General features: G+C 44.7%; 1 protein-coding gene across 2 annotated transcripts; it reads right to left on the bottom strand.

The window, feature by feature from the left end:
* Window positions 1-44,342: 44,342 nt before the first annotated feature.
* Window positions 44,343-142,129, bottom strand: LOC136632390 (tetraspanin-4-like). 2 transcript variants are annotated; one of them, XM_066607221.1, is made up of 8 exons: window positions 141,922-142,129; window positions 78,026-78,105; window positions 67,345-67,536; window positions 65,578-65,652; window positions 61,490-61,591; window positions 58,598-58,726; window positions 46,566-46,649; window positions 44,343-46,478 (listed from the first exon to the last, which is right to left on the bottom strand). In XM_066607221.1, exons 2-8 carry the CDS (start codon window positions 78,092-78,094, stop codon window positions 46,410-46,412), a joined length of 720 nt encoding a protein of 239 aa, XP_066463318.1. In that variant the 5' UTR covers window positions 78,095-78,105; window positions 141,922-142,129; the 3' UTR covers window positions 44,343-46,409. The 2 variants fall into 2 exon arrangements, with proteins under 2 accessions (XP_066463318.1, XP_066463317.1); XM_066607220.1 differs by lacking the exon at window positions 141,922-142,129 and having other exon boundaries at window positions 78,026-78,343.
* Between the last annotated feature and the right edge of the window lie 2,050 nt (window positions 142,130-144,179).

The following is a 144,179-nucleotide window of genomic DNA, read 5'->3' as shown; positions in this document are numbered from 1 at the left end:
TTAAAGGGGTTGTCTCGCGGCGAAAGCGATTTTTTTTTTTTAAATGGACCCCTGCATTATGCCCTGTGAAAAAGAAAGCATTTGTTAGTTTTTAACAAGCACATTGAGCTTACCTGCATCAGCGTTCTGCAGCTTCTTCATTTCTTCTTTTAAAGATGGCGCCGCTGGTCTTCTCCCACGGTGCACCGCGGGTCTTCCCATGGTGCACCGTGGAGTTTCTTCTTCTGTCTTCCGCGTTCCACTGCCGATACAGCCACCTCATTGGCTGATCAGCACCAGGTGACGGAGGCGGAGCTACGATGACGACGCGGTGACCAGCTCTCCGGCACGAGCGGCCCCATTCCCCAGGCAGAAGACCGGACTGCGCAAGCACGTCTAAAAAAGCAAGAAGCCAGCAAAATTAGATGGAGCCATGGCGACGGGGACGCTAGCAACGGAGCAGGTAAGTGAATAACTTCTGTATGGCTCATATTTAATGCACGATGTATATTACAAAGTGCATTAATATGGCCATACAGAAGTGTATAACCCCACTTGCTTTCGCGAGACAACCCCTTTAAGAATACCAAAAATATATCTACATGCACTTCATCGACAACATCAAGGCCTTTGACTGTGTCAACCATGACAAGCTATGGCAAGCCCTACAAGAGCTGGGCGTATCGGCACATCTAGTCAAGCTGATGAAATCACTTTATACCAATCAAGAAGCCACTGTGAGAACACAGTATGGGGACACAGACTGGTTTGGGATCGGCAAAGGCATCCGACAGGGCTGCATTCTCACACCCTTCTTGTTTAACCTATATGTGGAAGTGATCGTGCGGAAAGTGGACGAATTGGAAATTGAGGTGAAAAAAGGTGGAAGAAACATCAACAATCTACAATATACGGATGACACAACTCTGTTTGCAGAAACAGAAGTAGGTCTGAACTAAAACTGAAAGTGAAAAAATGGGCAGCTACCTGAATTTAAAGAATTAGGCTAAATTCAAATCAAAATCGACAATGAGGTCATAGAATGCGTGCGAGACTTCATCTTCCTTGGCTCAAAAATTGGCCAGGCTGGAGAATCTATGCCAGAGATAAAACGTAGGCTAGCATTGGGGCGAAGTGCAATGCTAAACATGGACAAAATCTGAAAAAGTAGGGATATCGGTATAGCAACTAAACGCAGGATAGTGCAAACCACCATTTTAGCTATAGCCATGGATGGATGTGAAAGCTGGACTGCGAAAAAAGATGATAGAAGGAGGATTATTGCATTTGACCTGTGGTGCTAGTGAAGGCTGCTGCTTATGTCCTGGACAGCGAGAGTAACAAACAGAGGAGTCCTGAATTATATAACACCAGATATATCACTGGAGGGCAAGATGACCGGACTCAAACTCACAGATTGTGGCCATGTAATGCGAGCAGAGTTGCTAGAAAAATCTATAAAGCTTGGAGAGATCAGTGGCAGAAGAAGACCCGGCCGCCAAAGGACACGATGGCCGATACTGTCAGAGCTGATACTGGCATGGGTATCACACAACTGAAAGAAGAGGCGCAAAACCGAAAAACATGGAGGGAGCCTTTAGGGTCACTGAAGGTCATGAGTGACTAAATGGCTAGCAACAAAAAACATTTTTTGATGTTCAATGAATATCACAACTGAATCTTAGGCACCAGTCACTTATTTAATAGGGATGCAGCCTTTTACTGTTGGTTCTGAAGCTTTAAGTAAACTGAATCTAGAAAAAAAAATCCATTATCTTTCCACATCCGGTAGTTTAACAGCGACACATCTCCCCATAGCGCAAGCTGAACCCGTGTCAGCGTATGTCAGGGAGCTGCAACTAATGCAAATTTAATGATGCATCAATTTCCTTCCTGTCACCAAACTGCAGGTAGCAGATCTCATCGCCCTATTAGAGATAACTATAAAGCAGTAGAAGTGCCTCCGGTTCTGTTCAGATGAGCCGCTGTTTGCATGAATTTGTGCACTGCTTGCATTAATGAATTATTTGTGGTTGGAGAGAGAGAGGTTTGCAAAACCAAAGGGAGTTAATGACCATAAACTGCAACAGTTTAGCAGTATGTATTCCTCTAATTAAGGTTTCACTGAGAAGATATTAAGACTCATTTTTGTTTGGGTTAAGAGGAATCTGAAGGGGCAGAAATGTGCATATTTAATTGCTGACAAAATGACTGCAAAGATTTAAAGGGCAGATACAGCAAAACAGTTTATATTTATTGGATTACTTGTCCTGCAGAAGGATGGGAAAAGCTAAGAATGGCACCTAGGACAGGACCTGGGTGGAGGGGCATGTGCCCCGGGTGCAATAAGGGTGGGATGTCAGACCAGCATACAATCAAAGGAGGCATCAGCTACTTGCTGCAGCAAAGAAGAGGAAGAGCTACTTTTAGGCCTAAAGGATCTTTGATGTGATTATCATGAGATCAGTCATATGTGTAGGAGGGCTACTGGAGGGATCTTTGTTGTCATGAGCATGTGATTTGTCACATATGTGGGAGGAGTCAAAATACAGGCTCTGTTATTGGGGGAGGATCTTGCAGTCTTTTTTAAAGTATAGGAAATAAAGGCGAGTTTATGAGCAGGTGACAGAGATCTAACACTTTGGGGGGCACAAATGGGGATTATTAATGTATGGCAGAAGGAGAGGGAATATTAGTGTTAGGGATTGTGCACCTGTTCTCTTAAGATCCTAGCAACACCTCTGGCTGCTAGTTCTGCAAGGGTGGTTCACTTAAGACAATGTTCACATGATGTTTTTAGCTGTGGATTCCACATCAAATCATCAGCAAATTCACATCTGAAGTCCCTCAGTTTGAATGAGAATCCACACTATTGTATATATGTTGCAGATTTCTTCTGCATGCAAACTTGCAATCGACATGCAGAAGGAAAAGAAATCACTTGACATTTCAAAGCGCAGATTCTGTATTGGAAAATCGCATGTACATTTTCTCCATTAACTATGCTAAATCTGCATGTAGATCTGCGGCTCTAACAAATAAAAATTTGTGTCAATAATCTGAGACAGTCATGCAGAATTTAGATGGGATTTTCATTTAAATTTACCCCATATGAACAGCCTAAAAGAGCCAGTGATGCACCTCGTAGTTACAGATGGAATGTCACCTGAGTTTTTGCACTAGGGTCTGTGAGCCATTAGCTACAGCCGTTAGCTTAGAGTAGGGTCCCAGAATGGCATGGCGACAGTAATGCTGAAAACTGTGCTGAGATACTGTTTGGCACAGTTTCAAGTTGATTGTTAGATTATGCTTTAAATCCAATCTGTACCCTATTGGTTGGTCAAGTCGCAAGGAGATAGCTGTTCTGGGATTGGAAGATGAGCTCTATGCAACGGTTGGTTTAGAGAAGTCAGTTAAAAGAAAGAGGGGTGTGGCAGAAGATGCAGTTAAGTTAAGTCTATAGGAGACAAGAAACAAGTTCAGGAGAGAGAAGCCAGTGTGGTGGGAAGGAAGAGGTGTGAGTACAAAAAGGAGTATTGCATTTAAAAGAGAAAGATATCAGGAATTATACTTTATGTTTGTAAGACAAAGCAGAGGAAAGAAGAATCAGTTTTAGTACCAACAGTAAAGAAAGAAGAAAAGAGATATGTATTTATAGTAACAGAGGAAGAGCAAAGCAGAAGGGCAAAGTATAGCGTACAGAAGCAATTCCTGTATTTTCTTTTTTAACTTTGCTTTATTTATCGCCAAAAATTGCACAGTACAGAAAAGAAAAGTTTTGGTTAAATGCATGTCACACACCATGTATAGTTACGATCTGTACACTTAGCAGAAATACAAATAAAAAGACGTTTTTCCAAAAGCTGAGTTAGCGATTGTATTAATAATAATAATAAACTTTATTTGTATAGCGCCAACATATTCCGCAGCGCTTACATAGACAGGGGGGATACAGAAAGACAAAAGTACAAACATTACAGAACCACGGTTACATAGTAATCAATTGATGGAAACAATAGGGGTGAGAGTCCTGCTCCAAGGAGCTTACATACTACAAGTAATGGGGTGATACAGAAGGTACAGGGGCTGGAGATGTGCATGGTATGGCGAGGTGGAGAGTGAGCGATGTTATACACATAGACAATGGTCAGACATTTAGCCGTGTGACGGCAGAAACAGTATGACTGCAGGAGCGGTTTATGATGGCTAGCAGGGATTGCAGTCAGGTCAGGGAGCATGTTATCAGGCGGAGTAAAGAGGGCTTTATTTAGGGAATGCGGTATGCCTCCCTAAAGAGGTGCGTTTTTAGAGCATGCCTGAAGTTCTGCGAGTCCTGGATTGCCCGGGTAGCCTTTGGTAGTGCGTTCCAGAGGACAGGTGCTGCTCTGGAGAAGTCTTGGAGGCGGGAATGAGAAGTTCGAATTAAAGGGGCGCTCAGTCTGGTTTCGTTAGCAGAGCGGAGAGCCCGGGCTAGTTGATGGATTGAGATGAGGGAGGCGATATAAGGGGGCGCTGCACTGTGGAAGGCTTTGTGGATGAAGGTAGCGAGTTTAAATTGAATTCTGTATTTAACGGGCAGCCAGTGCAGTGACTGGCACAGGGCAGAGGCGTCCGAGTAGCGCCTGGACAGGAAGATGAGCCTGGCTGCCGCATTCAGGATGGATTGGAGAGGGTAGAGTCTGGTGCAGGGGAGGCCGATCAGCAACGAGTTGCAATAATCGAGCCGGGAGTGGATGAGGGCAACAGTAAGCATTTTTAACGTGTCTACAGTGAGAAAAGAGTGGATTCTTGCGATGTTGTTGAGGTGCAGCCGACAGGTTCGGGCAAGAGATTGGATGTAGGGGGTAAAAGAGAGATCAGAATCAAATATGACCCCAAGGCAGCGGGCATGTTGTCTAGGAGTTATGGTGGTGCCACACACTGAGATGGAGATGTCAGGATGAGGGCGGTTAGTGGAGGGTGGAAATACCAGTAAGTCAGTTTGAGAGGTTTAGTTTTAGGTAGAGAGAGGACATGGTGTTAGAGACAGCAGACAGACAGTTAGTGATATTTTGGAGTAAAGGTGCAGAGATGTCACGGGAAGAGGTGTATAGCTGGGTGTCATCAGCATACAGGTGATATTGGAGGCCAAATCTCCTGATGGTTTGTCCAATAGGGGCTGTGTAGATAGAGAAAAGAAGGGGGCCGAGGACAGAGCCCCGGGGGACCCCAACAGCAAGGGGAAGAGGAGGGGAGGTAGAGCCAGCAAAGGAGACACTGAAAGAGTGGTCAGATAGGTAGGAGGAGAACCAGGAGAGGGCAGTGTCCTTTAGGCCAATGGAGCGTAGCATATTGAGGAGGAGTTTGTGGTCAACAGTGTAAAATGCTGCGGAGAGGTCGAGGAGGATCAGTAGGGAGTAATCACCCCTTGATTTGGCTGTCAGTAGGTCATTGGGTACCCTTGTAAGGGCAGTTTCTGTTGAGTGTTGAGGTCGAAAGCCAGACTGTAGGGGATCTAGGAGAGAGTGCTCTGATAGGTAGCTTACAACACGGGAGTAAACCAGCCGTTCTAGTAGTTTGGAGATGAAGGGGAGGTTTGAGATGGGTCGGTAGTTGGCAGCATCAGTCGCGTCCAGAGTCGGCTTCTTTAGCAGTGGGGATATGATGGCGTGCTTGAAAGAAGAGGGAAAGATGCCAGAGGTTAGAGAGAGGTTGAATATAGTGGTGAGATGGGAGATGACCACTGGGGAGAAGGAACGGAGGAGGTGTGAGGGGAGGGGGTCGCTAGCGCAGGTGGTGGGGCGAGCAGAAAAGAGCAATTTGGAGACTTCTTCCTTTGTCGCTGGTCTGAGTACAGACAATGAGCAGGAGCTAGATGCAGTGCTGACAAGACTAGGGTCAGGGCTAGTCTGGGATTGGGAAGTTATTTCCTGACGGATGTCAGGAAATAACATTTTTAATACACTTTTAACTTCCATAAATCGTCTCTGCTGGTCATACTGAAACAATGTTCAGCGAGAATTAAAGCGTAGGAAAAGGGAGAAGGGAATATGGACTAAGTCCTAATGTCAAATCTATGGATAAAGTAGAGTAAGTATCAAGCCAGAAGCCCCATATCTCCTGAAATCTGCCTGGGCAGCCTCTATTCTGGTAAATACAATGTTTAGCATCCGAATCCAGTGTGACATTAAAGGTGGTTGGTTAGCCATCCTTTTATGCATTAAAAATAGTGCTTTTTTAAGAAAACTGCGTATGTATTTTGGACAAAACTCCTCTGCTAGTAGGCCAAACAAACTTATCTTGGGATCTCAATTTATATTGAAAGAGGGCAGTAAAAGTGAGTTTATAAAAGTAACTATATTAGACCAGAAGTCATTGACAAGAGAGCAATCCCATATCAAGTGTCAAAGATTAGCTCCTGGTTGGCGACATCTATGACAAGAATTTGAAGGGGTATTACCCATTTTATATAATTGACTAGGAGTGAGATACGCTTGGTGTATTATATGAAGCTGAATCAGTTTGTTGTTTACAGCGCGGGAAAATGAGAGATGGGATTCACTGATGTCCAACCATTCTTCGAGTGTTAGGGATGGGATAGAAAGTTTCCACTTATCATAGGCAGGGAGTGGGTTAAGGCCTATCTTTCCTGAGAGTAGGTTCGTGTAAAGTGTTGAAATTAAGCCCCTGGCCCTTGGGATTCAAGAATACCGATTGTGGGGAATTTTGAAATTTGGGTAGAGGAGGGGGAAAATTGGGTATTTAATGCGTGTCTTAATTGAAAGAATCGAAATAATTGAAGTTGCAGGGACTGCAGCGTCTCACATAAATGGGTGAACATAGGGAATACACCATCTGTGTACACATCTCCCAGGGAGACAACCCCTAAGTTTACCCAATATTGGGGGTCCGGAACCGACTGTAGGGCTATCAGGCCAGGGTTGTTCCAAAGGGAGAGGTCGGACACCACGTCCCCATATCTCTGAAGAGACTTGACCTCCTTCCAACACTCAAGGCCAGCTTGTGAAGTGGTAATACATCAGAAGAGTTGGTACATTCTGGAAATTCTAAATAATTTAACAAATTGCTGCCTTTTACTTGTTTTGCAAGATATTGGTCGGCGGTGGGCATTTCCTGGTTCAAAAACCACGATTGAATGTTCCGTAGCTGTCCAGCCAAATAATATAACCGGAGGTCCGGGAGGGCCATTCCGGCTTGATCTTTGGGTCTTTGTAATGATGAAAGACTTAATTTAGAAGGAGATGAGCCCCATATAAACGATATAATGAGGAAGTTAAAGGATTGGAAGATACGCTTTGGAACGCTCATTGGCATATGTTGTAGTACATATAGGACATTTGGTCTGAACAGCCATTTTGACAAGATTTATGCATCCAGCCACCGAACGTGGTAGCTTAGACCACCGTTTAAGTTCATGTTTTATCATTTCTAGTAGTGTAGTGATGTTATCTACCAGAGCGTTATATTAGTCTCGGGACATATTCACCCCTAAGTATTTGAATGTGGAGACCACGGCCAGACCCTATCTAGAAACCCAGGGATCGTCTTTCGGGTTGTGGCCCGTGTATAAAATTGTGGATTTAGACCAATTAATGTGTAGTCCACAAAATTGAGAGCACTTATCTATATGGATCATAGCTTGAGAAAAGGAAATTTCTGGGTCCGATAAAAAAAGGATTGTGTCATCCACGTAAAGACCCACCTTGCTCTCGAATAACTAATTCCGGTTACAGTAGGGGTGCATCTCAAATGAATCACCAGAGCCTCTATGGCTATGGCGAACAAGGCCGGGGATAATGGGCATCCCTGACGGGTACCTCTCGTGTGCAAGAAATCAGCGGATGGGATACCGCTTATTAGCACGTTGACGCTCGGGGATTTATATATGATTCTGATCCATTGCATAAATCGGGGACCAAACCCAAAGCGGATGAGGCAGGCTTCCAAAAAGTCCCATTCCAGGGAATCGAAGTCTTTCATCATATCTAATGATACAAGAGCTCAAGGCATATTGGATGGCCATTTGAACTTTACGTATGTTGATCGTTGTAGACTTCCCTGGCATAAAGCCAGTCTGGTCAGGGTGTATGATAGATAGGATGACCTGGTTTAATCTGGTAGCCAGAATTTTTGTTAAGATTTTGTAATCTGCGTTGACTAATGAAAAAGACGATAAGAGCTACAGTTCATAGGGTCCTTATTAGGTTTCAGTAAAACTTTAATGGTCGCTTTATAGAAAGAGGGAGGGAGGGACTTGTCTAGTAGGGCCTGATATAACGTCTCATGTAGGTGTGGAGTCAATTGTTCGTTATATTTCTGGTATACTCCTACTGGGAGGCCATCTGGACCAGGGGATTTATTGAGCGCCAGGTCTTTGATTTGTTGGATTTCATCTAAGGTATTTGGAGCTTCCAGAGACGCTCCTTGTTCAGTAGAGAGTGTTGGAAAAGTCAGGTGTTGTAGATAATTGAGAACATCTAGAGTGGTATTGTTAGTGGAGGAACTATAGAGGTTAGCGTAGAACTCCTTAAAACAAACCATGATGGATTGCGCATCGGTAAGTTCCAAGCCTTGCGTGTTTTTTTATCTTAAAGATAGTATTAGTTTGGTTTTCTTGTTTAATAAGGTTAACTAACAAATGGCTAGATTGATTTCCCAGTTCGAAGCAGTATTGTTTAGTGAAAAATAATTTACATTTGGTCTTTACATGAATTTGATGTTTATAGAGACGAGAGAGGCCGAGACAATTTCCTTTGTTGGGTCAGAGACGTATAATTTTTCTGCCTCGGATGCTTGAGCCTCAAGGTGTTATCATCATGAGCATCTAAAAACATAGATTTGTGAGTGGGCGTTTGGTCACAAGATCCGATGAGTTTAAGCCAGAATGAGTGTAATTTACAAGTAGAAGTGATCTTATGATAGGGGAATTTTAAAGATAGTAGTATCGGGCTATGGTCCGATATACCTCACGGGCAGTGGGTTATGCTGGATAAATAGGCCGCCAATACCGGGGAACTAAATATGTAGTCAATTCTTGACAGAGTATTATGGCATAGGGAATGACAGGTGTATTCAAGGGTTTCGGGGTGGCGTTGACGCCAGAGGTCAACCCAGCCCACACTTTCGATCAACTGTTGCAAAGGAGAACTAGTTGTGATGGGAGTTCCAGGGGATATTTGAAACCAATCCTTGGCCAGGTTCATCACCTGATTGAAGTCCCCCATGCAGACAACATATGCCAGGGGTATTGGGGAGGAAATACTATAGCAGCTTGTAGGAGATAAAGATTATTATGAGGCGGATTATATATACATAAGATGACGTAAGGTTTGGAGTCTATCTCTGCGTACACGAATATGAATCTACCGTTAGGGTTTCTTCAGGTATTAACGGGATTCCATCTTAATAATTGGCGGCAGTGCCGAGACCCCGCACGATCCAGCTAACGCATGTTAATGACATTGGTACGTATAGTGGCATAAAACACAATCGGTACTCCTGGGTAAAGAAACATATAACATGGATTAGGGAGAAGATTGCACCAGCATAGACTTATTGATAAACTAATAAGAACCGAACTGAAACAACTTGAACAGTTAACATTCAACATCCCGCTTGACAATATTTCAGCGTGGGTGTCAGAAAAGAAAAAATAAGCTACAATCTACCTTGAAAGTAGCAGATGTTATAAGTATGGGATATTCCAGCTGCCTATAGGGGATTAATTTCTCTTAATGAACTTATTAAACACGGCATCAGGCTATTGCAAGGTTATGCCTGTGTGAGAATTAGTATTGTCACAAGTGCGCTTTTAGGGCGATGTAGTTTGTCTCAATCACACACAACACCACCCATAGGCTAGGGGAATTGTAGGCTCTAACAGCCCCGACAGAGCTCATATCGACACTAAGCACGGGATAGAATTAAGCGTCAATTGGCGATACAGGATACATACGTAGCCACTCCATGGCCTCAGTGGAGGAGTGCAAGAAGATCGCTTTTTCCCCCGCTACAATGCATAGACGGGCCGGGTATGCCATAGAGTATGGAATGTCTCTGTCTTTGAATTTCTTCTTGACTTCCATGAAAGTGGCTCTTTGCTTCTGCAAATCTGCAGAGAAATCAGGGAATATGGATATCACTGAGTTATTATATTTAAGCAGGCCCTTCAGTCTGGCCTGACGCAGAGCGGCATCGCGATCTCTGCAGTTTAGAATCCTTTCCAGGAATGGACACGGGGGGGGCACCTGGCGGCGAAGGTTTCGCTGGTACACGGTGAGCCCTCTCCACAGTAATGGAGGCAGAGAAGGTGTCATCGCCTAATATAGATTTCAGCCAGTTTTCAGTAAACGTTTCTGGTTGAGAGCCTTCTGTTTTTTCTGGGAAGCCAATTATGCGTAGGTTGTTACGACGCAGACGGTTCTCCAAGTCATCCGTCTTAGATTGACAAATTTCTGATTGTCTTACAGCTTTCTCTACCGTTGCAGGGAGCAGCCGTAGGGAGTCCTCTACACTGGAGACGCGGTCCTCCATCTCCTGCATCCTGCCCTGCATATTTTGCAGATCTTGTCTTAGCAGAGTAACATCTGTTTTAACTAGAGATGAGCGAACGTGTTCTTCCGAGCTTGATATTCGTGCGAATATTAGGGTGTTCGGGATGTTCGTTATTCGTAACGAACACCATGCGGTGTTCTGGTTACTTTCACTTCCTTCCCTGAGACGTTAGCGCGCTTTTTTTGGCCAATTGAAAGACAGGGAAGGCATTACAACTTCCCCCTGTGACGTTCAAGCCCTATACCACCCCCCTGCTGTGAGTGGCTGGGAAGATCAGGTGTCACCCGAACATAAAAGTCGGCCCCTCCCGCGGTTCGGCTCAGATGCGGTGTGAGTTAGATGAGGGACAGTGCTGTTTATACCGGAGCTGCTGTAGGGAAAGAATTGGTAGTTAGTGTAGGCTTCAAGACCCCCCAAAGGTCCTTATTAGGGCCACTGATAGCTGTGTGTTGGCTGCTGTTAGCAGTGGCAATTTTTTTTTTCTCAAAATCGGCTCTGCAGAGCGTTGCACCCGGCATTAGGGACAGAAGTGCTGCATAGGCAGGGAGAGTGTTAGGAGTGAGTGTAGCCTTCAAGAACCTCAACGGTCCTTTCTAGGGCCATATTTATCCATGTGCAGTACTGTCCAGGCTGCTGTTAGCTGTGCTGCATTTTTTTTTGCTTCTCAAAATCGCCTCTGCAGAGCATTGCACCCTCCATTGATACTGCAGGGAAAGAATTGTATAGGCAGGGCGACAACACAGTTATTATTCATTGAATATACGCAGTGCTGCCTTTTGCTTGTAAAACAAGTGAAAATAATTCTATTTGTCCTGCCTCTGTCCGTACTAACGCCGGTGGACACGTGTCGGCTGCGTGTGCAACCTGTAAAAATCATACGCACCCAGCTACGTTTTACTCCTGGCTTCGCCATTTGCTTTCCTTAATTGGGAAAAAAAATACCTGCTCTGCCACAGTTAATAACTCTGCTAAACGCAAAACAATCCAATTGCAGGAATACAGCTTATTGTGGAAAAAACTTGCTTTTTATTTTCTTTTTGGTGCTTGAATGATACAGAGAACGCGTTTCGGTTATGAAACCTTGTTCACCTCTGACTAGCAAAGCCATTATGCAAACCTTAAAAAGGTTTAGTGAAAATAAGTGAATTAAAAACACATGTGCAATTAACCCATGGCAGTCTATTATTTCAATTACCAAAGCCTGTCCCTCCTGCAGGAACTTGCCTTGGTTGTTATATATATGCATAATATATTAAATGATATATAGAAAAGAACATTTATGTATTATATGCTCCACTTGGTAACATAAAATATGAGATCAGTACATCATCATTGCAGAAAAAATAAAAATAAAAATAAATATAAGCCTTCTGACAGCAACATAGAAATAAAACACAAATTATTGGTATGAGGTAATACATGCAGCAACATATTATAATCAATAGCAGTACATCATGTATTACTGGCAAAGTGGGATTATGTTGGAATTAATATCTATTTTTTGATGAACAATATTCATTGCAACTAATAAATGTATAAAAGGTCTGTTTTATAATTCATTCCTTTCGGGAATCTTGTGTTTAAAGGGGTTGTCCCGAGGCAGCAAGTGGGTCTATACACTTCTGCATGGCCATAATAATGCACTTTGTAATGTACATTGTGCATTAATTATGAGCCATACAGAAGTTATAAAAAGTTTTATACTTACCTGCTCCGTTGCTGGCGTCCTCGTCTCCATGGTGCCGACTAATTTTCGCCCTCCGATGGCCAAATTAGCCGCGCTTGCGCAGTCCGGGTCTTCTCCTCTTCTCTATGGGGCTCCGTGTAGCTCCGTGTAGCTCCGCCCCGTCACGTGCCGATTCCAGCCAATCAGGAGGCTGGAATCGGCAATGGACCGCACAGAAGCCCTGCGGTCCATGAAGACAGAGGATCCCGGCGGCCATCTTCAGCAGGTGAGTATGAAGACGCCGGACCGCCGGGATTCAGGTAAGCGCTGTGCGGGTGGGTTTTTTAACCCCTGCATCGGGGTTGTCTCGCGCCGAACGGGGGGGGGGGGGGTTTAAAAAAAAAAAAAAACCCGTTTCGGCGCGGGACATCTCCTTTAAGTTTAATATCCAAAACGCTTCCCTCTTAAACACTTTATCCGGATTAATTGTTCCCTTCTTTTTATTTATGACTTTTTCAATACCAAAGAATGAAAAAGTATTTAAATTTCCTTTATGTTTCTCACAGAAGTGTTTTACCGCACCTGAACTGTTCACATTATCCTTTTTAATATCACGAATATGTTCGTTGATTCGCGTCTTCAGCTTTCGTGTAGTGCAACCTATGTAGTTCAAATTACACTCTCTGCAATGAATCATATAAACTACATTAATAGTATTGCAGTTAATAAAATTGCAAATTTTATACTCTCTATTGCTATCGCTGTCAGAAAAGGTTTTTCTCTTATCCACTAAGTGACAAACAGTACATCTAGGATTACCGCAGCGGAAAAAACCCTGAAATTTCATCCATTGCGGTTTTTCTTTTTTGGAGGAAAATGTACTAGGTGCTATTAGATCTCCCAAGTTTTTACTTCTTTTTGCAACACATTTAATTCCTTCCTTTAATATCTTATCAACAGTGTCATCCTGTCTTAAAACAGGCAAAAATTTGAAAAACATTTTTTTAATTTCATAAAAATTTCTGCTATATGTCGTAGAGAAAACCATTCCCTTATTAGTGTTCCCTTTTTTATTTATACATTTATCCTTAAGTAATTCTTCCCTACTAACTGTTTCTATTTTAGTGCATGCCTCATCTAATGATGACTGTTTGTAACCCCTCTGATGCAGCCTATTTTTGATGTCCATTTTAGCTGCATTAAAAGAAACATCATCTGAACAGGATCTTTTTGCCCGTATTAGTTCCCCTACGGGGATAGCTTTAATAGTGTGTCTGGGATGACCACTGTTAGCATGTAGTATGGTGTTACCTGCTGTTGTTTTTCTGTATAATTTGGTCTCTATTCCTTTGATACAATCACCTCTTAAGGTTAAATCTAGAAATGGTACTTCCACATCACTATGTGTCACAGTGAATTGTAAATTCACAGAATTATTGTTGATATAATTTTCAAACTGACCAATTTGTTCATGTACACTATTTTGTTCCGGACCTTTGTTCCAAATAATTATTATATCATCAATGTATCTTGCATACCACACCATGCGGCCAGCAAAAGGATTATTATGATTGAATATAAAAGAATCTTCCCACCAACTCATAAAGAGGTTGGCTATAACCGGAGAAAATTTAGACCCCATCGGGGCTCCGGAAATTTGTAGGAAAAATTGTTGATCAAAGGAGAAAAAATTATGTGTTAATAAAAATTCCGTAGATAACAAAATAAACTCCTTTAATTCATTATTATAATTACTAAGATTCTGTAAATGAAAACGTACTGCTTCTATGGCCGCATGGTGTGGTATGCAAGAATACAGATCCTTGACATCACATAGGATCCAACACAGATCATCATTCCACTTCATATGTTGTAATTTTTGTATTACATGCTTGCTGTCCCTCAAAAAACCAGGAGTTCTATATACTACTGGTTGCAGGGATCGGTCTACCCACGAGCTCAAATGCTCACAGGGTGAGCCGATCCCTGCAACTATCGGTCGCAATGGAGGTGGAAATATTCCCTTATGGATTTTGGGAAGGCCATGGAATAAAGCCATAACAGGATTTGAGGGAGACAGGTATGAAATAATTTTGTCATCCAATATGCCAAACTCTTTTCCCTTATGCAATAATCTGTTAAGTTCTTTTAAACAGCCTTGTAGCGGATTAGTATCAATTTTTCTATATATATCAGTATTATTTAATATGTTTTTAACAAGATTTGCATAGAGGTCAGAGTCTAGCAGAACTATGTTACCCCCTTTGTCAGATTTACGTATGACTAAGTTCTTATTATCCATAAATTCCTTCAAACCGATTTTTTCTTTAGTAGTGAGATTATCTTTCTTCTTTTTTCTATATACATTGGTTTCCTTGATTTTGAAAAGTTCTTTTTCTATGGCCAGTTGAAAATCATCCATATATTTTGTTCTGGCATTCAAGGGGTAGAAACTTGGGTTGGGGATATGGAAATTGATCTTATTTACGATCTTTGTATCAACCGATTCACTTCCACCTTCTTTTTCCAACTCTATTAGATCTTTGGTTGCCAGAATTTCCTTAAAGGTACAGTCCTCAAATTCATTGGTATATTGATAGTCAGAAGAAATATCATGTGAATTCGTGTTTGTGCTCCAGTTTTTATCAGAAAAATATCTTTTAACAGTCAAGGATCTAATGAACCTGTTTACATCCAATAGTGTGTCAAATAGAGAAAAGTCATTTTCCGGAGAGAAACTTAAACCTTTGTTTAAGAGACATATTTGTTGTTCTGAAACAATAAATGGTGTTAAAACAATAACATTTTTGTTCACATTCTCCGATTCCTGCTGGGATATCTTTTGTTTAAAGTTGCCTCGTTTTTTTGCATTTTCTTTCTCATGCTCATACCGGATACACCGGGTTCTGGACTTGACATACTACAGCTATATGAATCTCTTTCTGTAGTATGTCCTTCAGTATCAGTTGTGGAAAAAGTGACTTTATTATATTTTCTTTTTCTGTCTCTGTTATTGCGTTTTAGTATAGGTCTGAATTCTCCTCTATACATGCGTTTATTGGTCCAGTTATAAACATTATTTGTATTATAATCTTTTCTGTCCCTTTCCAGTTTGTTTCTCTTTGTATACATAATATTCTCTTCCATCTTTGTGATGTTATTTTTTAATTTTTTATCCATATGACACCATTCCTCCATTTCAACCATTTTCATCAAAGATTCTTCTATACTTTTTATATCCATTTCTAGTTGCTTCAATTTTTCTGCTTCATATTTTACTATTAATTGCATTAATTTAATGGAACATTCAGATAATATATCGTGCCATTTTTCTTTAAACTCGGTGGAATATTCAAATGTAGGTTCTTTTTTCAATCTTAAAGGAGATGTCCCGAGGCAGCAAGTGGGTCTATACACTTCTGTATGGCCATAATAATGCACTTTGTAATGTACATTGTGCATTAATTATGAGCCATACAGAAGTTATAAAAAGTTTTATACTTACCTGCTCCGTTGCTAGCGTCCTCGTCTCCATGGTGCCGACTAATTTTCGCCCTCCGATGGCCAAATTAGCCGCGCTTGCGCAGTCCGGGTCTTCTGCTTTCTTCTATGGAGCCGCTCGTGCCAGAGAGCGGCTCCGTGTAGCTCCGCCCCGTCACGTGCCGATTCCAGCCAATCAGGAGGCTGGAATCGGCAGTGGACCGCACAGAAGAGCTGCGGTCCACGAAGGTAGAAGATCCCGGCGGCCATCTTCAGCGGTAAGTATTGAAGTCACCGGACCGCCGGGATTCAGGTAAGCGCTGTGCGGGTGGTTTTTTTAACCCCTGCATCGGGGTTGTCTCGCGCCGAACGGGGGGGGGGTTTAAAAAAAAAAAAAACCGTTTCGGCGCGGGACATCTCCTTTAAACCTCTTGGTATCATATTAAGTTGTATATATTTATCCAAACTATTCATATCCCTCCAAATTTTAGTTTCTTTTTTTCTTGCCTTCTCCAACTCAAATAGAAGCTGTTCCACATTACTATTTCTAGGAACATTGCCTGTTGCAGAGCCAAATAGTTCAGCTAATTTGGCCAGTCTCTGGTCTGCTTCTGGATTCATATTGGTTGGAGAAAAAGGGGTTTTCAAAGCACCACACTGGGATTTACACAGCGGTATATTAAGCGGAGTAATGAAAATGATTTCAAACTTCGAGGGTAAATAGCACTTCAATATAAGGTAGAATTAGCCGGTTTGTCCATAGGAAGCAAAAAACAAAAGTCCCACCTTATCTTCATGTGCTGCAAGCCTCAGTTCCGCACCAAAAAGAAAATAAAAAGCAAGTTTTTTCCACAATAAGCTGTATTCCTGCAATTGGATTGTTTTGCGTTTAATCAGAGCCAGAAGTAGCCGGATGGCAACAGCTTGTGAGTATACTTGTTTGCGGAACTGAGGCTTGCAGCACATGAAGATAAGGTGGGACTTTTGTTTTTTGCTTCCTAATAACTCTGCTACCCTCACGTTCTGTGACACATTAGCAGGAAAACAGCACAGTTATTAAACTTCTCATGTTCATAGAATATACGCAGTGCTGCCTTTTGGTGCAAAAAAACGGAAAATAATTCTATTTGTCCTGCCTCTGTCCGTACTAACGCCGGTGGACACGTGTCGGCTGCGTGTGCAACCTGTAAAAATCATACGCACCCAGCTACGTTTTACTCCTGGCTTCGCCATTTGCTTTCCTTAATTGGGAAAAAAATACCTGCTCTGCCACAGTTAATAACTCTGCTACCCTCACGTTCTGTGACACATTAGCAGGAAAACAGCACAGTTATTAAACTTCTCATGTTCATAGAATATACGCAGTGCTGCCTTTTGGTGCAAAAAAACGGAAAATAATTCTATTTGTCCTGCCTCTGTCCGTACTAACGCCGGTGGACACGTGTCGGCTGCGTGTGCAACCTGTAAAAATCATACGCACCCAGCTACGTTTTACTCCTGGCTTCGCCATTTGCTTTCCTTAATTGGGAAAAAAAATACCTGCTCTGCCACAGTTAATAACTCTGCTACCCTCACGTTCTGTGACACATTAGCAGGAAAACAGCACAGTTATTAAACTTAGATTATTCATTCACTAGAGGCAGTGGGGCCTTTCGTTTTCAAAAAAGGGAAAAAATTATATTTGGCCTGCAGTCTTGCGCCAATTTATTAGCTGCCTGTGAAATCAAATCACTGGTAATACAGCATGCTGAGGGGTAGGGGTAGGCCTAGAGGACGTGGACGCGGCCGAGGACGCGGAGGGCCAAGTCAGGGTGTGGGCACAGGCCAAGCTCCTGATCCAGGTGTGTCGCAGCCGACTGCTGCGCGATTAGGAGAGAGGCACGTTTCTGGTGTCCCCACATTCATCGCCCAATTAATGGGTCCACGCGGGAGACGGTTATTAGAAAATGAGCAGTGTGAGCAGGTCCTGTCCTGGATGGCAGAAAGTGCTTCGAGCAACCTATCGTCTACCCGCAGTTCTGCGCCGTCCACTGCTGCCAATCCGAATCCTCTGTCTGCTGCTCCTCCTTCCTCCCAGCCTCCTCACTCCACTACAATAACACCTGCTCAGGAGCGGGAACACTCCCAGGAACTGTTCTCGGGCCCCTGCTTAGATTGGGCAGCAGCGGTTCCTCTCCCACCAGAGGAGTTTATCGTCACTGATGCCCAACCATTCGAAAGTTCCCGGGGTCCGGGGGAAGAGGCTGGGGACTTCCGCCAACTGTCTCAACAACTTTCTGTGGGTGAGGAGGACGATGACGATCAGACACAGTTGTCTTGCAGTGAGGTAGTAGTAAGGGCAGTAAGTCCGAGGGAGCAGCGCACAGAGGATTCGGAGGAAGAGCAGCAGGACGATGAGGTGACTGACCCCACCTGGTGTGCAACGCTTACTCAGGAGGACAGGTCTTCAGAGGGGGAGTCAAGGGCATCAGCAGGGCAGGTTGCAAGAGGCAGTGCGGTGGCCAGGGGTAGAGGCAGGGCCAGACCGAATAATCCACCAACTGTTTCCCAAAGCGCCCCCTCGCGCCATTCCACCCTGCAGAGGCCGAGGTGCTCTAAGGTCTGGCAGTTTTTCACAGAGACGCCTGACGACCGACGAACAGTGGTGTGCAACCTTTGTCGCGCAAAGCTCAGCCGGGGAGCCAACACCAACAGCCTCCCCACCACCACCATGCGCAGACATATGATGGCCAAGCACCCCGCAAGGTGGGACGAAGGCCGTTCAGCGCCTCCGGTTTGCACCCCTGCCTCTCCCCCTGTGCCCCAACCTGCCACTGAGATGCAACCCCCCTCTCAGGACACAGGCACTACCGTCTCCTGGCCTGCACCCACACCCTCACCTCCGCTGTCCTCGGCCCCATCCAGCAGTGTAGTTCAGCGCACCGTCCAGCCGTCGCTTGCGCAACTGTTGGAGCGCAAGCGCAAGTATGCCGCCACGCACCCGCACGCTCAAACGTTAACCGTCCGCATAGCAAAATTCATCAGCCTTGAGATGCTGCCGTATAGGGTTGTGGAAACGGAGTCCTTCAAAAGTATCATGGAGGCGGCGGCCCCGCGCTACTCAGTTCCCAGTCGCCACTACTTTTCCCGATGTGCCGTCCCAGCCCTGCACGACCACGTCTCCCGCAACATTGTATGCGCCCTCACCAACGCGGTTACTGCCACGGTCCACTTAACTACGGACACGTGGACAAGCACAGGCGGGCAGGGCCACTACATCTCCCTGACGGCACATTGGGTGAATTTAGTGGAGGCTGGGACAGAGTCAGAGCCTGGGACCGCTCATGTCCTACCCACCCCCAGAATTGCGGGCCCCAGCTCGGTGGTGGTATCTGCGGAGGTGTATGCTTCCTCCACTAAAGCACCCTCCTCCTCCTCCTCTGTCTCGCAATCAAGATGTGTTAGCAGCAGCATGTCGCCAGCAGTCGGTGTCGCGCGGTGTGGCAGCACAGCGGTGGGCAAGCGTCAGCAGGCCGTGCTGAAACTACTCAGCTTAGGCGACAAGAGGCACACGGCCCACGAACTGCTGCAGGGTCTGACACAGCAGACCGACCGCTGGCTTGCGCCGCTGAGCCTCCAACCGGGCATGGTCGTGTGTGACAACGGCCGTAACCTGGTGGCGGCTCTGCAGCTCGGCAGCCTCACGCACGTGCCATGCCTGGCCCACGTCTTTAATTTGGTGGTTCAGCGGTTTCTGAAAAGCTACCCACGCTTGTCAGACCTGCTCGTAAAGGCGCGCTGGCTCTGCGCACATTTTCGCAAGTCCCACACGGACGCTGCCACCCTGCGCACCCTGCAACATCACTTTAAGCTGCCAGTGCACCGACTGCTGTGCGACGTGCCCACACGGTGGAACTCTACGCTCCACATGTTGGCCAGGCTCTATGAACAACGTAGAGCTATAGTCGAATACCAACTCCAACATGGGCGGCGCAGTGGGAGTCAGCCTCCTCAATTCCTTTCAGAAGAGTGGGCCTGGTTGGCAGACATCTGCCATGTCCTTGGTAATTTTGAGGAGTCTACCCAGGTGGTGAGCGGCGATGCTACAATCATTAGCGTCACCATTCCTCTGCTATGCATCTTGAGAAATTCCCTGCAAACCATAAAGGCAGCTGCTTTGCGCTCGGAAACGGGGGCGGGGGAAGACAGTATGCCGCTGGATAGTCAGGGCACCCTCCTGTCTATTTCTCAGTGCGTACAGGAGGAGGAGGAGGAGCATGAGGAGGATGAGGAGGAGGGGGAAGAGACAGCTTGGGCCGCTGCTGACGGTACACCGGCTGATTGCCTGTCATCCTTTCAGCGTGTATGGCCTGAGGAGGAGGAGGAGGAGGAGGAGGATCCTGAAAGTGATCTTCCTAGTGAAGACAGCCATGTGTTGCGTACAGGTACCCTGGCACACATGGCTGACTTCATGTTAGGATGCCTTTCTCGTGACCCTCGCGTTGCACGCATTCTGGCCACAACGGATTACTGGGTGTACACACTGCTCGATCCACGGTATAAGGAGAACCTGCCCACTCTGATTCCCGAAGAGGAAAGGGGTTCGAGAGTGTTGCTATACCACAGGACCCTTGCGGACAAGCTGATGGTAAAATTCCCAGCCGACAGCGCTAGTGGCAGAAGGCGCAGTACCGAGGGCAAGGTAGCAGGGGATGTGCGTAGATCGAGCAGCATGTACATCCCAGGCAGTGCAACAGTCTTTAAGGGCCTGGCCAGCTTTATGGCTCCCCACCAAGACTGTGTCACCGCTCCCCAGTCACGGCTGAGTCGGCGGGAGCACTGTAAAAGGATGGTGAGGGAGTACGTAGCGGATCGCACGACCATCCTTGGTGACGCCTCTGCCCCCTACAACTACTGGGTGTCGAAGCTGGACACGTGGCCTGAACTAGCGCTGTATGCCCTGGAGGTGCTTGCTTGTCCTGCGGCTAGCGTCTTGTCGGAGAGGGTGTTTAGTGCGGCTGGGGGAATCATCACAGATAAGCGTAGCCGCTTGTCAACCGACAGTGCCGACAGGCTAACACTCATCAAGATGAACAAAGGCTGGATTTCGCCAGACTTCTGTTCTCCACCAGCGGACAGCAGCGATACGTAAGCAATACGTAGGCTGCACCCGCGGATGGAAGCTACGTTCTCTCTCACCATCCAAAACGGGGACATTTCTGCTTCATCAATCTGTGTCTAATATTCCTCCTCCTCCTCCTGCTCCTCCTCCTGAAACCTCACGTAATCACGCTGAACGGGCAATTTTTCTTAGGGCCACAAGGCTCACTCAAATAATTTTTCAGAACAATTTTTATAAGTTTCAATGCGCTTAAAAGCGTTGGAACTTTAACTTGAACCAATTTTTCGTTACACTGGGCTGCCTCCAGGCCTAGTTACCACTTAAGCCACATTAACCAAAGCGATTAATGGGTTTCACCTGCCCTCTTGGCTGGCCATGGCCAATTTTTGGGATGTACATTAGTACTGTTGATACAGCAATTTTTGTGGGCCCTCGCCTACAGTGTAATCAAATTAATTTTTAGCCCACCTGCATTACAGCTGACGTTACCTCAGCTGTGTTGGGCAATGCAATGGGATATTTTTATGTACCGCCGGTGGGTTCCAGGGAGCCACCCATGCTGTAGGTGCACACGGAGTTTTTAATACATCTGTCCACTTCTAAAGAACCCCAGTCTGACTGGGGCATGCAGTGTGGGCCGAAGCCCACCTGCATTATGCACGACATTACTACCTCAGCTGTGTTGGGCAATGCAATGGGATATTTTTGTGTACCGCCGGTGGGTTCCAGGGAGCCACCCATGCTGTAGGTGCACACGGAGTTTTTAACACATCTGTACACTTGTAAAGAACCCCAGTCTGACTGGGGCATGCAGTGTGGGCCGAAGCCCACCTGTATTACGCACGACATTACTACCTCAGCTGTGTTGGGCAATGCAATGGGATATTTCTATGTACCGCCGGTGGCTTCCTGGCACCCACCCAGGCAGTGGGTCCACAGGGAGTTTAACCTACATGTGTCCACTTCTAAAGAACACCAGTCTGACTGGGGCATGCAGTGTGGGCCGAAGCCCACCTGTATTACGCACGACATTACTACCTCAGCTGTGTTGGGCAATGCAATGGGATATTTCTATGTACCGCCGGTGGCTTCCTGGCACCCACCCATGCTGTGGGTCCACAGGGAATTATAAATGCATCTGTTTCCACTTATAAAGAAACCCAGTCTGACTGGGGCATGCAGTGTGGGCCGAAACCCACCTGCATTAACCCTTTCCAGTCCACTGTGTGACCTGTGAAGACATTAGGGTTTAAGGCTGTACAGCTCCGTTGTTGGTAGACGTCCGTCGGGGTTCTCTTACTGTATATTGCCAGCCTCTCTGCTGTCGGAGCCTATCCTACGTGTCAGCTCATGCAGTACTGGCTTTAGCCAGCATATAGCGCCGTTGTATAACGGCAGAAAAAGAGTAAGCCCCCTAGGAAAACCATATACAAATTGGATTGGAAAGGGTTAAGCACAACATTACTACCTCAGCTGTGTTGGGCAATGCAATGGGATATTTTTATGTACCGCCGGTGGGTTCCAGGGAGCCACCCATGCTGTAGGTGCACACGGAGTTTTTAACACATCTGTACACTTGTAAAGAACCCCAGTCTGACTGGGGCATGCAGTGTGGGCCGAAGCCCACCTGTATTACGCACGACATTACTACCTCAGCTGTGTTGGGCAATGCAATGGGATATTTCTATGTACCGCCGGTGGCTTCCTGGCACCCACCCATGCTGTCGGTCCACAGGGACTTCACAATAGGGAGTTGTACCTGCCTGTGTCTATGAATTAAAAAGCCCGGTCTAACTGGGGCATGCAGACACCTTGACAGAATGAATAGTGTGTGGCACATAGGTTCCCCATTGCTATGCCCACGTGTGCAGCTCCTGATGGCGGTGGCACAGGATTCTATTTCTCACTGCTTCTGTACAGCATTGTGGGCTATCGCCCCGCCACTTTTAAAGAGGGTCGCTGCCTAGCCGTGCCAACCCTCTGCAGTGTGTGCCTGCGGTTCCTCCTCATGGCAGACGCACTTCTAAATAGACATGAGGGTGGTGTGGCATGAGGGCAGCTGAAGGCTGCGCAGGGACACTTTGGTGTGCGCTGTGGGGGGGAGGGGGGGCGGTTGGTCAGCATGTAACCCAGGAGAAGTGGCAGCGGAGTGTCATCCAGGCAGTGATTGTGCTTTGTTGTAGCTAGTGTGGTGCTTAGCAAAGGTATGCCATGCTAATGAGGGCTTTTCAGAAGTAAAAGTTGTTGGGAGGGGGGGGGCCCACTCTTGCCGGTATTGTGGCTTAATAGTGGGACCTGTGAACTTGAGATGCAGCCCAACATGTAGCCCCTCGCCTGCCCTATCCGTTTCTGTGTCATTCCCATCACTTTCTTGAATTGCCCAGATTTTCACACATGAAAACCTTAGCGAGCATCGGCGAAATACAAAAATGCTCTGGTCGCCCATTGACTTCAATGGGGTTCGTTGTTCGAAACAAACCCTCGAGCATCGCGGGAAGTTCGTTCCGAATAACGAACACCTGAACATTTTGGTGTTCGCTCATCTCTAGTTTTAACCTCTTCTATCTTGCCCGTGAGGGAGGACTTGCAGGCATTGATTGCTTCTAGAAGTTGTCGCAGAGTTGGCTCCGGGCCTTGTCCAGAGTCACACTCATTTACCCTCGCCTGGGCAGATCGTGACGCACGTGGCGTGTGTTGTCAGGCGTGTCAACACAGAAGAATTCTTTTAATCTTTCTGCTGCAGTGCATCCCTTGGCCCGGGTACTCATGGTGAGCAAATACCGACCATGGGTAGTTATCGGGAGGTGCAGGTACTCTGCTCTGTAGTGGTGTAAAGCAGGTGGTGTTACCTGTACTGCCTGAGAGGAGGGCAGATTGATAGTTCAGACAATATAGAGAATCATTCGGGGAGCCCTGAGTAAGTAGAGTCGCAAAGAGCTGCAGTGTCTTGGGGTTATGTTAATTGACTAAAGTCAGAGAACAAGATAGCGGGTTGCGGGCAGAAGAACTTCAATAGAGAACCTGTCCAGCCGCAGAGCGGCGAGAGTGGAAAACAGCAGTCCGATAGTGCTCTATATCCACCGATTAGGGTCTGTAGAGATCTTGCTCTGCCATAGGAGGGTAAAATCATGTGGCTCAGCGGGGCCGAGTACCGCAGAGGGGTTCTGCTGTTTCCAACAGTTGATTAGTTAGAGTATTGTTGGGCGCGCTGCAGCTATTTAGACTATTATTATTATTCTCCCCAAGTCTAGGTTTAACTGTAAAATGACGCCGGGTGGCAGAAGGGGTGTCCCCCAGGGGTATGCAGAGGTCCTCTCTCAACGGGCTCTTCGCCCCCGCCACACACAGTCCAAGGCCTCTCACCTCGACTGGCCCAAAACACCACCCCGCAGTCCCCAGCAAGGAGTCACTCGTCGCACTGTCCTCCTAGGGTAGGGACCGGACCGGAGACTCTCCACACGATCAGCACCCAGCCGGATATAAAGCGCCGTGGTCCTTTGGTGGTTGCAGGGACCGCAAAGCAGGGAGATCTGGCGCAGCAGGACGGTCAGCTTGGGTACGCAGGCCGCAGTCCTCCAGCAAGGTCTCGCCCGGACAAGAGGGGGATCACCTCCCAGTCAGCGCCGTAGGTAGGAGGTAGCGCGCACCAAAGCTTCAGCGGGGCCCGCAGGGCAGGGAGCACCAGACAGCAGGCGCCGCTAACACGAGGCGGCAAACACCAGTGAACAGGACGTTGGCGCACGGCTCCACTTCCACACCGGCGCACAGCCTCCACAACAACGCCGGGGGTAGAAAAGTGGCTCCATCCCGAGCCCGCACCGTCCAGCAGGGTCTGTAGGTCCAATCAGCCTTGCAGGGAAGCTGTCAGAGTAAAAAAGGCCAGGATAATAGCAGGATTCTGAAGTTCCCCCGGGGAGCTTCACTCACATGCGACTCTCCATCTTGGTCGCTGGCCATGCCACCCCCCCAATTCCTGTATTTTCAATTGCCATAGAGCCCAAGAGCACACATGAGGTTCCTGTACTTATTGCCTGCATGCGTACAGATGTCTGTCCCTGTAAAGATTTGTAAAGACCTATCTCAAGGACTAAAGTAATGTCCATTTTGTAAAGATTATTTACTGAAGATTCGTCTGCCACTTCACACTTCAGGGGAAAGAACTACAATCCCCCATTTTATTTTAATTTATCCATTTTTTTTACATTTTGTCTGGAACGAGTTTTGACCTATAATACAGACTGGCGTCACGAACTTGAAAATTTACCACCATACCCTGCCTGACCTCACAGGTAGACCCAAAACATCAATAGACTTTATGATTTCGCATTTCTTGGTTGCCGCCGTCTGTCAGGGACGCAGCGGAGCCACCATCACAGCAGTACCGCACGAACCCCTCCGCAGTCATGCACACCACACAGCTATTGTATTATTGCTCCAGTACATGCAAAACAAAAAAAATAAGCAACTTTGCAAATAGTCTTGTTGAAAAATATTGGACGGTTTTGTTTAACCCACCATTGGAATACCTACCATAGAGACAAACCAAATGACCTTGATGGGGCCCATGATGAGTGAGGGACCTGGAGCTGAACTGCCTCTCTTACTTCCAGATATAGTTATAGCTTCTGCTGCAGCAGCCACTAGGAGTAGCTCACTGCATTAAAGGGGTTGGGCCATCACTGCATTTACATTTAAATAAATAGAAATTAGTATTTTAATAAATCACAGAGAGCGGCCATATACTTACTGATATACTGATACAGGAGACCAGGCTGTCTGCATGTTGTGGGATAAGAGGTGTATATGCCTGCCCTCCTGTATCAGTATATCAGTAAGTATATGGCCGCTCTCTGTGATTTTTTTTGTCTGTTTTTATATTTCTCTGATTTTTTTTTTTAGTATTTTAATAAGTTTGTCAATTTATATAAAAAAGCCTTCAACTACTGCAGTAACAATGGCATACCCTTTGTGTTACTAATCGTACTTGTTTTGTTTGACCATGTAGGATAGTCCATTCTGGTGGCCAAGCATGTGTGTTCTAGCCACAGTGTCTCTCTTTGTGACAGACCTCTTCCAGCGATTGAGCAAAATGAGATCCCTCTGCCAACCCTATATAAAGGCAAGTAGAAAGAAAGCTGGGCATATATACAGGGTGTGCCTGTTGACAGGGCAAATAGTGAGGTAGACTTCCCCGTATTGAGAATGTTAGGAAACTATACATATGCAAAACTAATGAAAGTGGAAAATACGTTTTTATTTGTTACTGCATTATTTAAGTGCTGGAAGAGCAAATAGTTTATGTCAAGAAGTACTTGATTATGTCCTGCTTCTACTGCAGTGCAAAGCTGTGCAAGAGTGATAAATTGGTGCTCAGCAGCAATTAATTCACCCGATATCGATTGTCTAACTGCACCCATTATTACTTGACACAGGGTGATGATGTCATTCACAGGTATAATGTTAACTATTTCCTTCAGCCAAGGTCGGACTGGGATGCTGTATTGCAGGTTTTTGTGTTTGAGGTTCTGATATGCCGTTAAAGAAGAACAAGGAGTTCAATCTAATTCAATCTTATTAATAGAATGTGCTGTAATACAGTTGCATATAGTAAATGATATCGCATACACTGTTGCAAGAATTTCTAGCAAAGGTTAAAGGGGTTGTCTCGCGGCAGCAAGTGGGGTTATACACTTCTGTATGGCCATATTAATGCACTTTGTAATGTACATCGTGCATTAAATATGAGCCATACAGAAGTTATTCACTTACCTGCTCCGTTGCTAGCGTCCCCGTCGCCATGGCGCCGTCTAATTCTGATGTCTTCTTGCTTTTTTAGACGCGCTTGTGCTGTGCGGTCTTCTGGCTGGTGAATGGGGCCGCTCATGCCGGAGAGCTGGTCACCGCGTCGTCATCGTAGCTCCGCCCCGTCACGTGTGCCGATTCCAGCCAATCAGGAGGCTGGAATCGGCAATGGAACGCACAGAGTCCATGGTGCACCATGGGAGAAGACCCGCGGTGCACCATGGGAGAAAACCGCAGTGCATCCCTGGGAAAGGACCGGCGGCCATCTTTGGGAGAAGATTTTTTAAAGTCCTTGTTTCATTGGATCGGTGAGTAGCAAGCGGTTTAAAAAACGCTTTAATTTGCTATTTTATGCCAGGGGGAATGGGGTAAGGTAAAATTTTGAGGTTTGCTGCGAGACAACCCCTTTAAGTACTTATTTACTTACTTACATATCACCGAGGGTTGTTACAGGCATCATCTTTCTGGATATCAGCCGCGGAAGCGCCAGCAAAGACAAAGAACCCCTGGAAAATAACACCGGGTGTATGTCTCCGACCACGGGTACTGAATGCTGGATGTGAGATTTTAATTGAAATAACCACGTCATTGCTGACATTGGTATTAATGTATCTTGACGCCACCGGAAGCTAGGGGTTTGACAGGGCGAACGCCCCCGTCACACCCCTAGCTCCCGATAGGGTCAAAGCAGTAAGGTCTTGGAAGGCGCTAAACGTACTTTATGTGAGGCGTACTATGTGCAATGCGACTTGTGCGCAGCTTACCGACTGTCCCCCGGCCCTGGCACTGTGGCTTCCCAGCTGTCCTCCACCTGCTGTTTGTGGCAGCAGCCAGTAACGGAGTGTGCGCCGTCCCTGTAGGCTCCCTGCTCTCCTGCTGCAGTGTCCGGGTGACGGATGTCAGCAAGTGCAGCTGCCGGCTCCACGCTGCACTCCTGCTGGGTGTGGATGGCGTCTGTCACTTCCTGCACCCCCAGCGCTGTGTTCCTCAGCTGCTGACCGGAATGTTGAGGACGTCTGTGGCCTGAGGAACGCCTTCTGTGACACTTCCGGCAAAGGCACTTGACGCCAGTGTGGCCTCACTGATGCCAACCCCGCTATGCTCTTCAACACAGGGGAAGGGCCTTTCAGCTGTCCCAATGTGCACCTGCAGCGGGATCCCTGAAGTTAATCCGGTCCACGGTGCCTTTGATGAAAAGCCACTTGCAGTAGCTGCTTAACCTGCAGGACCTGCAGACAAGCCAGCTATGCAGCCAATCAGATACAGGGGGCGTCACCCCCTGTCAATCTTGACTCCACCAGGACTTCCTGGTGGCGTCAAGATACACTAATACCGCTGTCATCTTGGGAGTTTTCCTGCTCGGTACAGAACAACTTTCACTGTCAGGTTGACTCTTTGGATAAGTTGGTGGATAAACATCTGTGATATTCTTGGATGAATTGGATGCTTTCCTCCATAAAATTTCTGGATTTTTACTGCGCAATCTGCTGTTGGTGTCCGCACAGAGAATCCGCAGCAAATAGCAAGCTTTGAAAGGGCAATCCCACCATGGTACGTCAGTGGAGTAGTTGCTGACCGTTAACCAGGACTAGAGGAACAAAGTAGGGCCGGCTCAACATGAACGGATTTGCATTGTGGAATTCGCAGTCGGTGTCCGTTTGTTACATGTTATGTAAAAGCGATTCTTCTTGCACACTCGCAGAATCGCAGGAAAAATCGCAGCATGCTCCATTTTCATGTGGATTCCGCACTGATGGCTTCTGACCCATGGCCCTTCCACAATTGACATTGTGGAAAGGTTGTGGATTCCGCATCTTAGCCTAGCAAAAAAATATTGGGGAAAATCTGTACTGCACATGTCCGACGGCAAATCGCCAGGTCCATCCTCAGTACATATTATCCATCCGCAATACAGTTACGCGTGTATGCCGGCCGGTCACAGGGTCGGATTCCGCTGCAGTCTCCCACATGCAGAATTCAACCTGTTCATGTGCAAGAGGCCTAAGGGCTTATTTACACAAGCGTATATCGGCCGCCATTTTCACGGCCGGCTGATATACGCTACCATCTGAACTGTCTTCCCCTTTCCCTCCCCCTCGCTGGCTTTCTGTCTCTCTCCTCCCCTCCAATTGCTGGCTGTGGACAAGGGGTGGGGAGGGGGCGGGAGCTTAGCTCCGCCCCTGTCCCACTCCCTCCCATTGCAAACAGCTGGAGGGGAGGAGAGAGAAGGTGAGTCGGCAAGGGGGAGGGAAGGGGTAAGACAGCATAGATGGTAGCGTGTATTGGCCGGCTGTGAAAACGGCGGCCGATATACACTTGTGTAAATAAGCCCTAAGCCAGTAGATAACAGAGGACAATAAACAGCACAAACTAGCAGGAAGAATTGGGGACATCCTAAGACTACAACTGGCAACTTTCCTAGGAAGGTGCTGGTTTAAATAAGCAGCGGGGAACTTGATCAGATTCCAGGTGGGGCAGGAAACAAGCCCATCATCCAGCGGAGAAAATAGTGTTTTAAACTACTTGCAGTTGACAGCTCAATGGCATCAGTAATACAGTGAAGCCGCCTTGTCAAAACATTAACTTGGACATTGTGTGTTTGTGTGTGTATGTATTTAGACATATATATATATATATATATATATATATATATATATATATATATATATATATATACAGTGGTGCTTGAAAATTTGTGAACTCTTCAGAATTTTCTATATTTCTGCTTACATTTGACCTAAAACTACATCAGATTTTCACATGACATGTCTGTAGGTGTGCGGACACTCAAATCCCTTCTGTCCGTGGGTGTGCGGACGCCCAAATCCCTTCTGTCCGTGGGTGTGCGGAAGCCCAAATCCCTTCTGTCCGTGGGTATGCGGACGCCCAAATTCCTTCTGTCCGTGGCTGTGCGGACGCCCAAATCTCTTCTGTCCGTGGGTGTGCGGACGCCCGAATCTCTTCCTTCCATAGGTGTGCGGATGCCGGAATCCCCTCTGTCCGTTGGTGTGCGGACATCTGTCTCATGTTCTGTGTGGCAGTGTTCCCTACCTGAGGGTGCCTACCCACTGGCATTTTTTTTCTGCAGGGGTCTATGGGACTTGTAATGTTAAAATCGCGATTTTGCGCGACCGCAATTTTAATATTACAAGTCCCATAGACCCCAGGAGAAACAAAATGCTGCGAATTTCGCAGGGAAAAAAAAACGCCAGTGGGTAGGCACCCTGACTTGTACCTTTGTCCTGTTGTCCCCAATTGTCATCTACGGATACACTAGCTTCTGTAAATATGGGATGTGTTGCTGTTCTTATCAGGATGATCGTTCTGCTTTCAGACAGGGGCCCACCACTATCCTGGTTTGTTTAGAGAAAGTATTCCCAGGTTTATATCCCGTCTGTCTCTGTTTAGTTTGGTTTTAGTCTTGTCTGATGACGCCCGTGCAGGGCTTGTGGTTTGCCATCCTGGGCCAGATGCAGCAAAACAGGCCAAAATCATGGTGATGCCACCACCATGTTTCACAGATAGTATGAGGTTTTTAAACTGCAGTGCAGTATTTTTTTCTCCCAACATAACACTTCTCATTGAAGCCAAAAATCTCTATTTTGGTCTCATCCATCCAAAAAAAAATGGTTCCAATAGCCTTTTAGCTTGTCCAGGTGATTTACAGTAAACTGCAGATGGGCAGCAATGTTCCTTTGGAGAGCAGCAGCTTTCTCCTTGTAATCTGCCATGCACACCATTGTTGTTCAGCGTGCTCCTGATGGCAGACTTATGAACATTAACCTTAGCTAATATGAGAAAAGCCTTTAGGTCTCACTCACACTGTCGTATGTCGCCCGCGTATTACGTGGTGCTAAAAACTCACTGAATTCTACTCAATCCTGTATTTTTTTCATGCACGTGAAAAAAAAGCGCAGCACATCTTATTTTTGCTCACATTACGGGGATTTAACATTTGCAGCAAATATGCATGTATACGTGTATTTGTTGTGTACTGTGTATTTTACATATGTAATACGTGGGATACATATGCTCTTGTGAGTAAGCTCTTAGTTGCTTAGAGATTTCCTCGGGTTGCTTTGCAAACTACTATACGCCTTGTTCTTGGTGTTATCTTTGTTGGTTGACCACTCTTGGGGAGGGTAATAATGTTGTTAAATTTTCTCCATTTGTCGCAATCTAATTTTGGATTAGTGGAGTCCAAATTCTAGAGATGATTTTGTAACCTTTTCCAGCCTCAATGACTCTTCTTTTAAGGACCTCAGAAGAAATTCCCTTTGTTTGTGCTATGAGAACACTTCCATAAATATGTTGTAAAGATCAGACTGATAAATCCCTATCTTGTAAATAAAGCGGGTTGCCCATGTGAGGAAAATAAAATCCCGCAGCAATAGCCGTCCATGGTAACAGATTCTTCCCTGACCACGAGCGGAAATCAACTGAAATTTTTCCGCCCGTAGGGGAGAATTGCAGCATGTTCTATTCATTGCGGAAAATCGTGCGGAAGGCTTCCATTGCAGTCAATGGAAGACGTCCATCCCGTGATACTCCTTGTGGGAAATCGCGTCACCTCCCTGCGCCGGCGTGTCATGCGCCACAGTGCACATGCATGCCAGCAGAGACTCATGCCGCGGATCTGTAGAGGTGAGTATGGTGTCTCTGGGGGGCACCATGTCTGAATCCGCTGCGAGATTTCGCAGGCAGAATCCGACCTGGCCGTGGGCAGGAGGCCTTAGTTTGTATTTCAGAGAGATGCATCAACAGAATGTGATTAGTCTTTACACTTCAAAGGAAAACCAGTTTGAACCAAAGGAATGATGTAATTGTGTTTGGCTTTGTAACACCCCTTTCTGTTTCTCCTGGAGACCTATTTGGTCTATAAAAAGCTGTGTGAATATACAACAAAGCAGAGTAAGCATTTGCAATACCTTGTCATAATGTGTAGCCTTTGTTGCGTAGGCCTTCTGCTAGACACCCCCAAAACCAAATACAGTTCCTAACATAACTTCAGGCTTGTGGTTCTCATATGCTTTGGTATTACCTATTCAACCCCAGACTGAAAGCAATTTTAGGAAGAATTCAGCCAGCTCTTCTTGAGCCCTCTCACATGGCTGCTAATTAACTCAAAAACACAAGGAAAACCCTCTCCCTGCTGCTCCCTTCTTGCCGTTGCGCCCCTAGTGGTACCAACACATCACAACTCTGACACTATATATTTATATAGGTTATATCTCATTCATTAGAAGCAATTATCAGGGCTGCACAACTATTTCACTAATTTCTTCCCTGCAGATTTAGTTCTCTATCTCTGCTTAGGAGCCATTGGGCATATAGTATGCAGTGCTAAGACAGGGCTCATGTGATTCAGCACTTTTACCAGCCCATTGCTCGCAGTTCTAACCGTGATGCTCATGGGGGCCTATATATTGCTTTAGAAGGTAATTATGCTTCTAAAAACTATAGAAAGTAAGTTAAATTGACATAATAGGACGATTGGGCATTTTGTTTAGATTGCAGAACAAGCCATTTCAGATTTTTACAGCTCCCAATGAGTTTAATAGTAGCTGACTAAATTTATATGTAGCGAGTCCCATCGAGTTGTAGCTATAGGCAGCCAGAGTTGTATTATAGACTGTGTTATGGGAAGCAGGGAACCAGTTGTCTGATGTGAATAGACTGTCAAATATTTTCTTCAGGCCATATGCCATATTTATGAAGCACCTGTACTACTTGTACTCGTATCTGAAAACATTATGACAAACTCGACTCATTTATGGGAACATTCTGACATATTTTATTTTAAAAAGTGCTGAAAAATAACACCAGTTCCAACTTATTGCAGTGTGCACAGAGGAGAGAGAATGCTAATTTGTTCTGTTACCAAATTACCATGGATATTAGCCCAATTTATATAATAGTGCGTGTTGGAGAGGGTACTTTGCCGAAACAGAATTTTATGGTCACAGCAGCCTACCTGGTTGAAACCCCCTTGTGATGTCACATCAGTTATCTGACTAAAACCAACTTGTGATGTCAAAGCAGTCACCTGACAAACGCTTTTGTGATGTCACATAAATTTATCTGACATAAATTTACATGTGATGTCATAGCAGATTGTGATATCACAGAAGTTCACCTGATGGAAACACACTTATGATGTCACAGAAGTTGACCTGACTAAAATAAGTTGTGACATCACATCAGCTTACCTGACAGAAACCCACTTGTAACATCACAGCAAATAACTTGACTTAAACCCACTAGCGGCGTCACAGTAGCTCACCTGATGGAAACACACTTGTGCTGTGACGATAGCTAACCTGTTGCAGTTTTTTGATATCATGATAGTTTACCCAGGGGTGGAAATTGAAAATAGAGGATCTTTGTGCAAGAACATTAATTAAACCTTGATTTCCAATTGTTTTTTCTTAGAGAGGACTTGTCATGGAATAAAGTCAGCAGGGCTGATTATATGGTTCTGTAGCTGTGTCTTTTTTTTTATACTCACCTCCATTTGCCCAGATGGGTTCTTGTTAGATCCGACTCCTTGCACTGTTGATGTGTCAAGTGGGTGGTCCTCACTACTCATTGTCAATTGTCACGTTGGACTCATTGACAGAGGTTGCATGAGATTAGAAAAAAAGACTATTTTTTCAAGAAATGGTGCTACTGTTGTCCATATGCTGTGTCTAGTATTGCAGTATAGTAATATAATGGCATGTATAGTGCCCAGAATGCCTCTGCAAGGCTGTTCAGAAGCCTTAAATAATTTGTGCCTCTGCTTGTTCTGCAGAAGTAGTTTCTTTTTGGTTTATGGTAGCCACTTGTTCTCTGCAGATGCTTGGAGCTCGACATTCTTTGACTAAATGTGCCAGCGGGTCACACATTCGGCAACTGCGAAGTCCAGATGCTTTGTCTCCAGAGCTATGGACATGGCCTTGATTGCTGGAGCTGGCTCTTTTCAGCTGGGCAATCTCTGTCCAATATCTCTCAAAAAGTTCATAACATCTTCAGCAAATTTCAGAAACATTGCTATGGGGACTATGGATATGTCCGTGATTGGAACGGTGTGGTGAGAATCCTGCCAAACTATGCCAAATTGTAAGCAGGGTTCACAGTAAATGCTGGTAATCGGTTCACATAAATATCTGACCTATAGTCTTGTATCACTTATGTCTTTCTTTATCATCCAGTAAGGTTTTCTGATGTGTCCATAAAAAATGTTGGTTGTTCATGACTTTTGGATAAGTTGTCTAGGAAAACAAAAAATTCAGGTTGGCAACCCTGATTGTAGGGGGAAAGTTTAAAATACCTGTATGTCGCTCTTTAATTCTCTGACAGAAAGGATGTTGCAGACACATAGTATTTTGATGCAAATGAAGCTTTTACACACATAAGACACATAAGCATAACGGGGATCTATTATCTATGGAAGTCCAAAGCTGGGCTGGTTTAAATGGACTCTAAGTAATGAGGATGTAATAGAGCAATTCAGAAGTGCTAATCAAACTATTAACAATGACCTGTCCTTCCGTGTGTGAGTGAGTTTGGTTTGTGATGACTTACATGCTCCGCCCCTGATCACATGACGGTAATGTCAACAAAGGTCCTGCATCCCTAGTAGGGAAGTTACATTCTCTGCCCCTGATCACATGATGGTGGCATCATCAAAGGTCCTTTACACACATGGCTGCTGTCTGGCTAGGTGTTCGTTACTATTCCATAGCAACTGAGGCCGCAGGGGATTTGTTGTTCGCTTGTAATCTGCACAAGGATACCGGACCTGTGATGACATCACCATAATGTGATAAGGGGGCAAAGCATGTAATTCCCTCACTAACAATGAAGGACCTTTGATGATGTCATCACAGGTCCTTCATCTCCAATGCTGTGTTGCTTCTGATCCTTGTTTTATGGGAGGAACAATGTATTTGGCAGTGCTGTGTGTGTGACGTGCATGTAGCACAGCTGTGTGTGTGACGTGCATGTAGCACAGCTGTGTGTGTGTGACGTGCATGTAGCACAGCTGTGTGTGTGACATGCATGTAGCACAGCTGTTTGGCGCATTGCACCACCAGAAATACTGGTACTATAATTTCCTAATAATTAATAGTCAAAATACTAACAACCACCTGTCCGTGAATGACTGTTTGAGTTACATGCTCCGCCCCTGATAATATGACGGAGATATCATTAAAGGTCCTCAAACATAAAACATGCAGAGCCTGACATCAGTCATGTGCTTACAGGACCTGTGATGATGTCACCGTCATGTGATCAGTCACCTGGGCTCCGTGTTCTTGAGTGAGTGAGTTACATGCTTCGCCCTCATGATGTCATCACAGGACCTTCATCCCTGTGCAGATTACAGTCAGACTACATCTCCTACAAACCCCCGTGGTCTCAGTTGCTATGGAATACTAACGACTACCAGTCTGTGAGTGACTGTGTGAGTTACATGTGAAGATGCCACCAGGGCTGTGTGTGTGTGATGTGCATGTAGCAGAGCTGTGTGTGTATGACATGCATGTATCAGAGCTGTATGTGTGTCTGACGTGAATGTAGCAGTGCTGTGTGACACATTGCACCACTAAAAACACTGGTGGTATATTTTCCTAATAATTACTAGTTGTTTTAATACCAGTGAGTTCACACTTTACTTGTATGGGTGCAATACAATAAAACTCTGATGGTGGTAGCGGCTTCCTTTAGTGGTTAACATTAATAACAGGTATGTCTCAGTCTCTATGAGGCTATGTCTTCTTCACTCATCTCACGGCTATTAGGTCTGCAGTTCAGACTCGTTCTTTGCCTGCCGTTTCTGGCGTCATCCTGTTTTTCCTGTAACTTGAAGTGCTGCATACTTCTCTCCAGCACTTCAATGGTTATCTGCTTCAGCACTTTCAGCTTGGCTGTAGGACATGGTAATTACCTCTCTATTTAGCTGAGCTTGAAGTCCTCCCTCATTGGCTCAATGTTGTTTGTGTTTGCTTCTGACAACCAGCATAGGTCTCGACTTGGTTTGTCTTATTTGTGCTTATCTTGTGCCTTAACAGAGTTTGTGTGCTTACGGCTCTCTAGTCTTTGTACGTTCCCTGTCTTGTATCCCGCTTCTTGTTTCTTTGTCTTGTCCATGTTCTGCTTTCCTTTGCCTTCCCGTACCTGCACCACTCCTGGTCTTGTTCTGTGTTATTGGCGTATACTATGATGTGTTCAGTGTTCCTTCAGGTTAGTCAGGTCCTAGACAAAGATTGCGGGGCCGTTCTTATCTGGAAGCCAACCCTACTTCTTGGCAGGGTTACCCCTTATCTTCCTGACTAGCATAGGGCAAGGTTTTCCACCTCTGTTACACATCACCACTCTGCTTCTCGTGGCCTGGTACCAAAGACTCTGTTCGCCAAGGGTCAACTCTTAACCTCACCTGGATTGGTTCTACGTCAAACAGGTAGGTTGACCCAGTTAGTCCACACTAGCGGTCCCTAACAACGGCTCATCTTCCGGCTGCAGCAAAATCATGGTATTGCACTGTTGGAGTTCAGAGCTCAGTATCAGTGGCCCAGCCCAGATGTCACTTCCTACAGGCCTGAAGCTTGCACACTTTTCCTTCTCATGGTGCAACAGTTCCTTTGGCTACATGCCTGGCGGAGGAGACCGCACTCTTCCTCAGGGTTTGAATACTCTCTCACTGAAGTCTGAAGCCATTCTTCTCTACTGCTAATTTTCTCAGGTATTACACATGGCTACTCCAGATCCACTGCACTACTCACACAGCCCACTTTTTGTGCATCACAAAACTCTTCCCCCAATGAATCAGTTTCTCTCATGTGCTGTCCTCTAACACAGGCTACACCTTCTCTTATTTGTACCCAAGAAAGCCGCCACCTGACCACAAAGCAGCATTCAATCTAACAGCACCTCAGCCCCATACAATACCAGATACAACCCATAGATACATTGTTTCACTTTTTTTCCAATCTCATATAACTCCTTTAAAGCCATTTTCACCGATATTGCCAGTACTGTGTAAGACAGAATACAATCGTCTGTATCTCACTCCACTGTAATTACAATTCTCTGCTCTCAATCATTTTAACCATATGTTCTCTGTAATTGCCCGAGATATTAAAGGAGATGTCCCGCGCCGAAACGGGTTTTTTTTTTTTTAAACCCCCCCCCCCCGTTCGGCGCGAGACAACCCCGATGCAGGGGTTAAAAAAACCACCCGCACAGCGCTTACCTGAATCCCGGCGGTCCGGCGTCTTCATACTCACCTGCTGAAGATGGCCGCCGGGATCCTCTGTCTTCATGGACCGCAGGGCTTCTGTGCGGTCCATTGCCGATTCCAGCCTCCTGATTGGCTGGAATCGGCACGTGACGGGGCGGAGCTACACGGAGCTACACGGAGCCCCATAGAGAAGAGGAGAAGACCCGGACTGCGCAAGCGCGGCTAATTTGGCCATCGGAGGGCGAAAATTAGTCGGCACCATGGAGACGAGGACGCCAGCAACGGAGCAGGTAAGTATAAAACTTTTCATAACTTCTGTATGGCTCATAATTAATGCACAATGTACATTACAAAGTGCATTATTATGGCCATGCAGAAGTGTATAGACCCACTTGCTGCCTCGGGACAACCCCTTTAAAGTCCTTAGGGGAAAATGAATGTTCTGGTTCTATTGGTTCCTATTTATCTCCCAGTTTCCTATTCCCTCTGACAGCTAAGGAGTTAACACTGCAGTCTCCTCTCATTGATCCCCTCCGTAATGTACAGAACATGGAAACCTTGGCAGGTTGCTAAGTGAACGCTCAAACCTGACAGCGTCTATTGATCTGGTTGTTAATGTATTTTATAGGATTTGGTGTTAATAGCAGGAGTATGGAGTCTTCCTGGGCATCCGTCACCTTCTCGGCTCATACTCAGGCCATTTTTCTCCACAAATGCTTTAATCAAGTCCTAAGATAACATTATTAACGTATATTTGTGTGTAATTCATTTAGCTCTGTTTCCTCTATTAATAATTGAAATGACATTTAATGACTCAAACTCTGCAATCATTGGACAGATAATGAATAGTGCATTAGTATATATGCAAATATATGAACAATCCCATAAATAACAATTCTATGCAGTTGTACTAGAAAAGTCTGTTGATAAGGTGGAAGGCTGCAAGCATATTCATATTCCCTCGTTACATTGGTGAACACTAAAATTGTTACTGACTTAAAAAGGTCCTAATTAGAGTTGAGTGAACCTACTCTGCCGAGCTTGATGCTCGTTCGAGTATTAGCATACTCGATGGTGCTCGCTACTCAAACAAGCATCACACCGTGTTCGACCGCTTCCCAGTTTTTGGCTGCTCCCCACTGTGATGTGCCTGTTTTGGCCCCTCCCTGCCGCAATGAAGCGCGTCAATGGCAAATTTTTCGAGAGAGAACACACACGAACCTCCCCAACCCCCCCCCCCCCCAAAAAAAAGAGCTCAAGACCCGGCGCCCCACATACAAAATTGCTTGAGTCTCCCTTTGTAGTCAATGGGGTTCGTTACTCGAGTAGAGCTCGTGAATTTTACGAAAAGCTCAACTCGAATAACGCGGACCCGAGCATTTGGGTGCTCGCTCATCTCTAGTCCTAATCTGTAGTATCTTGGTGTGCTGATCATGAATATGACCATGAGACATTTTTTATTGGCTCTCATTTTGAAGATATTTCATATAGTCTGTGTTTCACTATGTAAATGTATCCAGTAGGACTGTAACAATATTCTTACAGTTATAGCTACGGTAACCTAACCCAGTGATGGCGAACCTGTTAGAGACAGAGTGCCCAAATTGCAACCCCAAACCCACATATTTACTGCAAAGTGCCAGCATGTCAGGGGTCGGGGCTTATCACGACGTATGATTTTACCCCCGTCGTTCTAAAAGGGACAGGGCTATTTCAAAATAGACAGGGTGCAGATTTGGACTGCTTTTTGGATGCGGAAATGCTGCAGAATGTACTCAGCAGAAATTTCTGGGGAGCATTTCCGCATCCAAAAAGCAGTCAAAATCTGCATGCTGTCTACTTTGAAACAGCCCTGCCCATTTTCACCACATGTAAACATACCCCCGCGATAATAGTGACCCCCACAACCGACTGCAGCCGTAATAGTGACCTCCCCTAGCAGTAATAGTGACCCCCACCACCGACCCCAGCGATAATAGTGACCCCCACCCCAGCGATAATAATGACCCCCACCACAGCGGCCCCCAGCGTAATAGCGACACCCCCCAGTGACCAGCAGCGTAATAGAGACATCCCATAGCGGCCCCCAGCATAATAGCAACATCCCATAGTGTCCCCCAGCGTAATAGCGACATCCCACAGCGGCCCCCAGCGTAATAGCGACATCCCATAGTGTCACCTACTGCAATAGTGACATCCCATAGCAGCCCCCAGTGTAATAGCAACATCCCGTAGTGTCCCCCAGTGCAATAGCGGCTTTCCCCCCCTGACTCACCTCAGTTGTAGTGTGCTCTCCTCCTGCGCCTAAGCCTCTGCCGCCGCAGCTCCCAGGGTCGACGCTGTCGTCTGTCCCGGTGCTCCCTGCCTCGCCGCTGTCCTCTATGCTGGGGCCGCTGGCCAGGCCCTGCACTCCCTGTGCCAGTGCTCCCAGCCTCGGGCCTGCAGCTCTAAGGTTCGTCGAAGTCCTCTGCCCCCAGCCAATCAGAAGCTGGGGGCGTGAACCAGTTGTCGGACAGGTGTATTATGTCGCCACCCCTAACTTCTGGTGGCGACATAAAACACAAGAGCCGTCCGATCCCGGCTGCACACTGACGTCACAGTATGCGCCGGGATCGGCAATGCTAGCAGAGCAGCTAAGTGAATGCTGGCAGGGGAGCCGCGGCCCCTGCCGGTATTCACAAGTAGTGGGCGGTCGATGGCGGCACGTCCCAGTAGGGAGGGCTCTGCGTGCTGCCTCTGGCACACGTGTCATAGGTTCGCCACCACTGACCTAACCCCTTAGTGACCAAGCCTGTTTGCGCCTTAGTGACGGAGCCAAATTTTGGAAATCTGACATGTGTCACTTTAACATGGAATAACTCCGTAAAGGTTTTGCATATCCAAGTGATTCTGACATTGTTTTTTTTGCCACATGTTGTACTTCATTTAGCTGGTAAAAATAGACCAATAGAATCTGTGTATATTTATTAAAAGCGCCAAAATTGGGAAAAAGTTTTTAAAAAATTGTTATTTTTTTCCACATTGTTAACTGCAATATCTCAAATATGTGCAAACATACTATATAAATTTTTGATGAGATATATATTTCCATCTGTTTATTCTGGATGCACATTGGAAAAACTTCAGTTTTTTTTAAAGATTGATTATTAACATTTTGAGAAACATTTTGTTTTCCTAAACCCAAGCCAAGATTGCAAAGGCTTATATGAATGTATTTACTGAGGGGGGTCAGGAGTATTTTGACCCCAAAGTTTCTTTTCAGGAATTAATGCAATTTACAGGAGAAAAAATAAAATTTCATATTTTTGCAAATAAGTCATTTAAAAGACAGGATTCTTTTCTGTAGTGCACTAGAAAATGAGGATTTGCACCCCAAAATGGATACCCCTGTTTGTCCTGTGTTCAGAAACATACCCATTGTGGCCCTAATATTATATCTGGATGCACAACGGAGTCCAAACCGAAAGGAGCAGCCTGTGATTTTCAGCACAGACATTTTGCTTGAAGGTGTTTTAGGCCCCATAGCACACTGGTAGAGCCCTTAAGCAGCCAAAACGACAGAGAACCCCCATAAATTACCCCATTTTGAAAACTAGACCCCTTAACGCCTTCATCTAGGGGTGTACTGCCTATGTTTACCCCACAATTTTAAAATCAACCTGACAAAAGCAGAAGGAAAGAATTACGATTTTCAATTTTTCATTTTTTTGGCAATTATTTTAAAAACAGTTTTTTTGTGCCCTAATATTATCTCCCAACGCACAACAGAGCTCAAACCAAAAGAAGCATTGAACTGCAACTGTGTTTTAACTTTTACATAACTGCCATTATCCCGTGACTAAGGACAGTTCACCGCGGTCCTCGGTCAGTGTTCCAGGCTCTCAGCTACCTGTAGTACCCAGGAGCAAGGAGACTTTAAATTTCCCAAGCCCTCCCCAGCTTCTGCACTTGCATTCGCCATTTAGCAAATGGGCGCATGCGCCAAAGTTGGGAAAAGGTCCGCGGATAAAGATCCTGTTGTGGGACATCGTCATGGGCCTTAGGTTAAATAATTTCATCTCCTCTTACGGATCGGATCTATGGAAAATGGCAATCATGTGACCAGGAGCCGCGTACTGCGGGCCCCCCAGTGAAATCTCCAGGCTTTTGTCTACCTTTGGTAGCCAACAGCAGGGAGATTTTAAATTACCCTGGCAATCCACGGCTGTTGCACATGCGTCTGCCATTTCGGTGGCGGGCGTGTGCGCAGAAGCCGTAGTGAGGTCTGAGGATAAATCCAGGGGCCTTAGGTATGTAATTTCATCTCCCCTCACGGATATGATCCGTGAGGGGAGATGAAACTTAAACTTTTAAATTTTTTTTTTACTTTACATGATCGGTGTTATCCATTGGATAGCAGCGATCATGGGACTGGTAACCGCATACAGCGGCTCCCGTGATATCTCTCTGCTCTGGGCTACACATGTTAGCCAGGAGCCAGAGAGATTTAAAGTTTCCCGGGCCGCGTGCCCTTCTGAGCAAGCGCCCGATGTATGATGTCTGGCGCACATGCACAGAAGACGCCGTTGAGACCGGGAGGCCAGGACAGCGCGGGACCTCGCAGAGAAGGCGGGTGAGTACTTTCAGCTGCCCTAATGGATCCACTAGACCTCTTAACGCATTTATCTAGGGGTGTACTGCCTATTTTTACCCCACTTTTATTTACTTTTCATTGGATTTCATATAATTGCCGGCATTCCGTAAATGCCAGCAATCATGTGACCGTGGGGGGGAGGTGAGATCCCACAGCCTGGGATGACAGCTCCAGGTTGTTGGCTACCTCCAGGAGCCGGCAGCATGAAGCTGTCACGTCCACAGTTTGTAGGTTTTTAATCCCTGCAGGGAGCATGTTTTTACGTCCTCGGGGATTAAAGTCCAGCAAGTCAGGATGTAAAAACACTATGGGGTGGTCAATAAGGGGTTAAAGCAGCTACTGAATCCATTGAGTATAACAAGTACAGCTGGCACCTCTGTGCTGATTTGAAGGTAGTTACCCTTTTAATGAGACTGCAGCAGGGATATACAAAATACATGTGTTTCTTATGTGAGTGGGATAACCGAGCAAGGGCATTGCACTACTTACAGAAGGAATGGACTCAGAGGCAAAATATAGCATTTGGAGAGAAGAATATCCAGCACCCAGCTCTGGTCGAGGCTTACAAAATCCTGCTACCACCCTTTCACATCAAACTAGGTTTGATGAAGAACTTTGTGGAAGCCATGGACTGGACTTTGCCAGTTTTCCAATACCTTCATAAAAAATGAAGGCAAAGGGTAAGGGGGGAGTTTTTGTGGGTCCTCAGATTCGAGAGCTCTACAAAGATGACCGGTTCAAGAACTTGCTGCAGGGTGATGCGAAACAAGCATGGAATGCTTTTCACTTAGAGTCTACAAACATTCTCGGGAATGTTAGGGCAGAAAACTACAAGGAACTAGTACAAGACATGCTGATGCAGTATGAGAAACTTGGCTGCATTATGTCTAAAGATCCACTTCTTTCATTCCCATCTTGATTTCTCTACAAACAACTGTGATATGGTTTGTGATAAACATGGTGAACGTTTTCATCAAGATATCGCAACAATGGAACAAAGATACCAAGGAAAATGATCCACTACCATGCTGGCTGACTACTGCTGGCACTAGCATGCTGGCTGACTACTGCTGGACACTCCACAGAGATGTTCCCGCACAGCTGGACAAGGGACAGGCAAAGAAATGTAATACGTAGTCTATGACTTGATTTTTTACAGGTATTGACCAGAGGCCTATTACTACTGGCATGCATTTCGTGATGTAAACAATTACTGCAAATTACAAAAAAAATGGAGCCAATTTTGCCTTTTGACTATCATGAAAATTGATAAGAAATGACTAATTTGATTTCAGTAACGTGACTTTTGTAAAAATTTGTTGACGTGTGAATAATAACACTGCATATCTGTCATGGGTATTGCTAAAAAAGGGCTAGCTAGACATGTGCCTAAAGTGCCAGGTGCCAACGGGGTACCATCAAGCCATTTTGCTTTGGCAGGAGTATTTAGATACAGGGCAAAGAAAGATAAAGGAGATGGACGCTCATTTAAGTGGCCTTCAGGCAAATGTTAGTGTCCAATTTTCAGGTCATGCACAAGGCCCTTTACTCATCCCTCCAGATGCAGAATTTTTCTTGTGGAGAGCCTGATACTAGAATGGACAGACATGCCTCCTCTTATAGACTGTTCTCTTTGGCCCCCCTTCTGTTGCACTGCTCTCCATAACCGCACCTCTTTCTCAGGCTGCTCCTCATTCCACACCCACTCACGGACTGCTCATTATACTCCCTTCACAAAGACTGCTCCCCGTCTTTCCCTGTTACATACTTCTCGTCATATCCCATTTCTCACAGACTGCTCCCCATGCCACACTCACATATGGGCTGCTCCCAAATTCTCCTTGTGTTACACACTTTTCTCCATGCCCCCATTTCTCACAGACTGCTCCCCATGCCCCCCTCTATTTCACAGACTGCTTCTCAAGCTCCCCTCACTCACACAGACTGTACCCTATAACCCCTCCGTTAAACAGACTTCTCCACATGGTCCCCCCCTTCTAACACAGACAAAGGCTGCTTCCTATGCTCATCTTCTACACTGCCTTCCACTGTCCAGTGCAGGAAGCTGAACACTGATAGTTCAGCTTCCTGTTTCTTAACTGCACTGATCATATAGATGAGTGCATGAAAGGAATGGTGAAAACTGTGCAGAACAATTCAGGAGCGTTCCACTGGATCGCTGAGGGAGAGCTCGGAGGGGCTGCACAACAGCAAGAGTTTTCCTGAGCAGAGAGAATATTTAAGCTGCACGACTCAGCTGCTATGAGGCTTAGAGGGAAACATTAGTGCCAGCGATGATCAGTTGATTGAAGGGGCCACTGCATCCTCATCATATATCATTTATTTACCAGGCACAGTGCCATATGTTCTGTAGTGGCTATGTCTTGTACTGCAACACATTCCTATTCAAGTCAATGGGTCTGATCTGCAGTACCAGCTATAGCCACTACTAAAATACAGCTTATACACAAACCCCCATACAGCTACTTCAACAGAAAACAGCAACAGTCTTGTAGGTTTTGACCCATATGACCACGGACCTCTGGCACAACTGAACACAGTGAGAACTCCTGCAGTTGTCAAGGTTCCCTTCCCCAGTACAGCCCACACCTATCTAGTCAATGTTATCCCTGAAGTGTACAAAAACGAGCCAACAATGTATCTGCCGGTATAAACAGGATACATAAGGGTGAACTAGCTCAAATGATAAATCGGCTTGTCTAAATGGACCCTCAGTAATGAGGACTTAATAGAACAGTTCAGAAGTGCTAATTGTTTTAATACCAGTGACTTCACACTTTCCTTGTATAGGTGCAATATGGAAGGAAGATGCAGAAAATATATTAACAGGTAATATAATTATCACTTCTAAACGAGTCTAAACGGAATCTACAGCCATGGAGTAAGTACAATACATGTTTTATTAGCATATAACACGGATTCGGATAATTGACATATTTTATGCTGAGTTACCATTAATATTTACACTCCAAGCAAACTTGCAATAAGGAAAAAAAATAATCTGACGAGGGCCAGGATATATACACGGGGTATATCAGGTGGCATAAAAGCACCGTCTAGATAAAATGAAAGCACATAAGGCAATAAAATATCACTGGCTGCTGGGTGTAACATTACCATACTGTACAACATCCAACGAGCAGAAGGTTGGAGGGCCATATATTCTTGTGAAAAATGTAGCCCCTTGCCACCACCAATCCAGTGCTATAGCCATTGGAGGGTAACTATTTCAAGTGTGTATTGGCAGTGATGTCATATTCAGATCTTTGACTACTATCTGGCCTACATAAAAGTTTAAAGGGGTTGTACAGGATTAAGAAACCATGGCAGCTTTCTTCCAAAAACAGTGCCACACCTGACACAGGTTCTGTGCCATATTGAGCTCAGCTCCATTCACTTCAATTGGGCTAAACTGCAATACAAGAGAAACCCATTGGTTGTTATGGTGCTGTTTTTGGAAGAAGGCAACCATGTTTTTCCTAATTCAAGACAACCCTATTTAACAGTACAGATTTGTTTTTAGCCAGGGTGAGTTCTAATCCAAGTATAAGATGTCTATGAGGGACCAATAGACATCTACTCTATAAAATTGGAAGATTGGAAGACTGACTTCTTAGCATTTATAGGCTGGCTGTAGATGGCTCAACGCAACACTAGATGACTGGCACTCTGAGCTTCTTGGCAACCATATTTTCTCTCAATGTCTAAAGCCTAGACAGGATTGGTTGATATGTATGGCACACTTCACCTACATAAATGTCGATATGCTTAATGCTGTATCTGAAACTGAGATAAAGCACCAACTTTAGCTGTAACCAGTTTACCAATCCTAGTGGACATGCCAAGCCAATGAACAACAAAATCCATCAGTTAATAGCAATGAACATACCAGTATATAATCCTATTATCCCCCAAATGTAAAACAAAAGGTATGTAATATATATATCACCATGAAGAAAATCTAACCAATCACAGCATTCGAATGCCATTTTAATAACTCTGTGACCCACATAGGGTTACATTGCATCACAAGAGATCAGGACTACAGTCTAATCATAGGTGTTTTAGCTTTCTATATACACTCAATATAGTATAAAAGAAGATATTTTGCAGTTTGGTTAGGTAATATAGACCTGGATCCATGCCGGGATGTAGAGCTGAGGAGTAGCTTGGCACTTTATAAATACAGAATAATGAACTATGAATACCGTTTAAAAGTTTATATTTAAGAATTCAATTTCCCCCCCAATGACCCTGTTACACTAGGTGCCAACTATATGGCGGAGCTGAAGTGGCACTCACCCACTGCTTTGTTGCATTTTAGTCCTTAAATTGAGCATATCATAGATACATACTGGTACATAGAAAAGAGCAAAAATACCCACTGCAAACTAAACACGTGCGTCCTTCTCTGTAGTCAGCTGAGTCTAGTCACGGGGCTCTGGTGTTTATCACCGCAGCATGAGAAACTATTTCTATATTTAAGACTGAAAGCATTATGCTGTTTCTATGTAACCTTGGTTAGCAATGCAGTTCATATCATTCTGGGCAATTATTCAAACCACAACGGATCCACATATCTGGGGCGGTCCATTTAATGGCTTTGGTGCTTTAAAAAAGAAGACAAGCCCTTATTCTTCCTTGCAGAGTTCTGAAGCTCTATGTACATCTTGGAGTTGCATGAAAGTTGATATGATGTGCTCATTGTTATAAGGGTAAGATGAGAGCCGGACAAAGTTGGGAGCTTCATTTCTAGTTCAGGGTAGAAGGAAGTTAAGGTAGAACACATACTGGCCCTTGCGGAAAGAGAGGATGCTGAATTCAGCCTTGCAGTTCCAGGTAAGCATGAAGATAGTCCTTCATCCACTTGGAAGGATATGGGCAATCATACAAACACATGAAGAACAGCATAGGGCTCATTTTGAGGACTCCTTAATAATGTGCAAGATTATTCATAATACTTTTCTGCCTTGAGAACTTGGCAATACATCAACATGGAGAAGATCAAGCCAAATACCTGCAAAGACAGGATGAAGAAATCAAGTTTATTTTTTGAACGTGTCCCATAGGCTTGGACATAAAAGTCCCAGGTGGCCTCACTCACCTGCACGATAAGAATACATATGCCGAAGATCTCAACAGAAGAAATGTTACTCCCGACCCATCGCTTCACTTTCTCATAGCAGGGCTGAAACATGAACAAAAACATTGCCTTCATAGACTGAAATATGATTCAAAGCAAAGCTCTGCTTTAAATAAATTTAGTTAAAGGCTATGTATACATTTGTATTATTCACTTTGTTTAGGAGTGTGTTTTTGGAAATAAAGACTTTTTGTAATTGGTTTACATTACAAATTTCTGATTATTCGATTTCTATGCTTGTATTGCTTTCCAAGGTACTGCAGACTGGAGGACTGAAATCTTACCAAATTCTTACCAACTTGTGCAGGTTCATTAGAGAAACCAGCTGATCAATGCTGAGAATGCCACTGAGCCAGAAACCTCAATGTAGGAAAACCACAGCTGCCGATCCCATTGAAAGCACTGCTTTGGCAAGCCCCGTGGAATGATTATCGGGGAAGGGCTTGAAATATAAGCCCTTCCCCGATAATCATCAATAGGTGTGAAAAAAATTAAAAAAAAAAAATTATACTCACCTTTCCTGCTCTCAGCCACATTCTCCTGTTGGCTCCACGGCACTACTACTGAGCTCTTTCAGCAGTCGGGGATTTAAAAATCCCCGCCTCCTGAAAGGGCTGTGCAGATTGGCTGAGGGCTCAGCCAATAGCAGCTACTGCTTAGCTATTGGCTGAGCGCTCAGCCAATCACACATAGCTCTTAACTATTCATTCATGAATAGCTAAGATGTAGCTATTCATGAATGAATAGCTGAGGGCTATGTGTGATTGGCTGAGCGCTCAGCCTTTCAGGTGGCAGGGATTTTTAAATCGCCGACTGCTAAAAGAGCTCAGTAGCAATGTCGGGGAGACAGCAGGAGGATGCGGCTGAGAGCAGGAGAGGTGAGTATAATTTTTTTAAAAATTTTTTCACACTTATTGATGATTATCGGGGAAGGGCTTATATTTCAAGCCCTTCCCTGATAATCATTCCACGGGGCTTGCCAAAGCAGTGCTTTCAATGGGATCGGCAGCTGTGCCGATCCCATTGAAAGCAATGGAATAGAATGCCGGGGACTTCTGCCACAACTGTGACAGCTGTGGCAGAGGATTCCTTCATCCCCGCGGTCCCCGCGGGGATGAAGGAAACTCCTGCCACAGCTGTTACAGCTGTGGCAGAAGTCCACGGCATTCTCCATCTCTTTTCAATGGGGCTAGCGCTGCTGCTGGCCCCATTGAAAAGACTGGCGATATGTCGGCGTGATGCCGATATCCCCGGCGTCATGCCGATTTCTTTCTTGCACTGCGATGCGAGACTTTAACTTTAGAATCGCATCGCAGTGGAGAAAATATCGCCAGTGGGTGGGAGCCCTTATTCTGCAGGGACTTAGTAGGCCGCCTGCAGACGAGCGGGTCGGATCCGGCAGCGAGAAATCTCGCCGCGCGATCCGACCCCAGAGCCTGCAGGGACGAGCGCGTACTCACCTGCGCCTGGCGGCTCCGGCTCTTTGATGTGCCGGCTGCCGCGCAGCCCGGAGCCGGCGGCCAGGTGAGTGCGTGCCCCGCAGAAAATTAGAACATGCCGCGGTTTGTTTGCCGCGCGAGATTTCGCGCGGCCAAACCGCGGCCGTCTGCATAGGAGTGCGTATTGTAATGCACTCCTATGCAGACTTTCAGCGGCGGAAATCCCGCGGGAAATCCCGCGGCGGGATTTCCGCTCGTCTGCAGGCGGCCTAAGATAAATGTGTATTGATTTTCCATGCCCAAAGGTAGCCTTTAAGTAGCTAATATTAAGCTACCTAAATCTGTGCATTAGAGAGTGCTTGAAGGAACCCAAATGCTCCTCTGCCACGTAAAAAGACAACAGAATTTAGTTGGAAGTCTGTTGCAGATTTTGTATTGTGGCCCTACTGCACACCAATCACTTCCAGAGCTGCCATCGAAATTCTGCAAACTGCCTCTTGAAATACATTATTGTGCTGACACAACAGTCACAGAAAATCCAAAATATTGGGATTTTACTTGTATGTCACAAGTTGCATGTGAGTTTTCCACCAAAGCCATCAATGTAAGGCCGGTGTCACACGAGCATATGCTACTGTAAATAAGGGCTCATGTCCATGACTGTTTTCCCCGCATATCACGTGTTTTGCATGATACACAGAGAATGGAGGTAATGAAAGTCAATGGACTTTCAATGTTCCATGCACACCAGCTTGTGGCACTGCATACCCATACACAAGAGAAATAAATCGCAGCATGCTCCATCAATGGAGTTCATATTCATGCAAGTTTTGCATGACTTGCAATGCACAAAACTCGCGTGAGATTCACGCTTGTGTGAATGTAGCCTAAGGCTATGCTCACATGTAGCAGAGTCTGCAGCATTTCCGCAAGAGAAACAGAGTCAAAATTTGCACGGTTGGTGTGGATTGTGGCTCAAACTCAGCTGTGTATTTGCAGCTGATTTCAGCAGCCACAGCACTCCCCTCAGCTTAAAAGTCTTTGTACTGTCATCGCATCCTGGCAGCCTTTAGTGAGCGCAGCGCTGTCAGGTAACCGCATTTCCGTATCACCTGACTAGTGGCATGGCGCTCACTAGAAGGTGCCAGGATGCGCTGCCACTGCAAAGACGTCCAAGATGATTGGAACGCTGTGACTGCTGAAATCGGCTGCGGACATGTAGTGATACCTGTTTACAAAGGCTATGAAACCCAAGTGGTGCAGTGATAGCGCCATGAGACAAGTGTGGGAGAATAAGAACTGGGTGTAGCAGGCAGACACATTATAGAACAGATGTGGGCAGCAGACAATGGCAGAGCGAGATGGACTGCTCACAACATTCCTGGCTCCCGAGTCTAGAATTAACCATGTCCCCAAGCTAGAGCTCAGCCAGACTGAGACAACGCGGAACGGTTTAGGTTGACCAGGCTTAATATATGCAAAACATATACTATAAACATACAGCTAAATCCAAATCATCTCATTTAGTGCGGATGGAACATAAAAATAAATTAGTTGGCATAAATAACCTGCCATATTGTTCATAGCTTCCTATTATCCATCACAAGCTTGCAGACAGCTTGTGTTCTACTTTGGCAGTGCAATTTTACTACAGATCGTACAGTAAATACTGTAATATAGGACAATGCAAAATTGTCAGTTTAGAATAAAATTCTAAATGGAGCATGCATTCTCAAATGACATTTTTTACATCATCAATTGTACCCCTTACCAGGGGTCTTCCAAGGCAAACATCTTAGCAGCTCTGCGTGTCATTGTGTCCGGTTAATGCACTTAAGAACCTGCAGTGATGTCATCAGGTGGTACTGATGTCACAGGTGCAGGAAGTGAATCTAAAAAAGGGACCTATACTCTCCTGTCAATTGCCACCCACTACCTGCTTTTTACTGATCAGACAAATACTAAATACTATATATTGTACATAAACGCATCATCCTCTTCCATTCCCCTCCACTGAGGCACATCTATTCCTAAAAGATCCACTATTTCACATACCGATCAAATGTACACAGTGGGGTACAAGATCAGAGTGAGAGTAGAGTGAGAAGTCCAAGAAGCCCTGAATACTATATGTGGCCTGCATATTCCAAATTAGCTGCCTTGCGCTACATAAATATAGTCCTTCTGCTGGTTACTGTATCCTGAATTGGGAGTGCTTAGTGACATAGATGACTGGTAGAAGGCATGACTTCAAGGTCCTGAGAAACGAATGCAAAACCCGCAATATGGCTTGTCACCGACCATGTGTTAGAGTGTCCCATGGACCCCCACAAACATCAAGGCACAGGTCATAAAGATATCTTGAGTGCCTATATGTCACTCCATTAAGGACACTTATACAAGTATCGGCATATTTCCACAACACACAGTGGAATTTTCCACAGTGGAAATCTACCCCAAGATCCATGTGTCTACTTGCAGATTTGCCGTGGAATTAAGCCATTTTCAAATTGGCATCAAAATCCAGACATGCACATTCTGGTGCACAGTCTTCTGCATGGCAGAAAGCTCAGCTGTGTATTGCGGCTGTTAGGTCTGGCAGATGTGGGCGTTGTTCTGTGAATCTGTGATTGCCTTTTTTCCAGCACATCCATGGTTTAATTGGTTCTGCCTCTTCCACCCAGCTGCAGATTGTTGGTCATCTCTTCACCACTATATATAGAGGCCTGAGACCTAACAGCGCCTGCTGCAGTGTTTGTGTATGAGTCTTCACATATGCACGTGTCGCAGCTGCGCCTGTTTGCAGTTTATGCTTTGTCTTTAGTTTGCTTAAAGGGGTTGTCCCGCGAAAGCAAGTGGGGTTATACACTTCTGTATGGCCATATTAATGCACTTTGTAATGTACATTGTGCATTAATTATGAGCCATACAGAAGTTATTCACTTACCTGTTCCGTTGCTAGCGTCCTCGTCTCCATGGTGCCGTCTAATCATCAGCGTCTAATCACCCGATTAGACGCGCTTGCACAGTCCTGTCTTCTGTCTTCTGAATGGGGCCGCTCGTGCCAGAGAGCGGCTCCTCGTAGCTCCGCCCCATCACGTGTGCCGATTCCAGCCAATCAGGAGGCTGGAATCGGCAATGGACCGCACAGAAGACCTGCGGTCCACCGAGGGTGAAGATCCCGGCGGCCATCTTCACAAGGTAAGTAAGAAGTCACCGGAGCGCGGGGATTCGGGTAAGTACTACCCGTTTTTTTTTTTTTATCCCTGCATCGGGTTTGTCTCGCGCCGAACGGGGGGGCTATTGAAAAAAAAAAAACCCGTTTCGGCGCGGGACAACCCCTTTAAGTACTTTTAGCTTGGTCCTGAACTTGCTCACTCATTGGTTCTGCAGACGGCGTGGTGCTATCCAACTTCCTGGTGATCAGTCCTGACAGGCTTAATCAGCGCCTAGGTTCCTGCACAGGGCTGCCCTTGTCAGGGCGAAAACTCTATTGTTAATAGGCAGGGACTTTCCATCTCCTGCTTCCAGCATAGGGCTAGATCTCCTGGTCACCTTGCATTCCAAGTCACGCCTTCCAGCGGTGAGCATTTGGGTTTCCAGAGTCGTCTGTCTGCCCTGCTGGTCTGTTCCATCTACTGGTTGGGCGACACAGTGGATCCACATCAAATCCTTAACAGTGGCCAATTCCGTGTCAAAGCTTCAATAGGGCATGTGCATGTGGTGGAATCCAATTCTGATTTTTCCAAGTTCTTCCGAAAGCTGTGGCAGAAATCCGCAGCTGAGCTGCTGATTTGTGCCGTGGCTTTTTGGAAATAGGACCGCAGATCCACACGCAGATTTAGCAGTTTTCAATGGACATCTGCATGTGGATGCAAATTCTGCATGTAAATGACACAGAATCTACATCAGAAGATTTGAAATCTAGTTGCAAAAAAAATTCTGTGCTATATAAGTTATGGCATGGATTCCCACTGCAATGCGGATTTGCTGTGGAATTTGTTGCTGATCTACTCCAAAGATCCACCCTGTGAACATGCCCTTAGACACCCCAAGATATCTTTACCTAGAGGAAGCAAGTGGGAAAAATGTCCAAGATCACAACATCTCAGGACCCTAAGTAATTAAAGGGTTGGGGGTGCAAAGACAGCCATATTTCTAACACATTCTGCCACTTGTGGGGTAAATTTAATTAGAAAATTGTTCACCGCTGCGTCTACAAATCTTCATGGCCCGAAGCCATTAGATATTTGATGTATATTTTACATGATTAGCTTCAACACATGGAAACCCACACAACGTAAAGGGTTCTGTCACCAGCAGGGTACATTTTAAACTTGCCCCATAATGCTCCTTGCCATATTACCCAAAATCTGCACGTGTTTATAAGAGCAAGCATGTATTGCATTTTTGTAAAAACTCACTTTTAATAGCACCCGCGGTCTATTCATGTCGTCCTGCCTTGAGTCACGGAGGCAGGCTGCCTGATCCCAAGTCCCACTATCTGGCCTTTCATTATGCCATCCCGTGTTCCAGCGCCTCCCCTCTCCGCTGAAGTCAGTGACTTAGGGTTCAGGCAGCCTTTCCCCGGGACTGTCTGCCTCCAATGAACGCAAAAAAATAGAACACGCAACAAGTTATTTCGCTCATGTATATAACTCCATTCAAAAGAATGGGGTTTGTATTTGTGTGACACTTGTGCATCTCTCAAGGCACCAATCTTGAGTGAGTTTCTTGGCCGTGAGAACCCGGCCTTAAGCACAGATATTAGAGAGGAGAATATTAAGATATGCAAGGGTAGATTTACGGAGAAAGTCGGTTGAAGACCCACATAGACGCTACGGCACCAGCCACATTGGTTGTCACCAAGTCTTGCCAAAAGCAGGAACTATATATCCGAATAGAATTTATAAGATAACTCCAGCCCTTTTATTTACTGGTACATGTTTGATTTCAGGGGAAAACGTTCTTTAGACCTTGTGCTATTATATGGATAAGGACGCAACAAAGTGAAAAACAAAAATAGAGAACACTTGGACAAAGGGTGAAGAAACAAAACAATATGTACCGTGAACACGTAGCAGTGTATTTATCAGAAGGAACATGAGGCAATCCCCTCAGGAATAAAAAGCAGAATCAATCCATACAATAGACTAGTACACAGCAGACAGAATGGATTCAGGCTCTAATTAGTGCAGTACGTGTCACCGGCTGTGCACTCCATTAATGTCGCTGCTGCACATATGGGGCCGGAGAATGCTCTACCTTTCCCAGCTGATTAATACATTAAAAAAAAATTAAGCAGTCCTTACAAACCCAACAGGTCATGTTTTCAGGATATACTATAGAGACAACACCTGTGGCAATGTCTCAGGCACTTACAACCATGACATCACCTGTGCAATGCTAGGGAAATCCTGAAAACCTGACCCGTTGGGGTGTTGTGAGGACTGGAGTTGGGAAACACTGATAATTATATTTCTTTTATAAAATGATGGCATCAATTTATTGCCACATCCAACTTGTCAAAAATTGGTCTGTGTAAGGGTCCTTTTACACGGGCCAATCATTGTTTTGATTCTCGCTGGATCGCAAGAATTTAAACCATAATGAGTCACTTTATCATAATGAACTCTTCTATGACGCAAGAAAATTATCCAAATTGTGTATAACCCTATGGCAAGAGTTATGAGATTTTAACCACGGTATATGAAGAGTTAAAGTGCATTTACACCACAAAGATGATCGCTCAAAAGATGGCTCTCAGCCACTCAGTTGCTGTTAACAGCTTGCTCCCAAAACCCCCCAGAGCAGGGCAAGAGGTGAAATAAACACAAATTTGGTGGGAAAGCTCTTAGCCAAGCAAGGGTCAAAAGGGCAGCGCAGTGCTAATGATTAAAATTCCATACATTTCATACAGTGTTTCCATATTTTTGTCCACCCCCTGTACTTCATAATAAAAGTCGACTATGATAAATGTGGATATTGTAGTCATTTGTGCAGCTTGTTTTTCAGAAACATCAGAGGTAAGCAATACATAACTAGGTTTACAGAGAGATGTGTGAATATCCAAAAAAAAAGAGTCCAGTCTGATGGATACCCATGAAGACACACAGTTCTTGTTAATACACTTCCAGGAATATCCACCAGAACATTGTTGTCGAGCGATCCAACGCAGAGGTTGATGGCATTTTCGCAGTCCAGATTGTTTGCAAGTAAATAGCGCTGTTTCATGAACTCGATGACATCAGTGTTACTCGCACCAGCTAGAATAGACTGGAGTGTATTCTCGAAGAAATGTCCACCCATTTTTATTTGAGGTTCTGGTAAAAATTTTATTTTTTGCCCAAAGCAACCAATCAGAGCTCACCTTTCATTTTACCAGAGCTCGTTAATATATGAAAACTGAATTCTAAATAGTTAGTATGGGCAGAAAGGACATTCTTACAATAAAACAGCTTGATACATTTCCTCCAATGACGAAACAGGGGGACATAATCTTCACTTGTTCAATCAGGGGGAACGTGAGTGTCATTGACGAAATAGCAGGGGCACATAATCTAGTAATAACATAGTTACTATATAACATCTCTTACTGTATATCCACTCTTCAGAGACATTACTAATATAGCATCCTGCCTAGCACAATGTCACCTTGCCCTCTCCCGCTTACATTTTGACTATTACAATATATTATGAAAAACAGGATCCACGGCTTGTAGAAGACTCATATAATGTACACAAAGTATTCCGTCATTGATCATGTACAGCCTCGATTGTCTGCCAAAATGTATATTAAGTTGAACTTGGCAGATGTTTTCATGGTGTTTGCCAATGACATTGATAGTGAATGTGTGTGCCAAGTGTTATATTGTGTATTTAATAATACATAGGAATATCCGGGCACTATCAGCTTGTCTTCTAAGATTCCTCAGCTCTTTCCTCAAGTCGTTTTTGTGTAACAGTATAAGCCTCTGCTTCTGCTGTGTTTTTCAGAGTGGAAGATTTAAAGGGGCTGCCCAGGATTAGAAGAGAGTCTGTTTTTTTTCTAGAAACTCAAGTCCATAATGGTGCTATCACGTTGGGATCTACACTGGGGATCCCCACGGCTGAATTGCTCTATCTCTGGATGGAACCGAACAGCGTTCGGCGGACCCCATTGGCTATAATAAAGAGAGATGGGAGACGCCGCAGGCCACGGTAGCACGTTTAGGCCACGCAGGCTGGTCACAGTTGTACAAACAACATGCGACTGGTGTTGCTGTGCTGAAAAACTATGTGGTACATTTGGCTGTTACACTGGTTACATGACCGAACCAATCTAACGTTGAGCTACTAGTGTACCTAAAAATGAAGACTAGAGGGGTCCAAATACCATACATTATGCCAACCCAAACCATAATCATGGGAGTAGGATCGGTGTGATGTTCCCTTGTGAAGGCCTGTTCATGGTGTTGCCCATGTGGTCTGCTGACCAATCTTCATCATTGTGTCTGAGAGAAAAGCTGGATTGTATCCAAGCTAGAGGCGACCCAATAGGGTAGTAGAGCCTACATCCCCGCCTATATCACATCTTGTATCCAAGCTAGACGTGGTACAACAGGATACTAGAGCCTCCATGCTCTCCCGTATCACATCTTGTATCCAAGATAGAGGTGGTACAACAGGATACTACAGCCCCCATGCTCTCCCATATCCCATCTTGTATCCAAGCTAGAGGCAGTACAACAGGGTACTAGAGCCTCTATGTCCACCCCTATCACATCTTGTATCCAAGCTAGAGGTGGTACAACAGGGTACTAGAGCCTATATACCCCCCCTATAACATCTTGTATCCAAGCTAGAGGTGGTACAACAGGATACTAGAGCCTTCATGCTCTCCCGTATCACATCTTGTATCCAAGCTAGAGGCAGTACAACAGGATACTAGAGCCTCCATGCTCTCCCGTATCACATCTTGTATCCAAGCTAGAGGTGGTACAACAGGGTACTAGAGCCTCCATGCTCTCCCGTATCACATCTTGTATCCAAGCTAGAGGCGGTACAACAGGATACTACAGCCTTCATGCTCTCCCATATCACATCTTGTATCCAAGCTAGGGGCAGTACAATAGGGTACTAGAGCCTCCATGTCCACCCCTATCACATCTTGTATCCAAGCTAGAGGTGGTACAACAGGATACTAGAGCCTCCATGCTCTCCCGTATCACATCTTGTATCCAAGCTAGAGGTGGTACAACAGGATACTAGAGCCTCCATGATCTCCCGTATCACATCTTGTATCCAAGCTAGAGGCAGTACAACAGGGTACTAGAGCCTCCATGCCCGCCCGTATCACATCTTGTATCCAAGCTAGAAGTGTAAATGGACTGATGAAGGAGAGCTTATACTGTCCTGAACAAGCAGTGCAATGTTCAGCTGTAATGATTACTACAGATTAGTGTTCGTCCACATTTAGGACATATGTTGGTGGTGACAACCATCAGGTTTGATAACTCGCTGTTAAATCACTCTGTCAAAATCTCGCTCCAAATCTATCACTAAACAAGAATTACTGCAAAAGGCATCTTCTTGCCTCCAGTTTCTTTGTCATATACCGTGCCCTTGCGTACCACCACGGTCACACTACAGGTTTATATTCAGTGGAAGAGTTATTTAAGAGGTTGATGAGGCTGATCTACACTTTTATTCACTAGGTAGAGCGGTATAAATCAAATGCATTTTCCTTATCAAAAAGCCAAAATCTGCTGCACCGAGAGGTTTACGGCTAATTACTCTGATTGATGACTGTTCCGGCACTGCAGCGATCTGCCATATCTAACATATCCACTGTCAGGTGAGCTGGAAAGATTTATATATGGATTTAGGGTAACTGAGAAGTAACCTAAGCCTGAGGGATAATCCATGATCTTGACCTCACCACAAGTAACTCGACTAAACATCTACCTCTGACTTTCTAGGAACAAGTCTAGGAAGGTATCACTGCTCTGAAGAGATCTAATATTTGCTGATGATCCACCACCAGATACTAATTATTATATCAACACAGGTAACATGCTGGATGATGTCAAGAGTTCCTTCATCAATTTCAGTCTTTATTGTAGTTCCGACTCATGAACCAGAAAGCCCAGGATTACAGAGCTAAAGATCTCATCTAAATAAGTACCTTCCTTCTGAATATATGAGATGACTGACAAGGTAGGTACCATACATCACTGGAGCCCTCCAGACCTATTACTTAGAAAGTTGGTCAAATGCTGCTAGTATAATAGCTTACAGGCGGTGCAGGACACATAGTAGGACCTAAGGGGGCCAGTATATTACATGTGTAATGACAAGAAGCAAAGGTGACATACTGTAGTTGATACTTGAGGGTAATGAAAAACATATTTATTTTTATTCATCCAGAAACAGTGCCACTCTTGTCCATAGGCTGTTTCTGGTATTGCAGTTTATTCCTATTGAAGTGAGTGAGGCTGGCATGCATTATAGAAGCAAGCCATAGACAAGAGTGGTGCTGTTTTTGGAATAGCAGAATCTTTTTTTTAATCTTATGAACCTCTTTAGGGTAGAAATCAATTGAATGCCATGCAGTAGTAAAGGGGATTCCACAAACTGGGCGAAATTTTCTAAATTTCCCTAACGTTTCCACTTATTGCCATTATTCCAAACATCTGTCTAAATAGTCCAACTGAACTCCTGTACCTTCCTTTTGCCGACCTGCGCCACCCCTGTTTCTCAGCCAGCTTTAAATTTTCACATTGTCATTTAAAATGGCCATCGGGGAGTGCAAAAACTACATCTCCCACAATGCCCCACTGCCAGTTACTGACGAAGGCGCATTCACAAGTGTACAAACTGTGTCATTCCAGAAATTGAAGGCACTGAGCATGCCTGACCAGTAAGACAGTGGAGCATACAGGACGTAACCACTAGATACCAATGGAGAACTAAGCTTGGGGGGAGGCCACAGGTACAGGACTTATAAAATTATTTTGCAAAATTATATATTATCGCCTTATAAAGTGTATAACTTTCACTTAAAATCACCGGAAAATCCCTTTAATGCGCTGCAAAGAACAGGATGTGGTCTTACGACGTGTAAGAGGTCATGCAATGGCATAGTAACAGCAGGAATACTGTTAGTCCTTGCCACAGGTACTCGAACTTATCATCCAGCATGGGCCTAAGGTTAAGTTCACACATAGTGGAATTGCTATAGAATGCGAGACGAAATTCTACAGCAATGTACAGTACAATGTAAGTAAATGGGGTTTTAACAAACCCCATTCACTTACAGCAGAAAGAATCTGCAGTGGAAGATAGTCATGATGTGGATTTCCAAATCCACAGCATGTTCTATTTGTTGCGGAGATTCCTTGGATTTTCACTGTGGAATTTACTCACTGTAACACAATAAGTGAATTCTGCAGTGAAAACGTGGATTTTGGGGTGGATTTACTCTGTATTGTGTGATCATACCCTTAAGATTGAAAATGTTTAAGGATTTCCCCAACTTAATGACATGTCATATAGAAAGACTAGACTGCTTACATCTTTCCACCAAGTGCTGGGGTTGCTTTGGCAGGTAGGACTCTGTTCCATACAGCAAGAGTGGGGCACGAGTGAACTATTCCGCATTTCCAGCCAATCGGTGAAGTTCTTCACTCCGCAGCATCGAAACTGTAAGATTAAAGGAAACAATAAGAAAGCTGCTCCAGTAAGTCAACATGTACTAAATTCTGGAAAGTTGATATACAGCAGGGACCTTTGAATGGACATGGCCCAATTGCTTGCTCAATCAATGCTGTTTTATATTAGCTCTATTGAGCTTTGTTAATTGCCCACAGTATGTGGTATTATTTAGGCACTATATGCCGATACTGTATGTGCTCCATATAGCATTGCTAATTGAGCACTGTATGATGGTATTATGTAAGTACAGTACTATATCCTGGTATAGTATGTGCTCTGCATAGCATTGTGGGGTTAGGGGGCAGACTTATAGCTCCTTGAACTGCAAATAAATTCTGAAATGCTAACTTGAAAGGAGGAGTATATATCATGTTGGCGAAAGTATTGGGCCACATGTAGGTGGTAATGAAATTCGATTTTATTCACATGTTGCAATAAGGTGTTGGGCCACCTTAGGCCTCAATGACTGCAGTAACCCTCCTAGGCATGCTTTCCACCAAATTCCAATAGATGTGTGGAGGGATTTGCCTCCATGCCTTGAAGAGAGTTCAGATAGTGATGCAGGGGATGATGGGCATGTTGGACATGCACTGATACCGCAGTCTAGTTCATCCCAGAGATCCTCGATGGGATTGAGATCTGGACGTTGAGGTGGCCAATGAAGTTTGCAGACATTCTGCTCCTCAAACCAAGCCTCAACACTGCGTGCTGTATGGCATGGTGCTTGGTCATGTTGGTAGAGATACGGAGCTGTATTAAAGTATTGCCACAGGGTAGGTAATGCCAAATGGTCTAGAATGTCTTTGTACCCATTGGCAATAAGGGTAGACTTCACTATAACCAATGGTCTTATTCCCCCCCATATGATTTCTATATCACCTGACAGCAGCCTTAGCTATATGTTACCTATGTGGTCGCACAGGGCACTAGCCACCAGTTTGTGTAGACAAATGCAGGCTGGAGTGATCAACTCCTTTGTGCAGCCCGGCCAGATCATCTACTTCCTTCGTACGGCAGTGTCTTGTGGAGATACATGAATCATCTTCCTTCTGGCTCGGTTTCCTCTCCCCTAATGTTTCAAGGTGCCATTACCAGCCTATTAGCCCTCTTGCAACACAATTGCTTAGTTCTGCTACTGTATTTATGTTATGAGCTTGGTTCTGTGGCTGCATTTATGTTAGTACCTTGGTTCTGATATTGTATCTATGTCCTGACATTGGTTCATGCTGTATTTATATACTGAGCTTGGCTCTGGTACAGTATTTTTTTCACTGAGCTAGTAAGGATGAAGCACTGCTCCGCTCTCCCTCTTACAGTCTGCAGTGACTTTGAGCTGCTATCTATTACATGGATATGCTGCTATCTTGCTGCACAAGCAGAATACAGGTAGACTGCCTATCAATGCAAAATATATGTTTTTTTCTCATGACCGGAGGGGAGGGGGAGCTCAGGGAGCCATCTAACTTAAGGCTGGCCCCCTTCCTGCCTTTGTTCCTCGACCTTCCCAGGGGTAGCAGAAAGAAGGCGGCAGCAGCTGCTGTACGTGTAATGAACAGCGCAGTGATGCAACATGAATAGGGAATACTGCTGTTGCCACCAGCTGAAGGCTCTGACAAGGAGTGGGAGCACGGGTTACATTTTCTATGACCCTCTGATTAAGGTAGCGACTTTGCCCGCAAAACAGGTCGCATGGCTAAATACTGCAGTGCAAACCTGTGACCTCGCCATCTGATAGTAGTCGATGCGATGCTGTTGCAGTTTGCAAGTAACCACAACCTGCAGATGGGAGGAATTCTAAAAGCAATAGATTTATTACGATCTGCAAGCTGTGGGCACAGATACTTGTAAGCAATGTGATCGCATTGATTTCTGCAATCCTTGGGCGCATGACCTCGGAAGTTGCAGTCAAAATTGCTGTGTAGCCTTAGTTAGTGGCTTTGATATTGACAACGGATAAGTTCTCCTTTAACTATTATAGGCCGTGGATCTATAATGTGCGCTATGCTAGGCTCTGATTCTTTGCCTGAAATGACTGTATCATACATTTTTATGCCATTTCTATAGTAACTTTCTGCAGTTTCACTTCCACTACTGCTTTCGAAAATGTCAGACATGCAAATCGGTCAGGAGTAGAGCAGTGAAGCACATGTCTGCAGCTAATCTATGCCCCAATACTGATAAAGCATTTAGAAAGAATTTCCACTATCTTCAGTTTATTTCAATATTCTACATTTCCCATTCTCATCCTATCTGACTACAGATGACACCACAAGCTCCCATACATCATAGTCCAGTTCAATGGGGATTAGCGGGATTGTGGGATTTGTTAACCACAAATTACATGACAAGAGCACTCCATGAGTAATGGATCATGTAAAGTGTACGAGTTTGAGTTTGCCACCGTCTACGGCAATGCTCAGACTGATTGTTTTTATTATCCATAGATTTACTCTGCGCTGATGTACTGGGAACTTCAGAGAATTGGTTTTTCAAGGCATTCATATTTCATATTTGCCTTGAGATTTATTAGATTTGCAGTGGCAGGCTTCAAGGGATTCGTTTTTTGATTATTTTTTAAAGAGGTAGTACAACACCAAAAGCGGTTCAGAATGTATTTCAAAAATAAACTGCCTTTATAGAGGTTGGAGCTAAAATTTTGGCTACCTGGTGCCACCACTAGGGGACGCTCAGGCGTTTACTGCATAAGATTTATACACTGAAGTCAATGGGAAAGACATGGGTAAGGTATACCTCAGTCTGTACGATGTCCCACGCATTGGTCAAGCCAAGATTTCCCGCTGTCTGATAGAGTGACAGTCCTTTCTTTAGGTCCTCTTGTGCATATTTGTGGAACTGTGTAAGGAAACAGGGGAAATGGTTATGCAATTCAGTAGTCCACAGTGTAAGACATCACAAGCTACTTCTTCATATTTAATTTTAAAGGAGCTCCGTGTCATTGCGACTCTTAAGGTTAGTCATGTAAAGTGTTGGTTACTTGCCCACATACATGTTCAATAGTACTGAAGACCATCACTATAAAACAGGGCCACCATCTGAAATATCTAAAGCCTCTGAACTCCGTATTGTGTCCAACAACCTCCATGTCATACCCTATTGTGTATGTTTAAGTCCTTATACATGGGACCATTGTTAGGTACTAAAGCGACCAACAGTCGTCCCAGTGATAATTGCTCCTGTGCTTTTACACAACAGTGATTATCACTTATTGAATGGAGGTAGACCACGCCAGAGGTCACTCCAGCCACCCAACTCCTTTCAGAGTGAACAGGCAGTTCTTCATAGATGAACGACTGCCTGTTTACATAGACCAAGATTGAATGGCGAACGATAATTATCATTAATCATTGAGTTGTTGGCAGAATTTATACTGAACGATAATTGTTCAGATTCCCGCAAACTAGCTAAAATCTGAACCATAATGGTTCTGAGTAAAGGGGCCCGTTGGTGGGTACCTAATGACGGCTTTTATACTTGAAATAATGGAGAATAGTATAACCTTTTATCATATATTTAATGGGTCTATGAAACTGATAGGTAGCAAGTGGGTGACTGGGGGTGAATGTGGCCCCTTATTTGCTGGGCTTCCTGACAGCTATACCACTTGTACTGCTCTGATGGCTATACAATACAACCAATGCCAAGGAATTCGAAGGATGAAACAGAACTAGAGAAAAACTTTTTAACCCATTTAGGACCAGCCACTGTATATATATGGCGGCTGGTCCTGGGCTTAGAGGACCACCGATCGTAAAAATACGGCGGTGCTCTAAGTCTCCTGCCTCTGCAATCAGTCAGAGACAGGAACGGGTTATCAGCTGTTAGTGACAGCTGACAACCCGGAGCAGAAGGCAGGAGGGGTTTTTAACCCTTCCTGCCTTCTGCTTCCCCGATATCCAGTGCTCAATGAGCACTGTCTGGGCAATGTGAAAGTAAGAAGTTCTTTCACTACGGGAGCCTCGGGGGGTCATCTGACCTCCCGGGATTCCCTGCTACTGCAGAGCTGGAGGGTCAGACTTAGACCCTGGCAGCTCTGCAAGTGACTAATGTCACCACAGGGGTTGCTTTCCCCTATAATTAGGGCTCCTATGGACGCCCCAGCTACAGTGGGAAAATGTCAAATAAAGTTAAAAAAAAAAAAAAAGTGAGTGTCCCCCAGAGGTCTTATATGACGTCATGGGGGACACAGATAGTAAAAAACACAATTACATAAATAAGTAAAACAAAATAACAGAATAAAACAACAATACATACATAAGAAAGAGAATAACACAAAGCAGACGCCAACAAAAACCGTCACCGTATGCGCCCTATAAACCAAAACCATACATACTATATATCAAAACGTCCGAAATAAATAGAGGAACCCATTTCCATACTTTATTTTAGTGTAAATATAAAAATAATTTTTTTAAAAACTATAAATGTTAAAAAAATCATTTTTTTTAGCATTTTACCCCCAATAAAACTGAAAAACGGAAAAAAAAGTCAGTGAAAAATATATTAAAAAAATAGTCCTATATGTCACGGAAAAAAAAACGCAGCAAAAATAATTTTGGTAACTAAAGGAAAAAAAATACAGCAGTAAAACCGCCACATGGGTAAAATCCCTACAAATTGTCTGGTCCTTAAGGTACAAAACAACCTGGTCCTTAAGGGGTTAAGGATATATTTGCATGTAAATTCTGTGGCAAATTCAACATCCAAAACAGAGTCAAAACTCATTGGTACTTATTTTGTCCCAAAATCAGCTTGGCAGTAGAAAGAAGTGGAGAGCGCCACAGGTCGATCCAGTCCACACAAAAAACGCTGTGTGGATGCGGTCACAGAGTGTCTTTTCCTCAGTGCTCCAATCCTTCAAAATAAAGGAGAGCTGCAGATACAGGCTGGGGGTTCTAGAGGAAGAACTCCCCCAGATATAATGAAGAAAGAGAGAAAAAACAAACCATCAGAAAAAAGAGATCCGCGCTCACAGAAAAAATGCACTGAGGACAAATTCACATGTAGACAGTGGTGAGATGAAACACTTACTTGGAAGGAGGGGGGTATGATGCACAAATGCCCCCTCCTCAGAGTGTCCACCACAAGGTATAAAGCTAGGCTTCAAGTCACCAGATGATTCTCCAATCGTTTGAGATCAAACAGAACTTTTAATACGGCAACGCGTTTCGGTGCAGAATAGAGCACCTTTCTCAAGCCATTAATGGCTTGAGAAAGGTGCTCTATTCTGCACCGAAACGCGTTGCCGTATTAAAAGTTCTGTTTGATCTCAAACGATTGGAGAATCATCTGGTGACTTGAAGCCTAGCTTTATACCTTGTGGTGGACACTCTGAGGAGGGGGCATTTGTGCATCATACCCCCCTCCTTCCAAGTAAGTGTTTCATCTCACCACTGTCTACATGTGAATTTGTCCTCAGTGCATTTTTTCTGTGAGCGCGGATCTCTTTTTTCTGATGGTTTGTTTTTTCTCTCTTTCTTCAAAATCAGCTTGGCGTATTTGCAGCTAATTTCAGAAGATACCTCGTTCTCCTCACCTCCGAAGTCTTCACATTCTCGGCGCTTCCTTCACTAGGCACCCGGCAGCATCTAATGAGCACAGCAGCACTGGTAACTTCCACATAACCTGACCAGTGGCGTTGCGCTCACTAGAGGTTGCCAGGTGCACGATGCAGGAAGCGCTGACAGAGCGAAGACTTTAGAGGTGAGGGGGAGCGCATATCTTCTGAATTCAACTATGGAAGCTGAGCTGATTTCGAGTCTAAATCCGATCGATGGTGCATATTTTGACTCTGTGTCTTTTGTGAAAGTGCTCAGAATTTTTCCACTGCGGAAAATTTGTAGCATTAACGCTACGTATAAGCATACCTTAAATGCCTTATTTAATAAAAAAGGGTCCCGTCATTCAGGACCCCTCATCTATTAACCAGAACAGAGAGTAGCTGGAAAGAGTATCCCTTGCAACAGCCCAATGATTTCAGTTGGAACTGTGTAATGCTTTATTCCCCTGTAGTGGCTTTGGAAAGAATTTGAACACCTGCTTCCAGGTTCTCCCACAGATTACAGCTGATTGTTGGGGGTCCAATAGTAGGACGCCACGTGGTCCGCTTATTCTCAGGGAATCCTTCTAACAAAAAGTCCAAAGCAAACAACTACATTATTGAAATTCATCTTCAGTGACAAATAGTTTTTTAAAACTTTCTTCTGTCCATTTTAGCCATCTCTTCTCAGTCTTAGGGCTACGGTATATTTTGCTGATTGGAATATATCCCTTGGCGTCTACATAAAAGCAGATCCAGTCCAAGAAGGACACGTTGTAGGACTATGGAAATGAACATAGTTACAACACCACACTGGATCTTATGGGTGACAATATACAGTAAATTTTCATGAACATGTCATAGTCCAGCAAGGGCACAGTCAGGCACCTCTTTCCAACATACAACTGTAAAGTAATCTATAATCTCATTAGTGAATTTAATATAGTTTTCAGTGGCATCTGATAATCCAAGACATTTGCAAATCAGCCCTCTCATGCCGGATTAAAGGGATTGATTGCAATGAAACTAAGTCTGTGTGTTTCTGAATGCGCACAGAGGAGTTGAGAACCTCCGGATACACTGATATGTGAAAAATATTGGCATCTCCTTTTAAAAGTCATTTTCACAAAATGATCTGCAGTGTCACATCTTGTAAATTTGATAGCTGAATGAGATCTTTCGCATATGGGTTTTCAAGGATCATAAAATGTCATTTTGTTTTAGTACGAGTCTAGCAAAATTGTATTCAGAAATCATTCTGAAATAAAAGTTGAGCACTTACATTGTCATTGTATGTGAAGAATAGCACCATGCTGATTATTTCAAGGAGGAAGATGATCAGTAAGACCACGAAGAACTGATGGAAGACAAAAGGAGACATTTTTATCCATCCATATATCACATGTGACATCCTAATCGCATCCATAACCATCTATAGTACACACCATCAACTAATGCCATTCAGCAACCAATGATCCTGTATTTATTCATCCCTCCAAGGTCGGATTACATGGAGGGTAAAAGGTGGCAAATATTTCAGGGTGCCATCTAGGGGCCATCACGATTCATTGCAAGATGATTTACGCAGGAGCTAAAGGGAAGTCCCTTATGCACTAGTAGGGGGACAGGAGGCCCAACACCACCATACAATTGCAGTTACTCCTAGTGTATACTAAATTGCATGTATTGGAGGAGTTTTGGCTCATCAGTGTATAATCAAAATTGAGTAAGTGGTGAAAGATTTGGCAGGGCAATCATCTATATCAACTCGCTCGTGACATATTAATGGTAGGACAGCAAGGGACTCATGTTCTGTTCTTCAACAGGGCCTTAGGGCGACAATTGTGGCATTAAAAGATAGAGAAACCCAGGACCTGACTAGTTTATGGCTCTATTATTTAGGCAGTATATTGCACTTGTACACTGTATAGCGGTATTAACAGGAAACCCTATTCTATGCGCACTATGTAGCACTGTCATTTCAGCAGTGTATAGTGATCTAGTATGAACACTGCACAATACCAGTGCTATAACTGTATTCATGTTCATAGTTAATAAATGCCTCTCAGTCACTGACAAACCACTTATCTTACAAGAAGTTCAGGGTTTTATGAACAAATACTACAGTAGCTTTAGCTCTAATATGGATTTAGGGGTTATGATCTCTGAACTGGTAGTCTCTTCTATAATGTCTATTAAGGGCCACTAAGCCTAATGTCACAGCTCGCCGGCTGCAAAGGAGGATTGGGATGGAGATAAATTCAACGGGGACATTTTTCTGCCAGTGTATGGACAGATTGGTTGGCTGGGAGGTGGCAATCCAGCTACTCAGCTTTACTGTATTTTTATTCTGGCTCCTCCTCACAGAGGACGCCGGTTATACTTTTGTCTGAAAGTGTTTCTGGTCCTGTCGGCAGATCGTTGTCCTGACCTGTGTTTCAGTTATGCTAAGTCTGCTGGATACTTACTTACCATCTGGGGTGTTTGTACATCTTCTTTCCTGTACTTTTGATTTATTGTTCATTGAGTGTCATCTTTTCTTGCCACTTTTCCCTGTCACCATCTAGGGAAAGTCAGGGTTGCCCCAGGTACCTGATGTGGGATTGCCCTCATCAGGGCAGGTGCTCCACTAGTAGGTAGGGTCTTCCCGTATTAGGGAGTTTCCCATATTCCCCATTTTGTGCTTCTTTCTACATTTTTGTATTATCTGCATTTATACTGAGTGTGTATATATTCACCCTTTTAGGACGCAACTAATACGTCTGGGTCAGATGTAACACCTAAAGTCAATTTTATCTATATTCACTCTATTCAATTGAGTACAATCTATAGTTCCCTTTTATCAGTCGTTTCAGGCTTGGTATAGGCTGATTGTAGTGTTTGTCAATGGGTTAACTGATGAGAAATAGTTGATGACCACAATTTCAGACAACCTCCAGAGACATTTACTCATACATACATTGGTGTGACCAATATTAACAGATTGTAAAACCACAGCAAAAACCACAATAGAACATAAATGTATTCTAAAACACCGTTAAACACTTACTGTAAGCAGAAGACACCTGTGTTCTGTCACGGCTCCAAGGCACCCAATGAAACCCACCACCATTATCACTGATCCTGTCACCATGAAGAGGCTGGCAGCTGACAGTGACGGAAAAGAAATGGAGAGAGTGGCAAACTTTCCTTGCGTAACAGCCAACCAGACTCCAACTCCAAGGATCCCACATCCTCCAAGCTGCAGCAAAAGAAAGATTATATCAGAAAAAGTCAATCTCCACCCAGGAGCAATATATTTAACACACCGGAGGCAAACTTGAAGCTCTTGGGCTCTAATGCAAAATCTGTAACATATAGAGATGAGCGAGTATACTCGCTAAGGCTAACTACTGGAGCGAGTAGTGCTTTAGCCGAGTATCCTCCCGCTCGTCTCTAAAGATTTGGGGGCCGGCGGTGTGCGGGGAGCAGCGGGGAGAGTGGGGAGGAACGGAGGGGAGATCTCTCTCTCCCTCTCTCCCCCCCGCTACCCCCTGCTCACCGCCGCAACTCACCTGTCACCCGCAGCGGCTCCCGAATCTTTAGAGACGAGCAGGAGGATACTCGGCTAAGGCACTACTCGCTCGAGTAGTTAGACTTAGCAAGTATACTCGCTTATCTCTAGTAACATAGTCCCCACCTACCATGTGCCATTTATAATACTGGTGTCTTCTTAAGTGGCAAAGTGGTCATTGGCCTGGGTGCAACTGCTACTTCTGCACCCCCGAAATCTCCATCACTGCAATCTACTATATATACACATATAAACACAAACTTCTACAGACACAGCAGCCTTGTGCCAATTTATGTTCAAACGACCAACGGCAATCATAAAAATTATATTCAGCAAAATGTATGCAGAGAGCTTGAAGGGTATTGCTGTGAATTTCATGCTTCAGTGAATGCACAGTAAACTTAATAAACACCTATCGAGCTTCCAGCAGTCTGAACAGTAATTCTAATCAGGCTTCCTGCACTATTTCCAATGTTTTATAATGGTTGTCTGGTGATTATTTCAAGGAAAAAGTCATTACTAAGGGGCTTTTAAGCCATTTTTCTTTTGCAGCTTTAAATCTACAAGCAGCAAATTTTACTATTTTTTACTTGCATAGTTAAATAGAACGCTGCTCCTAAAAAGAGGGGATAATTAAAGGAAAAACTGCACCCAAGGTAAATATTGGCTGTAGAGCCAGGATATGTAAAATTTAGTATTCTCATTATGCAGGCTGTGCATAAAAAATTGCTACATATTTCTGAAGAATTTCTAAAAGGAGAATAAGGTCCCATATACAGCAAGCTATAGGGACAGCAGTTCCATACTGAGTGCAGTAATCTCAATTCTGCACAGGCCCATACTGTATGCAGTGGAGAAAAAAATCTCCAATTCCTACTTGGAAACCGTCAGCATGCATGCTAGCATCCGTTGACAATTCTTATCATATATTTGGAGTCTCAAATTAGTACCTTGTCCTCAGAGATGTAACTTAAAGGGGTTTTCCAGGATTATAATACTGATGACCTATCCTTAAGTTATAAAACAATCACTTCCAGCTGCCATACTTACTGGTATAATGATACAAGGATACAAGGGCAGGTATAGACACCACCAATTTGCCTTCTCTTCTATCTCTCTATCATTATACCAGTAAGTATAGCCGCTGGCAGTGCTTTTTTTTAAATTGATATGTCCTTTCTCTGTGATTTGGTTGTAATGTAATGTATGGACTCCCAAGAAAATGAGGACCCTTGATGCGAATCTTGAGCTTGCATATTCTGGCCAAAATATTAACCAATACCTCAGATTTATCAAAATGTATTGTTATTTTTGCAGTAAGCAGTTTTGCTTTAAAAAAACTGGGGTAACCCGGGTTGTCAGTGCCAGTGTGGTTCATTTGTGAGGTACAGGGTATAAAGCGCACCAAACTTTAAAGTATGGGGCGTAATTAATAGGTTGTAAGTCTTCATGGTGCATTACACATATCAATGGGACTTGGCACTCTTTTTATGCCTTATCTATGTGCAAGTGAATGGGAAAGAGCTACAGTTGCATTTTGGTGGCTACACAATGAACATGGCTGTGTCTGAGGATAGGCCATTAATACTATAATCCCAGAAAACCCCTTTAATGTTCCTGATGGACCCGATGTAAAATCTGTAACAGGGACCACACCTACCACTTGCCATTTATAACAGTGGTGGCTTCCTATGTAGCAGGGGAGCATTTGGGCCTCATCAGGGTCTGGGTGTGGCTGCTATCTCCAAATCCTCCATAGCTATATACACTCCTGCTTGCGCTCTACATAGCTTGGTTAATATTGCCGAATGCTCTGTGTCTATCATCAGGGGCGTAACTAAAGGCTCAGGGGCCCTGATGCAAAAGGTGAGCTGACCCCCCCCCCCTCTATCTGTATCTGTACCCGTACCCATACCTAAACCATGCTGCATAGAGGCATAACTTGAAGCTTCTGGGCCCCAATGCAAAACCTGTAACAGGACCCCCAACTATAATGCTTTATTCATAGTACTGGGCTCCTTATATGGAGAAGAGAGGCCTTATGGGCCCCCTAAGGCTCCTGGGCCCGGGTGCAACCGCATCTCCTGCACCCTCTATAGTTACACCCCTGTCTATCATGTATTTGTGTGTTAATACGCCAGGACGTCTTGGGTGTAGAGTGTTTATGAGTCAATTACCTCTGCAGCATCCTTGTGCACTCAAGGTAATAAATAGGGATTCATATTAATAATGATGATAATATAAGTCACTGGCAGCTTGTAGGTAGCAAGAAATAATTTTCCACGCTGAGTAAAAACTAACTGGAAAATAAGTAAAACTGCAATAAAAGGAAAGAAAGATATGCTGTAAAGGTGCACGATTTTACATTTGCTGACTATATAGTCAATGTTAGGGGGTAAGCTTCCTTCCATTTTCAAAATGTTAAATTGAAATAGACATATTTTGTATCTTTGACTTGATGTATTTGCGGTTGCTTTCACCCTCTCACCTCCCCTCCCCACATTTGAAGTGGGTGTTTAATGACAATGTAGGAAGGTGTTTTAGTTCAGCACCTGCTTGCAGCGATATAATTCCCAGAATGTACCATGAATGTATCAGTCCTCTGTGTGTCATCCTAGAAATACTTAAGAATCTCAGGAATCTTGTTATGTGGTGTGTCATAGTCATAAGGCTATAGAGAACAACAATGTGACAGTTCTTAAAGGGATTTCAACTTTTATATACTGTAACTACAAGTTAATCATCATAATTACTGAAACACATGCAGAACTTTTAGATTATATGTCTGATTGAAGAGTATAATCAAGACCAAGGTTTGGTACCGTGTTAGCCAATAGAGTACAATGTGATTGTTCCCATTCCATTCTTGTACGGTACATTCTGCTGGGAACAATCACATTGGTTTAAGAGTATAACGGCAAGGAGAGGAGGTCTACCAGCTGCTATGGGGCCCAACAGCTAAAGGGGCCTGCTTTCATACCCACATGGCCATAGGTAAACCAACTGGTCTCCCTAGTATATGTGTGGAGCAACAGAATAACTATATAACTGACTAAATATCAGTGCAGCAGGTAATAGGACTCAGCAGGTTAAAGGGGTTTTCCAGGAAAATACTATTGATGACCTATTATCAGCTAATCAATAGTTGATCGGCCGGGGTCGTCGCTCGCAAATACACAGAGGTCGGAGTGGAAGCCTCTGTGTTGACCTCTGTGTAGTGGTCGGCGCTCGTAACTGCAGTCACACCTCTCATTGAAATCAATGGAAGCCGTGACTGCAGTTACAAGCTCCGGCCACTATACAGAGGTCGGTGTGGAGGCTTCTGCTCCTACCTCTGTGTGTTTGGAGTGGACGTCTCTGTGCTGATCTCCCATGTAGTGGCTGGTGCTTGTAGCTGAGGGCACAGCTTTCATTGATTTCAATGAGAACTGTGCCTGTAGTTACAAGCGTCGGTCACTACACAGAGGTCGGCACGGAGGCTTCTGCACCGACTTCTGTGTATTTATGCTGCTGACAGCATGTGCCTGCTCAGCTGACCAGTCAGGATCCTGTGCGACGGACCCTGGGCGATTAACTATTGATGATAGGCGATCAATAGTATTTCCCTGGAAAACCCCTTTAAGTTGGATGACTCAGTGCAAGATAATAAGTGGAAGTGTAACCAAGGGACTAAAATCGTACCCCTGGAAGAAAAGGTCCAAGAGGACCAATAGATCATAACCTTCCCATCTCCTCATATGTCAACCAATGTCCATCAGTAGTGACTACATTTGAGGGAGATCCTATTCTGAGAACTGGTCTGGGGCCCAATGTGTACTTGTTACACCCCTGACCTCATCCATCAGATGTATCGAGATAAATAGAGGCATATCTTAAAAAGAAGCTTAAAGAGAATGTGTAATCAGAAAATGACCTATGGTATAAATCAAGTTTTTATGTTAAACATATTTTTAAAGAATTCTTGGTGTTTTTTTTTAGAATTTCTATGTCAGGATCTGTAGTTTAAAAAATTCAAAAATCCTGCAGTTTTCACATGACCAATAAGTGTAATAATAGTCTGACACTTCCTGTTCTATGGAGAAAACTTTTCAGCAGTCATCCTGGTATCATCACAGGCAGGACTACAATGAAAGCGAACACCAATATATACATAACACAGGATCTACTATTCAGTATAGGTGATTTACAGAGTTTATCTATTCTCCCTCTCCGAACAATAACCCCTGCATAGAGTAAAGAATATGCCTATAGAAGTCAATGGGTCCCCTCCCATGAGGTTGTTGTAAAGTGTATCTCTAAATGCTGTTAAAAGCATCTCAGCAAGATGGCTGCTCCCATAGTCATGTGCAGTCAATAAAATAAAAAAAATAGAAAAATGGAAAATATTTCACTAGCTGCTTTTAATTAGTAACAAATATATAGTGATGCATTCCCTTTAAATAATCTTAGCATGGTGGCACTGATTTCCCAACATGTAGAAGTCAGTACTTTTCTTGGTTTCTATTTTTTGTATAAACATTTCTATCAACAAATGTAACTTTCCTGGCACTATGTAATCATGGCCGCCCACCGCAGGACAATTACGTTCTCTGTATGTTAATTGAAAGGTTACACTTGAAAAGCTCAAACAGCAGCAGGAGCATTCATGTTTGAAAATGCTGTTCACCCTCTACTTGAACACAATCGTGGGCAGATTGGAAGATTATAATTACCCAATTTCTTTTGTGCTTCTGCTCATTACATTGAATTTAGGGTTTTTAGATGAATATACAAACTTTCTGGAGTAGGAAAGCTTTTCAGAAATGCTTTTAATGTAAAACTGAAGATGTTCGGTTTCATTGTTAACAGTTACCCCCCCTTAATCTTAAACAGGTGCTCAGCAGTTTCTGTAACTCCCATTCACTTAAAGGAGATGTCCCGAGGCAGCAAGTGGGGTTATACACTTCTGTATGGCCATAATAATGCACTTTGTAATATACATTGTGCATTAATTATGAGCCATACAGAAGTTATAAAAAGTTTTTTACTTACCTGCTCCGTTGCTAGCGTCCTCGTTCCCATGGTGCCGACTAATTTTTGGCCTCCGATGGCCAAATTAGCCGCGCTTGCGCAGTCCGGGTCTTCTGCTGTTCTCTATGGGGCTCCGTGTAGCTCCGTGTAGCTCCGCCCCGTCACGTGCCGATTCCAGCCAATCAGGAGGCTGGAATCGGCAGTGGACCGCACAGAAGAGCTGCGGTCCACGAAGATAGAGGATCCCGGCGGCCATCTTCAGCGGTAAGTATTGAAGTCACCGGACCGCCGGGATTCAGGTAAGCGCTGTGCGGGTGGTTTTTTTAACCCCTGCATCGGGGTTGTCTCGCGCCGAACGGGGGGGGGGTTTAAAAAAAAAAAAACCCGTTTCGGCGCGGGACATCTCCTTTAAATTGAAAGGGCTGAATGCAAAAACAGTCACTTCCCCACTGAATTCTGTGTTGATCAGGGTACCCTTGCTTTCCCAATAGGCGAGGGTCCCAGAGGTCAGACCCTCCCTTATCAGGTAAAATCCCAAGCTGCCTGTACAAATAGGTGACCTAGGGAATCACAATGACATGGTTAACAGTGATGGAAATTGGGGGTTCCCGTTAAGTAGCAAGAAATGCTTCCCGGTTGTAACATACATATTTGTTGTTTTGCAGGAGGATGTTCTTCCACCATAGATTTCTATGACATATCAATAAGACATATAACAGTCCCACTGGTGAGGGCTTGATACAAATGTCGAGAAAGAACAGGTCAGGGAATTGGTTTTCATGTAGACCTGAGAACCCATGTGTGGCCACCTTTTCAATTAAAATAAAAGGCTTTGTAGAAACTTAGTTCCTTACAACATTCTATGTTTCCTTACCTCAAAGAAACTCAGAAATGAGTCTGTACTCATGAGTTTTTAAGGTGCCCATATTGGCAGAACCAGACAATTATTTAAAGTGTAAGGACTCATATATTTATGTGCACACATCTAAAGACCAAAAGACCATGCCAGATGGGCACCCATGTTTTGATGAAAATATAAGCTAAGAACCTTGCATGTTATGCAGTTAGTATAACCGTTGTGCAGTTTTATTTTTAAATTAAATATATGCGAGGGATGAGGTATGTGTTTCTGTTACTGTATTTGTTGCAGCCATTGCATTCAATTTATTTGTTGGAAGTCCTGACTTCATTTTTTTGTATGCATTGCATTGGTATAGGAGTGGCTGCCTACATTTTTGTCATGTACCCCATTCACCCATCTGTCCCAGGTGCCTCAGTGAGAGTATATAGCCAGGTATACGGCTTTCCCATTTATTTTGAGGCTTTTTGGCCCAAAGAGAGGTGTCTTTTAAAGTTAGGAAGCCAATCAATAAGATTCGCCTGTGTGTGGTGGATGGGCCTCATGTTTTGTTCACAATACGATCTAAATTGTTATGGAATGCTGCCACCTTGCATTTTTTATGTGGTAAGCATAAACAATAGTTGTGCAGTTTTGTTCAGATATTAAGGCTGGGTTCACACAGGGCGGATTTGCCGCGGTTTTGCCGCACGGAATTTCGCCGCGGCAAATCCGCCCGCGGCTGCTAATTTTGGGATTAGCCAGCCATGTGGACGAGATTTCTCAGAAATCTCGTCCACACGGGACGGCCAATCCGCTGCGGTAAGTCCGGCTGAAACCGCGGCTGCGGCCGCCGCAGCCGCAGTTTCAGAAGATGCAGCATGTCTATTTATTTTAACTTTTTTGTTTACTTTCGTCGCGGCCGCGCTCTCCTCTATGGGAGCGCCGGCCGCAACGGAAAAGCAAGCGGCCGGGCCGCTTCAAAACCGCCGCGGCTTTTTCCGCGGCGGTTCTCCCGGCGGAAATCTCGCGGTTTTTGCTGCGGCCAAATCGCAGGATTTCTGGCGGGAATACGCCCCGTGTGAACCCAGCCTAAATGTGTATGAGTGCTGAGGCACATGTTTCTGTTACACTTCTAAAGGCTGCTATTAGTGATTGTTACTTAGTATCTGTTCTCATTGTAGGACACCATCAATGGGGGAGTAAAAGTAGCCGTACACCTTGGGCTATATTCACATCACATTTATGATGTCTGATTATTGTATACACGAAGAAAAGCTTCCATAACAATAGCGTATTCATAGGACTTTTTTGTGGTATGCTGATGTTAGATGGAGGCCAAAAGGCCAATCTAAACAGCACTCTACAAAAATCCCAATGTGGGTACAATGCATCCAAGGTGCACAAAAATCCATGTTCATTCCTCCATTATGCAACATTTTGACCATATTGTTCTTTGTGAAGACCAATGACTTGTTTGACAAAGACCAATACAGTTGGAACGTTGTCTCATAGAGGAATAAAGTAGGATTTTTGTGCTGTCTCAATAGTTTCACTCCTTTGTCCTCTGTCTCTCTAGCCGATATACATCTGTATACCACACAAAAACAGTATGGAATAGCATAGTAGACTATGCTATTCCATATAATAGTATCCAGAAAAGAAAACATAGACCACATAGTATATGTTTTTTAACATGGGAGCCTGTGGGTAGCGGATGCCACTGTATGGCATCCTTCAAGGGCCTCTATCTGACATACCGAGTGTCTTATATTAATTTTTGTTCAAAAAGGTTTAACTTTTTTACATGTATAGCTGCCTGGACACTATTTAAATTGACTTTTTTAATTAACTGTTAGCAGGGCTTAATTTTGGAGTAGGGCTTATATTTCAAGCATCCTCAAAAAGCTTGAAAAATTATTTTGCATCCTCAAAAATTCAGGAAAATCATGCTATGTCTTATTTTCAGGGTATGTCTTATTTTCAGGGAAACAGGGTATATGTTAGGAGCTTTTTCTTGCATATATGTCTAAATCTTATGTTTATTGAGCCAAAGATATATATTTCTCCCAACTCTACCAGACACATAGACACTGTGCTAAGCCACGCATGCATGTGTTTTCAGTAGAGAGAAAGGAATAAGTGGCTGCCAGAATCTTCTGTAGCAGCTCATCTGTCTTGAGAACAAATAAGTAAATGCAAATATGGAACAATGCTTGTATAGCGCCATCTATTAAAAGTCTGCATTGTTCCATCTTTCATTTGCATACATTTCCAAGAGGAACATGGATGGTCTTATAAGTCTCCTCACACCTACTAGGCGCTCTCCCTAAGGAGAAACTTGACCCTTCCTGAACAAATGATCAGGTATATTAAAATGCCACATGTCTGATCTGTCTTTTTCCCCAACATTGGAGGATATTAAGGGCTCCTGCAAATTGGCAATAGTGAGCAGTGATTCACGGCCCGATATCGCCCGTCGCAATCTTCCTGAATACTGCTGGATGCAAGGCATTTTCACATGAAAGCAGTCACGTATTCCTGCGAGTGTTCCCTTCATCCCTGTTCCGGCTGGCACAGCCGCAGCAGGAGATCGAGATCTTTTCCCATTGATTTTGATGGGGCTGATACTGCTGCACTTTTTTTTGTCACGCAGTCTCGCAGGAGTAAAAACATTGCAAATAAGAATGAAAACATTGAAAATCATTGGTTTCATAATCGTGCATTTTCTCACCAGTGTGAAGCCGGCTTAGGGTGGCCTTTTAAGAGTTGACACAAGAAGAGAACCTAAAGCATACCTGATTTTTCTGAAAGTTTTCAAAAACAGCCCAGATCTTCACTGGCACCTGCTTTGTGCATCCAGTTTGAGCTGTATTAATTCTGTTTTCCATGCAGATTATTCTATTTTTCTGTTTGCAATCAACTCACAGGTGGAGGCATCGTAAACCAGCCATTCTGCTAGTACTGTACCAGTCATGACTTCCACACCTCTCATGCTGCCTTGCATAGCCCTGCTCCAATCAACTGCAAGGCAGCATTTCAATGCCTGCCTCTCTGTTGCATGTAGTAACTAGCAGTGTCCCCATGCCCCTGTTACTAGAGATGCCAAATGCTTAACAACAGGCAGTGGATTACAAAGATTCCCTAATGGCAGGCACTTCAAACTTGATTTTCAGTGATGAAACAAACATTTTTTTGTTGCAAGTATATTACAAGATTAATGAGACACACATAGGCTGTTGGATGAGCATAAGTTCTATAAAAAGTTAATGTCTAAGGATTAGAGATGAGCAAACGTACTCGGTAAGGGCGATTTCGCAATCGAGCACCGCGATTTTCGAATACTTCACTACTCGGGTGAAAAGTACTCGGGTGCGCTGTGGGTGAGCGGGTGGTTGCAGAGGGGAGTAGGGGGGAGAGGGAGAGAGAGAGGGCTCCCCCCTGTTCCCCGCTGCTACCCCCCGCTCCGCCGCGCCACCCCCTGCCCCCCGGCGCACCCGAGTACTTTTCACCCGAGTAGTGAAGTACTCGAAAACCGCGGTGCTCGATTGCGAAATCGCCCTTACCGAGTACGTTCGCTCATCTCTACTAAGGATTTATGGGATTTTAAAAGGGTTATCCGGTGACATAGTTTTGTTCAAAATGTTCTTCAGCCTGCGTCAGCAAAGTTGCGGTTTTCATATTCTTTTTTCCATGCTGCTGCACAGCTGCCATCTCGCCGGGTCTCCGATCTGTGCTGAACTTTATTTCCTGGAGGGGAGTGACAAAGACTGGGTCATGTGAGTGCCGCAGCTATTCACCATCTGAAAGGAGCCAATGATTGATTGCATTGGTCATGTGGTCCTTTTGTCAGGGACATTATCTCCTGCTCCCTGCACTGGAAAGTGAAGACAAGCGTGGACTGGAGAGCCAGTGAGATGACAGCAGTGGGGGAGCATGGAAGGATGAGTTAAACTCCATGATTTTACGGCCGCAGGCTGAAGACATTTTTGTACAAAATTATGTCCCCAGATAACCCCTTTAATTCTTTCCAATCCAATTTGTATCCTGGTTACCTAGGGGGGCTTACTCTTTTTCTGCCGTATACAACGGCGCTATCTGCTGGCTAAAGCCAGTACTGCATGAGGTGACACGTTGGATAGGCTCCGACAGTAGAAAGGCTGGCAATATACAGTAAGAGAACCCCGACGGACGTCTTCCAACATCAGAGTTGTACAGCCTTAAATCATAATGTCTTCAGATGTCAAACAGTGGATTGGAAAGGGTTATGGATATTTACAGACTCATTGATAATTATTAATACTATAATAATTCTGAAAATCTACTCACCCAGAAGATGAGGTTAAAGACGAACATAGTGATTTTGATGCAAAGTAGGCACCCACGTGTCATACTCATTTTCTTGAGTTCTAGAAGCAAAAGAAAAGAAAGATCCAGATATAGGACAATAACTCTGTTCTCCTTTTTGGCCTCCCCTGAGGTTTGCTCTTCTGGATTAGACTGTACTCCACTGAAGGAACAGCTGTCTGCAACCCCCCAACGGCCCCTGTAAACTCCTTTCCATCGAGCTCTCCGCCCCCGAGGTGGAGAGCTCTGACTGTAGCTGGGGTCATCACTACTGGACGTCTGCATCCTCTTTCTTTACGCTTAAATCCTACTAGAGAAAAGTCCCTTCAGTCTCTGTCCACGTTATAATCACAATAGCTGAACGTATCCTTTGTAATTAGGATCCTACATAGGAACTTATTTCCATCTTTTCTTCTATACATCGAGACCAAGAGTTCCTATAAGAAAATTTTTGCTCCAAATCATAATTTTTTTATTTAAAAAATGTCAGTCAAAAAAGACCCAGCAAGTAATGTACAGAGAACGCTGTATGGGAGTCAGTGCTCCACATAATCCAGTTGTGATTGCACCAGGAAGCTTACTCTTTAAGATAAGCGAGCCATAAATTATACATATTGCAAAAGTGAATATATTTAGGTTAACAGAGAAAAAGGAGAAATAACATTGCTGTATTTAATATGATCAAATTCTAATCATTACCGCCTTTGATCTCCTACAGTAGGTTGCAGTACACCCCCCACTTCGTGGTTGACAGCCTACACTAATTAGAGGTTCAGTTTCATCATACCCCTGGGCCTTCTTTTCATGTTATCTCTCACAAGTATTAGATGCAAAGGCAACACAAAAGTACAAAAATATTTTGTGAAATAGCAAAGCAATGCCAAAAAATACAATGATGGTTCAGCAGGTTTCACCATATGGGGGAAAAGGTTATGCTCTTGCATCCAAGGTTGGACTATGATTGAAGCCTTCAGAGGTTCACAAAGCTTCAACACAAAAGAGATCAAGGAGTTTGGCTTCTAATAATGTTTCATTTTACTGCTGATATCTTGTTTTCTCATAGGTCAAAGTGGAAGCAGAGAAATCCACATTCAACATGACCCCTTTAGATCAATGGCACGGTTCCATGGACAGTCAGGAAGAGATAACCAGATGGCCATTAACGGCAAACAAAGAAGATCGGATATCTATTATTACATCTTTTAATTTGTGAGCAGCTCTAGTTAAAATGTCAGCGCAAATGACTTAAAGCTGAGAAAGCTGATTCCTAACAGAGCAGAAGAACTTATCCATAATTATAAAGTCTTTAGTAAGGCTGACATCCTGCAAAGGACAAACTCGAAATAGAAAATCTCAACAGAATTAAAATTAACATTCAGTGTATCCTTCATGCTATATTAGAGCTGTTAAAACAACCCATTAGAATTCCTCTAACAATTAATAATTGCGGTCCTCAGTGGGGTATCCCCACGTATGTCCCAAAGACAACATGACCATCTTGGCAGGAAATACAGAAAGATATTCTAGCCCCCCACCCCCACCGAGTTCCTGTAAGGAGGATCTAACGTCAACCTTCAAGGACCGACTGCAGAGGAAGGAACCACAAAGCGGAACTATTTTCCTACAAATCAATATCCTAGGGAACGGTATAAGGTGCTATACAATAATTCATGCTGTAATTGAAACATCTGACGGGACAACCTTGACTTGTGAACCAACATGATTCTAGACCGTTGTTTAGTATTATCCAACAGAATCACATGCAAATACCCTTCTACATTTACATTCTACGATCTATAAAATATGGACATTCTTGGGAAATAAGATGTTACTTTAAGAAGGTGCACAAAACAATCAAAAACACTTATCATCTATAAGATTCTACAGTACTAGAAGACTCGGTTAATACGTGTAGGTCAAGCACTATGCAGGGTCTCATTAGTATACAACTACAGGAACAAAAACATTGTTTGGTTCATCTTTTTACATTATAGCTAAAACCAAAAAATCATCTAAACCTAATTGTTCAAAACGACGTAATCATTCATGATGAAAGTTGTTGGAGGGTGCTCTTCAGCAACTCCATAGATGAAGAGGTTAATCAAGACAAAAGATGGTGACAAAGAGCAAAAAACGTGGAATTTCCAAGGCAGAACTAAAGTTGTGAAGAAAGTCAAATAACAGGAGAGGTCAAGAAGCAAGCATGATGAATAGGAAGAGGTGAGAAGGTTGTGTTTTCGCAGGTTGCTCCTAATTTAGCTTCCACTGTTTAGATATTCATGATGAAGCACTTGATCCAGCTGGAGTCCTCCATATGTGGATGGTCCTCGTATGTTACAGGATCTTGGTGGGATGCCTATTTTAAAAGTACAGTCCTCCTCTTGCAGGCTCTATCAAATGAACATCACTTCTTAAAGTGGTGTGCACTCACATTCTCCGCAGAGTTATCCAAATAGTCCCTTGTCAGCTCCTGAGGGACAAGGTGGTATAGCAGACCGTTGAAGCTGTGCTGCTCACGATTGGGATCACCAAGGTTATTCTTGGTACATTGCAGGTGATGCAAAAATAAACTAACATGCAGTTTCCATACGCCGATGTAGAGTGAGATTGCCAGAGGCTAGCTCATGGCTACTCCAGGTTCTAGGACACTTCGAAATAAAGCAAGTTCTATGCAGCATTCACAATAATAACTAATGCACTGAAATAGTGCCGTCCTTTAAGGCAGTTTACATTCGAGACAATGCAAAAAAAATTGAGAGTTGCAGTCAATGAAAAAAATATTAATGAATAGAAATCATACAGGAGAGTAACACAAGGAGACGGAATGCAGAGAAGGTGAATTGCAGGCAATGGTTGCAGTAACAATATGCATCTTAGATAGATTGTCTTGTCGTCAGAGGATCTTTTTCATTGTCTGTTCTGCATTCTCAGCAAATAACCACTTTCCTGCTCTTTTCTCTTGGAGTTTGCTCTCAGATCCTCCGGCTCTTAGCAGCTAAATCTTCAGGGAGCTGTGTATATTCCAAAAACACTTCCCAGATGCATCTCATCATAGGCTCATGAATCCCATTATTAACAATTAGAAAAGAATTCCGATTCTGAGATCTCAGAGAACTGCAGGAATCTGTTACACCAACAAATCGAGTCTTGCTGGTTTTACCCCCTAAAAAAAAAAAGCCTTCCGGTGCTGACAGCTTGTGATCCTGCTCCTTACAAGGCACAGCGGCAAGAGGACATGGGAGATGGGGGAAGAGGACAGCAGAGCCAAAGGGGGAAATATTGGCAGTCAATGCACAGAGAGGGTCAGGGATGTGAGAGGAGGGAGCAGCGGATGAGGGAATCAGAGAAACATCAAAGTAGATATAGGAAGAGCACGGGAAAGCAGAGGATAGAGTGTGGGTTAGAGCAGATAACTAGGACAGATGGGAAGAGATGCAGGCAGTGAGCACCAACACATTCATATATATACATGTAAAAAAAAATTACTGAAAAGAAAGTGGAGCAGCAGAGCTGAGTATGGGGCTGGGATGTCACACTGCAATGCAGCAACTTGGACTTTTGACTGAAAAAGCAGAAAAAAAAATCTTACACAGCTATAGGGTCAGCTCTCTGCTGCGGTTACTCCATTGTGGGGTTGTAATTTTTAAGACACAAGAACCTGTCCTAGATCTAAGACAGATGGAAGGTAAAAGACGCAATATGGGCAGTTATGTAGATAATGATCTGTCCCTGTAGAATCGTGAAGCCCGCGCTACTGAAATAATTTATTGAAATAATAATCTTCAGAATTGACGGGGTTGGAAGAGGCTTCACGATGACCTCAATAGAGGTGGATTTCCTTTAAAGGGCATTAAACCTAAAGTCTATGTATTTAAAGGGACACTAAGCAATCAGTGCATCTATATGAGCTGTGCAGTTACTTCCCAGATATTAATCCCTGTTATTAGTCATGTATTTATATCGCATTGTGAGAAATTCTTGGCACATTTATACGTGTGAATGATATTAGCAGCTTGTTTTTTGTAAGTCTTGATATGTAGATTTACTGCCCTTTTAGAATGTATGTACCGCTTGAACAAGGTATAATCTGCATGATAATGCTGGGAATAATGCACCCCCTACATGAGCAGTCAGTAACTTGAAGTTGAACTCCATTCAAATAGATGGGACTGAGTTACCATATCAGACACAGTCCATGGACAAGCATGCAGTGCAAACATCTTTTTTAATTTCATATAATGCCTCTAAGGACATAAAAAAATAGATCTTTGCCTGAAAATCAACCCCCAGCAGACCGAAAGGCATCTGACTAACCTCCCCTCAAGCGTGGAGATAACATGACCACCAGCAGGTAACATCATGGACTTTACACACCAGCAGTGCTAGAAACTTGGACCAGGGAATAGCAGCTAGAGGGCTTCTTCAGACTTGCCCTATCTTTCTTGGACGTAGTTTTTCCATGTGCAGGAAAGATAGGGCAGGACCTATTTTCCTGTTTTGTTTTTTTCAAACTCGCACGCAATAGCGCAGGAGCGACGGGGACCCGCAAGCGCACCAGAACGCCAGCCATAGGTGAGTATTAGACCCCCCAGTGTGGATAGGAATCACTGACAATACCAGCCTTGGTGTCAGATGGGTGGTCAGGGCTGGTATTCAAAAATATCAGCCTGTAATATGACCGGTAAAAAAAAAATACCGGCACAGGCCTGGCAGGCAAAATATCAGCCAGGCCATGAATTACTGGCCGGGTGTCAACCCTACACATGGACGATTGTGAGTTGCACCCAATATTCTCGGGTGCACCTTGCATCGGACAACACTCCATTCATTTGTTGTGCAGTGTGCAGTCACCAGACATTACAAGTCCTATGTTCGTGTGAGACACGCAGTGATTTTTCAAGCTCAGGGCCTAAACAGATGGGCACATGCGCTAATACACTTGGTGCTACGGAGCATATTGGCGCCTGAACCAGGGTTTTTTGACTGGTCAAACTCCGCTCTAATGCACGCGAGTTTGAAAAAAAAAAACGGGAAGATAGTCCTGCCTTATCTTTCTCGGACGTAGAAAAACTAAGCGCGAGAAAGATAGGACAAGTCCTATCTTTTCTCACACATAGTATTAACACACAAGAATTCCGCTAGTGAAAACAAAACCATTGAAATCAATGGTTTTGCTTCATCCTGCTTTGCGGTCGTGACTTTCACGGCCCCAAATCGGGACAGCATAACGCCCATCTGTTTAAGCCGTCAGGCCATCAGTCTGAGTGAGATATGACTCATGTGCATGAACCCATTCAAACGAATGGGTTCTTTTCTGGGCGAGTTCTATCTGTATTGCAATCAGATAGAAGTCATGCAGGAATATTGTGTGCATAAGCCCTAAGGCTGGATTCAGACAAGTATGTCATCAGTATTTTATCACTGTTTTATCTATATTTGCCTCCATATTTGCTGTCATTGGATTTATTTTCTACAGGACAAATACGGATCCGTATTTGTGCAACAAAAAATAATACCAATAAAAACAAATATGGAGGCCATTTTTAAAACATGGCAGTTAATAATGTGAATAGATACATAGATTTACATTAGCTCTGTATTAAAATCTGCAAAATATGTACTAAATACGAAGTTAAAATACGCTCATCTGAAATCGGCCTAAGGCCTAGTGCCCATGGCCGTGACGGGCTCCGCAAGCGGAATTCTGCAGTGGAGTCCATCACGGCGTCCCCCTCAGAGACCCCATACTCACCTCTGGATCCGCTGCCCGGTGTCCCACATCCCGTGCCAGTGCGCATGCGCAGTACAGCGCATGACGCGCTGGCAGTCTCATGTGACACGCTGGCAGTGTCATATGACACGCCCACAGCATCACATGATGCGCCAGACGCATCATATGACGGGGGCGTTGGTGGGCAGGGAAGCGTTTTCACGCTATCTACCGCTGTCCTACAGCGGAAGATAGAGTGACGGACGGCTTCCATTATCTGCAATGGAAGCCGTCTGCGCTTACGCCTGCGGCAAATAGAGCATGCCGCGGGTGATTTCACGGGGCGGAATTCCATGGTGGAATTCCGCACCGTGAGCATTGCGCTATTAGGTTCAATAGAACCTAATAGCTGCGGGGCAACGCTGCGGATTTGGCGGCGGAAATCCACCCGTGGGAATTATTCCTAATAAGGACCCATTCACAGAGCCGTATATTCAGGTTGTGTGCTGTCATTGTATTCTACTGATCGCAGATCCATAATAGCCTGTGAGGGTATTCACATGGCCAGTTTTCTATGCAGACTGATGGTCCATGTGAAAAAGATCGCTGCCTGTTTTATTCTTCACAAATGAGAATTGAACATGAAATGCGCAAGGTCTGTGTACATCGGACAGCAGACAGATAAGTATTTGTATTCTGTCCAATGTAAGTTGCGCCCAATTTCTTGGATGCGACTCTCATACAGCCACCTGAATGTAGCCTAAGGCTTCCTATAGACACAGATATTTTGTGTCGTTTTTCGAATCATGTAAAAAGCGCCATAAGTTTCATCTATTTTTTACAAGTGTTTTTGGGTGGCTTTTTTTATACACACATACATCTTTTCAAGCACTTTTTTCCCTATAAAAAAGTCAATAGAAAAATGTTAAACATACTAATCCTAGAACATGCTGCGTTTGGAAAAAGTTTGGAACACAAAAACTAAAAGACAAGTGAGGAAAAACACCACAAAAAAGTGTAAAGCGCGTTTCCTCTTTTCTGTTGACCTGCAGCTAACATCTAGCCAAACCTGTATTGCCGCAAAAGATACAGTAAAAATTGCCGAAGCAAAAAAATACAGCGTTTTCACGCAAAATGCTGCCCGTGAACACTGTTACATCTAAACTGTGTAGTCTAGAAAAGATAGAGTAAGGTCCCCTGTCCACGGGCGTTGCGAAGTCCCGAGTTGAATCTCCACAGTGGGAGCCGCCGCCTGGGAGCAGTAGCCGGCAGACGAATCTCTGCGGTCAGCCTATCTGACAAATAGGCTGACAGCAGAGAATCGCGGCAATTCGCATGCTGCAAATTGCCGGCCGCGAGCGGAGAATCGCAATGATTCTCTGCTCATGGACACGGGGCTGCTGCCCATAGCAACGCTATCGAAAGCTTCAGACGGCATGATTCGACCGCGATTTACCGCCGGCGTGATTATGGTACAACCCCATGTAGCAATCGCCAAATAGCTGCCCAGGTGACTGTGTAATGGCGGTGATACTGCCGAGAACCCCACCTGTGATGCAGGTCTACATGGGCTGTGTATCAATGAATTAAGCATTCCCTAGCTGTAGGTTGCTAGAAGCCATGAGGTTTGCTAAAAACCGTGCAGCTATTAACAATGAACAGCTAGTGAACACTAATTCATTTGCAAAGTGCACAAACCTGCATCACCGGTGGGGTTCTCAGCTGCATCGCTACTACGACCCAGCCATGCAGCAACCACTACATGGGACTATACACTAATTTGACTTGTTGACCTCATTAGTATGTTGTTTAAAGGGAATCTCCCAGCTTGAGCATGATGTCCAATTTGCAGGCAGCAAGTTATGGAGCAGGAGGAACTGAACAGGTTAATATCGTATATAGTTTTATGGGGAAAAGATTCTTAAACCTCAAACTGGGCTGAACAGTCCAATGGGCGGTCCTATCAGTGATTGACAGCTGTCTGTATATGTACAGTCATTCACAGATAGCTGTCAATCACTGATAGCTCCACCCATTGGACTAAAGTTTAAATGACTAAAATACAAGTTCTACTGAATCTTTTCCCATAAAACTTTATATCAATCAGCTCGGCTCCTCCTGCTCTATAACATCATGCCTGCAGTTTTTACAGTGTGTTCCAGCTGGCGGATTCCCTTTAACTCTTTCCTTTCCAAAGTCAACAGTTTAGAGGGAATATTGAAAGTGAAAACTACCTTAAGTGGTTATCATCAATTTTACTGATCAAGCAAAGTCTGTAACAGGGCCCCAACCCACCACTGGAGCCACTGGTGTGAACACTGTGTTTGCAGTGTATGTCAGGAAATACTCCCAAGGTATACCTTTAACAGAAGCCTCTAACGTATGTCACAGTATCAGCATGCATAGGCATACGTCGCATAGGGGCCCATATTATTGAAAAAAAGTAGACCGCTCAGTATACACATTTCTCCAAGACCCCGTTTTGGCGAACTGTACATCAGGTCGATAGGGCCGTTTGGATAGGTTTAACTTGCTCTGCAAATGAAGTACAAATACTGTAAATTGGTATGCTTCAGAGGGACATTTGAACTCCAAGGGTACCAGTTATGACTTACTTCTGCACCCTTGGGCCATTAGGGTACCTAGAGCATAAGTCTTGAACAGACAGACCCTATAATTGAAATATCCAACCCAATTTAATTCCCTCTTTGGGTAGCTCAGATCCAGGATTATTACAGAATTAAACTGGTTACGCAAAAGATCTGACTAAAAACCTTTCCTCGACATTTTCAGTGTATCTGGTTATTAAAAATATATGCACCAAGGACCGTTGCCAGGAAGATATCAACTCCTTATTCATTTCTTTGAGTTCATTCCCAGTTAATATTCTGGGTAATCCATCAGGGGATGTGTTTATTTTAATTTACACAGGAAAAGATGAATAATATTATTAACATTCATTGTTATAATCTGGAATTAGTTTTACAAACTGGCTGACAGATTCAACTCTCCATTGCCTCGTTATAAATGCCAATGTAAGCTCCTACTAATACATGGAGATATTATCCAGGGAGTGAAAGCCAGCCACTACAATGTCAAGATGAGGAATGGTTTCTTTACAACGCGAGGTCAGACATCCCTCACCTGTCGATGACGTGCATGTCTCCATATAAATATTTATTCTCCCATTTTCTGACATACATTCCCTGAATTGTCAACAAGTTTCTGTTTTGATTGGAAGAATTAAATATTAAGGAGTAGCACGATGTTGAGATACAAGCCATAACTAATTGTATGTACGTGACCATGTCTGCAGCACATCTGTAGGATGTGTAAGATTTCAGACATTGAAACCCAAGTCATAGAGTTTGGAACAATGATGTTCATTGCCCTCCAGAGCCCTCCTGACCTTCTTGAAAGTGGACCTTAAAGTGACCCTCCGAGCCTAAAGAAAAAAAATATGGCCATGCCACTTCTATGACTACTTGATGCCTGTATTAGTATGCATCGGTAGTCTAAGACACTACATGCTGCTCTGACTGGCCAGGAATGCTCACATGGCCATCACAGGTTAATCAAAGCAGATGTAGTGTGCTATACTGATGATGTATACTAATACCCGTATCAGGCAGTCAGAGAAGTTGGTGTAGCCATCTTTATTTCTCCAGGACCCCCGAGGGTCACTTTATGACTCCAAGCTAGCTAAAGAGTTAAACCTCATGTGTTCCACCTCTTATGTAAAAGACTGTAGGTATATCACTATGAGAAAATGCTTATTAGTATTTTACTGTTACTGACATGTATATGTGTTGTGTGTATCAGGTATATGCTTTATATACTATATTGTATTGTGTCATATTGTGCCCCACCCTGTTTGTATGTAGCCCAACCAGAGGCGTAACTTGAAGCTCCCGGGCTCCGATGCAAAACTTGTAACAGGGCCCCCAACTATAATGCTTAAGGCCTCAGTCAGACGGGCGTTTTTTAGCGCGATTTGCGGATTGCATGACGGATGCGCATCCGCAAATTGCGTGACCGGGGCCGACGATTCGCCGAAAAATCTGCAGCTAGCAGCGCTTTCGGTGAAACAGCCCAGCGCTGCCCGCTATCCTCTGCCACAGCTGTGGCACAGCTGTGGCAGAGGAGAACGATGTTCGCCCATTAAATTCAATGGAGCTGGCAATACAGCCGGGTCCATTGAAAGCAATGGGCTGCCGGCGAGCGCGGGATGAATTTTCGGGAAGGGCTTAAAGGGGTTGTCCCGCGCCGAAACGGGGGGTTTTGTTTTTTTTAACCCCCCCCCCCGTTCGGCGCGAGACAACCCCGATGCAGGGGTTAAAAAAACAACCCGCACAGCGCTTACCTGAATCCCGGCGGTCCGGCGTCTTCATACTTACCTGCTGAAGATGGCCGCCGGGATCCTCTGTCTCCGTGGACCGCAGGGCTTCTGTGCGGTCCATTGCCGATTCCAGCCTCCTGATTGGCTGGAATCGGCACGTGACGGGGCGGAGCTACACGGAGCCGGCATTCTACACGAGCGGCCCCATAGAAGACTGCAGAAGACCCGGACTGCGCAAGCGCGGCTAATTTGGCCATCGGAGGGCGAAAATTAGTCGGCTCCATGGGAACGAGGACGCCAGCAACGGAGCAGGTAAGTAAAAAACTTTTTATAACTTCTGTATGGCTCATAATTAATGCACAATGTACATTACAAAGTGCATTATTATGGCCATACAGAAGTGTATAGACCCACTTGCTGCCGCGGGACAACCCCTTTAAGAATATAAGCCCTTCCCAGAAAAACATCCTGAAAATGTGTAAAGAAAAAAAAAAAAAAAAGTATACTCACCTTTTACCTGCAGACGGAGTTCAGCCGCGTCCGGCCGGCAGTTCTCCTGAACTGCTCTGTGTAGTATTCAAAGGGCGAACATCGTTCTTCTCTGCCACAGCTGTTACAGCTGTGGCAGAGGAGAACGATCTTTAAGTATATGTTCTCAATGGGGTCAGCGCTGCTGCCGCCGACCCCATTGAACGCATATATAGAACACAAGGAATCGCAGAACGCAGATAGGTGCGTTCTGTGATTCGTCGTGTCCTATAATTTATCGCACATCCGCATAAAAAGTGGACATGTGACCGATCCCATTGCGAAGCATTGGGTCTATATATGAGCGGATCGCATGAGCAAGTCGCGCGAAAAAACGCCCGTCTGACCGAGGCCTCACTCATAGTACTGGGTTCCTTATATGGAGAAGAGAAGCCTTATGGGCCCTTTAAGGCTCCTGGGCCCTGGTGCAACCGCATCCCGTGCATCCTCTATAGTTACACTCCTGAGCCCAACGTATTGGTGCTTATACTATAACTTTTTGTGTTGTCACTGCTGTAGCAAAAACCAGGTTATAAAAATCAGACAGTAGGTGGTGCAGTCAGTGTGTAGCTGAAGCCACATGTAATGCCAGGGAAGCCTGTTGAACTAAGCCTTATTGTAGTAGTTCCTGGTGAACAGGCTCAATTACTCTAAGGCCTCATGTCCACGGGGAAAATCAGATCCGCTGCAGATTCTACATGTAGAATCTGCAGCGGGTCCCTCCTGCCACGCGGACATGAGCGCTGAAAATAGCAATTTAAAAGCATTTACCTATCCGTAGCGGGCGGCGAAGCTCTGCTCTTCCTCACGGCCGGATCTTCATTTTCGGCCGGCGGATGAATTCCTGACGCCGGCGGCACGTCGCTGGCACGTCGTCGACGTGCCGCGCGCATGCGCCAGGCACATCCGCCGAGCCGAAGCAAGGGAGATGCGGCCGTGAGGAAGAGCAGAGCTTCGCGGCCCGCTGCGGGTGAGTAAATGCTTTAAATTCCTATTTTAGGTCTCCCGCGGATCCGGACGGCTTCCATAGGCTTCAATAGAAGCCCGCAGGAGCCGTCCCCGCGGGAGACCCGCATGAAAATGGAGCATGGTCCAGATTTTTTCATGCTCCATTTTTTTTAAAATCATTTTTATTGACGATCCGCGGGTATTTATCTACCCGCGGGTGGTCAATGCATCCCTATGGGGTGCGGATCCGCGCGCGGGAGATCCGCTGCGGATTTTAAATCTCATTTTGCCCGTGGACATGAGCCCTAAGGCCGCCTGTACATGGGCGGAAATCCCGCGGCGGGATTTCCCGCGGGTTTCCGCCGCTCAAAGCCTGCATAGGAGTGCATTACAATACGCACTCCTATGCAGACGGCCGCGGTTTGGCCGCGCGAAATGTCGCGCGTCAAACAAACCGCAGCATGTCCTATTGCTGTGCGGGGCTCGCAGAGCCTCGCACCGAAACGTCACTCACCCGGCCGCCGGCTCCAGCCTGCATATGCGCCGGCTGCCTGGCAGCCGGCACATGAAAGAGCCGGGGCCGCCGGGCGCGGGTGAGTACGCGCTCCTTCCTGCAGGCGCTCAAGTCGGGTCCCGCAGCGAGAATTCTCGCCGCCGGATCCGACCCGCCCGTCTGCAGGCGGCCTTAGTCAGAGCCTGCTGGGAGTGTTTCAGCACCAAAGAGTGCGGATGGTCTGCATTTGGTGCCTCCAAGACCTGCAGTTGGCCTGTGTAATTGTTAGGCCTAGCTAGTCCATTTGTGATGTGTTGGGAAACTGGGCTGGAGCAGCTTGTTCATTGTGAGATGTGATGGGCTGGAGATCGGAGTGAGTGACAAGGAGCCTATGAGATGCTGCATAGTGGGTCGCCTACTGTGCTTTCAGAAAACCCATAGGCAAGAGGTGCCATCATGATATAACATGGCAAGGCCTGGAGAATGTCACTGAGAAGCACACATTAAGCTGACAAAGGTAATTTTTGTTGCTTTAGGGTGGCTTCACATGATCGTGTTTTTGTGCGTGCATACACGCGCACAGAAGCACGCTTTTATTAGAAACAATGCATTCCCTATAGTGTGTTCACATGTCCGTGTTCTACAGGTCTGTGTCTGTAAAGATAGGACATGCGTGCACCGAAGGGAATGCACGCATTGCCTTCAATGGAGCCGCGGCTGCTGCTAGCGGCTGCATTGAAGACAATGGTCTACCAGCAACCCCTGAATTGTTTTTCAGGGAAGAGCTTTACATATAAGCCCTTCCCTGAAAAACAAGAATTTTAATGTAAAAAAATAAATAAAAAAAATAAAATACTTACCTGTCCGCCGCTGCCGTGAACCCCGCGGGGATGAAGAACACATGCGGCAGCTGTTTCCTTCATCCTGGCGAGAAAAAAGAATTCCCTGCCGCACCTGCCACATCTGTGACAGAAACAGTAAAGGAATTCTTCATCCCTGCGGGTAATAAAGAACTCTCTACCACAGCTGTCACAGATGACAGCTGCAGTAGGGGATCCAGCTGACGGCATCCTGTAATTGTTTTTCGAGTAAGGGCTTTAAATATAAGCCCTTCCCTGAAAAACAAGAAAAAAATGGTGATAGAAATAAAAAAAAATCTATACTCACTTTTCTTCAGCTGCCGGGGCTCAGCCGAGTCCAGACGGCTCTTCTCCTGCACTGCTGTGAGGAGTATTCAGCAGCAGGGATTTAAAATCCTTGCCTGCTGAATGGGCTGCTTCTGATTTGCTGAGCACTGTGACTAATCAGAGGCAGCTCTCAGCTATTGAATGACAGCTGAGAGCTGCCTCTGATTGGTCCAGCATTCAGCCAATCAGAGGCAGCACTCACTCACCCATTCATTAATTCATGTCATGAAAAGCAATCAAAAGCTGTAAGGACTAAATGGTACTAACAGAAACAACAGGACGTCCTGCCTAAAATGAGCCCTCGCACAACTATATTGACGGAAAATTCTTAAAAAGCAATGGCGGTCAGAAGATGGTGGCATAAAGTAATTTTTTTTCCTGAACATATACTAAGGCCGCCTGCAGACGGGCGGGTCGGATCCGGCAGCGAGAATTCTCGCCGTGGGACCCGACCCGAGCGCCTGCAGAGACGAGCGCGTACTCACCCGCGCTTGGCGGCCCTGGCTCTTTCATGTGCCGGCTGCCAGGCAGCCGGCCCATGCGCAGACCGGAGCTGGCGGCCGGGTGAGTGACGAAATAGGACATGCCGCGGTTTGTTTGCCGCGCGACATTTCGCGCGGCGAAACCGCGGCCATCTGCATAGGAGTGCGTATTGTAATGCACTCCTATGCAGGCTTTCAGTGGCGGAAATCCCGCGGAAAATCCCGCCGCGGGATTTCCGCCCGTGTGCAGGCGGCCTAAAAGTAGTATAGCCAAAAAATAAATAAATAAATATATTTATATTTAATTTGGTATTGCCGTAATTGTACTGAGCCACAGGAGAACGTTATCTTGTCATTTTGCTACAGTATATATACACAATAAAAACAAGACCCACCCAAAGGTGGAGGAATTGCATTCTTTCCATTTCACTCCATTTAGAAATTTGTAAACGTTTTTTAGTACATTATATGATATGTTGAATAGTACCATTGGAAAATACAACTTGTCCCGCAAAAAAACAAGCCCTCAGACAGCTACATTGATGATTAATAAAGGAGTTATGACTTTTTAAAAGTGGGGAGAAAGAAACGAAAATGAAAAAAAGGGGTGGTCCTTAATGGGTTAAATGGGAACCCTCAACTACCACCTTACATGTCCCATCAGGACAATCCCTGACCATATGCTCTATTATATTCTCCCGATCAAGACCTACTCTATTAGCCAGAGTATAAAGCTGTTGACAAGGAGTTACTCTTGCAAGGGAAATGCATAGTCAGTCGAATCTTACTGGTCTTGGGAGCTCTGAGATTAAGACCAGTTTCACTTGAGCCTATTACAGGCACATTTATGCATTTGTAATATGGACAAGTATCCCGGCCTAACCACGATTATCCTGACCTAAACTTTGAGTGTCAGGAGACCCATGGCAAGCCTGGGACACTCGTTCATAACTAGGACACATAAATGGGCTCCTAACATGTTTATGTGAAACTGGTCGGTAGAGCTTAAAAGTACCCTTACTGTACCTCCACCACCACTTTTATTTACCTTAAGACATGTCAGAAGATTGCATTGGTGAGGGTGTGTGAACTAGGGCCCCAACAGGGTCTAGAATAAAGAAGCCCACAGCACCCTACTATGTCAGCAGTTCCTTACACTTTGATGGAACAGTAGTGTAGAGCACTGTGGCCCTTCTGAAGTGACGGATGAGGCTGGATGAACTCGGGATATATTGTATTCCATTTGATTCCATATTTTCATGTAAAATGCTGTTTATCCGCATGGTGGGACTCATAATAGCCATTTTTGTCGAAGCTTTTGGACCAGAATTCTGGTGGGAAAAAGTTCAAATCTTGGCATATGCACAATTTAGACAATTTAGTTCTTTTTTTTTTTTCATTTTTACTTTATTTTATGTAATGGAAAAAAAAAGTTTGGGGGCCTAGCTAAAGAGGCAGGGCCTCCCACAACCTGACAAATGTATTACAACTTATGCTAGAGGCTGACATAAATTATAGCATAAATCAATGCCAGCTCAAAACGTAACCTTAAACAAATTCTACTGCCTATGCCAGGTCGTAATTAGCGCTCTTCCTCAGTTTTCTAAAGGTATGACTTACACTGTTATGATTCTATTGGCTAATGTACAATTATGCAGACAAAATGAGTTTAGAAGTACAAAATAGAATTTGTGAAATAAAATGCGGAGAGCCCCCGAATCAATCTGCAAAACGGCGGCGCAGCCAAAGAGACGTTGCGTGCAGAACGGCCCCAAGCTGATATATGGTTTCACATTTCATATACAAACTAATCAGGCTCTGCAAGATAACATTAGGCGCACTACAGATGATTGCCCAGCTGTGTGTAATCTGGAGCACGCTTTCTGTCTTTGCCAGTGTTCGGTGATCTTCTCGAGTACTTTTTGAGATGCTGAAGCCAAGGTTTACTTTTTTATCAACTTGTAGATCTTTCCCATAAAAAGACTCATCAATCCGCTCTTCATTTCTCTATAGGCCAAATGACTCATAAATGTTAAACACATCTGGACATGAGAAATTCTTACATTCCGAAAATCAGAAGAAAGACAAGTGCGCCTGCAAGTGTCCCGGTTGCTAAGCAGCAGCTCAGGCCTTTGTCTAGCAATGATAGGTGCTGGTTGGGAGATAGAACTCAATGCTTTTGTCAGATCTGCACATGTTATCCAGGGTTCATTGCAGCAATTATATGCACAACCTGATTAGAAAGCACTTAGGTGCTTCTTCACACGGAGAGGATTGGACACACATTTTCCCGCGTGGACCCACCACATGTAAAATCTGCGTCATTTACAGTAGTAGCAAAGTGAAGCGGAATGTATGGTGCAAATTCCGCCTGTTCCATTGATGGGCTGCACACTTAGGGCTTACTCATATGAGCGCAGAGAATAGAACCCTTTGTTTTTGATGGGTTCATTCTTTCGTGCATGCTAAAAAAAAAAGCATCATGCTCTATTTTGGTGCGCATTTGCCACGCAAGGCACCATAAGAGTCTATGGGGGATGCACAATGCGCCCCCGATTCCCAAGCAATTGCACAATGAACTGCACAATTTGGTGGGGCAATCGAAAACACGGCGACTAATTAGGCCTTTTAAATCACACCCACGCCGATGTGAATGGTCCCCAGCGGTGCAGAAAGTACAGTAAAAAGCGCAGATACACACGTGATAGCGCGACCTTTACAGCTCAAAGATTTGCGCTTTCATAAGCGTTTTTGTGCTTTACTCTCGTCTGAAGGAGCCCCTTAGGGAAAGTGAGAATTAACCAATTAAAAGCACAATAAAAAGCACATATACGCAAGCGATAGCGTGACCTTCACAGCACAAAAGGTCATGCTTTCACAAGCGTTTCTGGGCGCCAATTGTTTTTTGGTTTAGCTTCCCAACCACTAAGAATACTCCATTCCCTAGTGGATGTGGCACGTTCACTAGATTGGCAGCACTTCCGTGATTCCCTAAAGCCACTAAAGGGTAGCTCCATCTAGTTTTTCTCTATATTCTGCTTATTCGTACCGTGACATTCCGGACTCTGTTCTCACCATTAGTGGGGGTACCAGTGGATGGTAGGCACCTGTTACATAAAAATCACTACTATTATAAATTACACATGGGAGGTGCAGAAGCTATTACTTGTTTTATATTTGGGTCTAGAAGCTTCAAGATAGTGCCCTTTTATACAGACCGATAACCGTTCGGATTCCCATGATGCAGCGAGAATCTGAACGGTTGTTTTTCAGTGTAAATGCATGCACCAACTGAACGGCGAACGATAATTCATTCGCTTATCGTTTGTCCTTTAGTTTATACATGCATAAAAACTGATCAGACTATGTAAACAGGCAGCCGTTCATGCATGAACGACTGCCTGCTTACCGTAAATGGAGGCGGGCAAGCCAGACCGATCCCCTGCATGCTCCACCTCCATTCATTCAGTGGTGGTCATTCCAGTGTAAAAGCAAGGGAACGATCGTTGATGGGATGACCTGTCGATCATCTGCACCCAACAGGTCATCCTGCACAAAAGGACTCTTACTCCTCTGACTAAAACCGGCATATTTTTGGAATTTAATGCTCACAGCCCACCAATACTTCACACCTATACTACCAATATATCATATATTCATCATATTCACTCACAGTAATGATGCATTAAAATAAATATTTAATCTGTAGCTACAACTCTAGTTAGAAGCTCCACTGAAGAATTAATACTCTTGCTCACCACTGGGTTCACTGACACTTTGCTTCTCCAGTGAAACCCCCCACATCAAAAGTAATCGCCCCAATCGTAGATCTACCTTACAAATGGAATGAGTTTCAGAAATATAAAAACTCTGAGACACCTTTTCAAAAAATAAGTCTTTTACACAAAGTTTTCTATTGGGATTGCATTTTTGTCTCCACTATAAATGGTATCCTTTTAATAAAAGCTCCGGTCTGTGCCAGTTAATGTTTCAGATAAGCAAGCTCCCAGAATAGCACTACTGTGAAATCGATGCAATTTATCAATAAAGACGTGAAGCTTGGAGCTTGAGAACCGAGCTCATCCCCTACCGTCTATCACTTGCAGCAGATTCCTGCATTTAGTCATAGATCACACTACCAAGAAATTTATTAAATCCCAAAAAGAAAGGTTTACTGTGATCTTGATAAGGGAAGTCTGTCACTAGGACAGCAGCCTTAAAGGGCATCATCCATCAGTTTGACAAACTCCTGTAATTTACAAGATGCCCTTAAAAAGGTGAGACAATGAGGGCAATTTTGTTTAAAAAAATTCAAATTTTATTGCAAACATGGTATAAACTCTTGAACAGCAAAAGTACATTTTACAAGTGGAACATACAAAGAGAAGAGAAAATAATGGAAGGATTTCACAATGCATGAAAGGGCTTTTGAGGTAAATTGAACATGGAGGACAAAGATCAACGGGATATGGATATCCCAAAAAACTGAGATAAGATATGAAATTCACGTAAGGGAAATGTACAAAAACAATGTATTGAGCAACAACTGGATGACCGCCTAACAGATAAAAGGTGGAGAGGAAGAGAAGAAGATGGAAAGGGAAGAAAGAGAGAAGAAAAATATAAAAAAAAAACAAGGGGGGGGGACTGGGGCAAGTAGACCCCCATTAGGAAAAGATCGCGAAAGAAGTCAATCACGATTAAGAGGCAGGGGCATAACTATAGAGGATGCAGGGGATGCGGTTGCACCCGGGCCCAGGAGCCTTAGGGGGCCCATAAGGCCTCTCTTCTCCATATAGGGAGCCCAGTACTATGAATAAAGCATTATAGTTGGGGGCCCAGTTACAGGTTTTGCATTGGGGCCCAGAAGCTTCAAGTTATGCCTCTGTGCAGCATGATTTAGGTATGGGTACCGGTACAGATAGAGGGGGGGGCCAGCTCACATTTTCCATCAGGGCCCCTAAGCCTTTAGTTACGCCCCTGTTAAGAGGCAAATAGTCCTGAGAAATTTCAAAGCACAACCAATAGTGCAAGGAGCGTAGAAATTTATCATGGCATCCCTGCATAGAGGACATCAAATCCTCCATTTGGAACCAGAAGTGTAAGGGAGGGGGAGTCACTTGTTGCCATGAACAGGAATGTTAGCAAGGATGTCGCTCAGATGGAGAAGGAAAAGGCCAAGAGATTTAGGAAGGGTAAATAGTCTGTAAACCGCAAAGTGATACGCCCTACATTATCCCAGAAGGCAGCAAGTTTCTGATGTTCCCAGAAAACATGACGCATCATTCACCCTTGAGCCCAACAATGCCAGCATAGTGGAGAGGTTGCGGGAAAGACGCAGTAGACGCATGGAGAGAACAATTGTACCACCTAGCCATAATTTTAAGTGCAGCTTCCAGAATCCTGCTAGATATACAGGATTTATGAGCCATTGTGCAAGGAGCGCAATTGTTAAAAGTGTTAATGGATTGTGGTTTTGCAGGAAAACAGCAACATTATCAACAAAATAGTGCACCCAATTAACAAGATATTTGAAAACCTTGTCCACACAGGTGGATGTGATTTTGACCATGTGTGGTTGCTGCTCTGTATGGGCTTACCCTAAATAGTGGAGAACTGTCTACAAGTGAACCCATCCAAAACTTCTCATTGGCCGTGAGGGCTTAGTGTGCCCTACCACAGTTATAGTGTTTTTTTCTTTTTTTTGTTCCTAATAGTAATTAAGGGGGTAAAATGCACCTACTAACTTGCCCTTTTAACCCTTTTTAATCCAATTTTGGATTCAGGGTTTCCTAGGGGGCTTTCTCTTTCTGCCATTATACAATGGCACCATCTGCTGGCTAGAGCCAGTACTGTAGCATGGGACATGCTGGAGAGGCCCCCGATAACAGAGCGGCCAGTAATCTACAGTAAGAATACCCTGCTGGATGTCTTCTGACATCGGAGCTGTACAGCCTTCAATCAGAATGTCTTTAGACGTCAGACAGTGGATTGGAAAGGGTTAATGCCCAAAGTCAAAATCGTTTGTCACAGAGATGAATTTTCTTTAAATTAATGCAGTGGATGGCATACTGGGCAATTTTCTAAATTGGTCCCTTCAGGATGAGATTCCCAGGTTAATTTGCACGTGAATTTGCCATTGACACTTACCTGGGCTACCAAAGAAAATAAGATTAGCTCCTTCACTGCTTTAGACCACCAGGAAATTTTAAATTAACCGTTTCACTACCCTAGACCATCAGAGCTTTTGAAACGCTTAGAAAAAACTGTAAAAATTGCAAGTGGAGTAGCTACTTTGCTTGTTGCTCAAGGCCCCATTTTCTATGAAACTGGTCTTACATTCTAAAGGGGCTAAATTAATGAGTTCTATTTTGGAGATATATAGATGATGATGATGATTATTATTATTGCCAAATGGTTGCCAAAATACTTGCTTTCCAGAAAAAATGAATTGTCATTTTTTTTACCAATCTCGTCAGACAGTGAAACATTTCACATTACTCTAAATAAAGTAAATCACTCCTGCTACTTGGAATGTTCCTTAATTCACGTTCTCCAGTTGCTAGGTGACAGTGAGTCTACTGACATGGAGCGCATTTCTTAGCTTGTGTCAATAACTCAGCGATGCTGGGAGCCTCACATCTGTATAAACATTTCACAATGACCGCAGTATGGTGTAGGAATCTGGAAGACTTGTGATTACAAGTGGCAGAAAAGTGAGATCTTCCTGAAAATGTTCATTTAAACTGTCAGAATCCATTGCCAAATAGGGAAGTATGACTGATTGCAAGCAATTGTATCTGAGCCTGGATCACAATTGGCTTGAAGGTTTGGCGTCATGGCGCCTCAGACCAATTCACTATGCAGTAAGATAAAGTTCAGTTGAATGATTTTTAATTAAAGGCCCCCAGGTAGTAGAAGCCCCGGGCCAACAGCCCTATTTGCCCTTTCCATAATCCTGCCATATGTATGGCCATCTATCACTTCTATCACCCAAACCTAACAGCTCATCAAAGAAGCCACTTCATGTCTTATATGGGACACTATTACTGACTGTTCAGAATTTGGATGACATTTTTGAACATTAAAGGAATGTTCACATGTTGCAGAATTTCCACAGTGGAAAATGTGCTGCAGATTTTGGGGCGGATCCACATCAAAATCTGCAATTTTGTTTCAGAAATTTTTTTTGTGATTTTCGAAAGGTCAAAACTAGAGATGAGCGAGCACCCAAATGCTTGAGTCCGTGTTATTCGAGTCGAGCTTTTCGTAAAATTCGAGAGCTCTACTCAAGTAACGAACCCCATTGACTACATTGGGAGACTCGAGCATTTTTGTATGTGGGACGCCGAGTGTCGAGCTTTTTTTTTTTTCTAGGTTCCTCTCTCTCTCTCTCTTCTCTCTCTCTCTCTCTCTCTCTCTCACTCTCTCTCTATCTCTCCTGCCTGCCAGACAAAAAATTTGCGAATGACGCATGCTGCTTCGCGGCAGGGAGGGGCCTAAACAGTCATGTCACAGTGGGGAGGAGCCAAAAACTGGGGCGGGGTCAAACCGGCTTGATGCACGTTCGAGTAACGAGCACCATCGAGTACGCTAATACTCAAACGAGCATCAAGCTCGGCAGAGTACGTTCGCTCAACTCTAGTCAAAACATATTAATCATGGCTTTCAACATTACATTCATGTATTTAGTCAGGGGATTACAAAGTTGAACCAATGCCCATAATTACATACCATGTAATATTTCTTACAGTGTAAAATAAAATTCAAGGTTCTTTCCTTTATTAGAAAACCCCTCGTAAAATAGAATAAAATAGAATCAGCATGAGTAGAAAAGTAAGGAAAATAACATTTAGAGAAAGACAAGTAGAGAAGACAGTGGGGGGGGACACACATAAGGGAAGATCATGGGGTGAAGGGAGTTGGGCTGTGCGTGTAGCTTGTCAAATCGGTGTACCTGTGCTGGTAAGGTAACTAAAACTCTTCTGTTGATTAGCTCCAATGATAAGAACCTCACAAATCTGTTGGGAGAGTAGAGGATATACAGATAGTCCCCGACTTGCGAACATTCGAGTTACGAATTTCGCTAGATACGAACTATCTGTCCTGCACAGTATGATGTAATGCTATGGCATTACATCATACTGTGCAGGGACCGGGCAGGCTTCTATCAAGCCTGATAGAAGCCTGTCCGGTCAGATCGCGGACAGGCAGGCAGCCAGGGGCCTTCTGAAAGGCCCTAGGGCTGTCTATGCAGAGCGCCTATCAAGCCGTGGCCTGATAGGCACTCTGTATAGGCAGCCCTGGGGCCTTTCAGGAGGTCCCCGGCTGCCTAGCAACCACACAGCGTCCCGCGATCTCATCGTGGGACACTGTACGGGCCCTCTGAACGTCGGGTGCAGGCTGTTTCTTACAGCGGGCACCCGGCGGCAGCAGTTCCGACGAGCCGCGCCGCTCGTCAGAACTGTTAACACTTTAAATACCGCTGTCAGAGCGGTATTTAAAGTGTTAACAGTTCAGACGAGTGACGCGGCTCGTCGGAACTGCTGCCGCCGGGTGCCCGCTGTAAGAACAGCCTGCACCCGACGTTGTATGGAGCGGGATCCACCCGCGATCCCGCTCCATACTACCATTTGTTCGACTTGCGAACAAATCGACTTGCGAACGGGCTCCCGGAACGGAACCTGTTCGCAAGTCGGGGACCATCTGTACTTGATGGTACGCTAGATTTCCCTGGGAGGGTCAAAGATCTGGCTGTTGGGTCCCATAAACGCATAGTGAGCGAATATTGGTACCAAGATGACCAGGTTTGTTCATATACCGTCTCACGGTCCGAAAGGATAGCCACTAGTTTCCCATTAACCATAATCCATGAAAATTTTGTTTTAACTAAGTCAACCCTAACTGATGTTTTCCTGCTAGAGCAAGTGATTGCTATATGTCCAGCTAGGAAACAATAGGATATCCATTTATGAGTGTGTTTGGGGATGTTAGGGATATGTTTGCCCAGTACAGCTTCCCAGGTTGATTGTTGTAACAAAATATTATTAATGGAATATATAAGGGTGTATACCTGAATCCAGAACCTGCCAAGCCTAGGGCAGTTCCACTCCCCTCCGCATCCCCTAAAACATAGGCCTGACGTCCCTGGAAACATGCTGGAGATTCTTTTAGGAACAAGATATCAACGCATTAGACGTTTATAACCCACTTATGTAACTGATGTGTTAATAGAAAGTTTTGCAGTCGATATTGCGATTTTATGCCACTAAGAAATCAACAATCCTTCCCCTCGTTCCGCTTCCCATCTTCTCATATAGGGAAGTTTGTCCTTGGGAGTCATGAACAGAATCTACAATTTTGATGTTAATTTTGGTGCAGATTTTAACATGGATTTTGTTGCCTCATCAAAAGCGTATTTCATCCAAATAAGATTTATTCTGCTTCAGAAAATCTACAGCATTTCTGCAACATGTGAAGCGCTATCATGATGATAGCGGTATTCTGCTAGTATTTGTCATCGATGTTTACTGCTAGCATTTGCCATTGGCTGTTTGACAGCTGAGACCTTCCTCGCTGCCTAGTCCATGTCTAGTATCCCAACACAGTTCTTTTACTGGCAAGGGGCTCTGCTGCAGTCTCACACCCCAAGGCTGCACCCAGGACAGGACTAATGATAGGCTCCATGTTATCCACCCTTCAGGGAGGCCCCCAACACTGTTTCTCATTGGTTCCGCAGACCTGGTGAGAAACAGTTATGTCACTTTCTGCGCTGGGGTAAAAAAATATAAACCACATACTCACTTTCTTGCTCCCCAAAGGGAACTACTACTGTTTACGGGGGCACAGAGGGGCATTATTAATATATTGGGGGGCATTGAGGGGCATTTTTTAATGCATAAAGGGGCAATATTAATCTGGGGGACGAAAAGGGGCATTATTAATTATGGAGACAGAAAGGTGGCATTATTAATCATGGGGTCAGAAAAAGCATCATTATTACTTAGGGGGACAGAAAAGGGGGGTTTATTACTGATACAGTAAAACAGGTCACTTTGACTGTGTGGAGGGCACTAAAAGCAGAATTTACTGTGTGGGGCCTAACTGCTATCTGGGATACTATGTATTGTGTATAGGTGTGAAAAATGTAGGGAGGGTGATGGAAAAGCAAGGAGCCAAAGAGTTTTTGTGTGTCAACTTCTGCAGAAACAAGTTGTGGAAAGGAACAGTCATCATGGCAGTCTGGGCCCAAATGGAAAAGAAAATGAAAAGAGAATGGCACCAATCAGAGACAACACCACCTGGGATCAGTGAAGGTAACTGCAGTGTAATCAGTATTACTGTGTAGAGCAGATATCTGACTTCTTTAGAAATATAATAAATAATACTGTGAGGGGGATTACTGAGGGGTGCTATTATTGTGAGGTGGTGACTAACAGGCACTATTACTGATGGGGAAGGAAGGGGGGGGGGGTGCAAGAGGGAGTTGGACCCCATTGTAACTGAACTGCTCAGTTTTGTGAGCAGCCTTCCTGGTTGCACCCCCAGGTATCAGACATTGATGCTGTGCGCTAGTAATAAGCCATCACTTTCAGAATAGCCCTTTGAACCTCAGTTCCTTTAACAAACACTGAACAGCACTGTGTAAAATGTAAAAACATCCTGTTGCTTAGCAACCAAGTAACTCTTTCTATAGACAGAAGGTTCTGTCTACACTCTTCAACCAATTTTTACTATCTCACTGCAAATCATGGAGGCAGGGGATGACAGAGAAGACACAGCGGAGCACAATTATCAGTGCTGTTATTGGGATGGGCTTGGTGCTATATGACACATCTGTAGCAAGTTTTATACTAATGATTGTGCTTTACTTATGTAAGACTTCTGTCTAGAGATGAGCGAGCACCAAAATGCTCGGGTGCTCGTTACTCGGGACGAAATTTTTGCGATGCTCGAGGGTTCGTTTCGAGTAACGAACCCCATTGAAGTCAATGGGCGACCCGAGCATTTTTGTATTTCGCCAATGCTCGCTAAGGTTTCCATTTGTGAAAATCTGGGCAATTCAAGAAAGTGATGGGAACGACACAGCAACGGATAGGGCAGGCGAGGGGCTACATGTTGGGCTGCATCTCAAGTTCCCAGGTCCCACTATTAACCCACAATAGCGGCAAGAGTGCCCCCCCCTCCCAACAATGTTTACTTCTGAAAAGCATACCTTAGCAAAGCACCACACTACCTCCAACAAAGCACAATCACTGCCTGCATGACACTCCGCTGCCACTTCTCCTGGGTTACATGCTGCCCAACCCCCCCCCCCCCCCCCGCACGACCAAGTGTCCACAGCGCACACCAAAGTGTCCCTGCGCAGCCTTCAGCTGCCCTCATGCCACACCACCCTCATGTCTATTTATAAGTGCGTCTGCCATGAGGAGGAACCGCAGGCACACACTGCAGAGGGTTGGCATGGCTAGGCAGCGACCCTCTTTAAAAGGGGCGGGGCGATAGCCCACAATGCTGTACAGAAGCAATGAGAAATATAATCCTGTGCCACTGCCATCAGGAGCTGCACACGTGGGCATAGCAATGGGGAACCTATGTGCCACACACTATTCATTCTGTCAAGGTGTCTGCATGCCCCAGTCAGACCGCGTTTTTTTATAAATAGTCACAGGCAGGTACAACTCCGCAATGGGAATTCCGTGTGCACCCACAGCATGGGTGGCTCCCTGGAACCCACCGGCTGTACATAAATGTATCCCATTGCAGTGCCCTGGACAGCAGAGCTAACGTCAGATTAAATGCAGGTGGGCTTCGGCCCACACTGCATGCCCCAACCTGACCGGGGTTTTTAATTCATAGACACAGGCAGGTACAACTCCCTATTGTGAAGTCCCTGTGGACCCACAGCATGGGTGGCTCCCTGGAACCCACCGGCGGTACATAAATATATCCCATTGCAGTGCCCAGCACAGCTGAGGTAATGTCATGTTTAATGCAGGTGGGCTTCGGCCCACACTGCATGCCCCAGTCAGACCGGGGTTCTTTAGAAGTGGACACATGCAGTTACAACTCTGTGTGGACCGACAGCATGGGTGGGTGCCAGGAAGCCACCGGCGGTACATAAATATATCCCATTGCATTGCCCATCACAGCTGAGGTAATGTCATGTTTAATGCAGGTGGGCTTCGGCCCACACTGCATGCCCCAGTCAGACTGGGGTTCTTTAGAAGTGGACACATGCAGTTACAACTCCGTGTGGACCGACAGCATGGGTGGCTCCCTGGAACCCACCGGCGGTACATAAATATATCCCATTGCAGTGCCCAACACAGCTGATGTAACGTCAGCTTTAATGCAGGTGGGCAAAAAATTAATTGGATTACACTGTAGGCGAGGGCCCCAAAAAATTGGTGTACCAACAATACTAATGTACGTCAGAAAAATTGCCCATGCCCAACCAAGAGGGCAGGTGAAACCCATTAATCGCTTTGGTTAATGTGGCTTAATTTGTAACTAGGCCTGGAGGCAGCGCAGTTAAAATAAAAATTGTTTCAGGTGCAAGTTTCAACGCTTTAATGAGCATTGAAACGTATAAAAATTGTTTACAAAAATTATATGACTGAGCCTTGTGGGCCTAAGAAAAATTGCCCTCTGACAAGACGCTAGCCGCAGGACAAGCAAGCACCTCCAGGGCATACAGCACGAGTTCAGGACACGTGTCCAGCTTCGACACCCAGTAGTTGTAGGGGGCAGAGGCGTCACGGAGGACGGTCGTGCGATCGCTACGTACTCCCTCACCATCCTTTTACAGTGCTCCCGCCGACTCAGCCTTGACTGGGGAGCCGTGACACAGTCTTGCTGAGTAGCCAGAAAGCTGTCGAAGGCCTTAGATAGTGTTCCCCTGCCTGTGCTGTACATGCTGCCTGATCTCCGCGCCTCCCCTGCTACCTGGCCCTCGGAACTGCGCCTTCGGCCACTAGCGCTGTCGGATGGGAATTTTACCATCAGTTTGTCCGCCAGGGTCCTGTGGTATAGCATCACTCTCGAACCCCTTTCCTCTTCGGGTATGAGAGTGGAAAGGTTCTCCTTATACCGTGGGTCGAGCAGTGTGTACACCCAGTAATCCGTAGTGGCCAGAATGCGTGTAACGCGAGGGTCAAGAGAAAGGCATCCTAACATGAAGTCAGCCATGTGTGCCAGGGTACCTGTACGCAACACATGGCTGTCCTCACTAGGAAGATCACTTTCAGGATCCTCCTCCTCCTCCTCAGGCCATACACGCTGAAAGGATGACAGGCAAGCAGCATGGGTACCCTCAGCAGTGGGCCAAGCTGTCTCTTCTCCCTCCTCCTCATCCTCCTCCCCCTCCTCCTCCTCAACGCGCTGAGATATAGACAGGAGGGTGCTCTGACTATCCAGTGACATACTGTCTTCCCCCGCCTCTGTTTCCGAGCGCAAAGCGTCTGCCTTTATGCTTTGCAGGGAACTTCTCAAGAGGCATAGCAGAGGAATGGTGACGCTAATGATTGCAGCATCGCCGCTCACCATCTGCGTAGACTCCTCAAAGTTTCCAAGGACCTGGCAGATGTCTGCCAACCAGGCCCAACCCCAGGTGGTTTAGTGGAGGAAGCATACACCGCCGCAGATACCACCACCGAGCTGGGGCCCGCAATTCTGGGGGTGGGTAGGACATGAGCGGTCCCAGGCTCTGACTCTGTCCCAGCCTCCACTAAATTCACCCAATGTGCCGTCAGGGAGATATAGTGGCCCTGCCCGCCTGTGCTTGTCCACGTGTCCGTTGTTAAGTGGACCTTGCCAGTAACCGCGTTGGTGAGGGCGCGTACAATGTTGCGGGAGACGTGGTCGTGCAGGGCTGGGACGGCACATCGGGAAAAGTAGTGGCGACTGGGAACTGAGTAGCGCGGGGCCGCCGCCGCCATCATACTTTTGAAAGCCTCCATTTCCACAACCCTATACGGCAGCATCTCCAGGCTGATAAATTTGGCTATGTGCACGTTTAACGCTTGAGCGTGCGGGTGCTTGGCGGCGTACTTGCGCTTGCGCTCAAACACTTGCGCTAGCGACGGCTGGACGGTGCGCTGAGAGACATTGGTGGATGGGGCCGAGGTCAGCGGAGTTGAGGGTGTGGGTGCAGGCCAGGAGACGGTAGTGCCTGTGTCCTGAGAGGGGGGTTGGATCTCAGTGGCAGGTTAGGGCACAGGGGGAGAGGCAGCGGTGCAAACCGGAGGCGGTGAACGGCCTTCGTCCCACCTTGTGGGGTGCTTGGCCATCATATGTCTGCGCATGCTGGTGGTGGTGAGGCTGGTGGTGGTGGCTCCCCGGCTGATCTTGGCGCGACAAAAGTTGCACACCACTGTTCGTCAGTCGTCTGCACTCTCAGTGAAAAACTGCCAGACCTTTGAGCACCTCGGCCTCTGCAGGGTGGCATGGCGCGAGGGGGCGCTTTGGGAAACAGTTGGTGGATTATTCGGTCTGGCCCTGCCTCTACCCCTGGCCACCGCACTGCCTCTTCCAACCTGCCCTGCTGCTGCACTTGCCTCCCCCTCTGAAGACCTGTCCTCATTAGGCGTAGCAAACCAGGTGGGGTCAGTCACCTCATCGTCCTGCTGCTCTTCCTCCGAATTCTCTGTGCGCTCCTCCCTCGGACTTACTCCAATTACTACTACCTGAGTGATAGACAACTGTGTCTCATCGTCATCGTCCTCCTCACCCACTGAAAGCTCTTGAGACAGTTGCCGGAAGTCCCCAGCCTCATCCCCCGGACCCCGGGAACTTTCCAAAGGTTGGGCATTGGTCACGACAAACTCCTCCAGTGGGAGAGGATTCGGAACCATTGCTGCCCATTCTGGGCAGGGGCCCGAGAACAGTTCCTGGGAGTCTGCCTGCTCCTCAGAATGTGTCATTGTAATGGAGTGAGGAGGCTGGGAGGAAGGAGGAGCAGCAGCCAGAGGATTCAGAGTTGCAGCAGTGGACGGCGCAGAATTCTGGGTGGTCGATAGATTGCTGGATGCACTTTCTGCCATCCACGACAGGACCTGCTCACACTGCTCATTTTCTAATAAAGGTCTACCGCGTGGACCCATTAATTGTGAGATGAATGTGGGGACGCCAGAAACGTGCCTCTCTCCTAATCCCGCAGCAGTCGGCTGCGATACACCTGGATCAGGAGCTCAGCCTGTGCCCACACCCTGACTTGGGCCTCCGCGTCCTTGCCCGCGTCCACGTCCTCTAGGCCTACCCCTACCCCTCAGCATGCTGTATTACCAGTAGTGCAGAAACAGAACACTGTAATTAAATGTGCCGCTTATTGGCCTGTGGTTGGAGGCTGACTTCGCTTACGGAACGCACAGCAGAGGCAGGAAAGAATTTTGCGCAAGCCTGCTGTAACACTTAGCTGGCTGCGTATGAATTAGGACAACTACCCCCAGCAGAGACGCAGTACAGTCAGGACGGTCACAGGCAGCCCAAATAGATTTTTTTCCCCAAATTTTTTTGGAAAAGCCCACTGCGTATATAGACTGGATATGTCTTCCACTGTCCCTGCCTCACCACCACTACTGGCCGTGGACTATGTAAAATTACTGCAGACTGTTTCACTCTGGACAGGATGACAGCGGTGATGTAAGAGGCAACGCAGAGGCAGGAAAGAATTTTGCGCAAGCCTGCTGTAACACTTAGCTGGCTGCGTATGAATTAAGACAACTACCCCCAGCAGAGACGCAGTACAGTCAGGACGGTCACAGGCAGCCCAAATAGATTTTTTTTCCCAAATTTTTTTGGAAAAGCCCACTGCGTATATAGACTTGATATGTCTTTCACTGTCCCTGCCTCACCACCACTACTGGCCGTGGACTATGTAAAATTACTGCAGGACGCAATGCTCTGGACGCAATGCTCTGCACGGCCGATATACAAAAAAAAAAAATAAAATGTGCAACACTGCAAAAAGCAGCCTCAACAGTACTGCACACGGTCAGATGTGGCCCTAAGAAGGACGATTGGGGTTCTTGAAGCCTAAAATCACTCCTAACGCTCTCCCTATAGCAGCTCCGGCATCAGCAGCACTGTCCCTGATCTCTGTCAGAATGCATCTGTGGCGAGCCGCGGGAGGGGCCGATTTATATACTCGGGTGACACCTGATCTCGCCAGCCACTCACTGCAGGGGGGTGGTATAGGGCTTGAACGTCGCAGGGGGAAGTTGTAATGCCTTCCCTGTCTTTCTATTGGCCAGAAAAGCGCGCTAACGTCTCAGAAATGAAAGTGAAAGTAACTCGAACATCGCGTGGTACTCGTCCCGAGTAACGAGCATCTCAAACATGCTAATACTCGAATGAGTATCAAGCTCGGACGAGTACACTCGCTCATCTCTACTTCTGTCCCTTTTGAACAATTTAAAATCATATTAACGGAACACCACAGATAACTTAAAATAACATTGAATGCACACTTGTCACTCTGCAGGGGCTTCTGCCGCCTCCTCAAACAATTCATGCAATTTTTTTATGCCAGTTCTGGTGATAAAGGTTGCAACATTGTAAAAATGTTGTGACTTTTGGCATCTGCACTAGAGATGAGCGAGTATACTCGCTAAGGCATATTACTCGAGAGAGTAGTGCCTTAGCCAAGTATCTCCCCGCTCGTCTCTAAAGATTCGGGGGGCGGATGACAGGTGAGTTGCGGCGGGGAGCGGGGGGGGGGGGGGGGGGGGAGAGGGAGAGAGAGATCTCCCCTCGTTCCTCCCCGCCCGCCGCCAGCCCCCGAATCTTTAGAGACGAGCGGGGAGATACTCGGCTAAGGCACTACTCGCTCGCGTAATGTGCCTTAGCGAGTATACTTGCTCATCTCTAATCTGCACCGCTGTTTGCCACTTCCCAAAAAGGAAGTGTGGGCAATCATATTTATGTACAATTTCTGCTAGAAACTGTTGTAAATTATACCAGAAATGGCATATATTTTTGTGTAGCCACACGGAGGTGCCGAGATGAGCCTAATATATGAGAGGACATTCACCTCTTCATATACTAGGGGTATCATGTGACGGGGAAGATAATTTTAAGATCGGCATCTGAATTCTTGAAATCTCATCCACTTGGCTTGTACTTTAATATGCTGCATGTTTTCCACATGCAAATCCACTAGAGAAGATATGCAGCATATATGCCACATGTAAACATACCCGTAGGCTACACTCACGCAGCAGTATTTTGGTTATTATTTTGCATCAGTATTTGTAAGCCAAGACTGGGAGTCAATCCAAAATACAGAAAAAGTACAAATCTTTCCATTATGCTTTTTCTCTGTAGGCTCCATTCTTGGTTTTGGCTTACAAATACTGAATCAAAATACAGACCAGAACACTGCTGTGTGAAAGTGGCCCAAGTGTCCATAGCCGTCTGAAATATTTGCAGCTGTTTGATAAATATAGAGCCTGTCGGCTGTGGCGGGGCGAGTACTTGAAACACACAGACAAGTTTTATTTACCCAGAGTCTTTTTGATGTATCTGTTCTTCACTCCCTTTAAAGGGGTATTCCAGTAAGGGTGATTTCACAAATGTGTTGGGGATTCTGCTTTCCTGCTCCATTCATGCCAGTTGGACCCCGATGACTATAATGAGGTCCGCTTTCCGCCTAGCTGCCCAGTTTTCGTACAGAAGAAAAAGCGCTGCATGCAGCACTTTTTCTTCAGGTATTTTAGCCCGGGTCTGTGACTGAACCTCTGGCCAGAGGTTCTGACGCAGATGAAAAGAAGGCCTAAGGGTTTTTTTTATCAAGTTTTCACCCATTCACTGGATAGATGAAAACTATTAGATCGGTGGCACCCCCACAATCCCATGAACAGGGGTTCCCATTTGCCCCAGTCACAGCAGTATTGTTGCTCTGACTGGAGTGAATGCAGAGCTGGCTGCGCATGCGCATTGCTGCTCAATTCATTTCAATGGGGCTGATAGAAATGGCCGCACGCAATAGCTATTTCTGTCAGCCACATTGTAAAGAAAAGGGCAGCCAAGTACATGAGTAACGAGCTCTATATTCATTCAAAGTGATGTCACCCCGGTTGGAGATGTGATGCAGAAGCGACCAGAAGTAGGGCAAATGAAAATCCCTGTTCTTGTGATCGGTGGAGGTTCCAGCCGTTAGACCCCCACCAATCATCTAGTTATCCCCTGTCCCATGCATAGGCTCAGTTTGTAATCATGAGCATAAGAACAGTTCATGTCCTACACAATAGGCCTGCTGCTTAACTGTCTGTGTCCCTATCGGTGTGCACATCTATTGTCAGGTTGAGGCTGGTCTCACTTACAGTAAGTGGCATGGAAGTCATCAATTCTATTAGCCCAGGCTAGTCTGGGGTCAGTACTGTTTCTCTACCAGGGCTTCCAGGTATTCTTATTGCTGTCCAGATACTTGTCCCTGCCAGTCTCCGCTGATACTTAGTTTACTGGACCCAGGGCCCCTTGTAGCAGCCCTCATTGCTTCGCTCTTCTTGTACCATCGCTCCATAGCACTGCAGCAGCACCTCTCACAACCTCCAAGTGTCTCTCTGCATCTTTCTCTATTGGTACTCCTGCGGCACACTGCCAGTCACCCTGCGCTCTTTCTGTGGAGCAGCAGAAAATGTCCTTTTTTATTTGGGTGGCTCGTCCAATCAGTTATCATCCCTCAGGCATGCTCAGTTCTGTTGTGTCAGAATTTGACACATGCTGAGTTTTGGCCCACTTTCTTCCACATCTCATAGTCCACTGCCATAGCAACCCTTTAACCCATTAGGGTAGCACCTTATAGCAGGAGGGCCTTTGGGCCTGGGTGCAAATGCAATCTCTGCACCCCTATAGCAATGCTAATTATAACTACATCAAATGCTATTTGGAACTTTAGAGAGCTCAGTGGAAACTGTAATGCCATCATACTGGGTGTATCCCAGTTTTCCAAGAAACAGCCCTTACCAAAATAATCTAATAGAAAGAAACAACTCAAAGGGTTTTTAACAGATGTGTAAAATCTTAATGCCAAGCGCCATGAATTAAGGAAGCTGGGAAGCGTGGTACTGTATGTCAATGAACATATAGCAGCAAACATCCGCACAGTCTCATCCTTTCTTCCTATGCTATAAAATTCTTAGTGATGTTCCTTCAGTGCAAACAATGTTTAAGGCATAAATGTCAACCAGTGTCTTCAATTACTTGAAGTGCATCCTATATGAAGAACACAAGTTCTGCCAGCTACAGTGCTTGAACCTGTACATTTTCATACAGGATGCATTAACCCCTTAAGGACATGGCCCATTTTGGCAAAAAGGCCGCAACAATTTTGCGGGGATTTTCATCTCCACTTTTCAAAATCCATAACTTTTTAATTTTTCCGTCGACATGGCCGTATGAGGCTTGTTTTTGCATGTCGAACTGTAGTTTTTATTGGTACCACTTTTGGCTACATATAATGTATAATTATAAAACTTAATAATCTGCAGCAAATACCATTCATAGCATGCTATGGGAAGTAGATTTTTCCTGCACACTAGTGGAAACCAATTGCGATTTCCGCTCGCGAAGGAAAAATCGCTGCATGTTCAATTCTTGCGCAGATTCTGCACAGACGGCTACATTGAAGTCAATGGAAGCCATCCGACCCACGGCCCGTCTGCAATTAACAATGCAGACAGGTCGCAGATTCCGCAACATCACCTAAAATTTGAAGAAAAGAAATTTGTACTGCACATGTACGATGGCGAGCAGTCAAGTCCATCGGCAGTACAGATGAAGAACAGAAATGACAGGTACGTGCGGAGGCCGCTGCTATCAGGGTTGGATTCCGCTGAGGGCTCCCGCATGCGGAATCCAGCTCTGCTATGTGCAGGCAGCCTTAATCATGCAGCATAAATGACATAATACATTTTTTTCTGTGGGCTGGTACAATTACAAAGATACCACAATTATAATTTCTTTAGGTTTTTCCACTTTTGCACATAAAAGCCCTTTTTTGGAAATTATATATTTTTTCTGTATAGTTGAATTCAAATAACTTAGTTTTAATTGTACTATTTTGGGGTAAATACAGCTTCTTTGGTTACTTTTATTGCCTTTTTTGTGTGGCAAAATGAACGAAATAAGCATTTTGCCTCCGTTTTTCAGGATTTTTTTTTACAGTTTTTGCTGTGCAGTATAAATACGGTGTTCAATTTATTGTAAAGGTCGTAAAGGATACGATGATATCAAATATGTAGAATTTTTTTTTCTGATCCCGAGCTATTCACAGGATGTAAATTTCCATCCTGTTGCATTGGGTACCCCACAGCTAGGACATAAACTTACATCTTATAGCGTGAAGGGGTTAAGGTATAATGTGCTGATCAGTTTCATAAATAAGATTATATGTCTACAAATAGTGTTCAGTGAACCAAACTAGTGAAAACCTGTTTTGGGTCGAACTTTGCAAAAAGTTTGGTTGGGCACAATCCCAAAAGTTCTATCCGAACAGGGTTCTACTGTTTTGGTTTGCTCAACACTGATCTAGAACACTAAATGCCATAAAAGCCCTGTGAAATACTCTAAGAGTGTAAGAGTGTTATACAGAGCTTTCATTGCTCTCAGACAGGCCCAAACCAAACTTTCTGCAAACGTTTAGCGAACCGGGTGAAGCAGACGTTTCAAAAGTACACTCATCACTATCTGCCAGTGACGTGATGCACTTACCACCAGAGGAGCTGTATCACCAGTATATGAAAAAGTTAACAGAATTCACATCTCCACTTAAAAAGCACTTTTTTCTTTAAATGTTAAAACACAATGCCCGCTTAAAAATAAAAAAACACGTATACTCACCTGTTGAGTGAAGCTCCAGTCCCCCTGATCTCTATTCAGTTATGGTCCCCTGAGCTCCATATTATTTACTGGCACAGAATGCTGGAAATGAAAAAAACCCTCCTGAAACATAGCCCTATTGGTCTCCGTCTCGGCAATACAAATGAATGGTTCCGTCCAGGTTCCCTAAAAAATGGATTCAGATGGAACCCCAGATGTAAACCATAACCATGATGTGAATGCTTCCTAAGGCCCCCTGTCCACGGGCGATGTGAAGTCCCGCGGCAGATCTCCGCCGCAGGAGCTGCCGCCGATTCTCCGCCCGTCAGCCCTATCTGATAAATAGCCTGGCCGCGGAGAATCGGGGCAATTAGCAGCATGATGCAAATTGCCCACTGCGAGCGTAGAATCACAATGATTCTCTGCTCGTGGACAGATGCCGGCGCTTTTCATAGCAATGCTATGAAAAGTGTTGGCTGGCATGAAATCACGCCCGTGGACAGGCACCCTAATACTTCTCAGCTGAAGAATTGCTACATAGTATATATCTATACAATCCTCTGTGAGCTTCGTATATTAGTAGTACAAATCTGCTACAATGTATCAGTACAAGTAAAATATATCAGCTTGGAGTCCAGACTGTTTATCTCAGTGACAAGCACTAGCCTAACTATAGGGGATGCAGGGGATGCGGTTGCACCCGGGCCCAGGAGCCTTAGGGGCCCATAAGGCCTCTCTTCTCCATATAGAGAGCCTAGTACTATGAATAAAGCATTAAAGTTGGGGCCCTGTTACAGGTTTTGCATTGGGGCCCAGAATCTTCTAGTTTACGCCTCTGCTGGGACAAGCATGTTTTATTCACTTCTTTGTAGCAATCTGTTAACCCAGAAGATTTGATAATCTGGAATCTATTGCGTCATGTTAATGACGTAAGGACTTTTATTAGGGGCGCAGACAGCCTTGATGTTAAGTTTTCTTACAATCCAAAATAGTTTGGTTTAATCCCTCTCTACATATTAGAGAACAGAATCATACACAATGAGGAGCCTTCTCAGTGCCCTCAGGGCCTAATCCTCTTCAATTCTGTGCTTACAAATCAGCTGATGAGCAGTTTTGCAAATTCTGGTGACCACAAAGGTCAAGAAATTTAAAAGCGGAGGAGGAAGGCAGATTAAAACTTTGCTAACTTTGGACCCAGTATCAATAATGATTATCTTGATTGCTGAGCCAGCATCCCTATTGAGAAGAGGACGTGTCAGGGTCACTTGAGGAAGTGAAGCATTGTATATAGTGTATGCGCTGTACCGTACAGCATTGTGCTGACTCATCATGTGTTCTCCCATCAATCAAGATACAACCTCTAAACATTTTCCCTAGATGGCTTATATATAGTCACTATATTTAGGACAATTTGGGGAACTGTTGCCTTGACAGTAACAGCCAATTAGATCCCATCTATTAGGTCATTATCATGCATAATAATTAATAATGAATTTATTATAAATAACTATTTGTAGTTGCAGATTGATGAGTATGCAGCAAAGACTAATAAGTGACAAGTGAAATGAGTGCCATTATCTGGTGTCCATAGGGGAAGCCACTTCTCTTTCCGTATACAGTAGTTCAGTGTTCCCTTACTTATGGCCTAGTTTCAAAACTACAACTCTCAACAGGAGTTGTAAAATGACAACAGCTAGAGAGGCAATTGTAAATGGGTGCCTACTGATGGAGATCCACACAGGGTCAGATCTTGGCACTTTGGTGCCAGGGCGGTTCTGGAGCACTCTCCGACTATAGTCAATGTTGACTACAAAATACTGACAAAGCTACCGGCTATTAGATTAAACCAGGTCATTTTATCTATTATTGATCAAAGTGGGTTTATTTCCTGGAAAATACATAACTATTAATATTAGAGGAGTCCATACGGTTATTCAGTTGGGTATATCCAGGGATATGCTGTGAGCCCTGGCTTCATTACACACAATGAAAACTTTTGATTCCCCTGAATCACCTTCCTCCTAGCTTTTGGAATTCTGGATTCAACTGCTTTGTAAATCACTAAAGGCAAATGTAGTAGTGAATGACATCCAATCTACTAGTTTTTCCTCTCTCGTGGTACTTGCCAGGGTTTTTTCCTATCCCCGGCCCTCTTCACTATTGCTATAGAAGCTCTTTCAATATGTCTTCGCCATACCTCCTTGGTAACTGGTTGATTTATTTGAGGCTCCTCCCGTTCAAAACTTAAATTGTCCACACTACAAAGGCCCCAAAGCCAGGCAGGTATGGCACTATCAGATTTTCAGTTATACTATTTAGCGGGCAAATTGCAAAATCTCCATGTCTATTTTCTGATCAGTGGTGGTTGGTAATAGTTTGATTAGCTTTTTGGCATGTCCAGAACATACTAAGCCATCAGCCCTATTACCGGGTTAGCTCTCTGTATATGATGAAAAGCCCAAACTATCCAGAGATATTCTGATGTTATGTCGGACTTGCACTATGACAGAACCCAACCTTGCTTTCATTGTGGTCAATACCGTAGCCACAATTTTGGTCTTCCCTAAACATAGGTGGGAGATGTAGACCAGGAAGGAGTCCTTCTCTCATTTACCCAACTCTGCCGAATTGTGAATACAGACTATAATACAAGCTGCAACTCAATACAGAAGTGATGTTCAAAGACGGATATACAATTAGGTTTCTGTCTATATTAGGATAGTCTGTACACTGAAAGCTATGTAAATACTGAGGAGGTCAGACCTAATGTTCAATATAAAGCACTAAGACATGCAGCTACTGACGTCTGAGGTCACTACTGGCAGACCCTCTGCATCCTGTTTCAGCCCTATCTATAAATATTGCTTTTTGCAGCACTCCCTTTTCCGCTCTCCAACATGAAGTTAATGATTTTACTTAGAAGGTAAAGGAGGAATTGACGGAGCTCCTATAAATCATGCAAAACTGGACAGTTACAAAATAAATTACTGTACAAAACAACTTATATTTATTATATGGAGAAACATATAGAGCAGGTCTGCACCACTTGGCAGTAGGTAGGGGCGAAAATTAAACTTAGCGAACCTCTTGGTGCCGCAGATATATTTTTAGTAGCTCCCTTTGTAAGTAAGTCGCTAAAAACCTATTGATTCTATAGATAATACTTACACTTATATAATAAGTAAGTATAAGAAGCTTGCTACAGGTACTTTGCTAAGGTTAGGCCTCCAGAACAACTTTTATCATTGGGCAGCATTCATTTCAGAGAAGACCCCCGAAGTGGCAGTGCGCAGAATCATTATATAGGTAGTATAAGGCCGGCTGTCCACGGCCAATGCGGTATCCCGCGGCGAAGCTCCGCCACGGGAGCTGCCGCCAAATCTCCGCCGGTCAGCCCTATCTAATAGATAGGCTGACCGCGGAGAATTGGGGCAATTCGCAGCAAGCTGCGAATTGCCCGCCGTAAGCGGAGAATCGCAATGATTCTTCTCGGGGACAGGTGCCGGCGCTTTCCATAGCAATGTTCGTGGACAGGGGGCCTAAGGATTCTGCTCACCGACAGGGCCTTCTCTAAACACTGCCCAATGATAAAAGTTATTCTGGGGGCCTAATCTTAGCATAAGTCCCTGTAGTAAGCTACTTATACTTACTATAAAGTTTCTGCACACCGCCCCTTCCAGGGCCTTCTTTGAATATAATGATAGCACAAGACAAGCGGCACGCTGCACAGCCCGGTCAGACACATGTCTGTCATTTACTGAAGAACTGCCAGTACAGTCATAGTGCTGCTATTGATGCTCTAAACCTTACCTATGCCCTAAAGTTTAGGTCAGCGGTAGCAGCGCCGCTAGTGTGATATGACTGATATGATTGTAGTCGCGTCACAGTCCGTGGTCTGCAAGAAATCCTCTGCGGGGCCGTATGTTGTGCAGGTCTGATATAGAGCTTACTAGTTATTATCTTTAGGCCAAGTACATAATATATGGGAAAATGTATGCAGTACTGTAAATTATAAGAGCATTAAAGGTCAATGAGGAGTTATTTATGTAGCCACATATGAGCAAGAGGCCATATGTGGTGTATTATGCTACAGTTCACAGAACTTGGAAGTGACTTTTAATATTCTGGAAGGGGTTGTATCGGATTAGAAAAAAAAGGTCTGCCTTTTCCCCCCAAAACAGCGCCATTCTAGTCCATAGTCTGTATGTTATTGTAGCTCAGCCCATTCATATAAACTGCAATACCAAACACTGCCCATAGGCAACAGTGGAGCTGCTTCTCAAATAAGGCAGCCTTGTTTTTCTAGCCTAGTGTAAAGAAAAACAGCCCTTTTTTGTAATCTTAATAGCCCTTTTAATGATTTAGAACAGCTGTACATCTTGCATTATAATAGTAAGATCCATGCCAAATCTATGACCATTAGCATAATGTTGCTCCTCTTTTCGGTGAGGTTCTGCACCAGGTGGGATGCTTGCTATAAAGTACTGCAGCACTGTAACGTATAGCACATAAGCCAGCTGCTACGGAGCCTCATTATACTCATAGCAGTCGCTGCACAACCTCTTTGAGAGGAGAAGGATGAACTTCAAATGAGCCAATTAGTTACTAGCATGAAGCCTTTGCATCCTCGATACTTAAAAAAGAGCTTCTTCAAGGTTTTTGAATCATTTCTATGACAAAAAACAACAATGAAAGGCGGAGAAGAATCTGGCTATAACGGATTAGAATTATACTACTACCACTAACCCAGCCAGCCATGTACGCCTACATGCATTATCTCAATGTTATGTTCCTTTGTAAAATGGAACATTTTCAATAAAAATTATTGTTTAAAAAAAAAAAAGGTTCTTCAGAAACCGGGGCTCGTATAATATGGGATTTTTTTTTAAAAGGAGGGAGGTTTATGGAAGCAGCTATGGATTGTCATGAACATTCTCCAGGGGAAGATGAGTTGTCTCAGCTGGAAAACAAGTTAATAATGTAGGGGGTTGCTACAGTGGTATTGCATTGGTTCAGTAGAATGCTACATCCTGATATTAGTTTTGTATCTAAGGCCTCATGTCCACAGGGAAAATCAGGCCCACTACAGATTCTCCATGGAGAATCCGTAGCGGGTCCCTCCTGCCCCGGCGGACATGAGGCATAAAAATAAGAATAAACTTACCTCTCGCCCGCTCCGGATCTTCCCTTCGCTGCGGCTTCATCTTCTCTCCGTCGCGGCTGGATCTTCTTTCTTCGGCCCGGCGGATACGCAGGGCACGTCGGTTGCGTGCCCCGCGCATGCGCCGGCCCGAAAAAAAGATCCGTCCGCGACGGAGAGAAGATGAAGCCGCGGCGAAGGGAAGATCCGGAGCAGGTGAGTAAATTCCGATTTTGGTCTCCCGCGGATCCGGACGGCTTCCATAGGCTTCAATAGAAGCCTGCGGGAGCCGTCCCCGCGGGAGACCCGCACGAAAATGGAGCATGGTCCAGATTTTTTCATACTCCATTTTTTTTTAAATCACTTTTATTGACCATCCGCGGGTATTTATCTACCCACGGGTGGTCAATGCATCCCTATGGTGTGCGGATCCGCGTGCGGGAGAAGAGTTAAAATCCGCTGCGGATTTTAATTCTTCTTTTGCCCTTGGACATGAGGCCTAACGGTCAGCCAGCACTTCAAACCAAGGAACATAAAACCTAAAGGCCTCATGTCCACGGCCGTGGCGGAATATTGCAGCAGAGTCTACCACGGCGCCCGCCAAAACCCTTATACTCACCTCCTGGATCCGCCGCACTGTTCCCGTCCCTCGAGCCGGTGCATGTGCAGTACAGAGCATGACACGCCGGCAGTGCGGGATGACGTGACCGGCGGTGAGCGGGCACGCGTTTTCACACGATACTTCCACTGTGCTACAGCAGAAGTATAGCATGACGTCCGGCTTCCATTGACTACAATGGAAGCCAGCCGCGCGTATTCCTGCGGCAATTACAGCATGCCGCAGTTTATTTCACGCTGCGGAATTCTGCGGTGGAATTCCACAGTGTGGACATTGAGCTAATAGGTTCAATAGAACCTCATAGCTGTGGTGTAACGCCGCGGATTCCCACCACGTAAAATGTGGCAGAAATCTGGCCGTGAGCATTAGCCCAAAATTAGATGAAACATGACAAAACATTTGCCTATTGGTCAGGCTGCAGAGACTTGTGCAAGAATCTGAAATGCAGTAATCTGCTACAGGCAGCAGGGGCTTTCCAAACTTTCATGGGACAGCCCATTTAAGGTCCTGGTGCTGACCGACATCAGAAGTTTGAGTTTAGCGGTGCCTAAAAATAGGGGTTTGGTGAGGCCTGGGGCCTGAATTCTTTTTTTCTAGCCTGGGTTTAGATGAATTTAGGTGTCTGACGTCTGGATTAATTTGACTTTCATAGAAGTTATTTTTTTTTAATCACATTTCAGCCGGCAAGTGTCCTCTTGCCCTAACTCTCACATGGATAAGGTAAATGCTCAGAATGGAGGGCCGGGGCATTCAAAAATTTGCTGTAGGGCCAATCCTGCTAAATATTATTAATATATTTTATTTCATGTCCTTTAAGTACTGAAAGTTTTATCCATTACAAACAGTATGACTGAGTCTCGGGGAATTGCTGGAGAATATAAAAGAACACATGCCGATAAGGAAGGAAAATAGTAAGTAAGGAAGCATGAGTCATCCATATTCACACACACCACCGCCAACCTTGTATTGTTCAGTCTGAAAATGCTCCACAGAACAATGGATAAAACGAAAAAGGAAAAAACGGGAGTTTTCCACTGATACAAAATAACCATTCAGGATTACTCATTTATAAAAATAACCGCACATGGATAAAACTGTTACACAAGCAAATATGGAAGTCAGGGTCATCGTAATCCAGGCTTACAGTTTCATCCTAGTCACAGGTGAAGAATGAAAGGAGAGCTGGTCGCATGTATGGGTCGTTCTCTCTGTCTATGACAGTTATGGAAACGATGGAGTCAGACTTGGCATTTTAATGTTTGGCTGCCCACAATAGTAACAGTGGTGCCCCACAGAAGATAAAGGCTTTGGCATGGAAAAAGAAAGAGCAGAAAAGCTTTACAACTCAAATCATATACAATTCCGCATCTAAACATAAGTAGTAAGAAGGGAATGTCTCAAAAGTTCAGTTTGGCCGGTTTTCTGAATTTTGGCAAAAAGTTTAGTTCTGTCCAAGTTAGTTCAAACTGAGTCAGAACTTTACTAATACTCCTAAAACTGGTATATAACAATGTCTAAGAGCTATAAAAGCCCTCTTAGGTCACCTAGGGGGTCTATCTAAGTATGTTTGAGCTGTTTTAAAGGCAAAGTGAATAAAGAAGCTGAAAAAGAATAAAAAAAGAAAAGGAATAAAAACAAGAAGAGAAGGAAGAGGATGAGGAAGAAGATGAACTGTTTGCAAGGCATTATGGGTTACCCCATGATCCCTACTTCTTCTCCTTTCTGCAATATTATAGATGGCATTTCAATGTCTTTGGCCAAGATGAACTGCCCAAAGTTCAGGTTTGCCAAAACTGAACTTTTACCAACGTTCACTCTAATCATGAGACACAGGTCAATTGTATTGTGTATTATGAACATTATCATAACCAACAGCTTTATAGGTACATTCACACAGTGAGTTTTGGTGCAGATCCATACCATAATCCCCAGCATAATTTTTACTAGTTTCAAGCCACCTTTATTTCATTCTGTCCCACAAACTGAATCCTCCTGTGCTCTAAGAGTGTGCTTGGAATGGATGAGTTATCATACTGGAACAAGAACTAGAGCGAGCGGCCAACCAGAGACTGAAAAAAAAATCTTTCCTCTAATCAACTGCTGACACCTATGTACAACCCAAGCAGATATGATGGTGGAACAATGGCACTGTGACATGACAGACTGCAGTTACTTCCCAAGTCTGAGCCTTGCATCCTGTGCTGCGCATATTTCCCTGGCCTGCCCCCTTGTCAGCTGCCTGGAGCTGACCCTGTGAGCAGGGAGGGATGGCTGGGAGAGATGTTATCTCCTCTGTGCCAATGCAGGCTGGCGCTATGTCCGTAGTAGCTCAGAAAGACAAAAACCATTTCCATTCAGATGTGGATTATGGGATTAGTAGCAGTGTCTGCAGCCGCTGTAATATATGTTATATTAATGTTCATAAATCCAAGTGTGTGAGAACTAGATCTATACTTGAGAATTATATCCTTGCTAGTGGGATTTACGGAGCAGAACATGGAACAATGCTACATACTATCAAAAGCTGCAGTTTACAGATGTGTTAGACATCATAAAGCTAAGTGTCATAACTGCTTGTAGCAGCTACTTATTTGCACAGTGACAGGACTCTGAGTTAAAGTGGTAGTTCCAAAATGTTAACTTTTATTATGTTAGGGATGACATGATAGTCTAGCATAGTATATAAGGCCGAAAAAAGACAAATGTTCATCCAGTTCAGCCTATTACACCCAATGTTGATCCAGAGGAAGGCAAAAAAAAACACCCAATGAGGTAGAAGCCAATTTTCACCATTTAAGGGAAAAAAATTCCTTCCTGACTTCAATCTGGCAATCATAATAATCCCTGGATCGTGATCAGTGATGGTTTGTCCTCTGATAACTATGCAAATCTGAGAACATGTCAGTGCTAGACCTGATCTTCAAAGAAGAAACAGCCATGACAGCGGGTTACAAAAACCAGCATAGCCACTTTTCCATTGATGGTCTGCACCAGCCCTTGTAATCTCTGGGGTTTACAGCAGCAATACCCGACTGACCAAGCAGATCCATCCGGTTAACTTGAAAGTCCAGGGCTCCAATGCAAAATCTGTAAGAGGGCCTTCATCTACCGTGTGGCATTTATAACACTTGTGTCTTCTTATTTGGTAGAAAAGCCTTTGGGCTCCCTTAGGCACTAGGGCCCAGGTGTGACTCCTACCCCTGCATGTCCTAGAGCAGGGGTGCCAAACTAATTTTTACGGAGGGCCACATAAGGCTTATGGTGACCTTCAAAGGGCCGATAGTAAGACAGTATAGTAAGGGCTCGTTCACCCAAACGTATTTGCGTACATAATATGCAGTGAATAGAAGCCATTGATTTCAATGAGTTCATTCACATGATGTTTATAGGTCACAGCATGACCTATTTTGTTACGTACTACGCACCCTAATAGGCTATTGAAGTGAATGAGCCGCGCAAATACGTGGTCAATGTGCCGGAAACCTATGTATTCACTGCATATTTACGCACAATTTCAGTGGGCCCATCTTTTTTGCGTGCCCAAGTATGCAGGCATAAGCGATTTTCGATTGCGCAAATATGCAGCGTTTTTGTGCGACCGAAATACTATTACGCCCTTGTGAACGAGCCCTAATAGTGAACCCTATAGTGGTCGCAGTAGTAATAGTGAATCTCATAGTGGCCCCAGTAAAAATATTGACCCACACAGTGGGCCAATTAGTAATAGTGACCCCTACAGTGGCCCCAGTAGTAATAGCGACCCCCACAGTGGCCCCAGTAGTAACAGGGTACCCCACAGTGGCCCTGGTAGTAATAGTGACCCTACAGTAATATTATCCCCGTCAGTAATAATATTATCCCCGTCAGTAATATTAACCCCCCCTAGCAGCAATATTAACCCCCCCCCACCAGCAATATTAACCACCCCAGCAGCAATATTACCCCCCCCCCCAGCAGCAATACTCCCCCCCCCCCTCCAGCAATATACTTACCTCCTCCATGCTGTCAGCGCCGCTCCCACTCTGCTCACGCTGAGCCCGGGTGCACACTGACGTCAGTATGTGCGCCCAGCACGCTTCCTCACAGAGTCCTCTCTTGCGGAACTGAGGAAGGAGACTCAGGGGAGGAGGATCCCGGCTGCACACTGACGTCAGAGTGTGCGCCAGAATCAGCAGTAACAGCGCGATTACCAGCGGTGAGCTGCGGCACCCCAGCTGGTAATCGCTTCAGTAATGAGCGGCCGTCGGCATGCCGCGGGTCACATAAAATGAGGCAGCGGGCCGGATTTGACCTGCGGGCCTTGTGTTTGACACCTGTGTCCTAGAGCTACGCTTCTGGCCAGGTTATCTTAACAGTCCACGTTAAGACTTCTCAAATAGTGCAGTTACATTTACCTGTCCAGTGGGTTTTCCAAGAAAATATTATTGATGACTTATCCTCAGGATAGGTCATCAATAGTTGATTAGCTGGGGTACGTTATTTGGGACCCCAGTCGATCAACTGATCAGGAGCCTGCTGCCAGTACTGCAATACACAGGGATACCAAGTGAAAGTTGCTTCTCTGACCCCTGTATAGTGGTCGACGCTTGTAATTGCAGGTGCAGCGCTCATTAAAATCAATGACAACTGCGCCTGCAGTTACAAATGCTGGTGACTACACAGGGGTCAGAGCAGCAGCTTTCGCTCAGTACCCATGTGTAGCGGTGCTGACAGCGGGCACACAATCCGCTGATCGGCTGGGCTCCCATTCAGCAAAATGCAGCTGATAAATATTGATGAACTCTCCTGAGGATTGGTCATTAATAGTACAGTATTTTCCTGGAAAACCCCTTTAATAACAGTTTCATAAGATTTGTGTATTTTGCTCTAAATCCTTGAGTTTGTCTATTTTATAAAGTTGTTATAATTGCTTTTCTGCTGGCTACATAGCATGCTGGGAGTTGTAGTTTTGCAACAAATGGAGGGCCACAGGTTGGTTGGAGACCATTGATATAGACATCACTTACAATAGTTATTTCCTACGTCCCAAAATCCATGGCTATTGGGGGTTGTCATTAACTTACTGGCTCCAGTTTTTGGTATGGGGCCCCAGGAGTGCCATCTCTTTTCATAGTGTTAGTAGTTTCCATTGTGTACGGCTGCTTGGACTTATTGTCTTCTCTTTCCTGTGATATATATGACTCTATCTAATGTAGGTGATACAATAAAACCAGACTAGTCATCTTTATTTTGTTTTTACCGAGAGCCAATAAATTTGGCTGGGAGGGTTTTATAGCAGCGTGTCGCCTGACTTCTTTATTTCATTATTTCTTTTTAGACACCAGTCTTCCAAGGAAAACACTTGTGTATCTCGACAATCTATTATCTTATTTTATTAGTAAGTAAAATGAAGGCGCTGCTGTTAGAGGCAGGGAGATATGTATGAGGGGCGTCATCAAGAAAACTGGACTGTCCTTAGAATACTTTTAGGAAACTTCTCCCATCTAACAGGGATGTAGACCTACAGTAGGCAGGGAACATTGTTACAGATCTTGTACTGGGGCGCGAGAACCTCTGATTGTACCTCTGACAACTGAATAGTAAAGTCAATCGGAACTTCAATATTATTAATATCGTCCTGTAGGTATACAATGCAAATTTGACTATAGAGCCATTTGCATCGGACGATTATTGCTCAAAATACGTTCAAACGAACTAAATTAAGCAATAATTATCGTCCCGTGTAAATGCAAAAAATATCGATTACTATTCGTTCACTTCTTGTCATCGATGACTTTCGGTGAGCAGTAACCCTTTGAAATCCAATTTGGATTCAGGGTTTCCTAGGGGGCTTTCTCTTTCTGCCATTATACAATGGCACCATCTCCTGGCTAGAAACAGTACTGCAGTATGGGACATGCTGGAGAGGCCCCCCACAACAGAGCGGCCAGTAATATACAGTAAGAATATCCTGCCGGACGTCTTCCGACGTCGGAGCTGTGCAGACTTCAGTCAGAATGTCTTCAGAGGTCAGATAGTGGATTGGAAAGGGTTACATCGCTGGATTGCGGGATTCTCGCTAAGTGTAAACGCTCCCCTCTCAGTGCTTCACATAGAATGTGATGCGCTGATCAAGGAGCCATTGAGAAGACCGCTATCCAGTGGTGAACTCTGCCAGTCTAAATGCTCTGCACAAGCGCTAACAGCCTTAGCGATGACGTTTAGATGACTGTTGTCCCGTCTAAAGTGGGACTTTACAAAGCTGTAGTGTGAACTCAGTCTTGGCTGTGTAGTCTCTACGGCTGGACTCAGAAGGCCCTACGCAGTGGTGTGCTGCACGCAGCCATTAGGCTAGGGTCACACAGGGCAGATTTGCCGCGGTTTTGCCGCAGCAGATCCGCCCGAGGCAAAACCGCCCACAGCCGCTAATCCCGGGATTAGCCAGCCATGTGGATAAGATTTCTCAGAAATCTCGTCCACACGGGACGGCTAATCCGCTGCGGTAAATCCGGTTGAAATCGCGGCTGCGGCCGCCGGTTTCAAAAGAAGCAGCATGTCCATTCTTCGCTGCGGCCGCGCTCTCCTCTATGGGAGCGCCGGCCGCAGCGCAGCCGGGCCGCTTTAAAGCCGCCGCGGCTTAAACCGCGGCGGTTCTCCCGGCGGAAATCTCGCGGTTTTTGCTGCGGCCAAACCGCGAGATTTCCGACGAAAATCCGCCCTGTGTGACCCTAGCCTTACACAGTAGCATGCGTATTTGTTACGTGCCACTAATCCCCATATACTATTTTGATATGCATGCGTGCGTAATACAAGCCAAAGCAGAGCATACTGCGATCTTTTTCACGCTAGTAAAATGTGCGCGAAAAATACGCAGGTGTGAGTGGCCCAATAAAAATTGATGGGCTATTGGCACAGTGACAATACGCCCGTGTGAGAGCGGCCTTATGCTGAGCTTTATTACAATGTAAAGGACACTGCTCTCTCCTGGTTCTCCTCCTACCTATCCGACAGCTCTCCGTCCTCTGGAACGCGCTACCCAAAACTATCCAGGCAATCCCTGACACACAAAACTTCAGATGAGCGCTAAAAACGCACCTCTTTAGGGAGGCATACCATATCCCCTAAACCAAACCCCTCTGTACTCCCCCTGATAACATGCTCCCTGTCCTACCGACTGCAGTTCCTGCTAGCCATAACCAACCGGCACCTGCAGTCACACTGATTCTGCCACTAAATGTCTGACCATTGTCTATTTGTATAGCACCCCTCACTCTCCACCTCGCCATACCGTGCACATCTCCAGCCCCTTTACCTTCTGTATCACCCCATACTTGTAGTATGTAAGCTTGTTGGAGCAGGACCCTCACCCCTATTGTCTCCATCAGCTGATTACTACATGCAGCTGTGGTTTTTGTATCTGTTCTCCCCTATTTTGTAAGCGCTGCGGATTATGTTGGCGCTAGATAAGGCTTCCCTCACACAGGCGTTTGCAGTAAACGCAGTGTTTTTCAATGCTGCGTTTACTGCTACTTCAGCAGCACTGCACAGCTGATAAAGCAGCCAAGGAGGCTGAAAAAAAAATCAAATAATTACCTAGTAGGCGCCGTCACTGCAGGCTTCCAGGTACTTGTCTGTACCTGCAGAGCATCTCTTGCTGGTAACAGGGTTTCGAGACCATGCCTCCAGCAAGAGATTGCTCTGATTGGCTGAGCTGCAAGCTATTCATTTATTGAATGGCTGTGATTGGTGCATCCAGCACTGGCTGTGATTGGCGCTGGATTAACCAATTAGAGCAATTTTTTGCTGGAGGCGGGGTCTTTAAACCCGTCACTAGCAAAAGATCCTTTGACAAGTGCCCGGAGCCCCGGAAAGCAGCGCCAGGGACCCAGACAGCGCCAGCTAGGTGAGTATAACTTGTTTTTTTGGTAGTGCAGCTAGCTAGCGCTGCCTGAAACGCGGCACCAAGTTGTGCCGCACTTTCAATGGGCGACGCAGGGCTGAAGACGGCCAAAGATAGGATATGCATCGCTGTCAAAGTGCAGCATTTTGACGCTTGTGTGATCAGCCCCATTGAAATAAATAGAAGCCTTGTACAGTACTGAAAAGGGAGTGCTAAACGCTGTGTGGGGGAGGCCTGAATAAAGATTATTATTATTACACATAACACAAAGGAGGTGAATACTTTTGCAAGGCACTGTATCTGAGAAATCTATTGTAACGGACAACAGATTGGTGCTAATTGGCAACAGTATTGTTGTCAGTTTTAACAATATTCACTTGTCCCGGGGTAGATTATCACTTTATGATTGTGTGTGTGTGTGTGGGGGGGGGGTCTGACCTCTGAGATCCCGATGATATCACATTAAAGTGGCCACAAAACTGAATTAAGACTGCACCCCCTACCTAGTTTTTTCCCGCACAGCGACATCCTGACTGTGCAGATAAATGTAGCAGACATAACTCATGGAAAGAAGTTTATGGAATAAAAAAACAAATCCTTTCTTCCACTTTTCCTTGCAGAATATCTATTGCACCCACCCCCATCTTTAAGATATCTGGTTACAGATTCTCCTGTAGACAATGAGGCTATACCCCCACAATCTGGAATCACTCTTGTAATAAGCGACTCTATCATCTGATATTACCTATACATTTTTTTAATGAGTTGCTCCTAGTTTTTCATATTTTTCATGAATCCCACTTGTGCAAAGAAAAACAAAGTTCTTCTGTCATGAAGTCAGCGTCTTGTAAAGCGAGGCTGCTAAGCATTCTTTTCCTATTTTAAGCGTGCTGCACTGTTTTCCATCAATTGTTTGTTCACCGTAGGGCTTTCTTGCTGATATTATTAGTAAGGAGTGAAGCGAGCAGCCTAAACAGTCCAACGTAATGTATCCCAGATGTTAGTTCTTCAGGATTAAATGCCAGAAGATTGGAGAGAATCCCTGCTGCAAGGCACACGTGGGGAGGGGGCCTAATCCTTCTGTTCTGGCATTCAAGGCTAAATGATCTTTATTTATATGGCACGACCCCCTTTTCAATTCTTTACTGTACTGTTTAGACCTCATTCACACCCATGGGGAAACAGCATATGCATGTAATGCCTATAAAAGTCTTTTCGGTTGCTTTCTATTGATATCTATAGAAGTTATGGATGTCAAAAAAATCTAAATGGTCCCTAGATTCATCTAACTGACCCCTCAATAATTTGTTCACCCCTGGTTTAAAGGGAACATGCACCTTTAAAGGGGTTGTCCGACTTAATTCTTTGATATAGTTTTGCGCCCCCTGTGTGTCCAAAACTAAGCAATATACTCATTGTGGTGCCATTTCAACGCTCCGATGCCATGGCATCTGCCAAGTGATGTCACCAGTCCCTCTGGGCTGGTTATGTCCCATAAACCTGTTACATAGCCTTCCAATGTAGAAGCCACGGCAGGTTTATGGGACATTACTAATGATGTCACTCGTACACATAAGATAGCTGGGTTCGGTTGACTTTTTCCTTAGGGTGCTTTTAGACGGAATGATTGGCGTTAGAGATGAGCGAGCATACTCACTAAGGGCAATTACTCGATCGAGCATTGCCGTTAGCGAGTACCTGCCCGCTCGGAAGAAAAGATTCGGGTGCCGGCGGGGGGTGGGGAGTGGCCGGGGAGAGCGGGGGGAGCGGAGGGGAGATCTCTTTCTCCCTCTCCCCCCTGCTCACTCCCGCAACTCACCGCTCAACCGCGCCGGCACCCGAATCTTTTCTTTCAAGCGGGCAGGTACTCGCTAAGGGCAATGCTCGCTCATCTCTAATTGGCGTTCAAAAAATCATTTAAACGATAATCGTTGAGTCCAAACACGTGCGAATGACTGAAAAACAAGTGATAATTGTTTGTTTTTTGCAGGCATAAAAACCATTGTTTGCTCATTCACTTATTTTTGGTTCAAACAGCGCTCGTTCACATTTGCTGTATAAGTGAATGACAGCGACTGAATGATTCTGAACTATTTCTCATTTGAATGAGCCAACAATGTATCTGCCTGTTTAAACAGAGTGCATGAGCGAACTCTGACAACATTCACTCGTTCAAATGATAATGATAAAATGATAAAATTTTAGTTTGATATGTGTTTAATGGATTATCCACAGCCATTGAGCCTCGTGTGGCACAGAGTGTTAGGGCAGCAGAGATGTAGTCCTAAGCTCTTGCTCATGACCTGAAGGTTGCGGGTTCAATACCAGCTTGGTTCAGATAGTTGAATTGTCTTCCATCCTTCCAAGGTTGGTAAAATTAGTATCCAGCTTGCTGGGAGGTAAAAATGATTGGTGAAGGCAATGGCAAACCACCCTGCAAAAACAGTCTGCCTAGGACTCATTGCTTGCACCAGGGGGCTATACCTTTAGATTGTTCACAAGGTAAGTGGTCTTTATTTATCAACTATTCACGGAGAAGAATAATTTACATAGTGGGCGATAAGCTTCCCTTTTTATTTCTATGTAAGGTGTTTCCCACAGAATAATTAGTGGAATTTGAGCGATAATCATTCAGTATAAACATGGCCAACAACTGAACGATAAATGCAGATTTTTACGCTTGCATGAAATGAATGATAAGCAAACGAATTATCGTTGACTCGTTCGACACTTGTTTGGTTTAACCCTTTCCAATCCACTGTCTGATGTCTAAAGACATTATGATTTAAGGCTGTCCAGCTCCAATGTTGGAAGACATCCGTCGGGGTTCTCTTACTGTATATGATCAGCCTCTCTGCTGTTGGAGCCTATCCAATGTGTCACCTCATACAGTACTGGCTTTAGCCAGCAGATAGCGCCATTGTATAACGGCAAAAGAAGAGTAAGCCCCCTAGGAAACCCAGGATACAAATTGGATTGGAAAGGGTTAAACACTGATTGTTCACTTGCTCTCATTGACTTATACAATGAACTGAACGATCCTGTTAAAAAAAAAAATAAACAATTTTATTTTTGTGTTTAAACAGATCGCACGAGCGAATGAGCAAACTGCGTCATTGTTTGCTCAGGCGAATGATTTCTCGCTACGTGTAAACGTATCCTTAGAAATGCCATGTTTGTGTTCTGTATCAACAAGCTGGGCTTCCCACAATCCAGCAGGCAGTGTCCAGATGCAACACACACAGGGCTTCATTACCAGCTGCTGCCCTTCTATAAAGTGAGAAAATGTCAGATGTAGTCAACTAAATAGGAAAAAATACAGATCACATGGGCCATTTGGTTCTTTTCTTCTGTCAAATTCTCAGTTTCGCCCTTAATTGCTTTTGTGAACTGTACAATGTCTGGGGTGCGTGCACTTGCTGAAAGCTTAGTAATAAAAAATAAAGTGGGACGTGGCAGGAACCTGGACAGGCCTCACCGAACACTCCTAATAGTGGGATCCCTGGGGCTCAACAGGCAGCAGGAAATCTGTGCGGCTCTGAGGTGAATGAGACAGAATGCACGCAGCCCAGCGCTCACGCGGCTCCATGCAGACTGGCCAACTGAGTTGCTGCTGGCAGCACGTGTGTGCAATAAAAAGTGAAAAAGTGGATTGATTCATGTAAATTCCAGATGTGAGTTTACTGTTCCCACCTCAGGACCCGGACGCTCAGGCGTGCGGCAGCCGGCGAGGCTTTAGGTAGAAGCAAGTCTAAAACAGAATGCTTCATGTTCTACACAGCCGGTAAAGGCTTTAAGGCCTCCAATAATCTTGGGGTATGAATTACAAGTTTAACATCATTTGTGCTTTATTCCAGATATGTAGATTTTATTGTTGTTTTAACCATTTTCGATGGTTTTTATGGATTTTCGTGTGACAAAACATGACATAAATCGGCGTCTGCACGTGAGAAGGCAATTGCTCATCTGTTCTCTATCGTAAAAAATACTTGCAATTTACAGAGCTTTAAAAAAAAAAAAACCTTATATTTTATTATTTTCCACATAAAGAATACAGATCGGGTTACTTTCCAATCAATGGTGTACATATCACTGATGCAGAAGCTATGTCTGTTAAGCGGCTCATGGAAAGGGTGGACGGCACGTGTCCTGGAGGCATATTAAATTTTTCCACAACACTTCTGCCCTATTCAGCAATTCCAGCAAACTGATTGGTTGTTTGGGTTGGCTGATTCACCAAACAACCAATCAGGTTACTGGAATTGCTGAATAGGGCAGAAGTGTTGTGGAAAAAGTTAATAAGCGTCCTAGAGAGCCAGTGGGCTTTTCCTGATGGTTGTTTGGTAATCCTATCCAGCTCACAGTAGGTGGAAAGGTGGCTACACGAGTATATGGCTTGCCTATCTCAATAATCTTCATAGATTTCAATGGTCAGGGTCTCACACATGTACAGACAGCTGTCCTATGTGGGGCAGTGATTGGGGGTCAGATGGGATCTAGATGCAATATAGTATATGGGATGCGGATGCCACCAACCTTTGACACTGGTGTGGCTTATGCTGGTCTCAACGCCCTTCTCTTAAACTATCTGCGACTCTTTCATTACACTATTTCAGCAATGTAAGCAAACAAAAGCAAGAGGAACTGTACCAAGGGTCACAACACCCTTCAGTTAAAGAATGGGAAGGGAGAATTGAAAAAAGTAGATGAATTCAATGCTCAGAGGAGTGGAGTGCTGGAAGGCAATTGCACTAGGGAGGTGGTACTGATTTACACTTGTTATTATGTGCCACCAACTAATAAATTATAAATACTTAAAAATGCTTAAAAAAGACTATTAATTAGAAGTGCTAAGCCTTACACCAATGTGCCCCTACTCACACAATCATACATTCTGCATAGCAGTTCACAATGCACATAACATAGAGGGGGTTTACAATATGTTTAAACATTAATTGGCAGCAGCAACCAGGGAGGGGCAGAGTGCTTATGAGGCAATTTTAAGTTGTGGAAGAACCCCTTTAATAATGCCGTTTTTATACGTATTCGGAAACATCAAGAAAGCATCATCTGTTCGCAAACAAATGAGCATTTTAGCTTGAAGCTATTTTCTTCCAGAAACAGTGCCACTCTTGTCTACAGGCTGCGTCTGGTACTGCAATACACACAACTAATTATTAACAATAGCTGAAAATATACCAGAATCTCTCTTTATTGAGCATGGAGCCGATACGTTTCTGAGAAGAGTCGTGTAGATGCTTAACCATTAAAGTCCACTGATGGGTAGCAAAGTTATGTCAGTCTGCAGCTACAGTATTCCAATTTTCCCATACAAAATGGAAATGGCTACAGAGGTCAGCAGTATGAATGCTGACCACACAAAGTGACCACATCAAATATGTGAATTTCTTGCTCTGAATACAAATTGTCGTTTGCTGTGAGCTGCCCACATATTATCTTTGGATGTAGTACCGGTTAATGGTGCCAATCATGGGGACTTTTATCTTCACTTTGTATCCAGAGAACTCTGGTGACTAAGCAGATGTACAGGATATGGAGAGGTCACGGCAAAAACTCTTATATTAATGGGAAGTACACAACACACATGAGACACGGTGTCGGGCAAATGTGTTCAGGATTCCTCAGTCTGATGAGAAACATATGCGACATATGATCCTGCTTACACCGTAACTACGTTCTTGGTAAAATTTGTCACAAAACCCTGTGGTGAGAGACTAGCAATACCACACAGCTAGTTAGGAAAAGTCATACATTGTTGCTAAAATACTAATACATCCTCTTCTGACAATTCAAGAGGTGAAGGTCTTAAATAAAAATGCAAAAAAAAACCATTAGAAATTATGTTAAACTACATTGTAATTTGTAACATTTTAGTAATTGCCTAATGTTGAATTGTATCACACGCTGAAAAATGTTAAGAAAAACCTAAAAAAAATGAAAATAAATTATTGCTTCATGGCAAATTATACATTTAATTATCTGTCCTACCTCAGGTTATTTTTAATAAACTATGCCATTAATTAACTAACTAAAGGGTTAGCTACAAAAATATATATTATAAGAATATCCATAGGACATACCATTAATACACTTGCATTGCTTGTGCTCCCAACAATTGGAAGAATGTGGTCTCTAGTGTCCCCATTACTCCTTTTAAACCAGGATAAAGGGATGAAAAAGACCAGCAATGTAGCCTCATGTCTGCTTAAATCTCTATTATGTCCTGTTCGGACCATAGATCTCTATGATGTTCTTAATTCGGGTCAGTAGACCCATAGTCAGGTCAGGACACTTGACCATACTACCAACTCATAAATGTGCCCATAATATGCTAGTATGAAACCCGCCTTACAGTCTATGTAAAGTAAAGGAAGCAGCCACATGTGTGTTCTTATCTGCCATACGAGTCTAGGGAAGATATGGATGTTTCTGTCACTTCCCTTAGACATCAATGGAGGTGGTTCTTTCATCTGCTTTTCATCCTGGGTTTACAGGTGAAATAGAAAATATGGGATCCCTTTTTTGTAACGTTGGGACTTCCAGTGGTGGAACCCCCAAATGGCATGTTATAAATGTTAGTTGTTGCAATACCCCTGTGAAGTGGTTCGCCATTATATTTATTTTGACAAAAATCTGATTAATTAGGTAGTAAGGGCACTATTACAAGGGCACTATTACAAGGGCACTATTACATGGGCACCACTAATGCTTGTGATTTTGCTCCTATTGCCAAGCTGCACCAGGACTTGCAAATTCAGCCCAGCAATTATTGGTAAGTGCTACCGTAGTAGGAGCCGCTACTACTTATATACTAGCACCCTACGGATCCTTTTACATGGACCGATATCGTTCAGATTCTCGTTGGATCACAGGAATCTGAAAAATCATTCAGTGTAAATGTTGCCGGCGACTTAACAACAAAATTTGTTTGCTTATCATTCTTTGTTCAGTTTAGGCGGCCTCAGTAAACAAGAAGTCATTCATCTATGAACAACTGCCTGTTTCCTCTGCATGGAGGCGGGCGGCTGGAAGAGATCTCAGACCCGCTCTGCCTTCATTCACTGAGCATTCATCTTGTGTGAAAGCACAGGAGCAACAATTGTGTAAAAGAGCTCTAAGAAATAGAGCAGATTGTGGTTTGTATTGCCAATCTGCCTTTTTTTTTTGCCCTCAATTTGGCCTTCAGCCGAAGATGCAAATAATATGATTAGTTGCAAGGAACATGCTGTCTGAAAACCCCCTTTTAAAAGCTGTAGTTGTTAGGTAGTCTGTCCTTAGCAACCAGTCTGTCTCAAGTGACTTATTAGGGGTTCTGTCATTAGAAAACAAAAATTCTATACTTATCTATTCCTACCACGTCAGTCTTCTTACCACATCTTTTCCCCACTGATCTTCTCCTGTAGTCCCCCCGGGTCACCTCACCGCATTCTTATTCTTCTGGTGACAAAGTGTCCATTTTAGGCAGTCTCCATCCTGCAGGGCAATGCACTCTACGTCACTAGTGACGTAGCATTCATAGTCTAGCAGGGAGTGCCGAGCCATTGCAGAGACTGTGCATGTCTCTCTGAAATAGCATATGCACTTTCACGTTGAGACAGTGCGCATGCACAGTCTCGGCAATAGATTGGCATTCCTTCCAAGGCAGTGAACGTTACATCACTAGTGGCATAATCTACACTGACCTGCCGGAAGAAGAATACAGAGAATGGACGCTCTATAACAAGAAGAGGATTCGGAAGGCTGGAGGTGAAGTGACCCAGGGGACTGGAAAGGATCAGCAAGAAAAAGATGCGGTAAGAAGACTGCTTGGGGAGGAATATGTAAGTATTGATTTTTTTTCTGACAAAAAATGTAATTACTTAGTTTATAGCTTGTCATCATAATCTTAGCTTGCTTTGATTCTCTTTGATTCTCTGTGGACCTCTATGTCATGCACTGTCCCTCAGGTCCTACGCTAGACCAAGTATGCCAGTTTTGTCTAGAGGCCTTTAAGGACATATATTCATGTACATCTGCCCTAGTACACTATTATAATGTTGGCTTTTCAGTTGTTGACCTCTGCTTTAAGCAACCTTAAGACCAGACTGAACACAATACTTTATTACCATTTTCCTACAGGGAAGACCCCAGGGTGGGGATATCTTCCTCTGAACACTCAGTTCCCATTCCCACCAACACTTCCTATTCTAAGTTCATATTTGTGAACCAAAAGCTTTCACTGTCCTTGTTTCTACGTGTGGGAAGCTCTATGACCTAGTCCATGTTTTTAGCTCTGGGTTTTCCCAAGTAGTTTATGACTTGATCAAAATCTGTTTTTATAGCCCAGTGTTCTCTGACATAGTCTATAAATGCTGCCAATGTCCCGCCAACTCAAAGATTAGCTATGTATATCCCATTTAAAAGGGTAACAGGAACTAAAACAGTGTCTTCATAGAAACATAGAAGATAGGTGACAGAAAAATACCAAATGGTCCATCTAGTCTGCCCTTATATTATTTCCTTTTTATTTCTAATCTAGGGTAGATCTATGCTTATCCCAGGCAGCTTGACTTCATTTATCGTTGACTTTCCAACCACGTCTGCTGGAAGTTTGTTCCAAGCATCTTCTACTCGTTCAGTAAAATATTTCCTGGCGTTGCTGCTGATCTTCCCCCAACTAATCTCAGATTGTTCCCTCTTGTTCTAGAGTTTAGCTTCCTAATAAAAACACATCCCTCCTGAACCTTATTTATACCCTTAACATATAATATTTAAAGGTTTTGATCATGTCCTCCCTTCCCCTTCTTTCCTTCAGGCTATACAAATTAAGTTCTTTAAGTCTTTCCTGCTAAGTTTGATGCTTAAGACAGTCTACCCTTTTCATAGTCCGTCTCTGGGTTTGTTCTACTTTATCACAATCTCTCTCTTTGTACTGCTTATACCTCAAACCATGCAGACAAGCATCCTACTTGTTTTCCTTGCTGCCTGACTGCACTGCTGACTCATTTTGAAGCTTTCAGAAATCACTACCCCTAAAGGTGCCCGAATCCACCTCTAACAACTGCCGGAGGAACGATCATTCATCTGACAGTTGTTTCCACCAGCTCCTCCATACACATGAGCGATCAGCTTGGCTGAATAGCATATCTTCAGCGAAACATAAAGATCATATGTGGAAATTTAGCAACCCCAATCCTTCTTTCTCCCGATATCATCCTGTCAGGGAAATGCTGAGCTGCCCCTATACAGTCGTACAGCTCCACAGTTATCAGCGGCTTTGGAAGACTAAATGCTAATGTCTATGGGGGCCTTAAATCCTTCTGCAAAGCCCTGGCTAAAACAGAAAAGGTGGAAGAAGTGATGTGCTGGCTAGGAATCAAATGCATTTCAACTGCTTGGAAGGTAGCTTTGCTTACGACTATAAGACCAACACCCATGTTTACATTAAAGGGGTTGTCCCGCGCCGAAACGGGTTTTTTTTTTTTCAACAGCCCCCCCGTTCGGCGCGAGACAACCCCGATGCAGGGGTTAAAAAAGAAAACCCGGACAGTGCTTACCTGAATCCCCGCGCTCCGGTGACTTCTTACTTACCTGGTGAAGATGGCCGCCGGGATCTTCTCCCTCGGTGGACCGCAGGGCTTCTGTGCGGTCCATTGCCGATTCCAGCCTCCTGATTGGCTGGAATCGGCACGTGACGGGGCGGAGCTACCAGGAGCCGCTCTCCGGCACGAGCGGCCCCATTCAGAAAAGAAGAAGACCGGACTGCGCAAGCGCGTCTAATCCGGCGATTAGACGCTGAAAATTAGACGGCACCATGGAGACGAGGACGCCAGCAACGGAACAGGTAAGTGAATAACTTCTGATAACTTCTGTATGGCTCATAATTAATGCACAATGTACATTACAAAGTGCATTAATATGGCCATACAGAAGTGTATAGACCCACTTGCTTTCGCGGGACAACCCCTTTAAGTTACCAATGTATCATCTCACGTTCCAGTGATGTAACCATAGCTTATCTGCTTTGAGGCCCTTGTGCATAAACTACGTCCCCAAGCAAATCAATCCCCACTATATATGACTAAATCCTCTAATACTTCTCTAACATCCCTTTCCAATTGGGAAAGAGAACTTACCCAGACATTCTCCTCAACCGAATAGACCAAGTCGCTCACACTCTGGCATAACTTAAACCCATAACTTAAATGGTGTAGAGTCATTTTGGTCTTGCATTAGCTTTTCCTGTGGTTTTGGAGCGCTGCGAACAGGTTCGGAAAATGATGACTCATGTTTGGTGGGAGTGTCCTCCTCTCCAAGTTCTTGTGGGTCAAAGTAGTGGATTTGATAGGCAAAATTACGCGAGAGTGTCTGTTCCAAATGAACCATCTGTTTTATTGCTCTCAGTGATCCCTAGGTCCTTGCAATATCTGTCCAGAAGCCTTGTAAAGTTTCTTAAACATTTGGAAAAATGCATGTCCCCTTTCTATAACAGAATGGTTCCAAGAAATCCTCCACCTCCAAAGGATACACCCCAGAATACAGAATATGAAGTTGAAAATAAGACAATAGGGAATAGACACGGGCCCTTCCAGTTCCTTAGTAAAACTTACTGTCACGCTTTATATTTTATCCCTTGAAACTACTCCAATGACCTGAGTGCTTCAAGCACGAACAATCTGTGAGATTTGGAGCTGAGCCCAATTAACCCATGTCCTTTCTGCGCACCCTAGTTATAACTTCCCCATTTTTATTACTAATGCAGAGATCACCCATAACAGGCCTGTTTCCAAGAGCTAGAATTTCGTAACATTGAAATGTTAGTCTTAAGCATGCATGAATGAGCCTAAATCTAGGCTCACACAACCGTAAGCGTAAAATACTGCGTGTATCGCACAGCATTTTACCACTGTAGAGCCAGCTATGGTGTCAGCTAGAATGGTGTGGAGGAGGAATTGCACCTGGGTCACAAAAAAATGCATTAGGGTGGCCAAAGTGGTGATGTCAGTACTGGTGATAAATTACCAATACAGCCACTAATTGGCTACTACATTCACATGTCAAGAAGAGCATGTAAGGGGCACCATACAAGGCATGTTATACATATCTGAAAATCTAAATTCTCAGGCTTTGAGTAAAGATCGGCTATTTCTGTCCCAGTGTGACTCACATGTGTCACTTGTATACACATCTGCAGCTTTCCCATGTGCTGTTTATTGCTGCATTGGAGCTGACTATTCCAATTTGCTCAATACTCTTTGTAAAATCTTTTCGGAAAATTCATGGCCCGATATCGCACTTGCCACCATGTGAAATCCCAGTGGAAGCGAGGTGTTTTCATGTGAAAACAGCCTCGCATCACAGAAAAATTTTAAAAAACCATACTCACCTTTCTTCAGCTGCCAGGGCTCAGCCGCGTCCAGCCGGCTCTTCTCCTGCACTGCTTAAATCCCCGCCTGCTGAATGGGCTGTCTCTGATTGGCTGACCACTGTGACCAATCAGAGGCAACTCTCAGCTATTGAATGACAGCTGAAAGCTGCCTCTGATTGGTCCCTGCGCTCAGCCTCACAGATGTGGAAGGTGCAGCAGGGAATTCTTTTTTCTCGCGGGGATGAAGGAAACATCTGCCCCGTGTTCTTCATCCCCGCAGGGACACGGCAGCGGCAGACAGGTAAGTATTTTCTTCATTTTTTTTTTTTTACACTAAAATTTTTGTTTTTCAGGGAAGAGCTTATATGTAAAGCCCTTCCCTGAAAAACAATTCAGGGGTGCCGGCAGATCATTGCCTTCAATTCTATCTTCACTGGGACGTTGGTTGGACTCTTCTTATAATAAAGTTAATTCAATAGTTTCAGAAATCTTAATGTGTCTACTATATTTGTGCCTAGGATAGTCTCTTGTGTGACAACTTATTTTTGCATAGTCCTTCTTGAACATTTGTGGTATTGTTATACCTTTGAACTGTTTATTTAAATACAATTGATTTCTTCATGTTTGTTTTAATTTCTTAAAACTAACAAAAATGGAATATTCTAAAAAAAAAAAGGATTGAAGCCTGGATGATGTAGTTTAGACTTTAGACTTTATATAGAGCCAGCTGGATAAACAACATGATGTTACTATCTGCAGCCCAGAGGATCTAATTGGCCATTCCATAGAGCTTGTGCATGTAACTGTAATTATTAACGATCATCTCTTCCCTCCTCCCTGTTTGTATTTCCATCGAAGTGACAGTTTTATTAGTTGAGAAGCTTAGTCACTGGTTCCGTTTTCTTGTAAAATTAGCTGCACCAATACCCATAAAAAGTGTTGCTAGATCTACTTGAAAAAACACATCAGTTCTTCTTCCAACCAAAACAATAGAGAACTTAATACTGCAAAGTGCGTCCATCTAGAATTGTGGATGCTGTATTTCGCAGGAGACTGGTAACATATTCCTTTGCCATAAGCTCATCACTTGGGGGTGGGGTGGGGGGGGGTGTTCTTTGGGGGCCACGGCTGTAACAGGGATCACTGTAGAGCGACTGACCAGTCTACTAGAAAGTCCTTTACATTTAATGCACAAACATGACCAATGAATTCTACAGGAAGATCATGTAAGCCTAAAAGGACAAGGCAGATTAGATGTGAACAGAGCTTATCTCCATACAGCCAATATCCATGAAGATATTATTTTAGAACCAAATCTTAATGGGGTTATTACACAACCCAATCAACGGGATAGGTAATAAATGAATGTTAGGAGTCTAAACGCTGCACCCTGAAGCCCCCTAATGAATGTAGTGGTGGTGCATATGCTTGACCACCACTCCATTCATTGTCTATAGAGACAGCTGAGTGTACCACTAAGTCCCATAAAATTGAATGGAGGGGTGGTTACATATGTACACAGCCGCTACATTCACTAGGGAGACTCGGGATGCGCCATTTTCGTGTTCCTTGGGGTCCTATAAGTTGGAACTCCAGTGATCATATAGTATTAAAAATTATATTTTTTTGCCGGGATAACCCCTTTAAAGATATTTGGTTTGAACCCCCTTTCCATATGCCCTATTATGACATATTAAGCTGGAGATCGCTTTTAATTTTATTGCTTTGGGGATCACAGTGTGTCTCTGAAATAAATAGATGTCAATTGGTGGGTTTGCTATAACGCCAGGCGTTTACACAGTAGTTAATGATAATGGTGGGAGCTCCCAACATAAAAACATCCACAAGCAGCTTGTCTCTGAAGAACTTTAAAGGGGTTGTCTAGTTGTAAACTATATATAGCCTATCCCAAGTATAGGTAATCAATAGTAGTTCCGTGGGGGTCCATCGCCTGGGACCCCTGGCAATCAGCTATTTGCCAGGCAGGTGCACTCCTGTATGGAATTGATTTCTGTAGGAAGCAGACAGCTCTGTTATAACTGCAGTGGCCAGGCTTAGTATTGCATGCCAGGTTCGCATTCATGTCAATAGGAGCTTTGCTTGTAATACCAAGCAGGACCACTGCAATTGGAATGGCGCAGTCAGCTTCCTGCACAAATCAGCTCAGTACATGAGCGTACTAGCCTTGCCAACAGCTGATCGGTGGGAATCCTGAGTAGCAGACCTTCACTGATCTACTATTGATTGCCTATGCTGAGAATAGGATATCAATAAGTTACAAATAGATAACCCCTTTAAAATCTAAACAGGAGTTATTTAAACTTCTATACGAGTTCCAAACATGATCAATTTTACCCTAAAGGAACTGTATACCCTGCCAAACCTTCTTACTGACAATTTTAACTCCTGCCAAGCTTCAATGACCAAATACAAAATTCCATAGCAGTGAACAGAATGCAATCCCCAAACCAGTCTAAAAATGCCAAGAACTGTGCCCAGCCTGTGCTCACTTGAAGTTTCACCAACTCCAGGATTTAGGGTTGTAAATGTTTGTGGAGCTGCAGCCAGTAACTTTGTGTACTTCAGACACTTGGCTACCAACACATGCATGTTTATCCCTGCCAAATGTCAGCCGATTTAATGATAGTCAGTAAAAAGGAAGTCAGATCCTCACTTGCTAGTAAAATATACCGCTCGTACTAGCAAACCGCAGACAGCGCACCACAAAACTGTGGATTTACTGCAACCTGCGGCTTGTAGAACAGTAAGACCTAGCATTAACTACTAACAGCATTGCTGGATTTAGTGACCACACATGAAAGACGAGTATTAAAGTTATAAAGCATGTATGGAGGCCATAGACATGACAACAATCCAGAAGAACTGACCGATAGGTGTTAGAAGCTATACGACTATGGTGACCACATGCTTGGTTCCGTCTGCTGTACCATTGTATGGAAAATCTACCAGACCTAAAATCTAATGAGACGCTCCATCTAGGGCAGAGCACATATTTAACTAGAGTAACTATAGGGGTGTACATAGAGGCAAGGGAGCCCCAAAGCAAAGCTTCAAATAGAGACCCCACTTGATGCTGGCTAAAACTACTACACTGCATCATAGCAGCCTTATCACTGCAGCCATAATTCAAATGGGAGAAAACCGAGAGATTGGTTGGCGTCTGAACACTGCAACTCCCACCGTCCCCGAGGGAAGGTGGCATGAGCCACTGCCGCTCCATTTGGTGTGAGTGGAGCTTTTGGAGATCCCCAAGTATACGTCACCAAACAGAGGGCAAGTTGCGTAAGCGAGTTGCCGCCCCCTTTGGTGTCAATGGGACTTTTGGAGATAGCCGAGCATACGTCACAAAACGGAGATCAAGTTGCATAAGCGAGCTGCCGCTCCATTTGGTGTCAATGGGACTTTTGGATATAGCCGAGTATACATCACCAAACGAAGGACAGGTTGCACAAGCGCACTGCCGCTCCATTTAGTGTCATTGGGGTCATTGACACTGAATGGAGTGGCAGTGCACTTGCATGACCTGCCCTCCGTTTAGTGATGTGGGACAAGAACCCAGAAGTAAGGGCTCCTGCACACTTGAGTTTTTCTTGCGCGTTTCTTTCACGCGATATCGCTGCGTTTTTTTCACGCGATTGTCAATGGGACTTTCTAATGTTAAAAACGTATCGCACAAAAATAGCACACCACCAACGTGTGATACGTGTTTAACATTAGAAAGTCCCATTGACAATCGCGTGAAACAACGCAGCGATATAGCGTGAAAAAAACGTGCAAGAAAAGCGCAAGGGTGCAGGAGCCCTAAGGAGGATGGAGGAAAAAGAATCTTCCGTTCTTGGCATTAGTGCGGGATCCAGCGGTCGGACCCCCACCGATTTATCAGTTTCCACCATCCAGTGGATGAGTGAAAACTTGAAATTTTGCCAGTAACTGGAATATCAATTTAAAAGTGACTTGAAGGGTGGAGTAAAGTTATTAATAATAGCATGTATAAATAGTTACAGTTTATAAGCAGAGGAAGTGATATAACATCAACAAGTCAGCAACTAACTACTGTACTAGCAATGAAACCAAAGGAAAAGGACCCTTTTTGCACTGGTGCAATTCCTAAGTAGGTTCCAAGTTTCCTATATTTGGGCTTACGGTGTGAACTCTGTGGATTAAACTGGGTTCTCTGTACATTGCTGCGGACTTGGTACTATTCAGATGCAGTTGGTAATAAACCCGCTGCCTATCATCCCCATGCATAACATGTCTCACTTACCATAGAGAGCAATGGTGCAACTTCTTAAAGGAGCCCTCACTGTCTAAAGAAGTTGTGTAGTTACAAAGGATGCCACTTACCTCGGTAGGGATGCAGAGACAGAGGGAGCCTGACAAACTCTAGTAGATGGCTGAGATGGGATGTTATTCTTGCTCCTCTGTGTTTCTCCACAGCACCATGAACTACACAGTAATCCTCTTTCCGTTGCAAATCTCTGTGTCTGTAGTTCCCCGGTGTCAGCTCAGCAAAGTGTCTGGCTGTAGAGGGTAGTGGCACTGCTTAAAGAGGGGCTGGGACTAAGTCTTGTGATTGGGAGTTGTTAGGTGAGGGTCTTACAGGAGGAAATGGGAGGGGGATACACTCCTATGGGGTGCTGGCTAATTCAGACAATATGTGTTGGAGAGGCTATTTTTAATACTAGCGAGAAGTTTTCCAAACTTTTTCCACTTCACACACTGAAGGAATTTCTGTTTAGCAATAGCGACCCTTTTTCCATACTTGGATTGGACTCAAGCTGAAGTATTCAACAACAAAGATGAACTGTCCCCTGAGCTTTGCCTTTTAAACATTTTGAAGTTTTTTGGTTTTTGTTTTTGGATGCCGTTCAGACCAGTGTGGTGCCAACGCTGTCCTGTAATGTATAACCTCATGTAGGGAAAATGTTGAAGTCTGAATTGGTATAGTCTGTTGACATCTGGTTTATCTTGCAGGCATTTAATAATATAATGAGGAAATAATAGAAGGAAATGATGCATTGAGAAAATATCACACTTATAAGGACTTTTTCAGACAACCGCGATGCACAGAGAATAGAAGCCATTGATTTCAATGGGTTTGTTCGCATGAATGTGTTTTGCGCAATATGCTGAGCAATTCCGATTAAAAAAAGGAAAACATCTGGACCTGATTAGGCTAATTAGACTTTTAATCCACAGTGGGGGAGGGTTGCGCGCTCTTGTGAACAGGTCCTGCGTGCGCAAAAAGTACAGTATTATGTGCTGATACGTGCGTAAATCTACCTACCTCGTTCACTGCGTAAATACATTGCGTTGAAGCGTGTGCAATAGCACATACGGCCGTCTAAAGGGCTCATTCACATGACCATGATTTCGGCATGTATTACACCCGTGATGCACGGCCGCGTCATGCATGTTGAATGGAGTCAATGAAAGTAAATAGACTTTCATTGATCCGTTCATATTAGCGTGTAGACACTGCGAGTAGATACGCCCGAGAAACAGATAGCAGCATGCTCTATTCTTGGCGTACCACGCAGCGTGAGCCCTGTACTTTTTATGGGCAGCGTATGAAATGCTGACTCTACACAATACATTTATGGGCAACGTTCATACACAACCCCGCTATGAAACAGAATGGGGAATTTAAAAAAAAGACACAGTCAAGCTGCACATGACCGTGTGCCTGAGATGCACAGAGCACTCGCTGCCATACGTGGTCTCAACCCGCTTACACAGACCGGTAAAATGCTGTGGGACCTGATACTGTTGTGTGAATGAGTCCTATGAAGGAGATAGAGATGAGTGCGGAGGCTGTTACACTTAATTAATAGAGATGAGCGAACATACTCGCTAAGGACAATTACTCGATCGAGCATTGTCCTTAGCGAGTACCTGCCTGCTTGGAAGAAAAAGTTCGGCTGCCAGCGCGGGTGACAGGTGAGTTGTGGGAGTGAGCAGGGGGAGCGGGGGGGAGAGAGGGAGAGAGAGATCTCCCCTCCGTTCCTCCCCGCCCGCCGCCGGCAGCCGAATCTTTGCTCCCACACGGGCAGGTACTCGCTAAGGACAATGCTCGATCGAGCAATTGTCCTTAGCGAGTATGCTCGCTAATCTCTATTAATTAATTAATACACCTAATTCTCCGGTGGGGAATATGTGACTCTCAGGGTTCTTTAACACAGGTGTTGCGATTTTCGGCCACCCACATCGCAGCTGGAAATCGCATGAACAAGAGAAAACCACGACTGTGTCGCCCATTCCAGTGCTGCTAAACTCTTTCCCCCCCTCACTTCCCCTATGGATGCAAAAAATTCTGCACCAAAATCCACAGCCTTCATGCGGATTTTGACGTGGAATTGAAAATTGCCTAATTCTGTCATTTCCGCATCTAAACTCGCAGGTTTTGAAGCAGAATTCTGCAGCAACAGAAAAAGGCCTGTCTTTTGGTGTGGAATGCGGAACTATTCCGCCCGCTTGAAAGCACCATTTAACTGAGCACTAAAACAGCTGACAATTCGTAAAAATAATCATGCTGCTAAAGTTTAAAGTCCCAGAACACCCAAATACTATTAATTTTATTAAGTACAATTAAAACTGGGGTT

This window comes from Eleutherodactylus coqui, chromosome 6 (assembly GCF_035609145.1).
Source record: "Eleutherodactylus coqui strain aEleCoq1 chromosome 6, aEleCoq1.hap1, whole genome shotgun sequence".
Lineage (NCBI taxonomy): Eukaryota > Metazoa > Chordata > Amphibia > Anura > Eleutherodactylidae > Eleutherodactylus > Eleutherodactylus coqui.
The sequence above is the reverse complement of the archived record's forward strand: the minus strand, read 5'-3'. Positions and strand labels throughout refer to the sequence as shown.

Coding starts and splice junctions, on each gene's coding strand:
- LOC136632390 (XM_066607220.1), bottom strand. CDS start 78,328: ATGCAGACGTCCAGTAGTGATGACCCCAGCTACAGTCAGAGCTCTCCA. Junction 58,727..61,489: donor GGGACATCGTACAGACTGAG/GTATACCTTACC, acceptor TTAATCTTACAG/TTTCGATGCTGCGGAGTGAA. Junction 46,479..46,565: donor TATGTATTCTTATCGTGCAG/GTGAGTGAGGCC, acceptor CTGTCTTTGCAG/GTATTTGGCTTGATCTTCTC.